At 39.9% G+C, this 117,500-nt stretch overlaps 12 protein-coding genes and 2 pseudogenes across 12 annotated transcripts; 10 read left to right on the top strand and 4 right to left on the bottom strand.

Moving 5' to 3' along the window:
* Positions 1 to 2,014: 2,014 nt before the first annotated feature.
* LOC140943510 (cytidine and dCMP deaminase domain-containing protein 1-like) lies at positions 2,015 to 3,277 on the bottom strand. The gene has a single exon (XM_073392602.1). The coding sequence runs from the start codon at positions 3,275 to 3,277 to the stop codon at positions 2,015 to 2,017; it is 1,263 nt and encodes a 420-aa protein (XP_073248703.1).
* A 4,837-nt stretch (positions 3,278 to 8,114) lies between these two features.
* Positions 8,115 to 10,741, top strand: LOC140942926 (UPF0669 protein v1g209471-like). Its single transcript, XM_073391946.1, has 2 exons — positions 8,115 to 8,274; positions 9,571 to 10,741. The coding sequence occupies exon 2, from the start codon at positions 9,615 to 9,617 to the stop codon at positions 10,077 to 10,079; it is 465 nt and encodes a 154-aa protein (XP_073248047.1). The 5' UTR covers positions 8,115 to 8,274; positions 9,571 to 9,614; the 3' UTR covers positions 10,080 to 10,741.
* Positions 10,742 to 12,529: 1,788 nt separating this feature from the next.
* On the bottom strand, positions 12,530 to 17,574 carry LOC140943582 (uncharacterized). The gene is made up of 7 exons (XM_073392686.1): positions 17,415 to 17,574; positions 17,092 to 17,161; positions 16,085 to 16,162; positions 15,385 to 15,458; positions 14,799 to 14,900; positions 13,997 to 14,494; positions 12,530 to 13,070 (listed from the first exon to the last, which is right to left on the bottom strand). The coding sequence occupies exons 1-7, from the start codon at positions 17,571 to 17,573 to the stop codon at positions 12,960 to 12,962; spliced, it is 1,092 nt and encodes a 363-aa protein (XP_073248787.1). The 5' UTR covers position 17,574; the 3' UTR covers positions 12,530 to 12,959.
* Positions 17,575 to 24,084: 6,510 nt separating this feature from the next.
* Positions 24,085 to 26,853, top strand: LOC140943508 (uncharacterized). Its single transcript, XM_073392600.1, has one exon. It carries the CDS (start codon positions 24,085 to 24,087, stop codon positions 26,851 to 26,853), a length of 2,769 nt encoding a protein of 922 aa, XP_073248701.1.
* Positions 26,854 to 28,326: 1,473 nt separating this feature from the next.
* LOC140943507 (uncharacterized) lies at positions 28,327 to 38,288 on the bottom strand. Its single transcript, XM_073392599.1, has 3 exons — positions 38,276 to 38,288; positions 34,523 to 34,833; positions 28,327 to 32,739 (listed from the first exon to the last, which is right to left on the bottom strand). Exons 1-3 carry the CDS (start codon positions 38,286 to 38,288, stop codon positions 28,453 to 28,455), a joined length of 4,611 nt encoding a protein of 1,536 aa, XP_073248700.1. The 3' UTR covers positions 28,327 to 28,452.
* A 249-nt stretch (positions 38,289 to 38,537) lies between these two features.
* On the top strand, positions 38,538 to 40,445 carry LOC140943503 (uncharacterized). The gene has a single exon (XM_073392595.1). The coding sequence runs from the start codon at positions 38,538 to 38,540 to the stop codon at positions 40,101 to 40,103; it is 1,566 nt and encodes a 521-aa protein (XP_073248696.1). The 3' UTR covers positions 40,104 to 40,445.
* A 5,847-nt stretch (positions 40,446 to 46,292) lies between these two features.
* On the top strand, positions 46,293 to 48,041 carry LOC140944247 (uncharacterized). Its single transcript, XM_073393378.1, has one exon. The coding sequence runs from the start codon at positions 46,638 to 46,640 to the stop codon at positions 47,799 to 47,801; it is 1,164 nt and encodes a 387-aa protein (XP_073249479.1). The 5' UTR covers positions 46,293 to 46,637; the 3' UTR covers positions 47,802 to 48,041.
* A 4,757-nt stretch (positions 48,042 to 52,798) lies between these two features.
* Positions 52,799 to 55,993, top strand: LOC140943501 (uncharacterized). Its single transcript, XM_073392594.1, has one exon. It carries the CDS (start codon positions 52,799 to 52,801, stop codon positions 54,383 to 54,385), a length of 1,587 nt encoding a protein of 528 aa, XP_073248695.1. The 3' UTR covers positions 54,386 to 55,993.
* Positions 55,994 to 58,813: 2,820 nt separating this feature from the next.
* LOC140943500 (uncharacterized) lies at positions 58,814 to 60,781 on the top strand. Its single transcript, XM_073392593.1, has 2 exons — positions 58,814 to 60,202; positions 60,615 to 60,781. The coding sequence occupies exons 1-2, from the start codon at positions 58,848 to 58,850 to the stop codon at positions 60,721 to 60,723; spliced, it is 1,464 nt and encodes a 487-aa protein (XP_073248694.1). The 5' UTR covers positions 58,814 to 58,847; the 3' UTR covers positions 60,724 to 60,781.
* Positions 60,782 to 65,969: 5,188 nt separating this feature from the next.
* On the top strand, positions 65,970 to 67,198 carry LOC140944246 (uncharacterized). Its single transcript, XM_073393377.1, has one exon. The coding sequence runs from the start codon at positions 65,977 to 65,979 to the stop codon at positions 67,045 to 67,047; it is 1,071 nt and encodes a 356-aa protein (XP_073249478.1). The 5' UTR covers positions 65,970 to 65,976; the 3' UTR covers positions 67,048 to 67,198.
* A 4,144-nt stretch (positions 67,199 to 71,342) lies between these two features.
* Positions 71,343 to 74,637, top strand: LOC140944245 (uncharacterized; annotated as a pseudogene).
* Positions 74,638 to 75,009: 372 nt separating this feature from the next.
* LOC140944244 (uncharacterized) lies at positions 75,010 to 88,663 on the bottom strand. Its single transcript, XM_073393374.1, has 14 exons — positions 88,360 to 88,663; positions 86,977 to 87,711; positions 84,712 to 84,809; positions 84,185 to 84,318; positions 83,613 to 83,703; positions 83,009 to 83,148; positions 82,438 to 82,487; positions 81,545 to 81,706; positions 79,593 to 80,881; positions 78,593 to 78,774; positions 78,019 to 78,170; positions 77,149 to 77,360; positions 76,506 to 76,584; positions 75,010 to 76,239 (listed from the first exon to the last, which is right to left on the bottom strand). Exons 1-14 carry the CDS (start codon positions 88,561 to 88,563, stop codon positions 76,099 to 76,101), a joined length of 3,669 nt encoding a protein of 1,222 aa, XP_073249475.1. The 5' UTR covers positions 88,564 to 88,663; the 3' UTR covers positions 75,010 to 76,098.
* A 70-nt stretch (positions 88,664 to 88,733) lies between these two features.
* On the top strand, positions 88,734 to 114,446 carry LOC140943498 (uncharacterized). The gene is made up of 18 exons (XM_073392591.1): positions 88,734 to 88,836; positions 89,115 to 89,282; positions 89,852 to 89,962; positions 90,266 to 90,295; positions 91,007 to 91,102; positions 91,518 to 91,538; positions 91,640 to 91,743; positions 92,449 to 92,479; positions 92,567 to 92,661; positions 92,889 to 93,393; positions 93,784 to 94,026; positions 96,921 to 97,807; positions 99,954 to 100,150; positions 106,291 to 106,406; positions 107,181 to 107,339; positions 107,728 to 107,934; positions 110,842 to 111,713; positions 113,861 to 114,446. Exons 1-18 carry the CDS (start codon positions 88,776 to 88,778, stop codon positions 114,056 to 114,058), a joined length of 4,101 nt encoding a protein of 1,366 aa, XP_073248692.1. The 5' UTR covers positions 88,734 to 88,775; the 3' UTR covers positions 114,059 to 114,446.
* A 1,864-nt stretch (positions 114,447 to 116,310) lies between these two features.
* Positions 116,311 to 117,324, top strand: LOC140943496 (tyrosinase-like; annotated as a pseudogene).
* The last annotated feature ends 176 nt before the right edge of the window (positions 117,325 to 117,500 follow it).

The following is a 117,500-nucleotide window of genomic DNA, read 5'->3' as shown; positions in this document are numbered from 1 at the left end:
GTTCATGGGTTCTTACGTTCAGGGGTTCTTACGTTCAGGGGTTCTTACGTTCAGGGGTTCTCACGTTCATGGGTTCTTACGTTCAAGGGTTCTGACATTCATGGGTTCTTACGTTCATGGGTTCTTACGTTCAGGGGTTCTTACGTTCAGGGGTTCTCACGTTCATGGGTTCTTACGTTCAGGGGTTCTTACGTTCAGGGGTTCTTACGTTCAGCGGTTCTTACGTTCATGGGTTCTTACGTTCAGGGGTTCTTACGTTCAGCGGTTCTCACATTCATGGGTTCTTACGTTCAGGGGTTCTTACGTTTAGGGGTTCTTACGTTCAGGGGTTCTAACGTTCATGGGTTCTTACGTTCAGGGGTTCTTATGTTCAGAGTTCTTAGACGCTCCCTATATCCAGGGGTTCTTACGTTGATGGGTCCTTGCGTTTAGCGGTTCTTACATGGGTTGATGGGTCCTTACGTTTAGGAGTTCCCTACGTTTGTGGGTCCTTGCATCCAGGAGTTGTTATATCCCGTTGGTCTTACGTTCAGGAGCTCGTACGTTTATGGGTTCTTACGTTCGACAGCAAGTGATAACGTTGCGAGTACGCTGGAGCCTCTGGACAGAAGCTTGTTTTGGTATCGGATCTTAAGTATAACGCATGCAATATGAACTAAAATGGCGCCTGTTTCAAAAATAACCATCGTGTTTGCAACCTGCTTTATCTCTGTAGAGCGCGAAAAAGAGAAGTTTTCTGTTTAATATGCGGGAAAGGTCTCAAGGTCAATAAGCTGCAGATACGTTTACAATTTCGGCCACACTGTGGTCCAAGAGCGTTATTGTTTCATGTTTTGGTTTGCGCACGGACACGTCAAGCTTAGATGGGGTTCTTTGTAACAGCTGCAAAACTGCTTTATTAAAATACCGGAAAACTAGGAAAAAATCTCTTCGGATAATTTGTGACCGAGTAGAAAACGCTCAGTTTCAATTTTATGGTTCAGGAAAGCCATTTTTTCAGAGACGTGCAACCTCAATTTCTCAGCTACAGTGCAGTGGTTCTGCCAGTGATAACTTTTCAGAGATATCCCACCCCAGCCTCCTGTGTGCAGACCAGGTGTAGAAACGTGATGACTGTAGGAAGCAGGGAGCGTATCCAAAGGAGCATCATTTGTCTCCTTCACCAAGCTCAGCAATGAAGCACACGCTAACAACTCCGTTGTAAAAACTTGAGGTATACCAGAACTGACTTGAGGTATATCAGAAACAAAATCTTGTTAGAAAATTAAAATACCTTGAGGAAGGTGTATTATACCAGATATATTATCACGGACTGAATAAACATCTTTCTCATGTAATACTATTCACCACGCTAAAACTTACCATCACATTTGTATCAAAATGCCTTGTGTCACGAAAATCATAGCAGACGATAGCCTGGGGAACACAAGGGCTTCCTTTGATGAAATGCGTTCACATCTTGTCCCAGGAGTGACTGGGAGCGAGTATGACATTGGCAGCAAGCAGCCGCATGTATAGGGCATTCTAACATGACGTAACGTCCGCCACATTGGTGTCCCAAACCAGCCCTGTAGCTTTTTTTCTTAAAAGATGATTTCTTTCGTTCCTATAAATTTGCATATGTTTTCGACACGCGAGTGAAAACACTCTATATAAGTCAAAACTGAGGAAATACATAACTGAGGTTACGTTCATACGGTTGAAAAGTCGTATGTTTAGATTAAGTTTTTTAAAAGCAGTTACCTCAGTGACACTGTTTGAATATTGAGATAGTTTATTACGACCTTGGTTATATCACTTCTAGTTTCGTATTGGACAAGTGCTTGCTTTGCATTTTCAATCCCTGGTTTCAAAGTACAGTGTAATATTTTAATAGTGAAACTATGATAACTACTCAGACTTGGCAATTTTAAAAGACCGATAAAAAGAAACGGCTAGCTAAACAATACCAATGCTTTTACTCGCTGGCTAAATTTTCTCCATCTGGCACCACCGTCTCCCGCAGCAGATCCCACTATGTCGCCGCGTCCTCTACTGACCCGAAAACAAGCGGATGGCAAACGATCGACTTATCTTTAACCCTCTCTAGAAACTTTGTGTATTTCAGCTGTTCCTCGGCTGACTGACCTCTCCCATCCTCTCTCATCTTTATTTCTTCTCCCAAGAAAACTGTTTTGATCCCTTGCATCTCAATCAGAGGAGTGCAGTCATCGCATGGTGTCATCGTTACAACCAGGCTTGCATCCTTGATGCTTTTGGTGTTCCGCATCAGTAGTGCGTTCTGTTCTGCGTGAATGATATATGGATACTTCCTTTTCAAGGCTTCATCGTCGCTGCGAGAGGCTCTTGGAAACTCGCCATACAGCGATTTCGTCGGAAATCCGTTCCAACCAAGGCCCACAATATCCTTATCTTTGTTCACTATTACTGCTCCAACTCCTCTCTTTGGGTCATCTGTTCGCTCGGCTAGGAAGAATGCCAGTTTCATTAAGTGAATGTATGGATTGAATTGCAAGACTTCAGACGGCGGATCTCTTGGTAACTTTGATTTGAAAAGGACGAGATGCATCCATTCAGTGATGCTTTTAAAATCTTCTTTAACCTGTTCCCTCATTTTGCCCTCGAACGCTAGCCATGGAAGTTTCTTTTGACAAATGTATTGGGCGTCTTCAGGCTTCTCTTTCTCCTCAAACCATGCAACATTCCAGTACTTCTTAAAGAGGTTGTTTTGTTTGGTCGTTCTTTTGCTTCTGTCTGTTTGGTGTTTACGTTCTGCAGCATCAATAACGTCTTGCCCTGCTCTTGGAACAAACACTGACTGGGCGATCGAACTCACTTTGAATAGTTCATCGACGCGCGACGTTTCAACACCAAAACCTCCTTTACTTGCTTCCTTATAATACTCAGGCTCGATCGGCAAATAGAAGACCCTCTTCACTTTAGACTGAACCAGTAGCTTTGTGCAGAAGGAGCACGGTTTTCTTGACACGAAAACTTTGCATTCTTGGGGGATCTCTGGGTGTGTCATTAGCAGTCGTGCTACGCCATGCACACCATCGCGAGAACAATCTACGGCATAAAGCATGTCATTGGGCAACACAAGCACAGCGCCAACTTTTTTATAATCACCAATCCTCGGTTCGCCTGGAAACTCTTGCATATGCAGGGCGAGAACCATATACAAATTCTCCTTACTTATTCGACAGTCACGATCAGCGTATGAGGTGCTCTGAGCAGTCTCAGCTGGGTTGCTGGAGTTACGAGCAGATCCTGCCATTTCCTCACCTCCGTCTAGTGTTCTGGTAAACAAGAGAGGAAAAAGTAGTCACAAAGCAAGCTGAGAATAGTAGAAACTTTTATAATAATGACGGTATCCAATTCTTGCTGTTTCAACAAATACCAATAAACTGATATCAAAACAGCAAAGAACAAAGCGACTTGAGCATTCCCGATACTTCGAACAGTCAAGCCGTTCTTCTTCGAGGGATTTATTGAATCGAAGAAACGGAAATTCGCTACAAATATATAAATATAGTTAATTAGCGGTATAGTTGGAAACTTAATACGAGTTAAAATTTAAAATGAATACGCCAATAGGAGTAAATTAAACAATACAGTAACTGAATAAAAAGTGTAATAAAAGAATAAGGCAACCGGGAGCCGCCCCCCACCCATAAAAGTGACAGGGGTGCTCGTCGTATTACTTTTAGGGGATAATTGAAACTAAAAACTAAACTGTACCTCGTTGGATTTGCCAACTGCGGGCCGAATCCTGAAAAAGATCGCCCGCTGACTTTGATCCCAAAAAGGAAATAGGAAAAGACAAGAGAATTTCGCTTTCGCTTTCGCCGACCGAAATTTTTGTTAATGTGAATGACTTGTGTAGCGGAGGAAAACTGTTGCCTTTGTGACCATACACAAAAAGCTTATGCAAGGCCTGGCATGTTGTCTATGGGTGGCGAATGTAACCTGCAATATCGAAGGTCCACGCCCTCTTCCCCTTCCGCTTATAAAAAATCAGTTTAGACTCGTTCTCAGAATCTCGCAAGCGTTCGTTGGTAATGTGCGTCACGAGTCTCGATTCCACTGGAGAGAGCTCCTTTAAATTAGTAAAATTACCAAGGTTGAAAGTGATTTGTTGAAAACTACTGCACCAGTCATTCGAAACCCCCTCCCCCCCCCCACGCCCTCGGCGATTACCGGGTAATACAGGGAGTTTAACTTATAATCACTCCTTTTTTGTTCCCCAGTAAGCGGGGGACACGCTAGAAATCAGGGTCTTCACTTCCCTCACCGGGGGAAAAGCGAGGAAGTCACTTTGTGGTCAGCGTTTTCATTTTCGTGCCGCGTACTAATTTTGCATACATTTTCATCGCTTCTCTCAGCGAAGAAATATGCTTTGCAAATTGTCTTTCGACGCACCTTACATAAGACACATACGAGCATATAAAGAGTGTCTTAGCTGAGTCGCGAACACATTTTTTTGTGCGTTTATGCGAGAAGTTTACAAGACGTGTCTTATTTTTCACCGCATAAAAGTGACCAATTGTTCATTTTTTTTTGCTGTAAACGTATTAAGACTTTTGATGTGTTTTCGGGCTATTTTTTATCAATCACCTAGCCCCTCCCTTAAAGGGAAGATTCTTTTTAGTGGTTTAGAATTTATTATTTATATAACATCAGTCATTTTTACTCAGCACCTCGAACCCCAACTTGAATTTCACGCAAAATTATTTTTCCAACCCGCGACATCATGAACCCACGACCCGCGACCATTACACAAACTCCAACTGTTTTACCCGCAAAATATGACGTCTGAAGAACGACAGCAGAAATTTCATACTGATGACGTGTTACCACCCAAATATGGGCATCATCAATCTGAATTTCAGACATACCTTTGAGTCGCATACTCCTCCAAGCAACGGGTACGCGACTCGAAGCTATGTCTGAAATTCAGTCTGGGGCATGATTGGAAGAAGCCAATTTTTAACCAATCAGAAGCGTTACCCAAATCTGAGTAGTGACACGACGTCATCAGTATGGAATTTCTACAAAAATTTGGCTCTGTATTTAATGGCCTCAGTTGCTCGGATACAAAAAATTAGAGCAACCTATAAGCTACGTCTCATTCAAAGAAAAGGATTAAAAAATTATTTTGCTCATTTTTTGACCAATCATGTTTTGATGATGCGGAAGCTGCTAGCCCAATTAAAGCACTAACTAGCCTGCGTGGCAGGTGCTCGCCTGCCACGCAGGCTAAGCACTAACAAAAACATGCAACCCTTCAGGAACTCTGGAGGAATAAGAATTTTACAAATAGTTATATGGTGAAAATAAATTCCAAGAGTATGGTAAGAAAAGCGATAGTAAGTCTGGATTTGGTCCTAGAAGCACTTATGTCTATCAAGGATGGCAGAAAAGGAAAGGAGAAGCTCATATAAATGTTTATCATCTTGAGGCAGCTGCTTCTGGCGTTGCTAAGGGGCAATTAAACGCCTCGGTTTCAAAAATTCACTTTAAATGCATTTACATAAAAATCACCCTGACTTTTATTTCGATTCGTCGAAAGGCATGAAACTACTCGCACACGGCTGTTAATGGTCATTGTTTACATCGAACAATGCTCAATCTTGTGCTTTGCTTGGGACCAGATATTCGTTGTTTCTTGGTCTTTCTTGTTTTTTTCTCCTTGCTTGCGGTCCAACGCTTAAACAAGTCACTTGGCTCTATTGCAAACTGATTACTCAACGCGTTGACGTGGCGGTTATTTCTAGGCCATACACAAATTTGATGAACATAAGAATATAAGAACTTGATGAATATGAGAAGAAGCATATTCGCGTGGAAGGACAGTTATCACTCATTGATAATATATTTCACCATTATAGCCTAGGAAAAGTTAGGTCTGATCCCATCTTTTTATTTTTTATTTTTCAAAATTAAGGTCGTTTTATCATATTCTCTTAAAGACTTTTAGGGGAATTTAGGTCTACAATTTTGTCCTCCTTTATAAGCGTGCACTTCTAGTTTCCTAAATGAAACTTGATTTTTAAAAGCGCCATCACTTCTTTTTGATACATTCAGTCCAACATACTAAATATTCTTTGTAATCTTTCTAGCATAATGTTTTAAACAACCGCGATTCGCCGAACTTGATGATTGGGGTGATGAATAAAAGAAGGAGCATATTGGCGCGGAAGGACAGTTATCACTCAATATATAGTCTCATGTATTAAAGCCCAGCAACCTATCAAAGCTGGGTCTATATAATACTTTACTTTTTGTCTTACTTACCAGATGGGAAAGTCGACTAATAAGGTAACTGCAAACAAGATTTGAATGGGATGAAGAAGTAAAGCAGACGTGTGCCTGCCGTCTAACAACCTTGATGAGATGAAATGATTATCCCCAAACAGGTCACACGCTAAATACTAAAAGACAATTGTTTTACTTCATAAATGTTATTATTCAGTAGCCAATGAGAATAACCAAGTGGATTAGCATCTACGGAGGAACAATATCTCTTTCCTTAATATTTATGACTGTTACGTTTCACCCTGTTTCAAACTCCCTTTGAGAAACGCAGAGGGAGACTATATGTGAACTTCTCTTTCGATCAAAGCCGGCGGAACAAGTTGATTTCACTGTTAATATCTAAGAATAGTTAGGTCCCATCTTTTTTTATTATTTAGGATTCAAAACATGTTAAGGTGGTTTCGTCTGGTTCTTTGTTATGTGTACAATTTTATCCTCATTAGCATGCACTTCTAGCTTCTAAAACTCAGTCTGATTCTGAATATTCAAAAAACAGAGGCACTTACTTTTCTCTTACTACTTTGCGGTCCGCGATACCAAATAATCTTTGTAGTCTTTGTAGCATGCAATGTTTATAAAAGACCAAAAATTTTATAAACAGTGTGTGTGCTAAATTGTAACACTTTTCCACCAAGAGATTTCAGTTCTGATGCCTGATATTAGATTACGTACCGACAATAACCTATTCATGCTGTTTACTCTCGATCTCTCATGAAACACACCAGTGTCACAGTAATACAATAACCATGCCGAATCAAATGTATTAGTGGCTGGAAAAGGTTTGTACAGCAGCTCAAATATACAGCGGTGGAATCCGATTTAACTCGCCCTCTGTATAATGAGGTCCTCGGTATAACGAACGATATTGCTAGTCCTAGTAATAGTAAGGAAAAGAACCTGGCGATATAACGAACCCTTCTCATAGCGAACATCCTCGATTTTGCCAGTCCTGTGGCCCTTCGTTATTTCGAAGTTCTACTGAATTCGACAGGAAAAAAGAATACTAAAGTTCACAGTGCACAGTCTGTAGTCAGGTTGGTCTACAGTTAACCGTTTACAGTTTGCAGAATAAAACCTGCGAGTTCAGGAACTGTAAGGTCTGTAACGGTACCATTTCCTCTGCAAGCTAAGTATACGTATCAGTCATATGTCCAATTCAGAAAAAAAATTAGTAATTCAAAGCATTAATTCTTAATTATCATATCCGAAAACAAAGTCATATGTTTATGCGTTTTTTCCTTATATCATTTGTCAATTTTTATCCTATTTACAAAAAAATTTTGCTTCTCGCTCTCATTAATTGCTTATTTTTTTAATGAGCGGGCGGCAAAGAGAGTTAATGGGAAAAGGACGTGTTCTTAGGCTAACCAAGATGTCAACATTAGAGAGCCCCTCACAGGGCTTTCTTTCTATGTCTAAAGCCATATTGAAAATTGTCAGTGAACCCACTGACAATAGCGCTAAGGATTACGCTCTAGCTGTTCGATGGGTACACTGGTACAGTGGAAAGCGCTATTAGCCTGTGTCGAAATGGGTGGGGGATAGGGAGGAAGGGAAAAAGGGGCGCTTCTCTCTCTCTCTCTCTCCCTCCCCTTATTATTAATGTCGTTGCAGCGAAATCCGCCATAGGGGCAGTGGTGCAGACGATGGGCCTCCAATCTAGGGATTCCTGCTCAGGCGAATTTAATTTTTTTTTCGCTTACATAAAGATTTGAAGAGCGGGAATATTCGAAGAGACCCTCATCACGTAGGGATGCTGACCAGAGAGGACTGGGTCCAAAAATAATCTGCGCGGTCAGTGGAGTCTCGGGACGAAAAAGAGCGTGGTTGGAAGCAATCCTTTGTACCATGAAATATTTCCAAATTTGAGGCATTGAGTTGTTGTTTTGGGCCAATGAAAAGCAAATATTAGTGATTATTTTGCCAGAAACTTCTTGCCTTCTCATTCAGAGTTAGGTAAGTCATAATATTTTGTTATCTGAGCTTGCAAAACCGTGCTCGCTCGTGCAACGCGTCACTTTCGAACACTCCGTTCGATTCGTCAGATAATAAAGTTGGGCACTGTTCTGCAAGCTCATAAAATGAACTGAGATTTCTTATCACTTGATTATTCGATTCAAGTTTTCACCTTATGTGTCATTTACTTTTCCCGTTGAAATGAAATACAGGTATCACCAGGTTATTTTGTTTAAATCTCTTTGACACTACGAGCTGTCCGAATGTACTTTATGTATGAAGAAGTTATTTTTCAACACAAACTCTGGTGTTCCACCCTGTTGGGTAATGAAACACAAAAGATTGGTTTTATCACCTGAATTTATATGAAGACGAGCCAGAAGGGCTGTAGGATTCCATTGTAGCAAATTCCCTCATTTCCTTAACATGTCTGTCTCTGTATGTCCAACCATCCCAGTCTTTCGCGCATTCTCCCGATTTGGCTTGAAAATCCTGAGTCCCAACCAATATGTGATTGGGATAGGAAAAATCTCAATTTTGACATTTGCTCTGATATTTTCAAATGAATACTTATAATACTCATACAAGAACACCTAACAGAGTACAGGTAACTGAAACTAATATCCAGAAAACTTTTAAAAGGCATGAAATATAAAGTAAAATTGAACTCTTGGAGGTGAAGCCACGAAGAAAGAAATATGAGTAAAAATGAGAATTAAGTTAACAAACATCTTAGACAGAAATTGTTCTCTCAGTGCACCTAAGAAATAGTGTTTCAGAACATTGAGATTTCATAACAGACTGCATCCCCGCCCTCCCCCTCCCCCTGGCAACTATTGCTGTTGCCGCCTGTGTGATTCATTGCTGATTTCAAGTATGTGATTTAACATACTCAAAACTCAAAGGGTTAGGCAGTCTGCCATCTGGGCTGTATTATTGAATTGACAACCATGTCACAAAACAGCTTTGTTGGTGGACCAAACAATAGGTATCAACTTTGTATCCTGTGCCCAAAGTCTCTGACTTACACGGGTTGATATCAATGGCTGGTAATTGACCATCACACGGAGATTGAGAATCTGACATTTAAGAATCAAGGGTTTTTGGGTAGTGTATTGTTTGTTTTTTGAATGGTGGAAATGCACTATAAATTTGCAGGAATATTTTCGCACCAATTGTATGATATTCATTACTAACATCCAACTGACATTCATCTCAGGTCATTCCATTTGGTTCCAGAATGTATGGTCATTCCTTCTGCTTCTTATTTTTTATTATCACCTTTTTTTGTTACAGGCTCCTGGTTTGTTTCTGCTGATTAAATTAATGCTCAACCAAAGATGGAGTTGTCATGGCTTCATTTGGTTATTTTCCTTCTCACAGGACTTGTATCCTGTGAATATATCATTCAGACTTTTGATGGAGAAATTGGAGCAGGAAATTTCACATATTTTTCACTAAAGAAAGAAGGTGACATAACATTGATTCTTGAAAGCCTGGAGGGGGATGCTGACATCTATGTATCGCAAAATAATCCTAAACCAGACTATGATAATTATGACCTTAAGTCGGCAACTTGCGGTGATGATATTGTGACGATTCCAAGTTATTACAAGAGACCCATTGCAATATCAGTCTACGGTCATGTGTATGCACCTCTATCAAAGTACACAATGAAAGTTTTAATGGATTACTCAACAGAAGACAGTGCAGGGGCATCTTATGAAAATGAGGAGTCGCAGGAGTCCCTTATTTGGACATTATTTGTCAACATTTTGAAGATTATCTTGGAGATCCTGCTGTGACCTCAAAGGATGTTTGTTTGTATGATTTTACAAAGGTATATTTCCTGATGTGAATTCACTTACTATTCACAGGAAAATTATCAGAGTGCAAAAAGAGCACATGTGATGCGATCAAAGTATAAATAATAAATAATTACTTAGTAAAAAAATATTTCTTCAAACACCAACAAAAAGTTTCAATCAATGGAAGCGACTAAACAAACCACAGAAAAAAAAGGTGTGGTTTGCCTTGATTTAGATACAACCAATTTCAGATAATACCAAAGTCTAATTAATTATCTGTGGGTAACAAACCTTTTGCAGACAGTCATGGACTCGGGCAAAAAAGTTACCAGGGGATCTTTCCAGACTTCCACATACAGACTCATTGAGGATCATGTTAATGATAAATAATAATTTAGAACCTTTCAACCAAATGTAATTAGAAGTGCTTCCAAACTACACAGTTGGGAAAAGGCTTGCTTTGAAATATTTTACCATACCGGTAATTTGTACCATCTATGGTAGACTCAAGTCTGGTTCTGATATGGCACTGAGCCACCTGAAACATAGCCACTGGTACTTAGTTGTTGGAATTCTATTCTGACTTAAAATGGGAACACATGCTGCTGTTAACAGAAGCCATCCCAGAAGCATGCAATAAAAACTCATTCTTTGCCTCAGTTATAGTAAAAAATATAATAATGTGAAAAAGATCCTCAATATTACAAAGCCTTCTTACAACAAACTTATTTTGCCAGTCTCTTGGCACTTTGGTATGTCAAGGTTTCACTGTACCTGCAAAAGTGAGCACATCAGTTGTTCTTCTGGTTCAGTATCTATTGACTGATGCTAAAAGTATTTTCATAATGTAGTTGACAATAACCAGGCAGTGAAAACTGATGTTATGTCAGTGGCATTGAAGTTAAGCACCACGAGGCTCAACTTTGACCTCACTAAGATAAAATGTCAAAGACTCAGTAACTACTCACTGCAACTTCCGAAACTTAATGCCAAATAATGGTATAATTTATTATAAATTAATTTAAAGTGCTGGTTTGGACTGGGGTGTGAAATAAAAACTAGGGGTTATTTAGTTCCTGGTACTTTGAAACTGAGAATGTTCACCAAAAACTCATACAACAACGGCATGAATTTTGCAATCTTGAGTCATCACTCTCCAACATTTTAGAGCCGTGGTCTTGTGTCATAAATGTTACCAACTGTAGAGGGGGCAAAAGAGTTTAATGTTTGCCTATTGTTGTGGTCAGTGTGAGTAGTTCACATGTAAGACATGATATAAACAAATAGCTGATTTCTAGCCCTCTGCACTTCCTAAACCCCTGATTTTGAAATAAACAACTGTTTTCCATCTGAAATAGCTGATTTTGAGCCCTTTGCACTTACTAAACACCTGACTTTGATAGAAATAGCTCGTTTCCTTCTAAAATTAATAGCTGATTTCGAGCTGTCTGCACTTCCTAAACACCTGATTTTGATATAAACAGCTGTTTTCCATCTGAAGTAGCTGATTTCGAGCCCTCTGCACTTACTAAACTCCTGACTTTGATAGAAACAGCTGGTTTCCATCTGAAATAGCTGATTTCGAGCCCTCTGCACTTACTTAACACCTGAAAACAACCAACGTTTGGCAATGACATCTGTGCAACAAGCACAGACAGACATGTCACCACCCAGATCTGAGTCACTAGTGGGTCTGATTGGTTGAAGCAAATTTTCAACCAATCAGAAGCACTACCTAGATCGAAGTAGAGATATATCATTAGTATGGAATTTCTGCACTCATTCCTCAGACATCATTTTGCTGGTAAACCAGAGGTGGCATCACCAAATGTTGGCTGTTTTCTCAGGCATTTTGCAAACGTACAAATTGGCAACATAGCACAACTACAGTTGGTGTTAAAGATTTGGGGGAGCAAGGGATGGTGCAGTGGTGAGAGTGCTCACCTCCCAAAGCACCAAGGTGGCCCGGGTTTGACTCCTGGCGTCGATGCCATATTGTATGTGGGTTGAGTTTGTTGTTGGTTCTCTCCCTTGCTCTGACAGGTTTTTCTACATGTACTCCGCTTTTCCCCTCTCCTCAAAAACCAGCACTTCCAAATTCCAATTCGATCTGGAACCCATGGATACGTTTAAATGAGTTCATGTGAACTCCTAGGTGCTTCATGGGTAAACAAGGAATTAACAATTTTTTTTTATGATATATTTAATACTGAGAGAACACACAGGGTTCATACAAAAAATTGCAACCATTTTTCGCGGGCTTTTCAAGGACCACATTAGATTTTCAAGGACCACCAACAAGGAATATAATTTCACAGATTGTACAAAAACGCACATTCCCAGTCTAGTCTAATAAGACTATAAGGCTTGAACTGTTTGCTTCACCAACTTGTTTACAGTTTTCAGTTCACTTGTCTTTAATTGATAGATACTTATTCCATAAAAAGGGCACTTAATGTAAATAACCTTTAAATTCTCTGAGCTATGATTTATATTCTGTCTTGGACAACCAAAAAGCAGCAAATAATTCTTTCCAGGCCACTACATTCAAAGTTGAAGAAAATTCAAGGACTTGCACAGAAATTTAAGGACTTTTCAAGGAAAAATGGAATTCAAGGACTTTTCAAGGACTTCCCCTAAAATTCAAGGACTTTTCCAGTCTGTGCAAACCCTGACACAATTGTCATTTCATTGGCAGTGGAAGTAATTTCCTAATATTTGGTACAACAAAAGGCTACACGTACATAGTTTTGCAACTTTTATTTTTCAAATTTGGCTTTTTCAAGCATATTATATTGAAAATCTATATTATAGAGACCATCATGTATTTGTCTCGGATATGCAAAAGTTATTTTTGTATGCCGTCCTCCAATAAATTCAGCCCAGTACACTATCGAGCCAGTCCTCCAGGTCATCGTCAGTGTTGTTTGCAGGTTGATTACCACTGTTTATAACTCCTGAAGGAAGTGCTTTCTGAGAAGGGATTTCCTATAAAATTATATAAAAGCCTGTTTTCAATATGAACCCTTGGATTTACAAGTTGAAGGTATATTATTATAGAATTAGATCCTCTTGAGTCTTTTTCCCAAAGGGGATTGAATTGTTCACACTAGGGTAAAACGTTTTGTGAATCTTAGATCTGAAGTTGCAGTTCACCATTTGCAGTTAATCAGTAAAATAATACGATTGTCTTAAGCTATGCTTTATCCTTGGGATGGCAGCAAGCAAAGGAGATGGGGTGGGGTGCAGAGAGGATGGGATGGGAGGGGGAAGGGGTAAAGTACTACAGACTTGGAAGCAAAGTACATATCGAAGAGAACCAATATTTGAGGCATCAGTATAGCACCTTTTTGACCTTCTTAAGGTCACCGCCACTTAAGCACATTATTACCTTTAAGAGGAATTACCAGAGATGGGTTGAGGAGGGGAGCAGAAGGGAGGGGGCAGAGGTGCAGATTGATGCACTTGGGAGGCAAAGTACACATCCAAGAGCACCAAATCTCTGAAGCATAAGCGCATCACCTTTTTGACCTCATCTTTCTTCTTTTATAAGCAAAGTCTTATTTCAAAGTTAAGTGAAATTACCAGACAGATGGAAGAGTTTTCAAAAAACAAGAACAATTTTCTGGAAAAAATTATATTGACTCAGAGTTGATTGTATTACAAAAATAATTTTTCTATGAGAGATTCCTAGCAGAAAGGGGGTCTGAAAAATTGCCACTGTTTGAAGCAAACCTGGAAAACTATTACTAGAGAGTGGTAAAATATTTCTACAGGGGATGCATGGTACCAAACAAAACATTTACCAGAGATCTGTAGTACAATTTTATTTTCCTATTTAACTATCTTTACATTATTTTACAACACAAACAATGTGTTCAATTTCCCTTGATATTTCCCTCCATTCAACTCACCTTCTTGTTTTGCAGTACTGCAGTTGAATCACTGTTTTTGTTCATGCCTGGTGTCCCAAGAGACAGCAGGGATTCAAGTTCATCATCTTCCTCATTTTCAGCTGGCATCTCCAACATTTTTCCAGTCGTAATATTTGTAGTAGTAGCATTTGCAGTTCTTAAAACATCTTTCAAAGAAGTTTGTAATTCCTCTGCATTCTGAAGCTTAGAAGGATCACTTGTGCCTGATAATTGTGTTACAGATCTTAGCATGTCTTTACCAGATGAGTTTATTGTGACATGTTTTCGAATACCACTTGAGTTCTCAAAAGTTTTCGTTTCAAAATTCTGCTGATTATCTTCTGTGCTGTTCAGTATGGTTCCATGAAGGCATGTATCACTAGGAACGGATGTTGGTTCTGCTGTTGCTGTTGTCTTAGTATTTCTTGTATCTGAGGGAATATACTGATCCTTTTTGCACAACTCGGCATTTGACTCAAACAGTTTAACAAGGTCAGGCTGAGAAAAAAAGCAAACATTTCAGTTTAATATCACTAAATTGGTCAGAAGATTTCACCCAAGATGCTGTGATGCTTTTGAAAGATTATGATAAGCTTTAAAATAAGTTTAAGATCAACATATCTTTGATGAAGATTCATTTCTCTCAAGTCTCCAGGAGGCTGGTCAAGTGTCAGCTATGTAATTAATGTAACTGACAGAAGTTGCTTATAAATACAATCAACTTGTACTGCTAAAACAACAACCCCTCAACTTGCAGTGCTAAAACAACAACCACAGAAGATTAAGGGGGACATATACTCACATGCACATGATCAGGAGAGATATCAAGACGTCTGTGCAGAGGAATAGAGTTTAAGGCCACTGCTAATGATCCAAAATCAACTTCTAGGGTTGAGTTAGTGACCTGGAAAGAAAGTTTAATACCTCTTATTGTTAATAACCAAAACGAAAAAACCTAAAGCTGTAGAAATGCAGCAGTACATGTGTAAACACCAATTCATGATACATGGTATCAAAGTAAAATATTGAGGGCTGTTACAGTAACATACAGCTAATTAAAAAATGGCCTGGTTTGTAATTTAGGCTTGTAAACTGTCTATTATTTATATCAATATTTGAATATTTAGTGTAATAAGCAACTTGGCTACTTACAATATTATTATCATTATACGTGGTCTTAAGGTCTTGAAAAGACTTAAGGTCAAGAGGACACTAAGTCCCCTACAACATTATTCCACCCTTCAACTCAGGACATAGAGTTCCTGGCCAGGTTGTAGATCTGACTCTGACTCCAGCCCAGTTGGGAAGGTGTATTTGTTATACCTAGCTTGGTTTCCTTATAGGCAGAATTTTTTCGAAAGAAGCAGATTTTTCATTCTCTAACTTACTTCTATTGTGCTTGCATCACTTTCTTGATCCCATTCTCTTTCTGACTGGAAGCGAAATTGTGACGCTGGGTTTTCTAAAGAACAATGTCACAGTGTCAGTCGAAGGTCTAGTATTAACAAAAGGCTTGGTACATGTCTTTTAGGACAAAATTAAATACAACCTGGTTAATTTTCTAACCTTAGTTAATTCTAAATTTTCTATGTATCCTAGCCTTATTATTCAAGAATAATTAGGGCCAGGTCCAGGGCTAGGTTTAAATTTCATTTTTCTTTGTTTCAGACCTCATTATAATACATTACCATGATCAAAACAAATGAAAAAAAAAATGTAAATCAAGGAATCAGTAATATTGAATAACAACAGATACAAGGTTAAATTAACGCTTGCATTTTCTCTTGTTTCTCCACAGCAAGAAGTAGATGGTTATGTGCAACAAAGGAATTTTTTGTTGTGTTTAATACGAAGGTTCAGCACATAATGTTTTTGCTTAAATCTGCATTGTGAACCTCATAACCCTCAAATCATTGAGAACTTTCAACTTGCACCTAGCTCATTAGATGAAAATCAAATTTGTAGGCCAGGCAATGATACACATTACTGTCTATCATACAAACCTACTGACTTTACTTTGTTTCACCTACAAAATGATGATGATATTCTACACATACTATAAATTATATAAAACAACAGCATCTTTACCTGATTTTTCAAGAAGAACACTGAAATCTTCTCCTCTTTTTTGGATGTTTTCAACATTGTCTTCTTCATCACTGCTTTCTATAAAGGGTGAAATGTGGAGATTAGTTCTATGAAAGCCAAACAGTGTAAGGAGGCCTTTACACCATATCAGGTTAATAATTTGCCAACCTAGGTCAGGTCACCAACCTCTAGGTCAGGTCAGTAACCTGGTCAACCATACTGACCAAGTCACAAGACCTAATGGGGCGCTAATGGTCATGTGAGCTACAATTTTTTTCTGGGTCCTTACAATCAAGTGATTTTGGTAGTAAAGTTAAACGCCGCTTTACAGACACCAGCTTACTACAGACACCTCATTATTACAGACGTTTTGCTTTGTCCCTGGGGAAAGAAAGCCCTTAAATTTTCTCTAAATTCAATACGCTTCATACGGACACCCTGTTACAGTCGAACTCCACTTTACGAACACCCGCTTAATAAGGACACCTCATTATCACGGACAGTTTGCTTTGTCCCTGGGGAAGAAAGCCCTTACATTTTCTCTTCATTCAACTCGCATAATACGGACACCATCTTAATACTGACACTTTCTATGGCCCCCTTAGTGTCCATTGGGTTTGACCAGAAGCATATAACCCTGAATGGGGTTGTATGCTTCTGGTTTGACATGCATCACATGTGAGAACTTCAGTCATTCAGTATATCTGTGTTACTTTCTCAAAAGTCCTTCGCTTCCCATCTGTGGCTTCATAGTAGCCCTGAGCCAACAATGTCACATTACAAGAATCTGAAGAAAAAAAAGACACCTGGCCCAAGTTGTTCAAATGTCGGAGAGCCCTATCCACGGGATAAATCACTATCCAGTGAATAAGTATTAAGAAAACCAGACACATCATCCACTGAATACAGATTTATCCACTGGAAACATTATCTACCTTTTGAACAACTGGGACCTGAGATCCACTTGTAGCTAATTCCACCAATCTGAATCTGATTATTAAACTCACCAACTTCAAGTTCTTCATATCGTTCCCAATTACTGGCGACCTTTCTCCGTGAGAATTGTGCCTGGTCTTCCTAAAACCATGCCATAATTTCAGATAATTTGAAGATACAAACTTTATTTAAAAGTTATTTTTTGTAAATTCTACTTAAAAAATCTTAGAACAAAGAAAAATGGTGTGCGTCCCTAGATAAACTTCGAAGAGATATAGATAGGTATAGATCTTGTAGATCCTATAGATGGTATAAACCTTGCAGATCCTATAGATCTTGTAGATCTCCTAGATCCTGCAGATCAACAAACATTTATACTGATTTACATGTTTACCTCTTCATTTTCCACTACAACCGCTCTTGTCTGAGTTTCAGCATTAGTGCCTTCTTTATTTGTCTCATTTCTTTCTTTAGAAGCTGTTTTCTTGTTGCAAATGCCGTGTTTTTTCTTGTATTCAGCTCTGTGCTTCTTCTTGTGTTCATCTGGTCTCATGGTGAAATGAGCATTTAGTTTTAACTCAACAGCGGTTTCGCGCTTCACGCAAGCGCTGTTTCATAAACAAAGATGGCGGACGAAAGAGTTAAGCGAGGTGGGATTATATAATCTTTGATCTTCCTTGTCTTTCTAAACTGTGGATTTGTCCTCATTTGAAATGGTACGTAGCCGCCTTCAGAAGCAAGTCCTTTCGTTATATCGAGCGTTTCTACGTGCCAGCGAGGACAAACCTGGATTCAAAGATCATATCAGATACGAGTTTCGAAAAAACTCTGTGATACCCAAGACGGACGGACTTCGAATCGAGTACTTGCTACGAAGGGCACAGAACCAGCTAAAGCAACTACAGAAAATGGAATGCCAATCAATGGGATTTTTCACGCGACAAGATGATAAACAAGGCTAAACATCGACAGGTGTCTCCCGGCGCAAGCTTTCTGGCATTTGCTTGATTTCCAAGGAACTGAAAGGAAAGATGCTCCACAAAAAAGTCCTGCGTTATCTTGTGAGAGTAACTAACTATTTTATAGAACCAAGAGTAGAAGGATGGCCAATTGCTAAAGCGAAACAAACAGAGGATCTTAATTCTTCATAGTGAGTAACAAAAGAAGTCAGGTTTCCCGGCGGGGAGGGGTTTTCTTGCGAATAAAGGCTGGCTCTGGGTTACCTTGTTAGGGGATGTAAGCCACAGATTTTTGTATGCTTGGCACTCAGAATGGAACACGGTTATTTTTACCCATACAGATACCATCACTTATATAGCTCTGTGTAATGAAGAAATAACCAAGATTTATGACAATTTCCCTTTACAAATCAGTAAAGCGAATAATTAAATACCATTATGACAACATTTTTTATTAAAATTAAAATCAGTGTAGCTTTTGTTTGGATGATTTTGGAATGGTTTTACCTTAAAATTCCAAAAATAAGCCCCGGGGCTTATATTTTTCAAAGGCCCTTTTTGAGGGGCTTATTTTTGGAGGGGCCTATATTTAGAGGGGCTTTTCTATGGAGGGAAATTTGCGTTTCAAAATCGATTGGGCTAGCCTTGTAGTTGGAAGGATATTTACCGTTTTTACTTTGTTTTGCTTTATACTTGAGGGCAATTTCCAAGTACAAGCCCCCAGGGGGGCTTATATTCGGAGGGGCGATTTAACGGAGGGTTTTCTGCGTTACGAGTTTGGGAGGCTTATATTTGGAGGTGCTTATACATGGAGGGGCTTATTTTCAGGGTTTTACGGTATTAGAAGTCAAATGAACAATGGCAGGGGTTCATAACCTGCAGTGAGCAACTCCCATACTCGGCATATGTCACAGTGTTTTCATGGACTAGGTTATTTTTAGGTACATTTTAGGGTACTTTTTATCGTGAAAGTAAAAGCTCGATCTATGAGCGCATTTAAAATATAAGATAGTTTTACTGATCAAAACAAAACACTAAATAATTAATGTCATAACATTGGTGCTGCCTGGGTAACGTGTTTTTCTATATTTGGATCAATTTTTACCGATACGGACACAATGGAAGAAGCATATATCCAACCAGAATTGAAAAAAAAAAACACTCACAAAACTCAAAAGATGGATGAAATAACGTCTCTCAAGAAAATTGTTTTGAAAACAATATGGATGATGCAAAACACAAAATTTTCACATCACTAATGTAGAATTGCTGCAAGCACAAATTTAAAAAAATTCTGTTCACAAAACAGAAGATGATATGTTCAATACACTGCAATTATTAGTCTCAACTAAGACTAAAAATATCCTTATTAAAATCTTACAAAATCTAAGACTAAAAATATCCTCATTAAAATCTTACAAAATCTAAAGATTGTAATATTACCACAAATTAAAAAGCATTGAATTGAATGTTATTCAGTTTGAAAGGTTATAAATGCCACCAAGGGAGGGGGGAGGGGGCGGGTACTTGCAGTAAGAGCTTATATGGGATGGCTCCCCCAGAAAGGAGTATATGTTCTAGGTTTCGGTTATATTGAAGGGTAGGGTTTTCACTTATTGAAGCTAAAACACTAAGGGCGGTAACAAGTGTTGTCCTCTTATGTGAATCTGTCATTTCAGTCTGTAAAAAGCCCCAAAATTGGAGTTACCAGATACATGTTATGGCTGTGAAAAGTTGTGAAAACATTCTTGTTTTGTGGTTTATTCATATTTAAAGGAGCTGTGTCACGAAATTCAGCCAAATTAGGAAATTACAAAATGCGCATTAAATTAAGAGAAACATGAAAATAACCACTTAAAACTTTCAAGGATGGTTAAATTAACATAACAGAATCAACAGATGCCACAGGTGGGCAAAACTGAAGAAGATCGAAACGGATTGAAATTAGGGTTTTTGAAAACTGTTTAGGCTAACAGTTTTTCAAAGTTGATCCCTGCTGGTTGAAACTTCAAAAATAATGCTCAGGAGACATATTTGCTTGTTTTGATCTCTGATTTTGTCACTCACATGTAATTTCTTTGCTTACTTTAAGTTCCATGCGATTGAGGGCGAGTAATTGGCAATATTAAACAAAATGAACTGGACTGCCGTTGTAAGATCCAGGTGTAACATTTTTTCTATTATTCGTTCTTGCGTAATTTGTTTTTCCTTTGCGTACGCAAATTAGTTTATACTTCTTTTCGTCCTTTTGTTTAGTCTTTTTTTTGACGTTAATTTAGGTGTTTATTCCTTTCTGTCAGTTTTCGCGCCCTCGTTAGCCTTTCTTTGCTGTTTCATCTTCATTAGCGCCTTTCTAAGTTTCTATAGTTTTATTTTCCGCATGTTCTAGCGTATTTTTCATATCGTAGTTTTGCAGTACAGTTTGTGCAGCTCATTTTGGTCCGCGCTTAGCGCAGTTCTGTTTAGTTTCTTGCAAGTCTCTTCGCGTTATTCGCAGTCCGCTTTACAGCAGTTTTCTCTGGCCGAAACAATGTAAGTGTACTTCACAGTCCTCGTTTTGCAGCTTTGTTATTTCCTTACTCTAATTTACCTTAGTCGCAACTTGTAACTTTTTTGCTCTTTTACCGTTTTAGTTTCAACCCACGCTGTTTGTATGCACACTCTTAGTACCAAGCACGTCGGCTACAATAAATCTTAATTCGAATTTGGTTTGTGGTGTTGTTATTAAAGGCCAAGAGACTTACACGCTTATTGCAGTTTCATCGTTGAAAATTGTTGGTGACATGTCGTTTCGTCATGAGCTTTAGCCGCAAGCAGCTTACAGATCCCGTCGCCCGGCGAGTTGGAACACGCGTGCGACAACCAAACTGTTCGCTGGATTTTGAAGCGTCTTACCTGGAAACACTTCGTTTAAAGAAAAATTCAAGGTCTGGTCACCTATCTACCGTAACCGCCATTTCCAATGAAATTTCTGGCTTGCTTACTGATGATCATAATCTTCAGGAGGTTAAAGAGAAGCTTCCTCACTTGGACAACGCTTTTGAAAGATTTAAAGAGGCCCATCGCGATTACGTTGAAGAAATTCTGGATGAGAACGCCATTATTGAGGGTCAACGCTATCTTGAAGACAAAGAGAGAAAGGTTCATGTGTTCCGTCAGGAGATCGTTGATTGGATAATTAATATTGAACACAAGCTATTAGCAGAATCGCTTCAAGTAGATTCGGCGGTGAATCCCGAGGATTCAATTAGTTGTGCTGGTACGCCAATTCCTTCAGTTGCCTCCAAGGTTTCAAAACATTCAAGTCGAGCAAGTTCACGTGGTGGTCGTGCTTCATCAGTTGCAGCCGCGAGAGCCAAAGAAGCCGCAAGAATTGCCGAGTTAAAAGCCGAAATTTATATGCTCGAAAAGCGCCAAACACTCGAAGAGAAAAAGTTTCGTTTACAGCAGGAAGAATTACGCCTTAACCTCGAAGCCGAAATGGTCAAGACAACAGCTAAGGAGAGGGTCTACGCAGCAATGACCTCCCCTTCTCTACCGGAGGTGAAGCCTTTAAAATTGGAGACAGAGCTCCAGGATCAGGATCCCCCTCGTACCAGCCCCCGCGCGAAAAGGTCTTTTCCAGGCGAGGTGCACCACCCAGGCCAGGGCGTGTCCGTGGATTCTGTTCCTTACGGCCACTTTGATTATCAAGCGGGTACAGTCGGCGAGGATCTGAGAAAGGAAACGATTGGTTTGCAGCGGCAACAGACTGCTCTTCAGTTTCAGCAGAATAGAATAATGGAATTGCTAGCGCATAATCAGAATAGGAACAAACTTCCGCAGCCCCGTGTTCCTGTGTTTGACGGAAACCCTATTGAGTACCGCACCTTCGTTCGCGCCTTTGAAAATTTGGTTGAATCCAGAACATTTAGCAGTACTGATAGGCTCTATTACCTCGAGCAGTTCACCGCAGGGGACGTTAAGGAACTTGTAAGATCCTGTCATCATTTACCAGCGGAAGAAGGTTACGATGAGGCTCGTAGGCTTTTGAGAAGGAAGTATGGTGACGATTATCGCATAGCATCCGCTTACGAGATGAAGGCCCTCGACTGGCCGAGCATAAAGGCAGAAGATGGTGTGGCTTTGAATCGTTTTTCAGTCTTTCTCGCAAGTTGCAAGAACGCATTGGCAGGTAGCCAGTACATTTCTAAGTTTGATCAGCCAGGAAACATTCAAAAGTTGGTGCTCAAGATTCCTTACAGCATGAGAGAAAGATGGCGTCGCTTAGCTGATGACATCATGGACAGACAGTTAAGGCCAGTACAGTTCAGTGACTTCGTTGCCTTTGTTGATCGCGAAGCAAGAATACTAACCAACCCAGTCTTTGGCAAGATATCCGATACCGTAAGATCGGCGCCTGGTCAGCGGTCCTCTGGTGGCAAGACATCCAATCCCAAGAATCTCAGTCTTTTAGCACATGTAGGCGATAGTGAAGGTCCTACCAGTGAGACGGTTCCGCAGGGTGTAAAGGAGCCAAGTCAACGCGCCGATGGAGAGCAGAGACCTCAGACTCGCAAGGTTCAGCGATCTGGAATCGATCAGGGTCCCTCACAAGGGAAAAATCGGTGTCTCTATTGTAGCAGAAACCACGCCCTTGAGGATTGTCAGTCATTGCGGTGGAAACCCTACCAAGAGAGAATTCAATTCCTGTTGTCCAAAAAGCTGTGCTTTGGATGTTTATCCACCGAACATGTCGCAAAGTTTTGCCCGCAGAGGAAAAATTGCAAGATTCCGAACTGTAAAGGACGGCATCCTACTGTTTTACATACAAGCCCTCGTGAGAGACCAGCTGTCGATGTTGGAGTGGGTACGGAAGACGTAATCAGCACTCAAGTTTGTAGTCACATGGTAAAAACGAGCACCAGTGCCAACAGTGAGACCTCGGGAGAGGGTCGTAGGACAGGCATGGCCGTAATACCAGTTAGAGTAAGAGCTAAAGATAGTGATGAGAGCGTCGTCACTTACGCCTTTTTGGATAACGGTAGCAACTCCAGTTTCTGTACTGAATCGCTCATGAAGCAGCTCGGGATTAATGGTCAGCAAGTTAAGATATCCCTGTCTACTCTTGAGAAGAAAAATAGCATCACCAACAGCTTCCTGGTTCGCGACCTTCTTGTATCCGATTTGGACGAGAACGAGTGGATTAGCCTCCCGACCCTTTATACCAGGCCGGAGATTCCTGTGTCCAGCAGCGACATTCCAACTCAGGACGACGTTGATCAGTGGCCCCACTTGCAAGGAGTTTTTCTGCCTCGTCTCGACGCTGAGGTTGGCCTTTTGATTGCTAGTGACGTTCCCAAGGCTCTCGATCCACTTGATATCAAACACAGTCAAGACGGTGGTCCTTATGCTTCAAGAACGCGAATCGGCTGGGCGGTAAATGGTCCCTTAGGCCGTCGTCACCATAGTTCACGGTCATCCGCTTTTGTTGCTAAAGTCGATCACGGGCTCCAACAGATGATAGAAGACTTCTACAATCGCGATTTTACTGATCCCACCGTTGATAGCAAGACAGAGATGTCTCAAGACGAACGTAGATTTATGCAAATCGCCGAACAGACGGTGGAGTTGAGAAATGGGCACTATCAAATTTCTTTACCTTTTAAGGATCGCCAAACGCCTGTACCCAGCAACAAGGCTCAGGCCTGGCAGCGCGCCATTTGGTTGAAGAAAAGGCTGGAAAGAGACCCGAAGTTGTACCAAGATTATAAGGCCTTTATGGAAGACATTCTCTCCAAAGGATATGCACGCAAAGTGTCCCCTGATCAGAAGAGCCCCGCGAAGGGCACAGCCTGGTACATACCGCACCATGGTGTTTACCACCCTCGCAAGCCAGGAAAGATCCGCGTCGTGTTTGACTGTTCGGCCAAATTTATGGGAAAGTCTCTCAATGACATGCTGTACAAGGGCCCGGACCTAACCAGTTCGCTTGTAGGAGTCCTGTTGAGGTTTCGTGAAGAGAGAGTGGCCGTTATGGCGGACATAGAGTCCATGTTCCACCAAGTGAGAGTTCCTGATCCTGACAGTTCCTTTCTGCGTTTTCTTTGGTGGGAGGATGGCAACATGGCGCGCGAATTACAAGAATATCAGATGGTCGTTCACTTATTTGGAGCCATTTCATCACCGGCTTGCGCAAATCTCGCACTCCGCAAGACAGCAGAAGATAATCGTCACAGTTTCCCTCCTGACGTCATTAACACAGTTAAAAGGAACTTTTATGTTGATGATTGTTTGAAGTCCCTCCCTGGCGAGCAGAAAGCCGTTGAGCATGTTGGCAGTTTATGCACTTTACTATCACGTGGTGGTTTCAAGCTAACCAAATGGGTCAGCAATAGCCGTGATGTTCTGCAAGCTATCTCTGAGAAGGAGCGAGCAAAGGACATCAAGGACATGGACATAAGGAAGGAAGAGTTGCCTGTTCAGCGAGCCCTAGGAGTTCAATGGTGTGTAGAATCCGACTCGTTCCGCTTCAGAGTCAACATTAGCTCCCGTCCACCAACGCGTAGGGGTATCTTGTCTCTAGCGAGTGCTATTTTCGATCCGTTGGGATTCTTGGCACCGTTCGTTCTGACCGCGAAGGAAATCCTTCAAGATCTTTGTCGCATTAAGCTAGGATGGGATGACGAGATCCCGACTGAGTACGCTGCACGTTGGGAAAATTGGCTAGCAGATGTTCCAAAGCTCTCGGAGTTTGCTGTAAGTCGCTGTTTAAAGCCAGAGGATTTTGGTCCCGTTAAATCCAGTCAGCTACATCACTTCTCTGATGCGTCAGAAGCAGCTTATGGTTCAGTGACTTACCTTCGACTGGTTAGCCGTGAGGACCGAGTTCATTGTTCCTTCCTGTTCGGAAAATCACGCGTTGCTCCTTTGAAAGCTATTTCTGTCCCTCGTTTAGAGCTCTCGGCCGCAACCGTTTCTGTGCGACAAGACAAGATGCTCAAGGAAGAGCTGGAGATGCCTCCTAATTGCGAATCCGTGTTTTGGTCAGACAGCATGTCAGTGCTTCGTTATGTGAAGAATGAAAGTACGCGTTTTCACACGTTTGTTGCCAATCGGGTTGCCGTACTACGAGAGGGCTCAAGTCCAGATCAGTGGCGCTATGTGGAAGGTGTAGCGAATCCTGGAGATTGCGCTTCAAGAGCGTTGACTGCCAATGCATTGTTGAGCTGCCAAAGATGGTTACTGGGGCCGGAGTTTCTCTGGAAGTCAGAAGAAGATTGGCCTAGGAACCCCTTATCCCTTGGATGTCTTCAAGACGGAGACCCGGAAGTGAAGATGGTTTATAAGGTTTGTCACGCTTCTGTTTCCGAGTCGGAGCATCCTTTGGTTGAGTACTTTCAACGCGCGTCTTCCTGGCACCGATTGAAGAAGTCAGTTGCATGGTTTTTACGGTACCGTGGAAACTTGCAAAGGTTAAGTGAACGCGGAAAATCGAGAGAGTCGATCCATTCAACTCCCATCCTTTCTTTACCACCAATTACCGTTACAGAGTTGGAAATCGCGGAGCTAGAAATCCTCAGGAACGTCCAGCAGTTTAATTTTCCGGATGAGCTTGAGCTGTTAAGCAAGTCTGAAAACGGTACGCAAGTCAAGAAAAGCAGCAGCCTTCGAAGTCTGGATCCAATCTTAGTGAACGGCGTCTTACGTGTCGGTGGGAGGTTAAGTTTAGCGTCCACTGCATTTGAGGCCAAACATCAGATTATTTTGCCAAAGAAGGATCACGTGACCAACCTTGTAGTAGAATATTACCACCAGATCTCCGGTCACTCTGGAAGAGAGTACGTTATCAGTCTTGCGCGCGAGAAGTTTTGGATCGTAAACGCAAGTTCTGTTGTCAGGAAAGTTCTTTCGAAATGTTTTAGTTGCCAGCGGCGTCAAGGCCCGTTCTGTTGGCAGAAAATGGCTGACCTTCCCGTGGATCGTGTTACCCCAGGTCAGCCACCTTTTACATCTGTCGGCATTGATTGTTTTGGTCCTCTTCAGGTACGCCGTGGGCGAAGTCTTATGAAAAGATATGGGGTCATTTTCACGTGTCTTTCTATCCGCGCGGTTCACATTGAAGTGGCGAACAGTTTGGAAACTGATTCTTTCCTGATGGCGCTCAGGTTTATAGCAAGAAGGGGCCAGGTAAAGGAGATCAGATCCGATAATGGTACCAATTTCACCGGCGGAGAGAGGGAGCTCAGGGAATCCATCAACGCGTGGAATCACAACAACATTCACGAAGCTCTACTTCAGAAGGGTATCAAGTGGAACTTCAACCCCCCCTATGGCTCCCATTATGGAGGTGTTTGGGAGCGCTGCATTCGAACAACGCGCAAGGTCCTTCGAGCTTTGCTTCAAACTCAAACTGTTGACGACGAAGGTTTAGTCACCCTCCTATGCGAAGTGGAAAGCATTATTAATGGTCGTCCAATCACCACAGTTTCAGGTGACCCCAATGATCCGGAGCCCCTTACACCAAACCATTTGCTTCTTTTACGCTCGGAGCCTCAGATGCCCCCTGGGTTATTCCAAAAGGAAGACTCCTTCTCTCGACGCAGATGGAGACAAGTGCAATATCTCGCAGATATCTTTTGGAAGAGATGGTCTAAGGAGTACTTGCCTCTGCTCCAAAGTAGGCAGAAATGGACGACGATTCGCAAGAACCTGGCCGTTGGGGATATTGTTCTAGTGAGCGCCGAAAATTCCCCTCGCAATTCATGGCCCCTTGGTAGAGTGTTAGAAGTCTTCGCCGACAAGAAAGGTTTGGTGCGCCGTACCAGAGTGAAAGTAAAAGGAGCAGTTTTGGAGAGGCCAATTGACAAACTTTGCTTGCTGATAGAAGCTTGAACTTTCCCTTTGGAGTTATTTTCTGTGCAATTTTCTGAATTCAGGAGAAGAGAACATTAAGAACTCTTAGAAAGACACTTAGATCTTTAATTGTTTCATTTAAGTGCCTCGCGTGTGCTCCCCACTTATGGGGCCGGTATGTAAGATCCAGGTGTAACATTTTTTCTATTATTCGTTCTTGCGTAATTTGTTTTTCCTTTGCGTACGCAAATTAGTTTATACTTCTTTTCGTCCTTTTGTTTAGTCTTTTTTTTGGCGTTAATTTAGGTGTTTATTCCTTTCTGTCAGTTTTCGCGCCCTCGTTAGCCTTTCTTTGCTGTTTCATCTTCATTAGCGCCTTTCTAAGTTTCTATAGTTTTATTTTCCGCATGTTCTAGCGTATTTTTCATATCGTAGTTTTGCAGTACAGTTTGTGCAGCTCATTTTGGTCCGCGCTTAGCGCAGTTCTGTTTAGTTTCTTGCAAGTCTCTTCGCGTTATTCGCAGTCCGCTTTACAGCAGTTTTCTCTGGCCGAAACAATGTAAGTGTACTTCACAGTCCTCGTTTTGCAGCTTTGTTATTTCCTTACTCTAATTTACCTTAGTCGCAACTTGTAACTTTTTTGCTCTTTTTTTCGAATTTGGTTTGTGGTGTTGTTATTAAAGGCCAAGAGACTTACACGCTTATTGCAGTTTCAGCCGTGACACAGCCCCTTTAAAAGATAGTGTGTATGGCAGTTAAAAGGGATGAAGTGTTCTAAGTTAGGTTATGAAAGGGGTACCATTTGTCAGTAGAAGGTATACGAAAAGGATATCTTTTCTGTCTAAAGTGTTATGTTAAAGAATAATCGGTTGGACCTCAGGGCAGAGTCTCCCTGTATAAAACTTTTATAACAGTCTTTTATATGGCCTGCCGGAGTATCAACTCAATAAGCTACAGCGTGTGCAGAACATGTGATCTAGATTAATATGCAATGAAAGTAAAATAATATTGTCACGTTACTCCTATATTAGTAGATTTACACTGGCTGCCTGTAAAGTTCAGAATTGAATTTAAAACCCTGTTGATTGTTTTTAAGATTTTTAAGGGCTTAGCACCTTCGTACTTAAGTTTTTTAATTACTCCTAAGCCTGGCAACTCTCGGTGAACGGGCCTTTCTGTTTGCTGCACCTAAGTTATGGAATGCTGTGCCAAGATTTATTAGGGAATCCATTTCAATTGACAATTTTAAGATAAAGTTGAAGACTCATCTTTTTAAAAACGCATTTTGTACTACTTAGGTTATAAGATTGTATTTTTAGGTTACTAGATTATAAATAATTTTCAGCTTATAATTTTTAAGATTTTGCTAACAGATTTTATCTTTTTAACTTTTAGCCATTAGTTTTTCTATTCTATATCTATATTATCATCTTATTTTATCATTTTTATCATAATTATTCATAATTTTTATTATTATTAGTAGTATTGCTTTGTTTTGTTTTGTTTTTTTTTTCCTTTGGCGCATTTGAATATATTTATATAGATATTTGCGCCTTATAAGTTTTTGAAATTAAATTAAATTAAATTCCCTCACACTGGCAGGTTGGTCAGTACCAAAACGTTTTCGAAAAAGAGTTATCACTCAGGTGGAAGCAATGGTTCACCCTGTTCTTGTTGTTGAGAAGATTTTGACTTTTTCGCAAGGCCGCGAATCACTTGATATAGAATCATCAACAGGCGAACAAGCTGTGAGGCCAATGACAGCAAGAGGAAGATCACAATTAGAACTGGGATAAAGCTCAGCAACACTGCTTCTGCCAGAAGAAAACCGCGGACATATTTGTGTTCAAGGCCATGGGCCTCGATTCCCGCGGAGTAATACGATGCCACCCCAACATTTAGTATTGCTATGACGACCAATGTTGCCAAGGAAACCGTTTCAGCTAAGTTGGCGTGGAACTTGACGAAGGGATTCTGGGAAAGGTGATGTAAAAGAAAGGCGAGGCATAAGACTGCTAGACAGACGGAGCGTAGGAAGGCATGAGCCACGAACGAGGCGATCAGAATCAAGATAAATCGACGTCCAATAAGGATGCTTTCCCAGTAGACTTTAGATGTTGCTTGGTCAGTTTGATTCTGATTGCAAAATGGCCCGCTTAACACTTCAAGAACCGACTCTTCTATGTCGCGCGGAGATGGTTTACTGTCCTCCTCAACGTCATCGGAAGACGACATTGACGTCATCACTTGAGATGTGGGTGGTCGTGCTACAGTCGCCGTTATGTAAACGACAAGGGCATAGAGCAGAAACGGAAGAGGAAACACACAGGCCAGTAAAAACAACTTTCCTGACATTTGCTGACGATGAAGGCGTAGGGAGCCAAGAAGCAAAGTGAATATAAACGGAAATAGGTAGAAAACGATCGCTGCTATAGACGCCTTTTGCCACCACTGCAAACACGTGATCTCCGCGTTGTAATACCACCGAGGCACGTGTTGTATCTGGACACAATCCAGAAGTCTCATGGCCGTGCCTGTCGCTGCGGAGTACCCTAACAACACGGTCTCCAAGACCGCTCCTAGGTATGGGCCACTCGAAGGTAAGGCAGGAGAACGCTTGCGCAGCTTGTTAAGACCGCTGTGTACAAGGTAGATGAGCAGGATTGACAAGGAGACAGCCACTACAGTGACAACTTGAAACAGTGTTTTGGATAGTGGAGTAAGACCAGGAAAAGGGCAGATATCCCATTTGCTATGTGGATACACTTTGAAGTCAAAGAGGCTGATTACTGGCAACACAACAGTATCTTTTAGTAATTCCCTCACACCCTGGGATGAAGTGGTCAAAAGACCAGCAATCTGATAAAAATAAAAGAGGATTTTTAAGAAGCCATCCGAGGAGAAAGATGAACGTCCACCGGATTTGCTGTCATTTTCCAGTTTGTCAACGTGATGGAAATCTTTTTTTCGTTGGTTCGGAAAAAACCATACCAGGTGTGTCGCTATTTTTTGAAACAGTGGAGGTTTCTCGCTAAGGTACCACCCAAACAATGTTGTGCAGCTGAAAATAACAACCAAATACCACCAATGATGGCATTTCTCAACTGGAACACAGTTAGAGCTGAACAAAGCTTCAGTTAAATTCTTTTTACAGTTGCCACAAAGAGTCCCCGTTCGTTTGCCTTGGCAACCAGAGCGCCAATAGCTTGCATTGTGATAAAGGCATTTTTGATGAGGTGCACAGCAGTAACCAAGGGGACAAAGTGTGAAGTGTACTCTATCCCCAATAGGATAACCCCAGAAGTTTGGTCTCGCCGCAAGAGCTGCAGTGCAGTTTCCACCATTGGGGCACGAATAGCACTTCACAAGATGTTCCATGTCTAAACCTTTGCTAGTCCCTCTCCGGATGCTGTAAGTACCTATAGGACAGGGCTGGGTGCTCATGGAAAAAGACATGATTAAGTTCTCCTCCAGCGATTTTCCAAAGTGTAAACTTTCCCAATGCGTGAAGTTATGGAGGTTCAGCTTGCTTCCAAACGGAGATTGAACAGTCACGGAATGGTCCATGTAAACCTTGTCAACACCTTTGACAAAGACAAGAACCTCGCCGTCGTAGCTGACAGGATCAGAAATAAACGAGCTCTCTCGCACGGACATGTTACCAAAGCTGGTCACCGTTAAAAACCCGTTGTACGGCTTTTCTCTGTGTATGTTAAACACTTGCGACTCCTTTGACTGAGAAAAATTGGTTTTGTAGATTTGTAATCTGCTTGAGCTTAGTTGTACTCGCATATGGGATCCATCGTTACCTCCAAAGTTGTTTATAAAGGAGCTGTTTTCAATTTGGATCACCTCAGGGTCCATTATTGTTAATGTGCTCTCAGCATCGCCTGAGTTTCCTCGAAACAGGGTGTTGTTAATAAAAACAGTCGTGCCCACATTGACCACGCTCCTGTTCTTGAATGGGTAAGGGCTAACAGATATCTTTACAACCCCCGATTTGCAAAAGTTTTCTTCAAATTTACTGGACTGAAAATGCAACGAATTTCGATTATGAGGTAAAGAAATATGAAATACGGAGCTCTTTGCTTTGCAGTCGTTCCTCAGTATGGAAACGTTACTGAATTTAAAACTCGCGTCACTGCCGAGTTTATTCAGTCTTAGCAGAAAAAATTTAAAGTTTTCATTGTCGCTTATCAAAGAATTCTCCACATATACATCACATGTATCATCCATAGCTTCGAGAAATACTCCGCCTCCCGAGTTGTTCTGAATAGTACAAGATGACATGGTCAAATAACTTTGATAAAGAAAAATATCATACGTGGCGATACCATAGGTATAATAAACTGTGTTCTCGACGAACGAGCAACCTTTCATTGTTACTCTTGGTGGAGATGAGTACAAAGGGTCACTGATACTGAGTTGAAACGTCCCTGAATTGATCGTACCAGAATTCCCAACAAAGCTACAATTCAGGAATATTGCGTCTTGGTAAATCGTGCCTATATTAGCCCTGAAAGCTCCAGCATTCTTTTCTTCTGCTTTGTTGTCGGTAAAAGTGTTGTTTGTAAATGTAAGATTCAACATTTTTAATACATAAAATGCCACTGCACCGCCTCCCTCAAAACCTCTGTAGTAGATCGGGTAGCTCCGCTTGTTGTATAATAAGTAATAAAGTGTATTTCTATCAAAGTTTGAATTTCGAATATTAATAATGGCCTTCTCTTGCCAGTTGGTATAATTATTACCCACAGCCAGCGCCCCTCCGGACCCCCAACCTTCGTTTCGAACAAAGTTGCAGTTCTCAATATCCAATGTGAGCAACCAAAGGTCGCTGAACGCACATGCGCCACCGTTGTTCGCCGTGTTCGAGGTGAAGCTTGAACTCGACATGAAGACGAGGGCCTCCTGTGTGAATCCGCTGATCAGCACTGCTCCTCCATCGCATGGTTTGTGAAAATTATGTATCTCGTTATCAGTAAAGTTTCCGTTCGTAATGTTTAGTTTCACTGAGTCGCCATCACGTATGCTAACAGCTCTGCCGTTATTTTGTCTAAATTGCATCGCCGAAAACTCTACAACTGAAGTACCATTAATGTCGACAACACTTTCGGATGCCTTGTTGTTTTCGATTTTTCCTTTATCCATTTTGATGTTTGAAATGCCGTTGATTCCAGATCCAATTTTCATGCAGGCTTTTCCAGAACAGATGTTATGTGAAAGGGTGACGTTGGTGGCGTCAATACTTATTTGACCACCCGAGCTTTTTGTTAATATAACCATCAGCGCTCTCTCTGAATCGCCCTCACGCATCTCACTGTTACTGAAAGACGAATTGCCAATAATTAATTTTATTGAATCACCGCGGATCCTCAGACCAGTGCCACTGTTGTTGTAGAAAGAACATCCAGATAATTCAATTTTTCCTGTCGATCCTTGCGGAAAATCGAGAGACAAAACATCAATTGAACTGTTGACAAAATAGACCTCGGTCAACTTTAGTGAACAATCTGAAAGGTACAGTGAAGTGTTCATGAAGGTAATTCTCTCCAGCGAGACACTGGAAAAGGAGTTATTCCTGTTGTTGCATGAAAATCGAAAACTGCTGACTTTACAAGAGACAAAAGCTTGAGTTCTGTAACTGCGAATTGAAACCGCCGCCAAAAGTAATTCTGGGTTGAATTCGCAAGAATACGGATCACGTGACGAGCCCCAGCCGTCTATGTTAATGACGTCACGGCCCTGCGCCCGTGCAGTAGCTTGATCTATTTTCTTGCATGGGTGAGCCTCTTCAGTCCCACAGGTGGCTAAATCTGTCCCGCTGATTCTTGATACATACCATTGCTTTGAAGATGCAGTATCTAGTGTGCAATGAAAACGAGTTGTTAAGCCCCGCACCCAGCTAAATACAGCGCACCGTCGCTAGGAAGTGCAATTTTTTTAAAGATTTAGCCCTATTAACATTCTTATTCTATAAAAGCATCCGCTTCGTGGTTTCCTTGCGTTTTAAAAACTGTTTAGATTCCCCTGTTTTATGATCCCCTATTCCTCGTCCCTTCTTCCAGGTTTCCAATTCTATGTTTCTCCATTTTTTTTTTCAAAGATAGCCCTCACGTAATAAATATCGAGTCACGCGATATTGACGGCAAAGAGCATTGACAAATTATCTCCTTTCTGTAAGTTTCAATGCAAGGCTTGTTTGAGAAATATGTGCATTACCACCTCGAAGCTTTTCAATCAATTTTTAAAATTCGCTAATTGAAAATATAGCATGATTTACGTCGCATTTGAGATCATTTGAGAACAAAAATTCTGTATTAAGGTCAACCCGCCGCCCCTAATAGAAGTTAAACATAATCTGGGAAAACCTTTAATGATTTTATTACCCACATTTGCTATTAAACAGAAACAATCCGTCAAATCTGTACGCAGTTACATACATCCCTTGAAACAGTTTAAGAGTCGTCAGCTTCTCATAAAATCATGACCCCTTATGAGAGCTAAATTTTCGAGCATAAAGCCAAGTTTTCACCGGTAATCAAAATAAAAGATGAAAACACTCACCAAACCACAGCCAGCAAGGTAAAAGACACCACCAAAAGAAACCAAAACCCATTCCGTACGAATAAATCTGTGTTGATTTCTTGCTAGTCAGTTTGCGACAAGATATTTAGCTGTGGCTTTTGCGCAACCGGAACTGTCAACTCCTGTCGTACTTGGTGACCTTTTCTCTGTTTCTGTCTTTCTGAGAAATATACTGGGTGGGTAGCGTACGTCACACAAGCTGCTTACTAAAGTGACACGTCTAGGTCACCGCAGGCTGCGTGCAGAGGGCTGGGGAAAGGCCTTGCAATCTTATCCCAGGGCTTTTCCCTTCCGTTTTCTAACGGGAAGGTTGGACAAATTTCAGTGAAATATTTTTTTGTCGTTAGTATCAGTTTGAAAGTCTTGCAGAACAAAAGGCGTGAGAGAGATAAGCGACGTAGCTAGGGAGAGGGAAAGAAGAAATAAAAGAAAGTGGGAGCTAAAACAGATATGAACAACCAATGAATATAATTATTCTGCCATGATAAACCAAGCAACACGGCTGATAGGACATTGTTACATAACACCGGTCCGCCATTGCTGAGAATTTTTTGCACTGGTGAGTGTGACTGCGTGTGACGTAATACAATAACTTTTTTCTGATCGGACGGAATAAAGCGTTCGCGGGAATTTGAGCGTCTAATTAAAAGTAAAAAGATACGGGCAAAGTTTGTCTCCTAGGGTTTATATGGGAGATTAAGGCTCCGGGTCATAGGCTCCAGCACCGATGCTCCGCTCCTCCTGAGATCAAGGCTCCCGCTGGGTATTCCAATAAAAATAGCAATAATCTTTTCCTTCCCATAGTCCCCAACGAGCTTTCATTTTTTCCCTTCTCCCCAGTCTCCCTAGGAAGCAAAGGGGCTTTTGCGGAGGAGGGAGTCACCGATAAACCCAATCTTCATTCAACCTCAATTATAAACTTTCAAGTTCATTTTCTTCTATTAGGGACTGTGCAATAATTATCAGGAAGGGGGGGTCCTAAAATGAGCTTCACCAAAGGAAAAATTAGATAGGTCCCCCCTCCAGCAGCGTCAAGATTAGCTCTGACCCCCCCCCCCTTACGTTCTCTCAAAATTATGATGTGCCCCCCCTCTCTAACCCGTACCTTTATTCACCGTACTGCAACACATTCCACTGCGTCGTCAGGGATGAAGAGCACCTCGAAACTTTGTTCTTCATAATCGTCAATTTCCGAATCGTCTGATTGTTCATTATCTTCTTGGTCTTCGTAACTGCTAGATTGCTGCTCATCCGGGTTTTCTTTACCTTGAGCTTCCCCAGCACCTAGAACACGAGCTACGAGTGCTGTTTTCCCTCCGCTGACGGGTAAACCGTGTTCCTTTAGGTAGAGTTTCAGTTTACTTGCAGACAGCGAGTTGACTTCAACCTCGTCGGACCAATTAATGTCTGGAAGTTCTAGAAACCCTCTCGCTGTTTAAATCAAGAACAGACCTGGCATGTCTGCGGGACCTCTTAAATACCAAATGTTTTATTGGCAAAGCTCACAACGTGGTTTGTGACTTCTGTGCATGAACGATTGTTTCAATCTATCATATGTTGACATTCTAAATAAGTTAAAGCATGTGTTTATGTTGATGCAATATTTAGACATTATGGATAGTCAAAGGAGTGGCATCTGTCTATTTGGAAAATGTTTATTTATTCATTATCGAATTTGTGAAATTTAATTAAGACCCCCCCTCAACTTACTTGAGAAATCTAATGAAAAGCCCCCCCTCCTTTCCCTCGTTTTAACTTAAGGCCGCCCCCCTCTGGTTTTAGGGCCCCCCTCCTGATAATTATTGCACAGTCCCTTAATTTCATATAATCATAATGATATACACATTCTTCATAGTATTTAAAATTTCTTTAGAGTATTTTTGGATTTTTTGCGGAGTCATGACTGTTTCATTTTAATGATCATTTTCTTTAAATTCAATTTTATATTTTTGTATATCAATTCAAATCAAATATTTTATTTTCTACATTTAAGGATAAAAAAGCAACGCTATTAAAACATGACGTTTCGGCGTTTAAGTGTCCCCATTATCAAATGCAAATGAAAGTATAGATAGGGAATGAAGGTGTGAAACACAAGTTTAATAAATTTGAAGAATAAAAGAATGAAATAATTAAGTGAAAAGTTTGGCTGGAATGGAGTCGGTTTGTGTGTTTAAGGACGGTCTCTTTTCCTTAATTGACAGCACCTCATAAATTTATTAGGCAGGGTCGGCCAGGGTTTTTGGGTATACGGTATACGGGGGCTTTTTAAATCGGGTATACGGTATATTGCAGCTTAAATACGGGTATTCGGTATATCACTTTCTTTGAATTTCAGGTATAAAGTATACCTGGGTATAATTTTGGGTATATTTGGATGAATTTTGGGTATTTTTGGGTATTTTGGCGAATTTTTTTTCGGGTATACTGGTATACCACTACCCCTCCTGGCCGACCCTGATTAGGCGAGGCACTCCACTCCGTTCCAGCAAAACTTTTCACTTAATTATTTCATAATGATTCTTTTGTTCTTGAATTTTTTTTTTCTTCGTTTCCTATATATATCTTTTCATAATCTCTCTCATTTGCATTTGATAATGGTGTCATGCTTTACAAAATCTTTATTTTCTACATCAAATCGATAACATTCACTATTGATTAAAATGCAAGATGCATCTTGCATTTGGAGTGATTTTACTTGTCCCTTGAAATAAGTAGTAGAATACTACGCACTACTATGCACTAATTCCATTGTCTTCTTTTGTTTGTTTGTTTCTATTACTCACTAGTTGTTACTATCTGATTCTTGGGTCAAGTAAAATCACTTTATTACTTTATAGCAGGTGTTATTATCCGATCGGTCACAAACTCGCATCTTTTTATGAAATTTTGCACAAACTCACAACTTTTCATGAAAATCCCATGATCTCAACTTTTCATGTAATAATCTGATTGGTTAAAAATGGGAAAAACCCCTCCTCAAGAACATTCTGTAAATCATTAAATATTCAACAAACGTCAAAACAAACCGACAGATGTTAGCAAAAGATAAAAATTTATGTATAGTAGTTGGGAATGTTATTTCTGGTATTCTCTACATAGTACTATTTTCCGTAATTTTGCTGGTTTTTCCCTCCGAGGTCCCGAAGGGACCGAGATTATATATTTTTTAATCTAGCATAGTTCACATCTTATTAAAAAATTACGGAAAATTGTGTTTTACAGATAATACAGAAAGAACATTTTCCTAACTACTGAAAAAGTTGAACTAAAATGTCACAATACTTACAAGACAAAACGATCCCGAGTTTCGTAGTATAAAACAGTGACTCGATAATGAAACTAACTTAAGACAAACAAATGCAAAGGCTATCGTATGACCAACGAGTTTATACGGTATTTAGTATTGATATTGGTATTTTTTTTAATTCTCGGAAACCCCAAACTACGAAAGCCGAGGAGGGTCTTCCGACTTCTGACTTCCGACTTCCGATTACCGTCTTCCGACTTGTCACTTCCAACTTCCGACTTCTAACTTCCGACTTCTGACCTGACTCCTCTGTCAGGCTCAATTGTAAATGCTGTTCGTCTTAGGTCAACGAAGCTTGATTAGAAATAAAACTCAAACCACGGTGACAAACTTGAGGCTAAACAACCTTTTATTTTAGTTTTCGGGGTACAGATTTCACCTCCCTATTAACTAGTCATAATTCACATCTTATTAAAAAATTACGGAAAATAGTGTTTTGTGGATAATACAGAAAGAACATTTTCCTAACTACTGAAAAAGTTGAACTAAAATCTCACAATACTTACAAGAAAAAGCGATCCCGAGTTTCGTAATATAAAACAGTGACTCGATAATGAAACTAACTTAAGACAAACAAATGTAAAGGCTATCGTATGACCAAGGCGTTTCTACGGTATTTGGTTTTGATATTGGTATTTTTTTAAAAAAAATAAGTGTTTCTGGGAAACGAAAGTCGAGGAGGGTCTTCCGACTTCTGTCTTCCGACTTCCGATTTCCGACTTCCGACTTGCCACTTCCAACTTCCAACTTCTAACTTCTGACTTCCGACCTGATTCCTCTGTCAGGCTCAATTGCCGCTAGATCCGCCACGCGGGTATTAATGCTTAAGGTCAAGGCTCAGTTGAAGGAACGGCTGTACCGTTCTAGCCATAAAAGAGAACAACTAAAGCTGCTCTTGTAAAAGCAACTAAGCACAAAGCCAATCAGGCAACTGATGAGGTTCGCTTGGGGAACCGAAACCATGGTCTTGCCTGATCACAAAGTGGCAACAGTGATAACAAAACAGTCCAAACGCTGTTAAGCTTATTAAAGAGCTATAACCAAGGAACGAAATACGCGGTCCAGTCAAAAGACTCACATTTTCTTTAGAAAAACCCTAAGCAGGAATCTACTGAGTCACAATACAATTCTCCATAGTTGATGCAGCTTCATTTTAAGCTGCACTTCATTCTTATCACTTTGGATCTGTAAATCACTATCCGTGATAATTTAACATTCTGCAAAGAAAACTAACGAGCTGGGCCCAGCGTGATACATCATTGCATGTTCACCGACTAAAAACAGCCACATAGCTATTCAGGTCCAGAAGGCACTTTGGAGAAAATTAGAGCCCTTACTCGGCCGTAATAAAAAGCTTTAAAGAATATGCTCTTGCATAAGAGGGCAAATCCTGCCGACCAGAAACAAAAACTACAGTAAATCGATATGTGTGCCATGACCTCTCAATGTGAAATAGGCGGCTTAACCAGAACCTTCTAGAGCATAATCTACCCAGCAGAAGGAAAAAAAAAGGTTTTGGAACAAGCAGCATTTTAGCATAACGTAAAAGTCATGCAGGCTTACCACCGCCTTTCATTGCTACAGAAGTTGGAAGTCGGAAATCGGAAGTCGGAAATCGGAAGTCGGAAGTTGGAAGTCAGAAGTCGGAAGTCGGAAGTCGGAAGACCCTCCTCGGCTAAACATAATGCTCAAACAACATCTTATTCTCGTTCCAAAGATGTCGGGAAAGTGCTTCGTAATCGGCAGCTGCATTTGCTTCCTAGTCGTATCCTTTATTATTTCAACCACAGATATATGGTTATTTTTAGGCAACCTGTATGGCAGCATGCCGAACTTTTTTGACAATGGAGAATTTGCCTTGATTCTGTCGTCAGTGCAGGAGGGAAGGGGATTCAACCTTACTTCCTATTACTCTAATAACTCTTATTCAAAGGAACATACAGCTGAACTTAAGTCCCCCAGTGTCGAGTCCTTTATTCGGGCATCAACAACAAGCAATTCAGTGAAATGTTTCGCTGTGTATTTGAACCTCACAAATGCATGTCAAACGCTGGACGATGTAAGCAAAGTAAAGGCTCAAGTCCCCAAGATAGCTCTTGTCACCCTTGTGAATGAATCTACATGTACGTTACAAGAGCTTGCCGAAAATGTACAGAATGCAGGTTATTCTGTGCTGATATATTTTGCCGCATCTTATGCCATAGCGACAGTGAATAACAGTGATAACAAAGTGTTAATTCCAGTGGCAATTGAGGACATGACGGACCAGCCGCCTGATTATTCATGGTATTCAACACTTTCGAATGCAGATCTAACTTATGTTGACATTTTCGTCTATACAGATGAACTGACGAAAATGAAATCTTACTTAAAGAGACTATATTTTTGGTTTCTTATTGGCCCTTTAATTACACTCGAGTGGATGAGACGTACAAGGAAATTTTGTTGGATGTCTGACAGTCAAGATGATCAACGAGAAGCGGAAGAGCGAACAACTGAAAACGAAAGAAATGCTTCTGAAAACGAAATTCGAACCATGGAAGAAGGTGAAAATGGAAATGAGGAGTCACGTCAACTTTTGGCCCCAAATTACCAAGGCTCTTCTTTTAGCCAAAGAAGCTGCGAGGAACAACCGTTATTTGACGTTGAATATACAAGACAAACCCGACGCATTGGAAGGGTGAAAAGTTTGAAAAAGTTCTTTCACAAAGGGGTATTGTGTTTTTCTTACCTAATACTTATCTTTGCAGCTCTTCCAATGGGTATATCTAGTGGAGGTTTCTCTTTTTTTAGATTTGATCACGGTGCACACCCCGGATTTTTAGATGTCGGACAAGGAGCAATATCCTATGGACTTTTTGCACCTATCGCGTTTTTTCTATTTGTTTTGCTGTGGTCACCTATTCAGATATTTTGTTTCTTACTATACAGTCGGTTAGCTTGTACTTCCACTTGGGTTGTTCCTATCAATTTTTTAAAACTTATTCGTAGCGACTGGTTTGCTTCAAATATTTTTTTGCTTTTTTTAGCTGTAGAGGTCCCTTTATGTACCTCAACATACTATTCTGGCTTTTTCGCATGTTACAACGCCGTTTGCACAATGTGTAATCTGCTTTTCTTAATCATTTTAAACAAGCACAAGTTTGTCACGCGTTACGTTTTCTACATTAGTGTGTGCATGATTTTTGCGTATCTGGAAAGCAGCATCGTTGCCGTGTTTTATTTTGTTCTCAGTTCTGAAGTATCCTCAAACAACTTACAACTACTGACTACCCTTCGCACTGTGGCGATCGGACTTACTTTGAAAGTGAGTTTCAGTTCTTCCATGCACATCATACGGAAACTCAATAAGCCGGTGGAATCGCTGTTTGAGGGACTTTCGGAGAAGTAAACCAACCTTCCCAAGTTTTACAGGTTGCGTCCTCCGGCGTCTACGGTTTTACTGAAAACTGAAACAAAGGTTTGTGAAGTGATCACAGTACTTAGTATAAACATAAAGTTAGATAAGAAGAGCCAAAGAAAGTTAGGATACTATAGAAGTAAATTTTGCTCTGACATGTGTACAGCGATCAAATGCGCCGGCTTATTGGGCGGTTGTAATTTCTAAATTTAATTCGATTTCCAATCAAGAGCCGTTAAAGCATACAGTCTAACCTCTCCTTACGGACGCCTCTATTATACGGACAGTTCGTTTGGTCCCCGAAATGCCAAAAATGATACCGTTCCCTACCTCTATAATTGTAAATTGTAAATATCTTATTATCCACTCCCCTCAGGGCTTTTGATCAGGGATAGTTTACAACACTGGTTGGAGGACTTTGCCAGACTGCTTAAGGTGCAGTTTACAAGTACTGAAGGGATGAGTGATGATGCCCCCATACATGAGTGTGAAAGTGAGATAGACCACTACACCGGTCACTACGTGCCCTACTCTTTACGAAGAGTGTGTGGGTTCTTTAACGTCCCACAGATTTATTACATGTGCAAGGGCTTGTGAGACGGGGCCTACGGTTTATCGTCCTTATCCGAGAAGACTAGAAAGTCTAACCATTTGCAGATGTTATTACAAAGGCAGCACTTTCTCCTCAGTTATTTAAAGACCCTGAGTGTTGGTCCGGCCGGGGTTTGAACCTACGGCCTCCCGCTCAGCAGACCGGCGCTCTCCCAACTTAGCTAACCGGGCGGCGGCGACGGACACCTCTGTAAAGCGGACACTTCGTTCTGTCCCTTTGGTGTCCGTATTAAAGAGGTTTGACTGTATTTTAGAAGTCCTAAAAGGGTCCAGCTTCAGTTCCTAACTCCGAGCCTTTCAATAGGCCTTTTTAGCTTGTATAGTTTGTTAACCCATTTCATGCCACGTGATGCTTTCAAATTTCTTTTAAATACGCGCATATGTAAGCAAAATTTATGAAAGGACATCAAGCAAATTGCCTAAAGAACACGAAGAGGAAACAAAACATACAAACCGAAAAGGTGTCTGTTTTCCATGATTGTGACCGACAATTTCCGACTCTCAACGCTCTCTCAGTGTATGGTTTGTTAACCCATTTCATGCCACGTGATGTTACCCCAGAGAATTGTTTCTTTCAAATTTCTTTTAAATACGCGCATATGTAAGTACAATTTATAAAAGGACCTAAAGAACATCACGTGACCTGAAGAGGAAACAAAACATACAAACCGAAAAGGTGTCTGTTTTCCATGATTGTGACCGACCATTTCCGAAATGGCCTATTTTCCAAGTTTCAAATTTCACCTTAGTCCGCCATTAATCATCCGCCATCTTGAAAGCGGATCTGTCATTAACTATTGATTGGAAAAGAGTTTACTTGCTATCTTTCCCAGCGTATAGCGTTAGAATCCAAACTTAAGGAATTTCAGTTCAAAATGAACTGTATTGCGGAATTTTAATACAAACGAGAAACTTTTTAGTTTTGACGTGGTTGAATCAGATAAATTTGCTTTCTGCCAAACTGAGGTTGAACCATCGAGCATTTACTCTTTTCCTGAAAAGGATCCTGTGATTTTTGAAAACATGCCTTGTCCTAGCCTGCAAACGACAGACGCATTTCCGGTCGTCGCTTCTCTCCCTTCTCTATTTTTCGGAGGGAGAGAAGCAACGACCGGAAATGCGTCTGCTGTTCGCAGGCTAGCCTTGTCCTGGTTGCAAGATGATAATATGATTGTTGAGAACTTAAAAAAGAGGATACAATCTTCGATAAATTTGATGTTAAAGAAGTTAATCAATCACAGTTTACTACTTGGGAAGTATTTTAAAAGATCTTTAGTAATAAAATGTCAAAAGGGTATGCCTTCCCTTCGGTGATTCATTTCTAGGACTAGGCGTATTCACCAACATTGAACTTTATATTGCCAGGAAAAAAGGCCATCTTAGTAACTGGGAAAAGTTAATCAATCGTCTTAACAATTGAATATTGTATGTAAATATAAAGATGTTGTATTTTCTATCGACTTAGATAATGGTTTGCAGTTTAGGTTTAGGTGTGTGACTATTTTCTATTTTTATTTCTTTTATTTGGTTTTATTTCTTTTTGTTTTTGCCTTTTCCTTGTTAGATTCAATGAGTGTACTCTGTAAAATGAAAATTCCAAATAAAATCTAAAAAATAGCCAAAAAAGAAAGAAAAAAAGAAAAAGCAGGATCTACCAGTGGTCTCTTCTCTTTCCTCCTTCCCATCACCCTTCGCTCTCCCCTGCGCTTCTCTCGTGAATATCAATAGCAGACCGAGAGATGACTGGGAACGAGCCAAGGCTAAGCTGTAATAAAAAGGGGTTCATTTGTTAAAGCTGAATATGCCACTGATACGAAATGTAGTGGATAGTCGTTTTCATGATGTACAGCGTGAGTATGAGGGTTTGAGTGGAGTTCGACAGCGCTTTTTATAACACGTGTACTTTGAAGACAAACACTACTGTAATGTAATGTAATGTAATGTACTTGTTAAAGGAGGAGTCCGGGGAACACAGTCCCCATGTTACTCTGTGATAAAATAAGACCTGCAGGGCCGTGAAAAATACTTTTGTCCCCCTAATCAGAATGTTTTTAAATCTTTGTGATCTTCAGGTCTTGACCAAGTCTAACATATCATAAATGCTGTTTGTCTTAGGTCAAAGAAGCTTGATTAGAAATACAACGCAAACTACGGTGACAAACTTGAGGCTAAACAATCTTTTATTTTTAGTTTTCGGGGTACAGATTTCACCTCCCTAGTAACTAGTCATAATTCACATCTTATTAAAAAATTACGGAAAATAGTGTTTTATAGATAATACAGAAAGAACATTTTCCTAACTACCGAAAAAGTTGAACTAAAATCTCACAATACTTACAAGAAAAGGCGATCCCGAGTTTCGTAATATAAAACAGTGACTCGATAATGAAACTAACTTAAGGCCCAGTTCAGACGTCGTGCTTCAGCCGCGCCGAACAAAATTGTAATTTGGTTCGACTGTAGCACGGCAGCAAAACAACTTTGATTCAGACGTCGTGCCAGAGTCGAAACAAATTCAGGATTTACTGATGCCTCGTAACAATTCTTCTCCCAACTCCCCGTGGGAACGCAATCTCGCCAAAATATATTAATATAATTTATGAATTTTGGTTTAGCACGGCAAAAGCACGACGTTTGAATCGCTGCCGTGCCAGAGCCGTGTAGCACGACAGCGCTTGTCGAACTTGATTGCTTGCCGAACTTAATTCAAAAGTTTGATTGAGACGCCGTGCTTCTGCCCGTGCTTTTGTCGAACTTAATTCCTGAATTTAGTTCGGCACGGCAGAAGCACGACGTCTGAACTGGGCCTAAGACAAACAAATGCAAAGGCTATCGTATGACCAACGCGTTTATACGGTATTTGGTATTGATATTGGTATTTAAAAAAAAAAAAAAAAAAGCGTTTCTGGGAAACCCCAAACTACGAAAGCCGAGAAGTGTCTTCCGACTTGTGACTTCCGACTTCCGATTTCCCACTTCCGACTTGCCACATCCAACTTCCGACTTCTAAATTCCGACTTCCGACCTCACTCCTCTGTCGGGCCCGATTGCCGCTCGATCCGCCACGCGGGTATTAATGCTTAAGGTCCAGGCTCCAACCAACACCAACACCAAAAGCTTTATTTGCATGACCATAAAGGAATTACAGTATTGCAAGAGCTATTAGTCTAACTTTAAGTACTAATTCAACTAATTAGTACGTGCAAAACATTACAAAACGTTACAGTTCTCATTCATTCATTCATTGATATTAATTTGGTTCTTAATTCAAAGCATTGCGAGATAAATGAAACTAATTGACAGTTAATTAAATAATCAGAAGAATTCATAAGAAGAGATATTAAAGTATCGTGTGAAAGTGATTTGAAGTCAGGTATTTTAGTTTCTAGTTTGGAGAAAAATATGTCTCTGATCTGAGAATAAGCCTTACAATCTAGTAAGAAATGATTTTCATCTTCGATTTTGTTACTTGTACAAAAGTGACATATCCTTTCATTGCGAGGAATGTTTTCGTATCTACCTGTTTCAATTCTAAGTTGATGACTACTTATTCTAAATCTAACTAATGCTTTTCTCGAAGGGTTTTTTCTTGTTAAAACTAGGTACGGCGATGGGCTATAGTCGTCTTTGATTGTACAATAAAAACTGAGTTTTTGTGATTGTTGAAGGGTCTGATTCCAGTAAGAGACGTACTTATTTTTCATTATGCCGCTATACCTATTAACTATTGAGTCACTCAATGAATTACAGGAAAAGTCATAGTTTAGATCATAGTAGTCAACCATTTTCGTGAGATTAGAGTAAAAGCTAGTTTTTCCGTTATGATGAAGGTCAATTGAAATTTGTAAGGCCTGTTTAACTATAGAATCTTCATCTTTACCTCTCAGATAGTCTAAGTAATTTAGAATCTTTTTATTTATATCAATGATCATGGGAAATTTACCGAGTTCAGCTCTACAAGCAATGTTGGATGCCTTGTTATGTACTTGTAAATAACGTTTACAGAATTGCAAATGAGTTTTTTCAATTGCAGAGCTGTCCCAGGACTTAAAATCTGATTTGACAAAAGCACCCCAAACTTCACTGTTCTAGGTTAGAATTGGTGAAATCATAGAGTCAAAAATTTTACACGCAAGTGAGGGCTTAAGATTATTCAAATCCGTGTGCCGCCTGAGGCTGAAGAGCGCGTGAAGAGCTTTTTGTCGGAGATGTTCAAGCGAAAGTGTAAAATTTCCGGAAGATGTAATGCGAGTTCCTAAGTAAGTATAGTTTTGGACAACGTCGATTACTTCATTGCCTATGCGGAAGTTATGTTCACATTTTCGTGTGCATCGTTGAAAAATCATTATTTTGGTTTTCTTAGGATTTATTCTAAGCATCCATGAGTTGCAATATGAAGATAGTACGTTAAGGCAGTTTTGTAGACCAAGTTTGGATCGCGATAATATTATCAAGTCGTCTGCGTAAAGGAGAGAGTTGAGTCTGGTGCCATTTGGCTCAGTAGAAGGAACGGCTGTACCGTTCTAGCCACAAAAGAGAACAACTAAAGTTGCTCTTGTAAAAGCAACTGAGCACAAAGCCAATCAGGCAACTGATGAGGTTCGCTTGGGGAACCGAAACCATGGTCTTGCATGATCCGCAAAGTGGCAACTGATAACAAAACAGTCCAAACACTGTTAAGGTTATTAAAAAGCTATAACCAAGGAAGGAAATATGCGGTCCAGTCAAAAGACTCACATTTTCTTTAGAAAAACCCTAAATGGAATCTACTGAGTCACAATGCAATTCTCCATAGTTGATGCAGCTTCATTTTAAGCTGCACTTCATTCTTATCACTTTGGATCTGTAAATCACTATCCGTGATAATCTAACATTCTGCAAAGAAAACTAACGAGCTGGGCCCAGCGTGATACATCATTGCATGTTCACCGACTAAAAACAGTCACATAGTTATTCAAGTCCAGAAGGCACTTTGGAGAAAATTAGAGCCCTTACTCGGCCGTAATAAAAAGCTTTAAAGAATATGCTCTTGCATAAGAGGGCAAATCCTGCCGACCAGAAACAAAAACTACAGTAAATCGATATGTGTGCCATGACCTCTCCATGTGAAATAGGCGGCTTAACCAGAACCTTCTAGAGCATAATCTACCCAGCAGAAGGAAAAAAAAAGTTTTTGGAACAAGCAGCATTTTAGCATAACGTAAAAGTCATGCAGGCTTACCACCGCCTTTCATTGCTACAGAAGTTGGAAGTCGGAAGTCGGAAGTCGGAAATCGGAAATCGGAAGTTGGAAGTCAGAAGTCGGAAGTCGGAAGTCGGAAGACCCTCCTCGGCTAAACAATGCTCAAACAACATCTTATTCTCGTTCCAAAGATGTCGGGAAAGTGCTTCGTAATCGGCAGCTGCATTTGCTTCCTAGTCGTATCCTTTATTATTTCAACCACAGATATATGGTTATTTTTAGGCAACCTGTATGGCAGCATGCCGAACTTTTTTGACAATGGAGAATTTGCCTTGATTCTGTCGTCAGTGCAGGAGGGAAGGGGATTCAACCTTACTTCCTATTACTCTAATAACTCTTATTCAAAGGAACATACAGCTGAACTTAAGTCCCCCAGTGTCGAGTCCTTTATTCGGGCATCAACAACAAGCAATTCAGTGAAATGTTTCGCTGTGTATTTGAACCTCACAAATGCATGTCAAACGCTGGACGATGTAAGCAAAGTAAAGGCTCAAGTCCCCAAGATAGCTCTTGTCACCCTTGTGAATGAATCTACATGTACGTTACAAGAGCTTGCCGAAAATGTACAGAATGCAGGTTATTCTGTGCTGATATATTTTGCCGCATCTTATGCCATAGCGACAGTGAATAACAGTGATAACAAAGTGTTAATTCCAGTGGCAATTGAGGACATGACGGACCAGCCGCCTGATTATTCATGGTATTCAACACTTTCGAATGCAGATCTAACTTATGTTGACATTTTCGTCTATACAGATGAACTGACGAAAATGAAATCTTACTTAAAGAGACTATATTTTTGGTTTCTTATTGGCCCTTTAATTACACTCGAGTGGATGAGACGTACAAGGAAATTTTGTTGGATGTCTGACAGTCAAGATGATCAACGAGAAGCGGAAGAGCGAACAACTGAAAACGAAAGAAATGCTGTTGAAAACGAAATTCGAACCATGGAAGAAGGTGAAAATGGAACTGAGGAGTCACGTCAACCTTTGCCCCCAAATTACCAAGGCTCTTCTTTTAGCCAAAGAAGCTGCGAGGAACAACCGTTACTTGACGTTGAATATACAAGACAAACCCGACGCATTGGAAGGGTGAAAAGTTTGAAAAAGTTCTTTTACAAAGGGGTATTGTGTTTTTCTTACCTAATACTTGTCATTGCAGCTCTTCCGATTGGAATATCTATTGGAGGTTACTCGTTTTTTAGATTTGATCACAGTGCATTCCCCGGGTTTTTAAGAGCCGATTCCGGAGTAATATCCTTCCTCTCCGACCTGCTATACAAACGCCGCTACATAGATTTAAGACTTATGATTGCGTTTGGTCTAATTGTTTTTCTGTGGTCACCTATTCAGATATTTTGTTTCTTACTGTACAGTCGGTTAGCTTGTACTACCACTTGGGTTGTTCCTATCAATTTTTTAAAACTTATTCGTAGCGACTGGTTTGCTTCAAATATTTCTTTGCTGGTTTTAGCTGTAGTGGTTCCTTTATGTACCTCAACATACATTTTTGTCGATTTCGCATATTACAACACCGTTTGCACAATGTGTAATCTGCTTTTCGTAATCATTTTAAACAAGCACAAGTTTGTCACGCGTTACGTTTTCTACATTAGCGTGTGCATGATCTTTGCGTATCTGGAAAGCAGCATTGTTGCCGTGTTTTATTTTGTTCTCAATTCTCAAGGATCCTTAAACAACTTAAAACTAACTGCCCTTCGCACTTTGGCGATCGGACTTACTTTGAAAGTGAGTTTCAGTTCTTCCATGCACATCATACGGAAACTCAATAAGCCGGTGGAATCGCTGTTTGAGGGACTTTCGGAGACGTAAACCAACCTTCCCAAGTTTTACTGGTTGCGTTCTCCGGCGTCTACGGTTTTACTAAAAACTGAAACAACGGTTTGTGAAGTGATCATGGTGAATAGTATAAACATAAAGTTAGATAAGAAGAGCCAAAGAAAGTTAGGATACTATAGAAGTAAATTTTGCTCCAACATGTGTACAGCGATCAAATGCGCGGCTTATTGGGCGGTTGTAATTTCTAAATTTAATCAGTTGATTTCCAATCAAGAGCCGAAAGCATACAGTCTAACCTCTCCTTCCAGACACCTCTATTATACGGACAGTTCGTTTGGTCCCCATAATGCCAAAAATTATATATACCGTTCCCTACCTCTATAATACGGACACCTGTGTAAAGCGGACACTTGGTACTGTCCCTTTGGTGTCCGTATTAAAGAGGTTTGACTGTATTATAGAAGTGTTAAAAGGGTCCACCGTTTTCCTAACTCGGAACTTTTCAATAGGCCTTTTTAGCTTGTATGGTTTGTTAACCCATTTCATGCCACGTGATGTTACCCCAGAGAATTGTTTCTTTCAAATTTCTTTTAAATACGCGCATATGTAAGTACAATTTATGAAAGGACAAAAAGCAAATTGCCTAAAGAACATCACGTGACCTGAAGAGGAAACAAAACATACAGACCGAAAAGGTGTCTGTTTTCCATGATCGTGACCGACCATTTCCGACTCTCAGTGCTCCCCCGGAAAGCCTGTTCCAGGCTCCGAGATTGTCGGGTCCGTGAAATTGAGAAAGTGCGAACACTATGTGAAAGCCTGGAACAGGCTAAGCTCTCTCGGCTCTGAATCGTCCCCGTTCGTCTCTATTTGGATCACAAAGGCGACCGAAGAAGCGCGAGGGGTGATGGGAAGGAGGAAACGAAAGGGCACATGACGGCAAGGTACTTCTTGGTCAAATAGGCCCGATGAAATGGCCTATTTTCCAAGTTTAAATTTCACCTTAGTCCGCCATTAATCATCCGCCATCTTGAAAGCGGATCTGCCAGTAACTATTGATTGGAAAAGAGTTTACTTGCTATCTTTCCTAGCGTATAGCGTTAGAATCCAAACTTAAGGAATTTCAGTTCAAAATGAACTGTATTGAATTTTAATACAAACGAGAAACTTTTTAGTTTTGACGTGGTTGAATCAGATAAATTGCTTTATGCCAAATTGAGGTTGAACCATCGAGCATTTACTCTTTTCCTGAAAAGGATCCTGTGATTTTTGAAAACATGCCTTGTCCTAGCCTGCAAACGGCAGACGCATTTCCAGTCGTCGCTTCTCCCCCTTCTCTATTTTTCGGAGGGAGAGAAGCGACGACCGGAAATGCGTCTGCTGTTCGCAGGCTAGCCTTGTCCTGGTTGCAAGATGATAATATGATTGTTGAGAACTTAAAAAAAAAAGATACAATCTTCGATAAATTTGATGTTAAAGAAGTTAATCAATTACAGTTTACTACTTGGGAAGTATTAATATATATATATATTAACAAAATGTCAAAAGAGTATGCCCTTCCTTCGGTGATTCATTTCCAGGACTAGGCGTATTTACCAACGTTGATCTTTATATTGCCAGGAAAAAGGGCCATCTCAGTAACAGTTTTAACTGGGAAGAGTTAATCAATCGTCTTAACAATTGAATATTATATGTAAATGTAAAGATGTTGTATTTTCTATCGACTTAGATAATGGTTTGCTTGTTTGTGCAGTTTAGGTTTAGATAGTAGGTGTGACTGTCATTATTTCATTATTTGCTATTTTTATTTCTTTTATTTGGTTTTATTTCTTTTTGTTTTTTCCTTGTTAGATTCAGTGAATGTACTCTGTCAAATGAAAATTCCAAATAAAAACTAAAAAATAGCAAAAAAAGAAAGAAAAAAAGAAAAAACAGGATCTACCAGTGGTCTCTTCTCTTTCCTCCTTCCCATCACCCTTCGCTTTCCCCTGCGCTTCTCTCGTGAATATCAATAGGAGACCGAGAGATGACTGGGAACGAGTTAAGGCTAAGAAGTAATAAAAAGGGTTCATTTGTTAAAGTTGAATATGCCACTGATACGAAATGTAGTGGATAGTTGTTTTCATGATGTACAGCGTGAGTATGAGGGTTCGAGTGGAGTTCGACAGCGCTTTTTACAATACATGTATTTTGAAGACAATCATTACTGTAATATAATGTAATGTATAGTATTTGTTAAAGAAGGAGCCCGCGGGGAACACAGTCCCCATGTTACTCTGTGATAAAATAAGACTAGCAGGGCCGTGAAAAATACTTTTCAGCCTGTCCCCCTAATAAGAATGTTTTTAAATCTTTGTGATCTTCAGGTCTTGAACAAGTCTAACATATCATAAATGCTGTTCGTCTTAGGTCAACGAAACTTGATTAGAAATAAAACGCAAACTACGGTGACAAACTTGAGGCTAAACAATCTTTTATTTTTAGTTTTCGGGGTACAGATTTCACCTCCCTAGTAACTAGTCATAATTCACATCTTATTAAAAAATTACGGAAAATAGTGTTTTATAGATAATACAGAAAGAACATTTTCCTAACTACTGAAAAAGTTGAACTAAAATCTCACAATACTTGCAAGAAAAAACGATCCCGAGTTTCGTCTGAATATAAAACAGTGACTCGATAATGAAACTAACTTAAGGCCCAGTTCAGACGTCGTGCTTCAGCCGCGCCGAACAAAATTGTAATTTGGTTCGACTGTAGCACGGCAGCAAAACAACTTAGATTCAGACGTCGTGCCAGAGTCGAAACAAATTCAAGATTTACTGATGCCTCGTAAGCAATTCTTCTCCCAACTCCCCGTGGGAACGCAATCTCGCCAAAATACATTAATATAATTTATGAATTTTGGTTTAGCACGGCAAAAGCACGACGTTTGAATCGCTGCCGTGCCAGAGCCGTGTAGCACGACAGCGCTTGTCGAACTTGATTGCTTGCCGAACTTAATTCAAAAGTTTGATTGAGACGCCGTGCTTCTGCCGTACTTTTGACGAACTTAATTCCTGAATTTAGTTCGGCAAGGCAGAAGCACGACGTCTGAACTGGGCCTAAGACAAACGAATGCAAAGGCTTTCGTATGACCAACGCGTTTATACGGTATTTGGTATTGATATTGTTTTTTTTTTTTTTTTTTTTGAAAAAAGCGTTTCTGGGAAACCCCAAACTACGAAAGCCAAGAAGTGTCTTCCGACTTGTGACTTCCGACTTCCGATTTCCCACTTCCGACTTGCCACTTCCAACTTCCGACTTCTAAATTCCGACTTCCGACCTGACTCCTCTGTCGGGGCCCGATTGCCGCTCGATCCGCCACGTGGGTATTAATGCTTAAGGTCAAGGCTCAGTAGAAGGAACGGCTGTACCGTTCTAGCCACCAAAGAGAACAACTAAAGTTGCTCTTGTAAAAGCAACTAAGCACAAAGCCAATCAGGCAACTGATGAAGTTCGCTTGGGGAACCGAAACCATGGTCTTGCCTGATCACAAAGTGGCAACAGTGATAACAAAACAGTCCAAACGCTGTTAAGCTCATTAAAAAGCTATAACCAAGTAAGGAAATACGCGGTCCAGTCAAAAGACTCACATTTTCTTTAGAAAAACCCTAAGCAGGAATCTACTGAGTCACAATGCAATTCTCCATAGTTGATGCAGCTTCATTTTAAGCTGCACTTCATTCTTATCACTTTGGATCTGTAAATCACTATCCGTGATAATTTAACATTCTGCAAAGAAAACTAACGAGCTGGGCCCAGCGTGATACATCATCGCATGTTCACGGACTAAAAACAGTCACATAGTTATTCAGGTCCAGAAGGCACTTTGGAGAAAATTAGAGCCCTTACTCGGCCGTAATAAAAAGCTTTAAAGAATATGCTCTTGCATAAGAGGGCAAATCCTGCCGACCAGAAACAAAAACTACAGTAAATCGGTATGTGTGCCATGACCTCTCAATGTGAAATAGGCGGCTTAACCAGAACCTCCTAGAATATAATCTACCTAGCAGAAGGGAAAAAACCGTTTTTGGAACAAGCAGCATTTTAGCATAACGTAAAAGTCGTGCAGGCCTACCACCGCCTTTCATTGCTACGGAAGTTGGAAGTCGGAAGTCGGAAGTCGGAAGTCGGAAATCGGAAATCGGAAGTTGGAAGTTGGAAGTCGGAAGTCGGAAGACCCTCCTCGGCTAAACTAACCTATGGCGGCATTTTGGCCAATTGGAACAGCGCAAATCATCCGTATTGTTTCCTATCCAATCAGAAAAAAGTCCCGATTCTGGCTTTTTTACATTTGATCCGACAAAGAAATGTATGTGAATTATATGTGTATTATTTCATATACTTCACATCATTTCACTCCTCACGGGAGATATGAAGTCGATAAATTGACCTCGCTCCCAATGTGTGGCTTCATAGCTCAGTTGGTAGAGCAACGCACCGGCAACGTGGAGGTCACGGGTTCGAGCCCTGATTTTTTTTTTTTTTTTTTTTCAGGCTTCTTCTTTCCAATTGCTTAAATTGGAAAGTTTACTGCAATGATCATTCTTCACTCTCAAAGAAATGTATCATGCCCTCTTCCCGTGAGTGACTTAAAAGGATAATAGGGAGAGGGCATGATCTCAGGCTAAACGGATGGCGGCATTTTGGCCAATTGGAACAGCGCAAATCATCCGTATTGTTTCCTATCCAATCAGAAAAAAGTCCCGATTCTGGCTTTTTTACATGTGATCCAACAAAGAAATGTATCATGCCATCTTCCCGTGAGAGACATAAAGGGATAATAGGGAGAGGACATGATCTCATGATCAGGTTACGGCTAAACATAATGCTCAAATTTCTGTCTCCAGTAACATCTTGTTCTCGTTACAAAGATGTCGCGAAAGTGCTTCGTAATCAGCAGCTGCATTTGCTTCCTAGTCGTATCCTTTATTATTTCAACCGCATGTTTTGGTTTTCCATGGTATAATGGCAACCCGTACGTCAGCATGCCGACAGTTTTTGAGAATAGAGAATTTGCCTTGATTCTGTCGTCAGTGAAGGAGGGAAGGGGATTCAGCCGTACTTATTACTATTTCTCTAATAGCTCTTATTCAGACGAACTTACAGCTGAACTTAAGTGCCCCAGTGTCGAGTCCTTTATTCGGGCATCAACAACAGGCAATTCAGTGAAATGTCTCGCTGTGTATTTGAACCTAACAAATGCATGTCAAACGCTGGACGATGTACGCAAAGTAAAGGCTCAAGTCCCCAAAATAGCTCTTGTCACCCTTGTGGATGAATCTACGTGTACGTTACAAGAGCTTGCCGGAAATGTACAGAATGCAGGTTATTCTGTGCTGATATATTTTACCGCATCTTATGCCATAGCGACAGTGAATAACAGTAAGAACAAAGTGTTCATTCCAGTGGCAATTGAGGACATGGCGGACCAGCTGACTGATTCATGGTATTCAGCACTTTCGAGATCAGATCTAACTTATGTTGACATTTCCGCCTATGCTACTTATACAGATGAACTGACGAAACTGAAATCTTACTTAAAGAGACTATATTTTTGGTTTCTTATTGGCCCTTTAATTACACTCGAGTGGATGAGACGTACAAGGAAATTTTGTTGGATGTCTGACAGTCAAGATGATCTACGAGAAGCGGAAGAGCGAACCACTGAAAACGAAAGAAATGCTGTTGAAAACGAAATTCGAACCATGGAAGAAGGTGAAAATGGAACTGAGGAGTCACGTCAACTTTTGCCCCCAAGTTACCAAGGCTCTTCTGTTAGCCAAAGAAGCTGTGAGGAACAACCGTTACTTGACGTTGAATATACAAGACAACCCCGACGTATTGGAAGGGTCAAAAGTTTGAAAAAGTTCTTTTACAAAGGGGTATTGTGTTTTTCTTACCTAATACTTGTCATTGCAGCTCTTCCGATTGGAATATCTAGTGGAGGTTACTCGTTTTTTAGATTTGATAACAGAGATTCCGGAGTAATATCTTTCCTCTCCGACCTGATACACAAATGGTACCGGTACGGCATCGACTTATACGAATCTATTGCGTTTCTTCTAATTGTTTTGCTGTGGTCACCTATTCAGATATTTTGTTTCTTACTGTACAGTCGGTTAGCTTGTAATTCCACTTGGGTTGTTCCTATCAATTTTTTAAAACTTATTCGTAGCGACTGGTTTTCTTCAAATATTTTTTTGCTGGTTTTAGCTGTAGTGGTCCCTTTATGTACCTCAACATGCAATTTTGGCTTTTACGCATCTTACAACGCCGTTTGCACAATGTGTAATCTGCTTTTCTTAATCATTTTAAGCAAGCACAAGTTTGTCACGCGTTACGTTTTCTACATTAGCGTGTGCATGATTTTTGCGTATCTGGAAAGCAGCATTGTTGCCGTGTTTTATTTTGTTCTCAATTCTCAAGGATCCTTAAACAACTTAAAACTAACTGCCCTTCGCACTGTGGCGATCGGACTTACTTTGAAAGTGAGTTTCAGTTCTTCCATGCACATTATACGGAAACTCAATAAGCCGGAGGAATCGCTGTTTGAGGGACTTTCGGAGAAGTAAACCAACCTTCCCAAGTTTTACTGGTTGCGTTCTCTGGCCTCTACGGTTTTTTAGATAAGAAGAGCCAAAGAAAGTTAGGATACTATAGAAGTAAATTTTGCTCCGACATGTGTACAGCGATCAAATGTGCCGGCTTATTGGGCGGTTGTAATTTCTAAATTTAATTCAAGTAAGTAAGAAAGTTGGTGTTCTGATACGTCTAAGAAATATGATTCCCACTCAGAGAAGCCAAGTTACAATTGTACAAATCAGCAATTTTACCTAACTTAACATATTGTCACATAGTGTGCATTTTTGCAAAGCATTTGATGCAAGAAAATTAGAAAGAATACAAGAACGGGCATTACGTGCTGTATATAATGATAGGAATGCTACGTATGAGGAACTCCTAGAGAAGGGAAGACTCTCTAGTCTTGAGAACAGACGGTTACAAGATATACTAATTTTAATGTATAAGGTTAAAAATTCACTAGCTCCAGAGCATGTATGTAATATGTTTTTTCAGCAAGATAAGCATTATAACTTACGAAGTGATTTTCCTGTTCCAAGATATAATACTGTTAAGTATGGCAAGCACAGTATCAGATATTTAGGCCCACACATATGGGGCATGATAAGCCAGGAACTACGCAGTAAGACCAGTCTTCAGGCATTCAGGAGAGGGGTGCGCGCTCTCAATGTGCTTGGCTTGCTGGACGGCACGTGTGGCTGCTGTGCATGCTCATCTTAGAGTGGTGGGTATATATAGTGGCTTCTGCTGTCTGGCTGCCTGGTGTATTGGGAGTGTGCTCCCTTATCCTCTATTTAATTCGTCTAATTTCAATTTTCTAGACTTTTAACTTTCTGAATTTTGTATCTATATTTTACTGCTGCTTATATGTTTGTCCTATATTGTCTGTTTGTTTGTCTGTCTGTCTGATTGTCTGTTTTGTCTATCTGTCTGTTTGTCTTTGTTTGTTGCCTGCTTGTCCTACTGTTTGTCTGTAATAATTTTCATATATTGATGTTATTTTTATATATTAATGATATTTTAAGAATATATTTTTAATAGTTTTACATATACTTGATTTAATCTTATATTATATTCATTTTATTTATTTATAGTGTCCACAGTTAGGTTTTAGCTAAATACCTTGACACTTTAATAAAGTTTATGTATGTATGTATGTATGTATGTATGTGTGTATGTATGTATGTATGTATGTATGTATGTATGTATGTATGTATGTATGTATGTATGTATGTATGTATGCAAGATGATAATATCATTGTTGAGAACTTAAAAAAGGAGGATACAATCTTCGAAAAATTTGATGTTAAAGAAGTTAATCAATCACAGTTTACTACTTGGGAAGTATTAATATATTTACTAACAAAAATGTCAAAAGGGTATGCCCTCTCTTTAGTGATTCATTTCCAGGACTAGGCGTATTCACCAACATTGAACTTTATATTGCCAGGAAAAAGGGCCATCTTAGTGACTGGGAAAAGTTAATCAATCGTCTTAACAATTGAATATTGTATGTAAATGTATAGATGTTGTATTTTCTATCGACTTAGATAATGGTTTGCTAGTTTGTGCAGTTTAGGTTTAGATAGTAGGTGTGACTGTCATTAATTATTTCATTATTTACTATTTTTATTTCTTTTATTTGGTTTTATTTCTTTTTGTTTTTGTATTCAATGAGTGTACTCTGTAAAATGAAAATTCCAAATAAAAACTAAATAATAGCAAAAAAAAGAAAGAAAAAACAGCATCTACCAGTGGTCTGCTCTCTTTCCTCCTTCCCATCACCCTTCGCTCTCCCCTGCGCTTCTCTCGTGAATATCAATAGGAGACCGAGAGATGAATGGGAACGAGCCAAGGCTAAGCAGTAATAAAAAGGGTTCATTTGTTAAAGCTGAATATGCAACTGATACGAAATGTAGTGGATAGTTGTTTTCATGATGTACAGCGTAAGTATGAGGGTTCGAGTGGAGTTCGACAGCGCTTTTTATAATACATGTATTTTGAAGACAAACATTACTGTAATGCAATGTAATGCAATGTAATGTATAGTATTTGTTAAAGAAGGAGCCCGGGGAACACAGTCCCCATGTTACTCTGTGATAAAATAAGACCTGCAGGGCCGTGAAAAATACTTTTGGGCCTGTCCCCCTAATCAAAATGTTTTGAAATCTTTGTGATCTTCAGGTCTTGACCAAGTCTAGCAGATCATAAATGCTGTTCGTCTTAGGTCAACGAAGCTTGATTAGAAAGAAAACGCAAACTACTGTGACAAACATGAGGCTAAACAACCTTTTTTTAGTTTTCGGGGTACAGATTTCACCTCCCAAGTGACTACTCGAGGAGGCATCATGGAAGTTCCCGCGTGTATAAGAAATTAAAAAGAGTAAGAATATAAGAAAAAAGATTGTTTGAAGTATGCGAAGCGTTCCCAATTTGATGATGGGTAGTGGGCAAGTTTGGTTCTGGCTAGGTTTAATGATTTTGTCGCCAGAATTGCTTATTAACCAGAAACAATCCGTTAAGTCTGTGCGTGTTACTTGTGCAAAAAAGGTCAAAGGTAAAGCAGCCTTATTTTACGTCGATAACTCATGACAGTAATAACTGATAAACTCGAGGTCGACGGTACGTCGGCTCGTTATACCCCCCTCTCTACCATCAATGCTCTGTTTTAAGGGTATTTAAAGCTAGTCAAAGCTACTCAGAAAGGAGAGAAGTTGAAGTAAGGATGTTATGTCACCGGGGACCGAACTCGGATAACTCGGAACCTCCCGCACCGAAAGGCTGCGCACTAACCAACTGTACTATGCCTCCCTTGCTCCTTGTGTTTCGCTCCTGTGTGTGAATAGCCTGCGTGGCAAGCGTTCGAAAGGGAGGGGGAAGGGAATCAGGGCGTGCCCAAATTGCCCCTTCCCCTTCCCCTTCCCCTTTTAACGCCTGCCACGCAGGCTAGTGTGTGAAGGGGCTACTTTTAGTTGAGGATTAACCACTAACACGAGTTTCACACGCTTGGAATTTATTTGCTCTTGACGCTACAAATTCGAATCGTGGAGTCCGAGTATATCGTCACAGTTGTAGTCAACTGAAATTTAAATTAATATTACATAGAAGGTTATTATACAAATGAATTTCGGTTGAAGCGATTACGGGGGTACTTGGGTTAATTTTTGCCTGGTATGTGCCGCTTGCCTCTTAGTGCCCCTACCCCATTATAGCCTCGGCTATTCTGTGGCCAATTATAGACCCCATCTTGGTCACTTTTGGGCAAATATGTAATTTTCGCGATCCCAACTTAGTCACTTTCTATATTTATGAATTGACTTATTTTTAGATTGAATGAAGAACACTTTACCTTTCATTTACAGTACAAAGATTTTGGTACGTTTGCTAACCGTATAAATATGAAAAACTGTCTTACCCAAAAAATCCGAAAGTGTGCGACCGCATTCTAGTAACTCTATTGAAAATGCGACCCCATTATAGTCAATCCAGTCATGAAAATGCGACCCCATCCAGCGGCACATCCCCATTAGTCTCTTATAAGGAAGTAACCCCCCCCCCCCCCCCCCCCCGCTAGGCTTAGTAAGCTTCGTATCTTCGATGCATGATCGGTAGCCTGGCACCCGGCTTCGCAGTGGGGGAAAAAAGGCAAAAAAAAAAAATAGGAAAAATATCGGCGAGCGAGGCGAGCCCAGCGGTGATTTTCTTCGCCGATTTCGATTAGTTTTTCCTTTTTACCCCAATGCGGAGCCTGGTCCCAAGTTGTGTGATCGGTGACAATGTAAGTTACATAAACGGCATGCCTTTCTTTTAAATAACCAGTCACCTGGCCTATTTTTCCCGCGTCGGGATGTCTAAGGTAACTAAATATTCCAAAAAACTAAACATACGGTATCTCTTGTAGCAATTATTTAAAAGTCATCACATTCCCATAAAGTCGCGTCCTGTTATGTGACCTGAATTTTTGTCCACTTAGCCAAGTTTTCACCGATAACCAAGATAAAAGTTAAAAACACTAACAAAACGACACCACCAAGTTAAGCCAAGTTAACAGACCACCGAATGAGACAAAAACCCATTCTGCACAAATATACATCTGAGATATTTCTGAGATGATTTCTTGCAAGTTCTTTGCAAACATCGGAACTCTTAACTCCTGTCGTTATTGATGACCTTTTCTGTTTCGAAGAAATTCACTGCGTGAGCGGGTGACCTGTGTGACACACAGTATACAGTGTTTTGGAGTGACAAGTCTGGAACTTCTATCACGCGTTTAAGATGTGGGGAAAGTGCTTCGTAATCAGCAGTTGCATTTGTTTCATAGTCATTTCCGCTATTTTATCAGTTTTTTGTCTTCCATGGTTTATGGGTTTAAGAGGCAACCCGTATGGCTCGAGAAAGGCGTTGACACCCTGAGGTGTCGCGTTTCTTTGGATTGAGCTGGAGCAGGTGGGGATGTATTTATCTTCCACTTTTTCAAACGAACTTAAATCACCAACTGTCGAGTCCTTTATTCGTGAAACGACAAAAGGCAATTCATTGAAAGGTCTCGCTGTGTATTTGAGCCTGACCGACGCATGTCAAGCGTTGGATGAGGTAAGCAAAATAAGGACTCAAGTTCTCAAAATCGCACTTGTCACCCTTGTGGATGAATCTACATGTACGTTACAAGAGCTTGCTGGAAATGTACAAAATGCAGGGTACTCTGTGCTGATATATTTAGGATCTGATGCCATAGCAACGGTAAAGAACAGTAAGAACAAAGTGTTAATTCCAGTGGCAAGCGCGAGCAAGGAGCATCAAATCCCGGGGCTTTCGGATGCAGATGGGACTTACGTTGACATTACAGTTAAGCCATTTGATACAGATGAACTGATGAAAATGGAGTCTTACTTAAAGAGATTATATTTGTGGTTTCTTATTGGACCTTTAATTACACTCGAGTGGATGAGACGTACAAGGAAATTTTGCTGGATGAGTGACGGTCCAAAAGATCAAACTGGTGAAGAGCGAGCAACTGAAAACGAAAGAAATACCGCTGAAAATGAAATTCGAACCATGGAAGAAGGTGAAAATGGAACTGAGGAGTCACATCAACTATCGCCCCTAAATTACCAAAGCTCTTCTGTTATCCAAAGAAGCTGCGAGGAACAACCGTTACTTGTTGAATATACAAGACAACCCCGACGCATTGGAAGGGTGAAAAGTTTGAAAAAGTTCTTTTACAAAGGTGTATTGTGTTTTTCTTACCTAATACTTGTCATTGCAGCTCTTCCAATGGGCATATCTAGTGGAGGCTTGTCCTTTTTTAGATTCGATCACAGAGAAACCTCTTTGGAGGATATTTTCCTACTAGCACAATCCCGTTCCGACATTTCACAACCCAGCTATGGCTATATCGTGCAGCTCTTAACGTGTTTGTTGTGGTCACCTTTTCAGATACTTTGCTTTTTGCTGTACAGTCGGGTTGCTTGCAGTTCCTCTTGGGTTGTTCCTATCAACTATTTAAAACTTATTAGAAGCGACTGGTTTGCTTCAACCAATTCTTTGCTGGTTCTAGCTGTAGTTGTGCCCTTATGTACTTCAACATACGGTTTTGGTTTTTACGCAACTTACAACTCCGTTTGCACAGTGTGCAATCTACTTTTTATAATAATCTTAACCAAGCACAAGTTTGTCACACGTTACGTTTTCTACAATAGCGTATGCATGATTTGTGCGTATCTGGAAAGCAGCATCGTTGCCGTGTTTTATTTTGTTCTCAATTCTGAAGGATCCTTAAACAATTTGAAACTAACTGCCCTTCGCACTTTGGCCAGGGGTACCCAACGACAATTTTCGGAAGAATATCTGTTCGGAAGACGATTTATATCTAGAGATCTAGAATTTTCGAAACATTTGTTGTAAAATTCCTTGCTTGCCTGCCTTTCCTAGGATTTTCGAACATCAAAAAAATGGTATAATTGCCTATTTTTAACAGATTTTTACCCTAAAAAGATCACCTAGAATTTTCGGGAGCCTTTTTTCGGGCTGAAATTTTCGAAAAGGTAAGTTTTGATCCCTATAATTTTCGGATCACTAGACTTTCAGCTAGGAAATCCGAACAGATGAAAAATTTTTAGGGAATAAAAATATGCCTATATCTACCGTTTAAATACTAACATACGTTTAACAATGCTATGTTTAAGTGGTTTTGAACAGTATTCTTGTTGGGTGCCCCTGTTTGGCGATTGGACTTACTCTGAAAGTGAGTTTCAGTTTTTCCATGCACATCATACGAAAACTTACTATGCTGGCAGAATCACTGTTTGAGGGACTTTCGGAGAAATAAACAAACTTTCGTAAGTTTTTCTGATTGGATTCCTGTTAATCTACGGCCTCACTGAGAACTGGAACAACGCGGTTTAATTGTGAAGTGATCATGATACTTTGCATAAGCAGGAGTAAGTTAGGATAGGATAAGTTAGGACAGATACTCATTTCACAGCGCTTGTAATTTCTTTCTTTGTATATGGAGAAAGTTGCCCCTGGAAAGAGGGTCAGCGTTCCAGCCGAGTCAACTTTACGAGCGTTTATATCAGAAAAAAGTTGACCCCTTTGCCCGAGTCAATATTGATTCAGCAGGTATCCACTATCCCACGTTTCCACTCCACCTCATCAAGCTAACTTGGGGAGTGTTAACAAATTAAGCGCACTCTATTTTCTTAAATGTTTCTCGGGACTTATCCAAAGCCGAATAACCCTAGGCACCTTACATTTGGTTGGGTCTTTCAGGTGTAACTGGATGACTTTTCCCGCTTGTATACGGCGGGAAAAGGAAGAATGTACAAGAGGATTTCCATATGATATTACAATTTAAAAGATATCAGTTACTGATGTAATGTATAATCGGCTCATATCCAAATCCGTGAGTGGAGTTTTTTCTTTAAGCAAAATAATAGCATAATAAAGTTTAGTCTAATTAATACCTGTGTTATAATGGTTTTACCACAAAGATCAATTTGTTTTAGTATAAGAGATTCAGAGATGACTAGACGCGAGAAGGCGTACACTGGGCTGTCATAAAACCTAGACTAGATAGAAATATTGTATTCAGGATTGTATTGTATTAAAACGAGAAGTTGACCAGGGCTGAGTTGCTCAAAGCATGGTTAGCTTTAACCATTGGTTAAGCAGTATCAAAACCAATACGTTGTCAAGGTACTAAACGCTGGTTAACGCTAACCATGCTTCAAGCAACTGGGCCCTGAAAGAACCAATTTATGTAATGAAGCACACGTACCAACTCCGCGGTACCAGAACAGACAGCTGACAGCGTATGAAAGGAAGAAGTAACCCTGCTAAACTCATTCCCATCCCGGACACCACCCCTACCGTGTCTCATTTAACTGTTTGAACTAAAACTATAAATAGATAATAATTCCAATGTCATTGATGGTCGATGGTGGGTATATCTCTAGTTTATCTAAACTCTTTTTGTTTTGTTGACAGCTTGTGGCTATTTTGAGGAATACAACAAAAAAAGTCGTCCTGTTCGTAGGAGAAAAGTCAGCGCATCTGAAATTTTCTTTAATCGTATGCAATACCACGATTGAACTTAGTTAGAGCCAGGGGTACACAACGTCAGTTTTTCCGAAAATATCTGTTTCGAAGACGATTTGAGATCTAGCATTTTCGAAACATTTGTTGTACAATTTCTTGCTTGCCTGCCTCTCCTAGGATTTTCGAACATCTAAAAAATGGTATAATTGCCCATTTTTAACGGATTTTTTCCCTAAAAAGGTCACCTAGAATTTTCGGAAGCCTTTTCTCTGGCTAAAATTTTCGAAAAGGTAAGTTTTGATCCCTATAATTTTCTGACTTTCAGCTAGAAAATCCGAACAGATGAAAAATTTTTAGGGGATAAAAATATGACTATATCTACTAAAATACGTTTAACAATGCTATGTTTAAGTGATTTTGAACTATCATCTCGTTGGGTTCCCCTGTTAGAGCGGCCGAACAGACTAGTTAAATTGACTAAACTGAACCAAATTGGTTTAAAGCCAAGAAAAAGTTTTTTAGTTTGTTATCAGTAGCAGTTTTATGATTTAAAACACTGCCAACCGACCCGGGATGAAAATGAACTCATTCAATTTTTTGAACTGTTGTGGAATGTCATCAGTTGTTTAGCTTTTTAGTTTGGAACAGGCTAGCTTCAATAGGCATTCAAGCGGACCTAACCAGTTTACTACCGTAAGAAGATGTTATGAAATTATACAAAAGTTGATTGACGTGCTCAATTGCCATTTTTTTCGTGTATGTTTTTTCTGAACTAAGCTCAAGTACAGTAGGCGTTTCTGGTATGTTTGACAAGAAGTAGTATAGCAGTTAAGAACAGCCCTTCGTCAAGGGCTTAAAACAGTATTAGTTTAACCAGGTAGTTTAGGTAGTTGTGGTTCATTCTCTAAGTTCCTCCTACTCTGTTAGTACGTGGTTGCTAATTAAATCGTAGAGGTTTAACCATACGGTTCACTCTGAAGAGTTTGTTCGTAAATTGGTTTCCCTTTAAGTTAGTCATGAATCTATCCGCGTTTTAAAATGCACACTCGAAATCTTTTACTGCGGATAAGCGTGTTTATTAGATGAGTGTGTTCATTCCGGAGGTCACTTATGATGCTTCTTGTCCGGGGGGTACTCCACATAATGGCCTATATGGAGAGGCTCCGCGCGAAAGGGGTACCTTTTTTAGGCGTCAGGTATGAAAAAGGGTAGATATTTCACTAGCTGAAGTGTATGAAAGGGCAGGGAAATGCCTCATTTCGGTCTGTAAAAAGGCCCAAAAGGGCTAGGCTCACGATCACGCTGTCTATCTTTCCTAGTAAGGAAACATACTTTGCATAGCGAGATCTTATATCTTCTTTTTAGCCGTGTTGTGTTTACTCTAATTGTTTTGCTGCGGTGGCATTTTCAGATATTTTGTTTCTTACTGTACAATCGGTTAGCTTGTACTTCCACTTGGGTTGTTCCTGCCAATTTTTTAAAACTTATTCGTAGCGACTGGTTTGCTTCCAATTTTTTCTTTGCTGGTTTTAGCTGTAGTCGTGCCTTTATGTACCTCAACATACAATTTTGGCTTATTCGTATCTTACAACGCAGTTTGCACAATGTGTAATCTGCTTTTCGTAATCATTTTAAACAAGCACAAGTTTGTCACGAGCTAAGTTTTCTACATTAGTGTATGCATGTTTTCAGCGTATCTGGAAAGCAGCATCGTTGCCGTGTTTTATTTTGCTCTCACTTCTGAAGGATCCTTAAACAATTTAAAACTAACTGCCTTTCGCACTGTGCCGATTGGCCTTACTTTGAGGTGAGTTTCAGTTCTTCCATGTACATTGTATGGAAACTCAATAAATATCGGGTAATTTGTTTAAATACATATTTTTTTGTTTTATTCTTTTGTTTACTTCTTCATCGCCTTGCCGTAAGGATCAGTTTGCCGTTTCATATTTTTCTACAAGTTTAATTGTACTTACAATCTTAGAAGGAATACCAACATTGTAACCAAACAAACCAACACGGACCGTTTTGCACAGTTTGTAACGTGCAAATATGCCACCTATTTAGATTCCTAAGCGCCTTACATACTTATTTTGTATTATTTATTACCTTAGATTCCCGTTATTTCTGACCCTACCTGTAATTCAGTTCTCACTGCAAAAGGTAGCAATAAACCAATTTATTTATTTATTTATTTATCCAGGTCTACAACTGGGAGATCCAGCACCACTCATTGGTTTGTTGTTGTGGACTTGCTGACATTTTATATATGTTTGGTATCGGATAGGTTTAATGATTTTATTGCCCGAATTGGTTATTAAACAGAAACAGTCGGTTAAATCTGTGTGAGTTACTTGCATCTCTTGTAGCAATTATTAAATTGTAACATTCTTATTAAAACATGACCTCTTATGAGACCTGAATTTTCGTGCTTGGCATTTACCCAAGTTTTCACCAATAGAGTGGTTTTCGTTTGAGTGTCGTAAAACCAAAACCAAAGTAATTACTCTGGCCAATCACATAGGACACAGACAATACATTGAACCAATCAAAACTCGAAGTAATTACATGTGGCTGACGCAAAGCGCGGGAAAATGCATGCGAGCGCGTCACAATTGGCTTTGGTTTTACTTCTGATTGGATGAAAAGGTGGCGCGAATCTTTTAAGCCAATCGCATCGTGTAGAAAGTGCAAAACCAATTACTTTTCGACACTCAAATGAAAACCGCTCTAATCAAGTTAAAAAATGAAAGCACTCACTAAAACATAGCCGCCAAGTTAACAAACACCACCGCTTGAGTATTTTTGAGTGAGTGTATCTGGTGTATTTCTTGCGAGTCAGTTTTCGACAAGAAATAAAGCTGTGGCCTTTGCGCACACCGGACAGACCGGAACACTCAGTCCTGTCGTACTGTCGGTGACCTTTTCTCTGTTTCTAAGAAATACACTGGCCTGGGCGGGTAGCCTGACCAGCCTCGTTCCCAGTCGTCCTCGGCGATTTCGGATGTGACGTCACCTGTCAAGCTTGTCGGGAAAGTTCGCTATCGCGCTCGGTTCCAAGCCTCCTCTGGTCACTCAGATAGCGCGAACTGGCCTGGGTACGAGGCTGAGTTTACACAGTTTTTGAGTGACACGTCTGGATTAACCGCGCAAGCTATGGGCAGGAGGCTGGGGAAAAGCCTTACTTGCAACCTTGCTTGTAACCAAGGCCTATGACAGGGCTTTTCGCCCTTTTTTAGGGAAACGCTTTATTCTTGGTTTGCAACCACGTGACTAGGCGGCCATGTATGTCTCCGCGGCGTAAAATTACACTTTAACCGCTCGTGACTCTCATGTGCCGCTCGTGACTCTCTCGTGTGATTACTTGCTTGGCTATCGCATTACTGGACATGACTCGATGAACAGCCCGCTTTCAAAGATGTCGAAAAAGTGCTTCGTAATCAAGAGCTGCCTTTACTTCGTGGTCATATCTGTTATGCTAGTGTTTTGTGTTTTTTGGCCATGGCTGAGCCTGATCAACATTTATTACCGCCATAGGCAGCCGATATTGAAGGTGTGGTATGAGATGGAACCGCCACCAGCAGTACCAGAGTTAATGTTGTTAGACACTAGAACAATCTATGAATTTAACTCACCTTCTGTCGAGTCCTTTATTCAGGCATCAACAACAGACAATTCACTGAAAGGTCTCGCTGTGTATTTGAACCTCACAAACGCGTGTCAAACACTGGATGATGTAAGCAAAGCAAAGAATCAAGTTCACAAAATCGCTCTTGTCACACTCATGCAGAATGATCAAACTACATGTACTATACAAGACCTTGCCAAAAATGTACAAAATGCAGGTTACTCTATGTTGATATATTGTTGTGCTACAGCGACTTCTAGAGTGAAGAACAAGGTAATGATAATGATCCCAGTGGCAACGGTGGACGAGAAGACCAATGTAAGTGAGGTAAAGAGAACTTTTTCCTATGCAGATCGAACTGATGTTGACATTCTGTGTTCGCCCACTCATGGTCAAAAAACAGATTATTTGAGGAAAATGGAGTCTTACTTAAAAAGACTATATTTTTGGTTTCTTATTGGACCTTTAATTACTCTCGAGTGGATGAGACGTACAAGGAAATTTTGTTGGATGTCTGACAGTCAAGAAAAGCAACGGGTCGGTGAAGAGCGAGCAAGTGAAAACGGAGGAAATGCTGCTGAAAATGAAATTCGAACCATGGAGGAAGGTGAAAATGGAACTGAGGAACCGTTGGCCTCAAATTACCAAGAGTCCAGAGGAAGAAACCCAGGACGAGAAGTTTTGAGCCAAAGCAGTGAGGAACAGCCTTTACTTGTTGAATTTAAAAGACTACCACGGCACAATCAAAGTGTGGTTACGAGTTTCAAAAAGTTCTTTTGCAAAGGGGTGATGTGTTTTTCTTACCTAATGCTTTTTATTGCGGCTCTTCCGATTTCCATATCTTGTGGAAGCTTCTCCTTTTTTAGATTTGATCACAGGGTTTTTCCTACTTTTGTTTTTTTTATCACACAAGACCCGCTAAGAGACAGGGTGACAGACCCGCTAAGAGATAGGGTGACGCTTCGAACATTTTTGTACATTGTTTTGCTTTTGTGGTCACCTTTGCAGATATTTTGTTTCTTACTGTACAGTCGGTTGGCTTGTACTACCACTTGGGTTGTTCCTATCAACGTCTTAAGACTTATTCGTAGCGAGTGGTTTGCTTCAAACATTTCTTTGCTGGTTCTAGCTGTAGTGGTGCCATTATGTACCTCATTAGACATCTTTAGTTTTTTCGCAACTTACAACACCGTTTGCACAGTGTGCAATATGCTTTTCATTTTTATTTTAAACAAGCACAACTTTGTCACACGCTACGTTTTCTACATTAGCGTGTGCATGATTTTTGCCTATCTGGAAAGCAGTATCGTTGCCGTGTTTTATTTTGTTCTCAATTCTCAAGGATCCTTAGACAACTTGAAACTAACTGCCCTTCGCACTGTGGCCATTGGCCTTACTTTGAAGGTTAGTTTCAGTTCTTCCATTCACATTGTATGGAAACTCAATAAGCCGACAAAATCCCTGTTTGAGGAACTTTCGGAGAAGTAAGTTTTGCTGATTGGAGTTCTCTGATCAGAGAGTTTACAGTCTCACTGACGAATGGTGGCAAACGGTTTGTGAATTGATGATGACACTTAGCATAAGCCGAAGTAAACGGTTAGGATAGGAAAGATGCTCATTCGATCAGCTCACATCCAAAACCTGTGAGTAAACTCTTTGATTAAAACAATGGGCTTTTGAAAAAAAATTCTGGCTTGCTTTATTCCTTAAAACAAAACCGAAAGAGTTTCGGAACTTAGCTTCCGGCTTCAACGTGTCACGCGTTTACAGAACTGCCACAATAACTCCAACTCCAATAATCCGGCAAACGCAAAGGTGAATACTGACACGTTGAATACCAGTAACGCATGGCGGAGCAAGTTCATTTAAAGCTTTAAAACTAATTGGTAACATTTTGATTGATTAAACAGGAGTTGGCAGGAGCGATGGGCTCCTATAGTTAGGTGTCAAATTATATAATGTAGTGTAACATGTACACGGTGCCGGATCTAGGTAACGGTACAGGGAACATAGCTTTCTCTGGTTGTTACGCCATACTGACGAGCCCCAAAGAGGGCGAAACAGCTGTCTATGGCTACAATCCCGCTCTTTTTTGAGTTCTTTCGGTGTCGTGTTGATGTCTTGCAGGGTTAATTTTCACGTAGTACGATCAGCATTGCAGTATTCTGCATGCAGAATTTAATATGTCTACATGCAGGGAACACAGCCCAGATTAATTTTCTACCAAAAGGCCCATAAGGCCGACCCCCCTAATAATCAAAATTTCTGAATAAGAGTGCCTCATACTTCCTCAAGGTCTCGGATCCAGCAGGACTACAGATTAATCTAGCTGCAAGTTTTGAAGTGACGTCTTAGTAATGCGTGAAGTACTCTAATTTTTTCAAAGTAAACGTCACAGAGGATCAGAATTATTTTTAGTTTATCTGTCATGCAATTCCAGACTTTTCTAGAATTATCTTATAATCTGTAATATTCCAGAAATATCTGTAATGTGACTCAGCAGTTTCCACAAATAGTAGATGTTGTAATACACTATAAATAGCAATGGAACGTTCTAGATGCTTTAAAAAGAAAAGGTATAAAAGCAGGCTTCCAAGTAACAGATATCTCTGTGTGTGTGTGTGCCCGAGGGCTTTCCCTCGTGGCTACCTGCGATTGAACTTATCAGCTATGGATGCTATACTGTGAGAAAGCTATAATCAACTGCAATAACTGTGGAGGAGCTATAACCTTTGACACTGCTATATCTGGAGAGAAGAAAGAGACGATAGCAGAAAAGACAAGAAGATAAAAGAGTTCATGATGAAGTTCCCCGTACGAGTTTGTGAACACAGAAAAGGCAATGAGTGGAAAGGATCCAGTGAATCAAGAAAGTCAAGCATTGATGTCTCAAGTCAGTGGAATTGGGAGTTGTTCCCGTATGGCTATGAAAGACAGTAAGCCTGCCTGCTTTACGAACTGCTTAACTTAATCTTTAACCTAAGTAACTATAACAGTGTATAACTAAATAAACAATAGTTAAAAAGGGTAACTGCTCGTTGTCTCACTTTTGTTGCGTGCCTTATGTTGTGCTCGGGAGTTCTTTTCACTTATGCCTTGTTCGCGGACATCTCTTGGTTATTCCGGCACGTGACAGTATCTAATAAGTAGCAGTAATTTTTCGTGCAACGTTTAGATGTGGAAATGCGGCACGAAGTCAGACAGCGGGAAAAAATAAAAAGCAAGAGAGGGAGAGGGAGAGGGAGAGGGAGAGGGAGAGGGGAGAAGGAACCATCCTTCACTTTCACTCCCTACCCCACCCTGAGCCTCCTTGTTTTTTCTGCTCACGGCGATTTGTGCCTTCCCCACAATCTGAACGCCTGGAATAGGCTATTGATAAAGAAACATGAGTCAAAGTATTCGTAGTACAAGAAAAACATTGCTTGTTGTTGTATATATTGTTACTGTTATATAAAATTTCGAGATAAAAAAAAGCCCCAAGTCGAATGCCTTAGCTCAGGGTGATAATAGTAAAACAGTATTCTTATACTATTGTTAATAGTAATTAGACTCTAATAATTTCATTTTTGTTTCTAATGATGTAACACTCTTGATTAATTCTCTTAAGGGTTCAACAGATTTGACGTTTTCATTTTAGAATTTTCATTAATAAAATTGTACGTAAAATGGATATGATCCTTCTTCTATTTCACCATCATCATCACGATAAACAAATTTTCTCGTATTAGCGACTGGTTTGCTTCAAATATTTCTTTGCTGGTTTTAGCTGTAGTGATGCCCTTATGTTCCTCAACATACAATTTTGGCTTTTTCGTATCTTACAACGCCGTTTACACAGTTTGTAATCTACTTTTCGTAATTATTTTCAAGCACAAGTTTGTCACGCGCTACGTTTTCTACATTAGTGTATGCATGATTTTTGCGTATCTGGAAAGCAGCATCGTTGCCGTGTTTTATTTTGCTTTCACTTCTGAAGGATCCTTAAACAATTTAAAACTAACTGCCCTTCGCACTGTGGCGATTGGCCTTACTTTGAAGGTGAGTTTCAGTTCTTCCATGCACATTATACTTACTAAGCCGACAGAATCACTGCCTGAGGGACTTTCAGAGAAGTAAACGAACCTTCCCGAGGTAATTTTTCTGATTGAATTTCTCGGAGTCTACGGTCTCATTGAGAACTTGGACAACTAAAATCTGAATGAAAAACGTGGTAAGCGCAGGGTGGAAGATGGGAAGAGAGAAAAGTTTCCCGGCCTTCCCATTATCCCTACCGCCCGTTCTTTTTTTTACCCTCTTCTCAGGCTTCCTACGACGCAAAGAGGCCTGGCCGAAGAGAGGGTAACCGTGTCGTAAATCAACCACAACCAGTTTATCTGATAAATACTAGAGAACAGATATTCTTGATGTAGTAGGTTATATAAAAGTGACATAAATCAAAGTGTTCGTAGTACAGGACAAACATTGCTTGTGTTTTAAAAGACCTTGTTTTGTACGTTCAACGATTGGTATTTTGCAAATGCAGAACGTAGAGACTTACCAATCTTTGCAGTTTATATTGCTTTTATCAACATAAATTGCAAAGTACCTGAGCTGAAAAAGTGGCTCAATAAAATTTAGTTTCATTATTTTCCTATGCTTAGCACATGCTCATTTGAACTTGAATCCCAAGCATTTGGACGAGTATGTACGAGACTTTCATGGTTGTGGCATCAAGTCGGCATCAAGATGTTTTCCTTTTCACGCGCTAATCACGCAAGCACAAATTTGAAAAAGTTTTCAAGTTCAAAATTCGACAAGTTTACTTTATTTACCCATTCCTTCGTCGGCTGAAACTTGGAAAATCGTTACAAAGAAGGTGTGTCAAATTTTTTTCCGCCTAAGCTGACATTTTAAGCGAGAAAAATCCGTATTTTGGAAAGCATATTTTTGCAAAACAAGAACTGATTACGCGTGCAAGACTTCGAGTATAGGACTTTGCGACTGGTAAGAATTTCTCTTTTAGTCAGGACCGTAACAAAGAGTTTGCGTTTTTTCTCGGGAGAGTTATTTTATAAAAGCAATTGAAAACTTTTTTCCTGTGTTTGGATAGCCGATATAAACACTCGAGGGATTGGGAGAATTCTCGACAGTTATGCAAACCCTCAACTTCGTCTCGGGTTTGCATAACTGTCTCGAATTCTCCCAACCCCTCTCATGTTTATATCAGGCTACGCAAACACAGAAAACGTTTTCTATTGCTTAAGTAGTTGATATATGTTTTTTAACCAACAATTTGTTACTGAACAGAAACAATCCGTCAAATCTGTGTGTTACTTACATCCCTTGTAACAATTATCGAATTGCTACATTCTCATGAAGTTATGTCTCTTATGAGACCTGAATTTTCGTGCATTTAGCCAAGTATCTGAAGTATTCACCGATAGTAACTGAGAAAAAAGTTGAAAGCTCTTAGGCAGACCATTACAACATTATAACCCATAAAACGGCTATGGACCACACAGGAAAGACGTAACACACATTTTAAGTAAGGTAAGCTGTTTTTAATTGAAACACTTTCATTTTCATAGGCTACAGAAAAGATAGGTTTTATTCCCATAAAATTCCTTATATTTCGACTGTTACGGTTACGCTACCTGTGGTCTTCCTGCGAAGATCCCCGCATTAGCCTCGCTTTCGCACGAAAACAAGAACTCGCCCTAGGCCGCCCGGGAACAAGAAACTTGCCTACTTGTATTCCTGATCAATAAGGAGTATCAGTTGCGCACAGTGCTGCACATCAAACATGTCTAGAAATTGGCTTTTAGTTACTCTAATGTGTCTGTCTTTTTGCATTTTCCTTACATCGCTAATCATACCTATTTCTACGTTTGTCGTGCCCAGTGTAGCGGAACGCCCCTTTTTTCAACAAGCAACGTTGACACTTCATCTTCGAGGACTGAATACAGCTGTGCATTTCGAACTCAGCGACGTCGCTCTTCCTGACTCGGCACCGTCACTTGAGACCGTAATTCAACTTTGTCAGGGAAGTGATGGAGTGCGTTTAAGGGGACTAGCCGTGTATTCAAACCTCACGAATGGATGTGAACCGATCCATGATGTGCGCAGTAAAATACAAGTCTACAAAATCGCCCTTGTCACAGTTGTGAATCTGAAACCTCCATGTACATTGCAAGACTTAGCAGTAAATGCAAAGAAAGCAGGATACTTCGCGCTGATATTATTTGGAGATAACGTGTTTACTCATGGGATCCAATTCACTCAAAAAGTAATGATCCCTGTTGTGAAGACGGCTTTTTTTTACCCTGACATACAGCAAGAGAATTTACTGATTGAGGCAGACCTAACCGAGATTGTATTAAGTCTACCGGGAGACACAACTGACCTAAGTAGGATGGAAACGTACTTTGGATATCTCCACTGTTGGTTATTTGTGGGTCCTTTAATTACATTGGTATGGTTAATACGAAAAGAAAAACTTTGTTGCATGTCTGAAAGGCGATCGAATGAGAACGAGAATGATGCCGAAACTGGACCTCGAACTACGGAAGAAAGCCGTGAAACTGCAGAAACTGAGGTGTTACATCAACGCCCAGAAGAAACAAGTGAAATTCATGATTACAGTCACGGAGATGATGAGCAAATTATTCCTCTTACCTCTGCGCAAACTGGCCATACAAGACAACAGCACGGCACAGGATTTGTAGGCAAGATCAAAAAGTATTGTTACAGAGGTTTTGTCATTATCTTTGCTTGTATTTTGTATATGATTTTGATCATTGCAGCACTTCCGCTTGGTATATCTACTCCTGGTGGGTTCTCTTTCTTTAGATTCGATGAAGTGGTAACGTACAAAATACCAGGCGGCATTGAGAATGGGGGTTGGAGTAGATCTGGAATCATACTGGTAGCTGTTCTATTGTGGCCAACTTTTCAGATTTTCTGTTTTTTCCTTTACAGTAGATTCGCTTGCAGTACAACTTGGGTCGTCCCCACCAACGTTTCAAAATTGATTCGAAGCGAGTGGTTTGCGTCAAACATTTACTTGCTGGTTTTAGCTGTGGTGGTACCATATTGTTCTAATTCAGCCTCACTGAGGAGTTTCATTTATTTTGCAACATATAACACCATTTGCACAGTTAGTAATTTGCTTTTCATAATCACTGTAAACAAACACAAATTTGTCACGCGATATGTTTTCTACATCAGCGTATGTATGATTTGTGCATATATCGAAAGCGATATCGTTGCCGTGTTTTATTACGCACTCAATTCTCAAGGATCACTAAACAACTTAAAACTAACTGCCCTTCGCACTGTGGCGATTGGACTCACTTGACAGTGAGTTTTAGTTCTTGCATGCACATCATACGAAAACTTACTAAGCCGACTGAATCGCTGTTTGAGGGACTTTCGGAGCGATAAACAAGACCAAGTTTGAGCGTTTTCATCATTATTTTATAGCTCGGTCACGTTCTATGTTCTATATCTGATCCGTTGTTCGGGGAGCTAGCAGTGAAGCTAAGCTTTCAGTGTGTTGAAATAATTCTTCCAAGAAAAGTCAATTGCAAGATTCCAGATGCTGAGTGCAACTTCCGGGTAGAGCTTCCATTCCAGAAGGGGAGGGTACTCGTTGGAAAATTGAATTTAAGCCCTTAAAGAAGATTTAACTTCCAAAAGCACAAAAACCAGGTAACAGTTATTGTATTCTTTCTTTCTGCCCTCTATTGACTTTGTTTATTATTCCCTTAGCTATACCTATGTGCTTTAAAAATACTGGAGTGTTCAATTTTCTGAAACATATTAATTCGAAGCCAAAGAGTGTGTTCCTTTCCGGCGATTCAAAAAACGGATTATTGATCCTAGATTTTAATTCTAATTTCGGATCCATTGTGAATGGAAGAGCGTATATCAAAATTCCGCAAATCTGAATTTGGATTCTTCGGATTATATCCAACGAATCCGTTTTTATACAAGGATTCCCCAGATCGAAAAGCTAGAGCTCGATTTTGCCGAAAGGAACACGAAATCCGTTAGTTTTAAGATGGAAAGTCCCTTTTTGGATTCGCCGAAAGGAACACACCCTTCAAAATCTGCAACAAAACGAAAAGACGAACATGCCCTGTGAAGTGCCGAATCGATCTAGGGAAGGGTACAGGGACACCGCCTAGTATTTTCTACCAAAAGGAGACCCATAGCACCTACCCTACCCCCATTATCGCAAGGTCTTAATAAGAGTGCCCCTCTCCTTCTTTAAGGTCTAGGGTCTGAATCCGCCATTTCTGTAGGCTAGTCACGCAGCGCAGTTTATAACTATCCGTAATGTTTCAAATACAGCCCTTACTAGGGAGCTTAAGCAACTACGACGAAGACGACGACTACAACTTCAAAAAACAATAGGTTTAATGATCAAAACAACAGCTCTGCACGTGCATCACGCTTTTTAGTACATTTCTTTGACGTCCACTCCACGACTACGACGTGAAACCTCCTAACTTGACGTTTTATGGAGGACGTTGACATACGATGACGAATTTTCCTTCCTCTTTTTGAACCTGAATAAGATCCTTTAGAATTCAACTCCAGGAAAAGCCGCCTGCATTTGACATACTGAGCGGCTACAAAAAGACGCGATTAAATTTATTTTTTTAGAGACGTTTTTACGGCCGTCGTTGCTTAAGGTCCCTAGTCATTCGTGATCGAAGTGACAGAACAGGGGCGGATCTAGGGGGAGGGTGCAGGGGTCCGCCACCCCCCCCTCCTGTGGCTTTATAGTACAACTGATATTATTGGTTTATTGGTGATGAACTAAAACACTGAGACGAGGTTGAAGAAGTTACGTTAAACGCCGTAAAAATGATAGTTCCTTAGTGGTGTACCGCCTCTTAAGAAATTTTCTGGATCCGCCCCTGCAGAGCCAGTTTATCTAATACTTTTATTCTCAGTGCAACGTTTTATTGATTAAGTGTGACGTAAGTCAAAGAATTCGTAGAACAATTGACAAAAATTGCTTGTAGGGTTTTATAGACTGTGTTTTGTTTGTGGTAGTGACTTAACGGTCTTTGCCGTTTAAAGGTGATATGTACCATAGAAGTTTAATAAAATGTGGTTTCATGGGATATTTTCCCTTCTTTAATACATGTTTGCGCTTAGTACCCGAGCACTTGAGTGAGTAGGTAAACGAGGCTAGAATTGACTTCTTTTTTAAACAACCCAGCCTTGCTTTTCTGGTGGAAATTATGTATGACAAGTGTAAATTTGTCAATAGGTATACGAATGAGTACCTTTTCTGCCAAAAACGGTACATAAAAAGGTCAAGAGAAATAAACTGCAAAAACCGTGAACCATGATCCTGCGGGTCGTCAACATTGGATCACAGACGAAATCTCATTAGCTACATATATTTGAAACAAAGAAACAAGAAGTCGAAGACTACAGCAAAGCTAAACAACGTGCATTTTAAACGCGTTTAATGATATTCCGGCTAGCCAGTCCAGTCTTTTTCAGATTTACAGATCGATGTTCCCAGTAATCTAAGCACTTTCTCATAAAATGGGAATTTTAATTTCTTAGTTTAGATATACTTCAAAATTTGCCTTCACACAAAATTCGTGGCGCGCTTCTTCAAAGGAGAGCGCATAAAAGGGTTCGAAGTAACGATGGCACTAAATGCTTACAGGCAGGAGCCGCTCCTGTTTTGCGTTTTTCACTATTCTTTTTTTCACGATTAACAAGAAGACAATACAACAAAACAAAATTCTGGAAAATTTTCTCCACTGAAGAACACTGGTGTGAGAAAGAAAATGTCGGTGATAACTAGGAAGATTGTAAATCAAGGGGTACATAATTTGTTTAGCCCTTATCGCCACCAGCACTTTGACGACAGCGTAAGACTTTGTTTTCAACAAACATCGTTGAATGGCTGTTTCATAACTTTAGTGTGTCGTTTTAACACAAACACGGCGACCACCCCCCAAGAGTAAAAAAGGTACTGAAAAAAGGACCTTTCAAACCATTGCGCAAATCCGTTGGGAAATTAAGTTAGAGCTGAAGAGAGGAGACCGGGACCAGGGACTGACATAAAGGTAGCAAAGAACGGGAGCGAACTGGCAACTGGTCAAAAATAGACTCGATTACCGGCCGCTGTTCACGAAATAAGCCCTTGCTCCTCTGAAATTGGGCCTGGTTAAAACGAAATTCTTCTTTTAATTTCATTTTCAAATGATCCTGAGTGTAAACAGAACAGGACAAGATACTTGCCAGGAGTATAACTATGCTTCCATTTACCCCACATATACGGGTTTTCCTATTTCCGTCCTTTTTGTTTTTGAACACTTTGTAGCCTAAAGAAACGGCTATGAGAACTTTCTAATAGTGAACACACTGAAAAACTCTTAAGTTAAGTTACAGCGCAAGAAATAAATTATCACGCTGTCGTCAACCTATGAAACTTTCAGTAAACAAAACGGTAACGTTAGCTTTAAAGTTCTTCAGTGACTTTTTGAGAATATCTAGTGTTTTTTTTTTTAAAACAAATGTTTGCTATTCATCAGAGAAGTAATAATCATTATCTTCCTCTGCTGAGTCGTGGTCTGAAGTGGGATGAGCTTCAAATAACTCCGAGTTTACCACGGGTAGATTGCTGCTGGAGGACGCTGGTTTCTTTGGCGTTGATGTCCTCATCTGCGACAAGAAAAAAAAAGGCAAAATCTCTGTCTTTTAAAATAAAGAAATTTTTCAAAACGGATTTCACTACAAAAATCAACGTTACTGAACAAATAATGCGACACGATCACTATCTTGACGCTATCTTTATTAAACTGACCCTAAGTACTGGTCCGGTCTAGGAAATCGCGCCCGCGAATGTTCGCCCTGCAGACCAGCGCTGCCATAAGTAATCAAAGGGCAGATGACAGCGTCGCTTGTAAACTAGAAATTTTTCAGTCTACCTTTGCTTTTGGCTTTGCATGTACTTGTGTTCCTCGCTTTCCTTGTTGCATTCTATAGATGTAATGATCCATGTCCTTCCTGAAATCACATTAACAAATTTTTAGTAATTTCACTGTCATGAACAGGAAGTGCGCAAGGAATTTGGCGAGGGCCATGGTTTTGGATTCCTACTCTATTCTACCCGACCCGATCCTACCCTAAGTGATTGGCGTAAGATGTTTTGAACCAATTTTCAACCAATCACAAGTAATACTTAAACCAGTCTTGACCGTCTTACTGGTCGCATTTTCCCGCTTCTACGCCGGCTACAAGTATTTGCTTTAAGCCCTGATTGGTTTATTGGATTGTCGACATTAAGTTATTGTGATCGGCCAGAAAGAAATTATGGTTTTATGACAGTCAGTTGGAAATGAATGAAACATTCCTAAAAACACGCAGCACGCAGCATGCATAGCAAATCTTTCTGCGCACGTATCAAAGAGGAGAGAAGCGCGAAGCTTTTCCTCACATCCATCTCTTCGTCGATGAAGAGTTTTGCTTCCTTCTGTAGTTCTGTAACACTGGGTAACCAGCCTGGTTAGGGCCAAGTTAAACTGCAATTAAGACAACCAAACAGACAGCCACACGAACAAAAATACAAACCGATTGACTTGCTGTAACAGACTAGGGCTGATAAACTCTGAGCTGGGGGTGGTTGTAGTCGGCAACGGACCCAACGGTCTGAATCGACTGCTTGGTGTACGGCTACTTGGAGTCTTGTAGGATATGCCGCGCTCAGATTCGCTTTCTTCCTCCTCTTCATCGCCATCATCACCAGCTTCATCACTGCTGTTACTGTTCAGGTTAAACGGGAGCTGAAACATTTTAAATCGAGAATATGCTCACAGACACGTGAAGGCCTTACCAGGGGCCAGTTTAATAAAACTTTTACAATTGTACATTATAATTGTGGATATTGTTTTCATACTCTAAGGCAACAGCAACACTTGTAAATTACAATTGTAAAAGTTTTATTACATAGACCCTAGTAGGCCGTTTCTGAGTTTCAAAAACTCTCACCTTTAAAATGAGGCTAAGTGCAAACCCTTTGCTGTGAAAATTAGTTTTATTTGTCTGAGAATAAAAATTATCGACATGTCAGTGGCTTTACACTTAGCCTTGCTTTGAAACAGAGGCTTGAAGCAACTCGAAAATGGCCTACAGTCTATTTTCCAGCTACAGGTGGAAACCAGGCTTACACCAGGCTGGAGTTAACCTTGTTTTGATGAAACACTTCCTCCTTTATAATGTTAATCATGTCGTTCTCATCCTAACTAGTATTTTTAGCATAATTTTTATAAGAAAAGTAAAGAGGTTTTTATCAAAACAAGGCCAACATCAGCCTCACGTTCACTCAAAGGCCAGGGTACTAAGCTCATGCCTGTGAAATAGTTTATTAGTGGAAGTCGAAGAATGAAAGGCTGAGAGAGAAAAGAGCTGAGGAGATTTCATCTGAATAGCAGTTTAACAGACCTTGAGGTCTTTCTTTTTTTTGAAAGGTGTTGCATCAAAGATATCATCCTCGTAGTTCATGTCCTGTTGTTCAAGCAGCTCTCTAATCTCTCGCTTCCGCTTAATTGTCCCTACACCTCCAGAAACTGTTTTCACGTTCTGTTGAGGTGGACCTGAAAAAAAAAACAAACAAACAAACAAAAACAAAAACCTAGGCGTCAGTGGAGGTAGCATTTCTTTCACTCTCAAAAGGCTGAGACAACAAACTTCATAAAAGAAAATTTCAAACTTATTTTCATTAAATTTTGAAAAACAAATAGTGATAGGTGAAAGTACTGCTCAAGAGGTTTCATTTGGATGGTTACATCATAGGATTTTATCCAAACACTCAAAACTTGAAACCTGTTTACACAACATAATAAATAGTACTGTGTGAAAGTCACTGGCTAACAACGTTTACTTGAATGGTCGCAACAAAGGATTTTAAAAATCAAGCAAACCGTCTACCCACCCTTGCTTAAGAGTACTAAAAGAGCTAAAAGCGGCAAAAATCGATCGCCTAGCCCTTCTCGACAAATCATTTCCTCAAAGGTACCTTTCAATACAGGGGCTTTCTTTTCCTTGGCCGAGGTTTTCTTGGCTGAAGTTTCCTTCTTGTTAGAGACAAGCACATGTCCTTGGTGTTTTAGCTGACACTCCTGCGCGGTTCGTGAGACAACTTTTCTGGAAATCTTTTGCCAAAACATTGGAGTATTGCCTGATATGGTGTACAGGGCTCTAAGGAAATAAGACATACTGCGATCAGCCATGAATTCATGGTTTACTCAGGGTTGCAAGACATTGAAACGAAAAAAATGGCCATTCTAAAACCGCACGTGCGAGTTCGTCTGTGTTTTGTCCAGTTACACTATGGGGCTGCTTCAAGGGGATGAATTTTGACTCAGTTTTCTGCGCGGCAACCTCGCAAATGCCACGAGAGACCTTTAGATTCGAGGACGACATTTGAAAGTTTGTTACGCGTATTCTCAAACAATAGACACCTGGGAGAGCTTCATTTTATCTACTTTTTTATTTAACAGAAAAATTAACACTGCAAATTGAAAAAACTTCTAACATTTAATAACTTGTTTCCGCCATTAGTTCGCTAAAATCCGTAATGGAATGACGAAGACTATCACGTTTTCCCGCCAAAATGAAGCTGGTTCACGCGCACAAACTAAATTTACTCAGTAATCTTAGTCTTAGGAATCTGAAGGTCTCTAATAGGGTCCTAAAGTGTGACGTCATAAAAATTAAATTTGTGAAATTATGGGATTTATCGGGATATTCTGAAAGAACAAAATCTACAAGGCCTACTTGCCAAAAACTAGCTTTTCGGGGCAAATTGTCCCTAGGATATTAGACAACTTATGCTCTGACGACTTCATACAAATCTTTGTAAATTTGACGCGGTTCATAATGTTATGAAAAATAACCTTTGTTCAGGATTGAATGATTGCTTATATTTCTGAACTACTCTATTGTGACTTATTATTACGAGCGCAAAGGCAGACCCTTAAAGTCTATGCCACAAGGTACAACACGAGTCTACATACTCGTTGAGTCGTTCAATCTCTTCATCCTCCCAGGGCGTTTCATCAGATAAAACATTTTGCTGCTTTTTGCCATCTTTGACATTTTTGGACACTTTAGATGCTTGCGTTTTTCCTGAGCCTTTCTTCCCTGAATTCTTCTGAGTGACTGCGTTTGTTTTTGCCAGTTTTGAATGAGTCTGCGATTTCCTCGGAGGCTTGCGAGGCATTTCATCAGAGTCCTCTTCAGAAGACTGAGTAGTTGCTTCAGTGACTAGTGCTTGAACCCTTCCATGAACTGGCCTTTTTTGGGCATTTCTCTTTTTATTAGGTACCTTGGAGCCTTTTCCTGAACGGCGACTGTTGTCAGATTGCTCTTCACAAGAAGACACTCGAGATTCACTTTCCGAAGTCTTGAAGTTGGCTGTGGCCCTCTTCATCTTTCCTCTCGTCATAGTACCATCCTCAGAATCGGCATCAGACATTTCGACGTTTTTAAAGTTATTTGATTTTTTACCGTGAGATCGCAAAACACGCTTTGGTGGCGAGGGAATCTGTGGATTAGTTGATTGTTCAACATTTCTCTCCTCAAAGCTTACGCGATCAGTTGCAGGATGTTTTCTTTTTTGGTTGTTCCGGGCATCCTCCTCCAATACTGAAGCCGCTGATGTGTTTTTCTTTGAAATACTGGCGTTGTTTGGTACGTGACTCTTATTAACCGCTGTTTCCGCTATCTTCCTTGGACTTCCTCTTCCCACAGACTCCGTCTTCTTTTTCTGAGTGCCTCCAAGAACTCTGCTTTGATCAGATCTTTTATCTTCATCATTCATTTCCTCCGCCTCACTTCGCACCTCCGAATTCTGGCTTTTTCCGGGCGATTTCTTCGGCGAATAGAACAGCTTTTTTTTCAAATTTTGCACAACGTCTCCCTCCGAACTACCATCACTAATACTACTGCTCTCCTCAAACACATAGCTTGCATTCTGTTCTCCAGCACCATCTGTACGTTTCCCATTCTTCGAAGTATCTCTTACTCGTTCTGCACCAGCCTTCCTTGAATCGTTCTTGTTTTGGTCTGCAGACTTGTGTGATTTATCTGTGCCAATAGCCTTGTAAGGGCTTCTAAGTGTTTTCCTGTCTTTTCCTGAATTTTCTGCACCAGTGGGGTGTTTGGGGCTGTTATTTTTTTGCTGCGGATGCGGTGGGATGTCTGATTCTTCGGTGGAAGATTTCTTTGTGTGAGTCTTCCTTACTTTTCGGTTTTCATCATCAGATAAAAAATGGCTCTGTTTGACAGGGCTAGATTTTTCACTCTAAAAAAAAACAAACAAAACCAAAACAAACACATCAAAACAAAAATACAGTGATACAAAAACTTAAACTTGAGATAAACTGTTCCAGTAAATAGTTATTTTAGTTGCACTACTCATTTTGGGGTTGCCACCACATAACATTTTTGACATCTGAGGAACAAATGCAGAAATTCCATACTGATGACGTGTCACTACCTAGATCTGGGTAGTTTTTCTGATTGGTTGAAGCAATTTTCCCATGCGGCACCACTAATCAGAAGCACTACCAAGATCTTGGTATTGACATGTCATCAGTATAGAATTTCTAAGCTTGATACATAGACATCACTTCGCGGAGTAACCAGTGGTGGTACTGGTGTCACGAAATGTTGCCTGTTTTCTAAGGCCAGTCAAAGCAAATACCTAATAACTTCTTTCATCTCTTGACTCCTGGCTTACGACATAGACAGATAAAACACATCTTGACAGAGAATTCATGACTAAAGCTCATTTTGGTCAAGATGGCTTGACATTAGTCTAGGGGTTCATACAAACAAAGAATGTGGCCAATATTTGCTGTATTGACTTCACGCTTAGCCAAAACTTCTGGGTACATTGGATGAAGGAAATGACTCTGTCAGACCATGCAATTGACATCTCTTAAAGTGTTGGAGGTAATCTTACCTTCAATGGCAGCTTGAAGTCCACACTGTACATAGGAGAAATAGGTGTGTGTTCTTCTCCTCCAGGGTCGATACCTTCTAAATTGTGGTGCCTGTCAGTGAGAATTCTCTGCCCTCTCCACCAAGCTAAAGGTGGTTTCACCATTCGACCACTTCTTGTTGTCTGTAGGAGAATTATCAATCAATTACAGTAAAAGAAAGTCACTAACTGGAACCAAATGAATGCTATGTTGTGCTATAGCTAGGGGTGTAGCTAAGGAAAAGTTGAGAAGGCTTTTTTATTAGTCAAGCTGGCTATTTTACTCAACTGCACCTTCAAAATTCCCCCATGTCTTTGTTTTTTCAGAGCAATTTGAGCTGGTGGTAAGTTGTTTTTCAGTTGGTGAAATAAAACGGCAGCCGGCTCTTACAGATATCCCTATACAACAGTTCCTAGCAGCCCACAGCACCTGATATTTTGACTTGTGGTGACCAGGCTGCAGAGTGTTGTTCATACATAATGCTTACTCATGTTGTCTCAAACTGCCACTTGCTGGTATCTCAGCAAGGCTGTGCTCTAAGAAAGATTGAAGAGAGCCCAATGCTCTGAACCTGTGAAATTTGGGGTGCCCAGCATATGATTTCTATTAAAAAAGGTAAGCTTTTCTGGTCGCCTGGGAGGAAAAGTTAGCACCAGGGGCCACATGCTGCTGAAAGACAGCCTTACTCAGCTCGCTATCACACCTCACCTATAATACATGTAATATAAAGTGTCATTAAAACTACTGTCACATCAAAGAGTACACTGCAAATCTTTTAAATTTTTTAATCAAACTTTTTTGTTTATCTCACATCAGTAATAACTTCATTTACCAAAGAATATATTTAAAAAAAAAAGGAACATCCTTGTCTTACCTTTAGTTCCACTTCTTTTGGCAGTTTTCTGTTTACTGGGGTCTTCAAAGCTTAACATAAGTTGGCAAAAAATGTTAATACATGAACATTTCAAGATTCTGTGATTGATGTGTACAGAAGAATATTTACTGTAGCAAGTTCTTTGTGTCCAATTACCTATGTTTAGCCAAAGAGAGATCTGGAATGAATAATTTGAACTCTGTTAAAATGATATATGTAGCTTGATTTTACAGCTTACGAGTTAACTCTTGTCTTTTAGTGTGAAAATTTTGAAAATTCATATTAAAAAACTACCAAGAAAGATAGTGTTTGGTAGGTGTCTTTCTATCTTACGCAGAAACAGCTAAACTTTTATGTCTAATCTTCTTGATCAAAACAAGCCCAACTCTGTGCAAGAGTAACAAAATTTACATAAGAAGTGTTTGAAGCTAGAAAACCCAGAGTCTATGCTTAATCAAAGGCTGTGCCTCGCATTTTAAATTTGATAATTAAAGCATTGCTTCAATATAAAAAAAAAAAAAACACAAAAAGGAAGGATGAGATGTAAATTTTATTCTGCATATTGCTTTACCTGTATCTTTTCCTTTTATCTTAACCTTGGATTCAGGAGGAGTAGCAGTGGTTTTGGAATGCTTAATCTTTTTTGAGGTGTGTCTTGTCTCTTTTTTAACAAGTTGGTCAGGAACAGATTTCTCATCTTCACTTTCAGAGCTGAAATGTAGGATTTCAGTCAGGATTGTAACACTGTTTTGGATTTGTTCGAAAATGTAGACGTGAACTTCTGTATGGGTACCTGCAGACATTGATTTTGTTGCACGTTTTCCATCAAATAGTTGGATTTTAGGCAAAATTGTTGCACATCGAGAATTTTTTGCATGGTAATGCTACTAGTAAGCTCAGCATAACCACATCAAGGACAGAAAAGAAAAAAATAGGCAAAACTAAAACACTGAACTTGCAGTGCACTTTTTTGTGGGTTTCTTTGCTGTCATTGCATGACTAACAAACTTGATTGAAATGGTAATGCAATTGTTGTTTTAATCTCTAAGATTGTCACTTCATGAATGGCGATTGTTGCGACTTTGACTTTGTCATAAATACCGATACAGAGGCTCAGATGTCCAGTGTCACAGGTATCTTTCCAACCCCTTTCAAAACAAATACCAAACACTAACCTGCTTTGAGAATTGAAATGGTCACTAACAAGTGAAAGCCAGTTTGAAGGGAAGCCATACTTAAATGATTTCACAAATTCAGAAGAAAATCCTGAAAAATAATAGGATATTAACATTTCTCTGTTCTTTTTTTCTGTACCAAAATATCATTACTATGTTGAAGGCTTAGGTAGTTATTTATATTAACAATGATAAATAGAAGTAATGTTATTACATGGCTGCAGGGAGATACGAAATTTCTCTTTGAGTGTTGACTATATAATATTATTTTATGAGTGACCTCTTAATGAGTGAAATATTTTAATTTCAACGAGAAGAGTGACCATGTAATGTTCTATTTACTACATAATTGCCAATGATAAACCAAACCATTTCACTTCGAGAGTTTTTTGCTGTGAAAGGTGTGAATTATTATGTAGCCATTGCAAAGGTGATCTTTTCACATGCGAAGAACAGGTTATTTTCATGCGTGAAGATATCATGTTTTTGCGCAAAAGCTCACCTGATATATCACTGGTGTTTGTATAATAAGAAGAGTATATTTTTAGCAAAATACTGAGCAAAGTATATACCTTGTTGGAGGGTGACTGTTTCATTTATAGGCCCCACAAGCCTGTACTGAGATCCACTTTTTGTCTGCAGTAGTTTAGCATTCACTCTTGATACTATAGCTGTGCTATGCCATAGTTCACCTTCTGGGTCCTCACTAATCAGCAAAATATGATTGTTTTTTAATACTGACATGAAAAGGCACTGCAGTTAGGTATGCCGCCAAAGTAAAACAGTTCATTTAAAGCAGAGATTTACATTTCACAGATCATTTAAAACCTTACAAAAACAGGCTGGTTTATAAATGATTTGTTTTGCACTATTAGACAGGGTGACCAAACTTATTTAAAACCCACAAGGTACAAAACAAAAATTTTGACTAATAGAAATAGAAGAAGCATGAATCTTCTGAACAAAGGAGACAAAGGCAATGATCACGATAGCACAACAGTGATAATATGACAGTATTGAGTATGCATTGGTCAGTATTGAGTGAGGATCGGTCAGTATTAAGTAAGTATTGGTCACGCCATAGAAAACAGAGTCTCACCTTCTCTGACCTTCAACAATAATTCCCATGTGTGTACGAGTCTTAACTGCTTTAATCGACCAAAGCTTAAGGACATTCAGCCTGGGTAACTTATGCTGCTAAAGACGAAATGTAAATGCGAGTATAAGTACAAAAAAAATGAAGGCCTTACTTCTAGTAATATAATTTGATACATGTAAGGTCTCTCCAGTTATGGTACATTTAAAAAGTAACAGTTAACTGAATGTGCGTGTATAACACCGATCCAGACAAGAAAACACAGCTTTCTTTCTCCCCACCATTATTATATTTCTTGCCCTTTACGTTAGAGTAAAAAATAATGGACTATGGAGAAATGATGTACTGTTCAAATGTGTTTACCACATATAAAGTGACATGTCAGAAAAATAATAATAACCAAAGTTTAAGCACTGAGTGTTTTAGCTCTTTGCGGTCCAACATTGTAAGAAACTATTCAGCTTTTAATATCCATAGACTTTACAATTGTATAATGTAGTAAGAATAAAGAACATGTACCAATGACCAATAGAATCACTTTTTAAAAACTTGTCTGGTTGCATGATTGAACTATTTAATAAAAACTTTTGAACAATTTGGGCAAGGTATATACTCATACCTGCCAACTCTCCCGGTTTTCCCGGGAGTCTCCAAGTTTTTCATCAAATCTCCTGATCTCCCGGTTAGAGCACCAAATCTCCTGGATAAAATGGACTTTTGAGCATTTCTGTGCTTTAGTTTGAAATTTAGTCCATTTTTTCACAAAATTCGAACTTTTTTTATTCATTGGACAGTTTCTGGGACATTTTTGCACATGTTAAGTCAATGCAGGGCTCGACGTTGCGACCCGTGGGGTCGCCAATGCGACCAGCTTTTACTCAGTGGCGACTAAATTTTCACGCCTGGTCGCCAACCTGGCCCCCAAGATAGGTGACTTTCTTTTTTGGGTAAACGTACACTAATGATAATTTGTTATCCTTTACACAACTAACGGATAGCTAACGGTTTTTCTAACGCTCTAACGTTTTGCCCAAACGCTCTAACGGTTTGTCTAAACGTTTTAACGATTTGTCTGAAGACTTTAACGATTTCTTCCAACACTCTAATCTACGTTTACTTGAAAGAGGATTGTGAAACGAATGAATTCGACGGAAGACTTTAATCGACTTTCGGACAAATCGATCGCAATTCTCAACAGATCGTCCCGTGTTTCTCCGGGAATGACTTAAAGCGCATCGGTATTTAAAACAATTTCTTTATGTCGAACATGTATCTCGATTGCGGACTCGATAACAGATTAGTCTGATAAAAGCTCAAGCTAATCGAAGCTAATCGAGAACGAACGGCGCTTACTTCTCGAGCTTCGCAATTGTTGTAAACAACTTTACGCAAATTTCTGTTGAGCGTGACGACGCAAATAAAAGCTCTGCCGTATTTTATTGACTTCTAATTAAGTAAAGTTGAAGTCATGCTGTTTGTCTAACAGACTTCTCGCGAAATCAACTTCTTTGCCCGAAAACATTAGCAACGTTTCCTCTTTCTGGTCTTTCTGGAGACTTTCGATCACGTGTTAGGCAACCGCGCAATAGATGAAGTTTCACCGATGTTCAGTTCTGAACATGCAAATACATGGGATGCAAAACAAATTTTGCAGATTTTGTTCTTTCATAACCCAAATAAGTTTTTTTGTGATTCCTAAATTTTGTTTTTTTAATGTGTATTCCATTTCCTGAACCTTAAGCTTGAATACCTGTTTAAGGAGATTTACACTTGAGTGCGGATTCATTTTACAGAACACCGGCTGGTAATCGAGCGTCAGCGAAAACCATTCGAAAGAAAGTTCAAAGGAAGTCTAAACCATTCATTTTCTGTTAAGGCTAAGTTAAAGATGTTAAGTTTATTATATCCCATTAGTTCTTAAATATAATTTTTGGCGACTAGAATACTTGTTCTGGCGACCAAAAATGAAAACTTGGGGGCCAGTTGGCCCCAAGATTTTTTTCTGAAAGTCGAGCACTGCAATGATAAAGATTAGCGCATTTTGATCCCATGTACATCATGTAAGACGTCATATAATGTCCTAAGGCAATTCGTTGGCACGGGGGGGGGGGGGCGGTGTTGTGGAGTGGGGGTGTTGGTGCTGTTGACATTCGGGGGTGTGTAGAGCAAAATAGAGAGTCTCCAGATTTTACATCTCCGGAGGTTGGCAGGAATGTATACTGATGAGGCAAAGAAGTTTTGAAAACAAGGATTTGCCTTTTGACTAACCTGTTCTGTACTCAACTCTGTTGAGCTATCGAGGCTCTTTGCTGTAGTCTCATCTTTTGCTTTTGCATTCAAATTATTGTTTTCATCAACATAGTCGTTGTTATCTTCACCACCAGTCTTATTGTTTTCATCATTTTCAACTTGTACATCCTCAGTGACAACATCAACCTCTCCATCGCTCTCATCAAAGGAGATGTGTACCTCCTCGCCACTGTTAGCAGTTTGAGCCTCAACAATGGTTGCCACACCATTGCTCTTTGCTGACAGTCTTTCAACATTCCCAGGGGGAAGTGTAGTATCCCTGTTTCTAATGGTAGTAAATGTTAGTTCACTACTCCCTGCAGAATCACTTTGGGCATCATTAAATCCAGAATCCTTGCTTAAGCCTCTTTCTACATGGTGTGCCCTCATACCCTTTGTTGTAGTCGCCGTAGGAGTGATGTCATCATCATCTTCCAGTCTGCTAATCACCATACTTACTTTCTTTTTAATTGCACTGTCATTTACCAATGGTTTAAATGGACTGATTTCAAACTCTTTGTTGTTTAGGCTGCAGACAGGAGTTTTGGGCTTAACATTAGCCAGTGACTGCTCAGACAAGGTTGAATGAAGACTCATACTGGTAGAGCTTTTATTGTGAAACGATTCAGCCATTTTGACCACATCATTAAAACTATTAAAACTCTTGGCTGTTGCTGCCTTTTGACGCAAAGGTCCGGCTGATGAATATATTTCCTGCAGAATGTACAATCACAGTTAGAGTGGTTTTACTAAACCTGCGAAATAGTGCATAAGTGGCAAATAGTTATAAGTAAACAAAAGAAAACATTGCCGTTGGCAGTTAGGTCAGTAATTCAATGACAGGAAAGAAGTCTACCATAAATATTTTCAGAGTTTTTCTTTTGCTCATAGACCGAATGCTTTTTTGATTTTCTTGCATCCATTGTCATCACTGTGGCTGCTTCGGCAAGGGACGATTTTCGTTGAAAACCCAGCAATAGATGGAAAACACATGACGAAGGCAATGTCCATAGGTGCCCATACGGGGTCAGGTTCAATACATGTGGCGGTAACTCAGTTAACAAATCTATTGTTCTTGTGTAAATTGCATTGAATCCAGTTATCACTCGGTTTTCCACGACGAAAATACAGAACCACATTTGCCATTTGTCAAAATCAGTTAACTTTTCTTAAGTAATCGGAAATGACCCAGTTAAAGTTAAGTTCCCTAGTGTGAACGCGGCCATACCATATTTTAGATGTTTTGGTATTTTGATTTATTAGGGGATCATGTTACAGTCTTCCTTCAACGCAACGGCTATCCATCAAATGTGGACCGATGGAGGCCGCATTGTGGACGTTTGACTGTATAATCGAACTCACCTGAGCGCGGGGACTCGAGAGAAAAACCTCCTCAAACCGAGAACGTGCGTCCAGTACTCCGTCATTTGATGATGATACCGCTAAGAAGTCTCTCTCCATGAACGATCTGCTCCGCTGGAAAGTGCTTCCAACAGCAATCGGCTCAAGGGAAGGGTGAACAAAGCGCTGTATACTATATATTTCTTTTGATTTAGTCCGGTTCATGACTAAAACTAACGTAAATAGAAGAAAATGCCATTATTGAACTCGCGAGAACTCGCGCCAAAACCTCACCAATCGACTTTCTGAACATACAGTTTTCTTTACAGCGGTTTTGCTTTGTAGCAATATATACGTTGTGTACCAATACATACGTTGTGTACTCCTGTTCTGAGCATCCTGAATTTTGGACATCGTTACTCCATCTTCCGTGTAAAATGCAGTCGTCACTGTTTAAGTTTTTCGGAATTAGGCATACAGAGGCTTCAGAAAATTCAGGTAGTTTTGTTGTTACAGCAACAAGTCATAAATCCAGATATTGTAGGGCAGGTACCCTGTGTAGGGGCGTTTTCAGTAGATTGCCCTTCACTGCACTTCACTGCAAGGGTCTGCACAAGAACAAGGAAAAAGAACCTTGATCAATCTTTTAAACTTACATTTGAGGCTCATTTAATGCCCCTAATTTCTGCATCCTTAAGTTCTTAAAGTAAGACTGTTCGTTGATTCAGGCATTTAAAATCTTAACTTTGAAGTTTGACAGCACTCTTCATTCCCAGCTACCGCGGAAAACGAGAAAAAGTCACCCTGGAGCAAGTTTGATGATTTACCCCTGGAAGAGAAGCGTCAGTTGTACCGATGTGGGACAAATTTCGTGACTTTGAAGGACATTCCAAGCTGGACAGAATACCGAAAGGATAATTTTTATGCTATTTATGGAAGGAAAGGTAGATACTGAAAGTTATATCGATTGTTTAGCTTCAATTCAGTTGTTGAAAAAAATGGAAGATTCATAATAAGCGTTGAGTGGGCTAACGGCTTTATTACATTATTAATGGTACAAAGTAGCTCAAAGCCCATGCATATTAAAGGTGGATCACAGAACAGTTAAGGACTGCAACCTCAGGAGATCTGTAATCTGAGTTCTCTCTTACATTAGCCGACAAATGTATCTCCCATCGTCATTAACCCCTTGACACACAAATTGAGCCATTTCCTGACTGTAATGATGAAAGACTCTGAAAATGATGTAAGTTCCATGAAAATGCTACGAGAACCCATAACGTAAATATCAAAAGCTGTAACTTCCATTGTGATATTTCTTTGTTGTAAGCATTGTTTTTGTCATGCAAATATGCCAACCAGAGGAACAAAAGACCTCATATTCTAAGAGCTAACAAGCCGCTGGTTGGCACCATTTTTAAAATACCAATACAAAGTAGCTGACATAATGTGAAATATCACTATACAAGCAAAACGGTGACAAAAATTTCTCCCTTCATTTTATCTCAATCAGGGAAAACACCGGAGAAACCATCTTTTGCAGTCAATGAACTGCTCAATGAAAAAGTTTCATTATGGCAAGGAGATATAACTAGTCTTGAAATTGATGCTATAGTGAATGCAGGTAAGGCATATTGGTATGTTCAACGATGATTTTGTCAGCACCAAAATTTCTTGGATGTGGGGATAACCAAATTTTCTTACTCACGGTGCTCCGCTGCATGCACACGCTTTGTGACCACGAGAGCTCCGCTATTAATTTGTATGCATAGAAGACATTTTTTGGAGGGTATAAAACAAATCACATAATGACTGGTTCGACAGGAAATTAGTTAATTTTGTTTGAATCTCAAAGTTGAAAATCTTAGTAATTAAGTCTTTTAGTGATTTAAATACTTCATTTTTTATTTTCTTTTTAATGTCTCAGCAAACAACTCTTTACTGGGAGGAGGCGGAGGTAGGAGATTTTTTTTGATAGTTTTTAATTATCTTTTATATTATAAATTACTGTAAAATTCTGAAAATAAGCCCCTCCATGTATAAGCCCCTCCAAATAGAAGCCCCCCCCAAATCGTAAGTTACGCAAAAAACCCTCCATTAAATCGCCCCTCTGAATATAAGCCCCCGGGTGCTTGTACTTGGAATTTGCCCTCGAATACAAAGTAAAACAAAGCAAAAATGGTAAATTTCCTTCCCACTACAAGCTAGCCCAATCGATTTTGAAACGCAAATTTCCCTCCGTACATAAGCCCCTCCGATTATAAGCCCCTCCAAAAATAAGCCCCTCAAAAAGGGCCTTTGAAAAATATAAGCCCCGGGGGTTATTTTCGAAACTTACTTATGGTAACTTACAAGAAGTTAACTAATAAATATTTTTTAATTGTAAGGGGTTTCTTGTCTAGAAAATCTAGCCTGTATTAGTAGGCTCATGGTTGAAGTCTCATGAACACATACATGAAGCAAAGCTCAAATAGGAGAGTGGTTAATTTGAATGAGTGTTTTCTCTGAAGATTGATAGTTACATAGCAGAAGAAATACCAGTAATTACCATGTCAGGAAAAAAAGATTTTACATTTGGTATCAAAAGGTTTCCATGGGCAACAAGGAGGGGCCTGGGCTTGAGCAAACATAAATTATTATGATGATGTCTTTTTTTATTTTATAATAGTTGATGGCTGTATCCATCGTGCAGCTGGATCAACACTACGCAAGGAGTGTGCAGCCCTTAATGGCTGCTCTACAGGAGATGCAAAGATCACATCAGGTTGTGTATTTAATCTGAAGGAGATAAAAACATGTACAGGCCACCGTGGAAATAACCAAAGTACATGTAATTGTTTATATGAAGGATCAGGTATAGCGGAGCTTGTCTCCTTCACAGCTGCTTGGGCTGGAGTCGCCCCCACGCATTGGGGTGACTCAATGGGACAGCTGCGAAGAAGACGGCCGAGCATAACAATATTCCTGTTGTCTTTGTTGCGATAACACAGTGGAATTTAGACTATGTGTACATGTAGGCTCCTTGTAATAAAACGTAGCTTTATATGTGGTCCCAAATAAAATTACTGGTAATAGAAAGTAAGCTTCACAGCCCAATGAAAACACAAACGAAAAAAACAGCCCCTTTAAATGTGTGTGATAGCTGCAGCTAATAAATATTGTTCTGTCAATTCTTGCAGGGCATAAGTTACCAGCCAAGTGTAAGTCACTTTTTTATGGTTCTTTTAATATTTTGAATCTGCCTTTATTATTGTGAATTTACTGTTATTATTCCAATAACTGTAATTGTCACCTATTTCAGATGTCATTCATACTGTTGGCCCATTTGGAAAACAGGAAAAACCACTGAGAAGCTGTTACAAGAGATGTTTGGGGTTGGTGAAAAAATATGGCCTTCGAACTGTGGTAAGAGATTACTTGTAGTGAAAGAAGTTGTTGATTTTCTTATGTGGCTAAATGTAATTTAGGCAAAGTTAACCTTGAAGCAATGCTGATCAGCAGTTTTCCCAGCTATGCTGGGGTGGCCCAATGCCTCTAGCAGGGGCACCTTGTGACTTGTATACACAGTTGCTTGCTTGCAGCTCTTCGCAAAGTGTTGTAGCAATAGCTTGTTGCTTGCTTGCCATTTTGTGCTGTGTTTTTTTTCCCATCCCTTCCTCCTTCCCTCCCTCTTTGGCTTAGGGCTAGTTAAGTGTTGTTTGGTGAGTATTCTACTGACTTGTTCAGTGTGACAGTGCCTGGTGGGGGCCGCTTGCATGATTTCCATGGATACCTCCTCCTCATGCTAGAGCATTGCCCGGCTTCACCAACTTTGTAGGCACCAGTGCCCAAGCTTCTCTATTGGTGATGAGTGTAATTAAAATTAAAAGGTAATGCTTCATTGCTGATTTTAAGAAAAAAAGACGACTGTTTTGCGGTCTAACACGTCTTAACCCATTCACTCCCACAAGAAGCCAAAGTCAAAAGTTAGAGACTTTGCATCAGAGTGGTGTGATAAGTGAATAATCAAGGTGTATAAACTCTGTTTAAAATTTTATGCTCACAATGAAACTTGTAGTTGTAATATAAGCTAAAAAGTCCCTAATTTTTACATTGTTTGTTTATACAAAGGCATTCTGCTGCGTTTCAACCGGAATTTACGGTAAGGAATTTGAAAAGCTGAGTGAAAATGACCCACAAACTTTTGAAAACTACATGACAACATGACACAAGCTATTGTTCCTCACAGGTTACCCAATCTATGATGCGTCTTGTGTCGCTTTGAACACTGTCCGCAAGTGGTTGGAGGACGGAGAAAAAGATGGAAAGAAAAATGCAGAACTTGTAAGGTTGTCTCTGTGTTTGGGTGTTTTCTTTTCTTGAACCTTGACGTTTTGATCAATGTTTTAATAATCGTGCTCAGATAAGTGCTATCCCGCGTTAACGACTCGCATCCAATGCAGGTAGTAGATTTAAAAACCCACTAGCTTTAAGACTGGTCCGTTGAAAATCCGGGTTGGACGCTTTAAGAATCTTTTGAGTTCGTCTTATTTTTTACCTGCTCATTGTAGGTGGATCGCATAATCTTCTGCGTTTTTCTTGGAGAAGATCTTGAAGTCTATCAGCGCCTTTTACCGAGGTTTTTCCCTTCAGAGGATAAATATGACCAAGAAAGCGAACAGGAACAAGAGAAAGACACCGACGAGACAGAAACTGACTCGAAAGAAGATGAAAGAGCTGAGAACAAACCAAGAGAAGATAGAAAGGACAAACATTACTCAAAAGGAAATGGAAAAGACGATGTGAAAAAAGAAGAAGAAGCAAAAGGGAAGGAAGTTGGAGCTGAAACAACAGCTGAAGATAGCTCCGAGAACGATAGAAAGAATAAACACGGCTTATCAGGAAATGAAAAAGAGGAAGTTAAAAAAAGAGAAGAGGCAAAAGAGAAGGAAGATGGAGGTGAAACAAGAGCTGAAGAGAGCTCCGAGAACGATAGAAAGGATAAACACAGCTTATCTGGAAATGAAAAAGAGGAAGTTAAAAAAAGAGAAGAGGCAAAAGAAGAGAAAACAGGAGGTGTGTCCTTGTGCTCTTGTTATTACTTGTTTCATGTAGCGGAAGCCTATTTAAATGCAATGCAAACTTACTAGTTCAAAGCTAAGGTTACCACTTGTTTAAAGGTTTATCCTTCACCGTTATGTTTTAAATTTAGTAAGTAGCCGGTCTTTTGGAGGAAAGCATATTTTCATTATGTAACGTTTTTTCTACATCCTTCCCTTTTTGGTTTTTTTCCCTTTTAACGGTAAATGAAATCCCACTTATCGACCACTGTGAAACGGAATGTATCCGAAATGGTTTCATCCGAAAAAAGATTTGTGGAGTAAAACACCGGTGTTCTGTAGGTTACATGTCAGGTATTTTCCACAGTCAGTAACTGTCGCAAATGTGTTGCATTCTTCCTTAAAGATGTCGAGATGCGTGAGGAATCTATCAAGGAAAGAGTTCCCGACCAACCCAAACTTGAAAAGTTCCGAGATTCCCAAGAGGACATCACAGAAGTCGAACCCGAGAAGGTTGTGAATCAACACGTCACCTCCGAAGGGCAGGACACAACCGAGGAGAAAAAACTTTGTGATAAACAGAGTTTATCAGAAAATGAAAAAGAGGAAGTTAAAAAAGGAGAAGAGGCAAAAGAAGAGAAGATAAGAGGTGTGTCCTTGTGCTCTTTTTTTGCTTGTTTCCAGTAGCGTAAGCCTATTTAAATGCAATTCAAACTTCGTAGTTCAAAGCTAAGGTTGCCACTTGTTTAAAGGTTTATACTTTACCATTGTGTTGTAAATTAGTAAGTAGTCTTTTTGGAGAAAAGCATATTTTCATTATGTAACGTTTTGTCTACGTCCTTCCCTTTTTGGCCTTTTTCCCTTTTAACGGTAAATCCTCAGAGAGGGTTGTCCAATACTGTCAACTAGAGTCCAGTCGTATCCGTTTGCTTTTCATCGGAAAACCGGAGGTCTAGTGGTGTAAAGTCCTACCAAGTGTAGGTTATCCATTGGACACAAATAGATTCCAATGGAAAAGTACATTTTCTATTCGTGAGAGACTTAGAAAAATTTCACTCATGTTGCATGAGAGGGTAGCTTTTGCCTGAGATACTGATCTAAAAGTAAGTAACCAGGAAAATTCAAGTTAATATCATGTGTAAGTCTATTCCCACTGTTTATTATCTCCGTGTTACTTACAGTTACTGTACGCACCACTGCATGCAAGTACATGCAAGAAGACCAGTTGACAATTCATTATAATGTGTAAGAGCTGGTGCTGGAGTGTAGTTTTGAACAATTATCCGAGTAATGTATAATTATGCGAGGTGGATCAAAAGGTTCGTTATGAAATGGTTTGAAACTCCTCAATTCCTTAAAAATGACGAATCTGTTGATAATGAAAGCATATAGATGGAGCATAAACCTTATGTGGTGATCAATAGGGCTTTGCATTAATGACGTCACAAATTTCTGGTCCCTACTGTGACTCAGACATTGAACTTGACCAGTATAAGAGTTTTGTATGGGAAAGTCACGTTCGCCAACAAATTTTCGTCGCCTTTGAAGACTTTATCTCGGTTATAAGAAGCAGAATTCAGCTTGATTTCGATAACATATATCCTGAAAATAATCAACGCGTGCCAAGACAGGGCTTCAAATTAAAGCTGTTCATAAAACAGCACATTAGGTTAAATTTATAGGCAAAGGTTGCTCTTTTTTTTTCAAGTGCTTATGTTATGCAGCTTAGTACTACAGGCTGTAAAGTTAACTGTATTCGTATGGTATCTACCTGGCCGCACAACAACAGTACTTACACAATTTCTCCAGTTTGTGCTAATGTTTGCGAGAAGCACATACAAACTTGATTTTCTCTGAAGCATTTTCCGTTTTGGAGTATTACTCAGCCAATAATGTTATATCATGTTTCAGTGCGTAGAGAGCTATCTGACTAAGACAGAGCTAGCCTTCTTTCATCAAGTCGCTCTATTTTCTGATTTTAACCATTCACTCGAGTCACTTGGACCAGCTTTTGCTACCTTTAGCAGTAGTGCCTTATATATATTGGAATAAAGCTCAAAAAACATTTTAAAAAAGCTCACTGCGAGTTTTTCGAAGCTACAACAATGAAAGCGTCAAAGGACAAGGGTGAAGTTTTTAATTTTAAGAAGAAGCTTGTGTCTTTACGTGAGTTCCTTGAGCGGAAGAAATGAAACGTGCGCAAATTAGCAGAACAGCAAAGGATACTAAGTTCCAGCAATTGTTTGATAATAGGTTGAAGACAATGCAGCCCCAAACGTTGTTAAGATAATCAGTCTCGTCTTGTAGGCTGTCAGGTTAGTCGCAAATTAGTTGCGCTCGTCTTGTCAGAGTCCGGATAGTAGTTGCCTTGTAAGAAGTCGGGTTGTACGAAGACTGGAATACGACAACAACTCTGGTTCAACCACCGCTGCCAAGATCTTGGCCTTGTTCCGAGAGGACTTAGACTTAGACTCGCACAAACTCGCGCAATCTCGCCACTGCCAAGTGGATACCAATTTTGATACTCCATCGTACTCTCAGTGTAATTTCACAATTACTTCATAAAGGGAAGACGCCAAAGAATACAAATTTTAAAATTTTAAAAGATTGTGATTTTTAAGGAAAACAGGGTTTTTACCTTTAAAAAATATGTAATTGACCAATCCCATCCTTCTGGAATTTCCAATAGCCTCTGTGGTAAGGGTATTTCACCACTAAAGATTCAGTGAGGTTTTTCTTACTTAACATTGTCATGCCTTGGAGTCACAACTGGACTGTCAATGGAACTACCAGGAACAGCCTGAACATGCACTAACTCGTTGGCTAACGAAAAGGCTTCAGTGCTAAGCATGGCAGAACTTCCAGAGGCATGGGGTCACAGGGTCTTACAAATCCCATGTTGACTGTTTGTGTTTTGGTCCACAAAGTAAGTGACATTAACTAAAAGCACAAACAGTGAATCCACGAAAAAGTTTTCATAAAATAGTTAAAGATTTAGCCTTACACTTCTACGCAAGACAAAGAAACACTCTAAAGTCAAGCTTGCTTTGAATCTCTCAATTGAAGAAAAAAATATTATCCTATGATTTGTTTTTAATTTTTGGCTTAAAATAAGAAATCTCGAATTTAGAGTGAAATACAAAAACATAATACCAGAATATTTAATTTTTAGTTTTAAGCTCGTTAATGATTTACAAAAAAGTTTACTTGTAATAGAAGGTTTAATTACTTTGCAAATATAATGCATGCAAGCTGTTTATGACATATGAAGAGTAGTAGCATACGTATCATCTTATAATCTGATGAAGCTTAATGAGGATTCCAACTAACAACCATCAATTACAGGCTAGGATGTAGCCAGAATCGAGATGGGGAGGGATGAAAAACGAGCTCCCCTAAAAACGCCTGCGTGGGAGGCTAGTATCTTCTGGGTAATTTCAAAGATGGCGAACGAAGTTTACTATCAATGCTGAAATTGTACCTTAAGCAATCCTTTATTCAGTTAAGGGCTAAATGTAACAAGTCTTTATGAATCATGCCTAGGTTACTTTCCAGTGCCATCAAGGAATATACGGCAGCACGAAGCAAGACAGCTGAGTCCGCACAAAGTGCCAGCAAAGAGTAAAAGTCATATACGGCAGCACGAAGCAAATTTAGAGAGGCAGCTTAGAGAGACGCAGCAACGTGAAGAAAACTCACAAAGGCAGTTGAGCGAGATGCAGCAAAACTCACAAAGGCAGCTCAGAGAGATGCAGCAACGTGAAGAAAATTTGCGAAGACAGCTGAGAGACAAAGACCAGGAAGTAAGTGAGCTAGAGTTAAGTCTTTCGTCAGCCCAGCAAACAATAAGTGAACAGCAACAACAGGAAACATACGATTGGGTCATTTCCCGCGATGAAATTCAAATGACCAATAAATGCCTTGGCTGGGGAGCCTGGGGAAGTGTTTATGAAGGCGTGTATTGTGGCTGTACTGTAGCAGTAAAGCAAATACATGATCTGATTCTCTCCCCTGATACCATACGTCGTTTCGAGAGAGAAATCAATATTGCATCCAAGTGCCGCCATCCTCACTTACTACAGTTTATCGGTGCCACTAAAGATGAAGGAAACCCTCTTTTAGTGACCGAGCTGATGGAGAAAAGTCTGCGAGCCCTGTTAGATCAGCGACAACTCGACGAAACAGAAATACGCGTAATTTCTCTGGATGTAGCCCGAGCAATTAACTACCTTCATCAGAAGAAACCAGAACCAATCATTCACCGGGATGTGAGCAGTGCTAATGTGTTGCTATGGCGACAGGGTGACCAATGGAGAGGCAAAGTGTCAGATTATGGCACTGCTAATTTCATGCAGCAGACCATGACAGTCGGTCCTGGAGCTCCGATTTACAGCGCCCCTGAAGCACTTACATCAAACCAAACAGTCAAGGTAAGTTTTAGTAAATTAAGAATTTTTTTATTCAGCACTTTTTTATCAACATCTTCAGACTTCAAAGAGACGCGTTGGTGCAGTCATCTTGAGCACGTAGTTACTTTAAGGCCAGGTCGTTCTTTTACGACACGAGAGAAACACTACTCCACTTTACCCTTCTTCACCTAGGCATACAATTAGAAGCAGCAAAATAATGTTGAACCCGATAGCCCTGTGCAGTGTGGAATGGCAATATCCCTTGCTGCTTAAGCCCTGGTCAAACGGTGGTACCGGTGATAGCTTAAACCATCACCATTTGAACTCAAATGCTCATGGCTCCATTATTATGGTCGTTTTCAGGTGTTTATGCCACGAAAACAAATTAAGCTGCAGGCGTCTGTTGTAATTTAAATGTTCCTCATTAGTTCTTCAGTTAATCATTTTTGCGACTTCGCAGATAAAACTGATAGGGTGGGTTTTTTAAACGAAGTCCAACTTATGCCGCTGTTTAACAAATCTTTGGACCTTTAGATCTCTTCCTTAGTGGGTTCTTTTTAGAGGATAAATGCTTTTCTTGTCCAACTTATATGCTCTAACGAAACTGTTCACGTTAAATGGTGTCTACATAAAAGCGTTCGGCAAACTAAAAGTGGATTAAAATGCGTTTCTGCTAAACACTGGCTAAACTGCGTTTAAATAACTGGTTTATAGTGTCGAACCGTTCTTCAACGACTGCCTTTTGATAGTGACGTCCCAGCTTAAAAAAACTGACCATTGTAATAATTATATTCTTACCGGGGCCATCCGAAATCCGCACTGTCAGTAATGCTAATAGGATATGGGAGGCTCAGCGCGAGGCGGTAGGAGAGGGTTGCTCCTTTTTCGATAGCTACAATCACTGACAAAAATTCTTGCTCATTTGTCTTTAAGGTGCGCTTTTATGAACAATTTCTTGCTGTAAATCATATAACTTTAAATTCCAGCTCCTTCTGGGTGTTACAGCCGACAATGGTAGTGTAACATATATGGGGCGGGCGGTAAACAAGATTAATTGCAGTGAAAAGAGTGATTCGGGAAGAGAAACTAACCTTAAATAAGAAACCCAAAACGCACAGAAACGTATTACAGGTGGATTTCCACTGTCGCTTAATACGCGCGTATATAGAATAGAGGCAATATATAGAAGGTCACGCGTAAAAGAAAAAGTTGAACCTCGCTCAACGAGCGTGAAAATTTGCCAGCGTACGCACGTGAAAATTACGCGATAGAGGAAATCAATCCTTATAGAATCGGTACGGGCTGTGGGCGGCGTGCTGGAGTAACAACATCTTTTTAAAAGGCTTTCCTTATTAAAGCTGACTAAGGGTGGATTTCCATTGTCGCGTAATTTTTACGTGCGTACGTGCGTAAAATTTACTTTCGCAAATGAAATAAGGGCAATGTTTGAAAGGTCGCACGTAAACGTAAAATTTGAACCTCACTCAACTCCAAAAAGCTCAACACTTTATATCTTGCGTCTATTTTATTTACGAGATAAAAATTTACGTTACAGTGAAGTAATACCGAACCAAAATGCTCCCAACAACGTTCGATGCTTAATGACCTTTATAGAGAGGTTATTTTGGCCTTTGGGACGCACTTTAGAGGTTTTTGTCCAGAGGTTCAATAAAAAGTAAACATATTGTCTGTCCGCTAGGACACAGGACATATTTATCAGAAGAGTTTCGACTGTAGAAGCAGATAGGCCAGTAAATAAATAATAACCACACTGTTCTTGTCTACTTCAGTTTTTTTGGAGGGGGAAGGTTAGGGGTACCCTAGGGCACCCATCCTATCCCTACAGGATAGGATGGGTGCTTATTCGAGATGGGCTATATTGTAATTCGAGGCTGGGCGCTTAATTGAATAAATACGACATGTGTTAGACTTTACCTTCCTTTATCTCCTGAATTTACTAAGGAACAGACAAATGAAGACACGAACTTAACCCCCTCCCCTCCCCCTTAATCTGCATAATTCTTCCGATCATACTCAGCTTCATCTAATAAATGTTAAATAGCTAAATAAATATTAAAAATGACACTAAGTGCTGGGTATAACTGGTAGTAGTATAATAGGATTCTCTAACGCAAATAACAAGAAATAGTCTGTGTATTGTTCATAGGTTGATGTTTATAGCTTTGGTGTGCTTCTTTGTCACATGTGCATCCGGCAACAACCAGATCCTTCAAGACGTGAACTGCAAGTTGTACTGATGTCCAATCGCGCCTTAAGAGGCCTGGTACGGCGATGCCTGCAGACAGATCCTGAAGCGAGACCAACCATGCAGGAGATCATCAATGAACTATCCAGAACTGTGTAACGTCTATCAAATATTTTGTGAAAACGTTCGCAGTTGATAGAATTGTATTGCTAAAATGTCTATTGCAAGAAGTCGTGTCCAATTGTTTATCGTGACAAAGTAGTGAACAAAAGTCTTACTGGGAAAGCAGGTTGAAAACAAACCACTTATTGGAAGTAGCGAGGACTTTTCTGTAAAATTTTAGTAACGATACCCAGAAGTTATACAGCTGTGTGTATTTTTTGTATTTCCCTTCGTGGTTAATAGGAAATGCCTTTTTGGGGGTAGCGTTGTTAAAAACAAGGTAAATTATAGGTCTGAGAGAAAACCACTGAGACGCTAGTCTATGTCCTAAGCTTGCTTATACGATGGTTAAATTGGAACAATTTTTTCGTATGCAATAGATTACGTTACTTGTAAAATATTTTTACAGGGGCGTAGCTAGGAATTTTCAAAGGAGGGGGGGGGGGGGACTGGGGGGGGGGTCACGCTGTGTCACACCCAGGGTACTTACCAGATTGGTATGTCCACATTCAGGCCGTGTTTTACTACAAGTGACACAAGTGACATTGTTTTGGATGAGCAGTGAGATAGCTGCATAGATTAATTCAGTTCCACGTAGCATAATATACTCTATTTTACTTGCGAACAAGGAACAAGAACATGGTCCACTGTTGACGTTCGGTTCTGCAAATGGGGTAAGCAACAATATAGCACTGGAAAAGATTTATTGCATGTTGATTCTTCGGATACGCAGGTTTTGGCCACCTGAATTTTAGGGACATAAAACAACTACCTTACAAAGGGGGGATCACGGGCACCCCAGGAGAAGCCGCTAGCTACGCCCCTGTTTACATTCATTTTATTATTTCTTGTGAAGAAGTTCATACACACGAAGTAGACAATTTATTTTTTTAAAATACTGTTATAATCAGAATTGAAGATACGAGTAGATATGGCAGTTATTACAAGTTGTAGAATGTACAATTAAATACGCGTAGTAGTTACTAAATAGCAGTTATGTTAGATTGGAGTAGACATGAGTTCCCTATGCCGGTAATAGGTAACTTAGTCATAAAGCAGTGTTTGCTTCAATGTCTATGTACCTATTTATTATGAAGTAGGTTGTAGACGTAAAAGGTACCGGTAGATATGTCGCCTATATAAAAATTCAATTTAGGCTATATATACCGTTGAATCCGTCGAGTAGTAAAGCCCATTAGGTATTTGTAATAAAAGTTTCGTACCCAAAAGGTAACTTACCTATGAAATAGAATTTACCAAAATTTATGCAGTTGTAGTTATGTGCTTATGAAGTAGACAATGTTGAAATAGACAATATCGAGTAAAGAAACAATTGTATCAGTTGTTGGCTTATGAAACGTTTTACGCCGATTAAATCTGCGGAGTAGAGTTTCCTGTCCGATAGGTAACTTACTTCTGAAAAGGAATATACCTTAATTCATAAGTTACTTATGAGGTAGGTCAAGCAAATGAAACAGACAATGTTAAAAAGATATAATATTAAACCTGCGTAACAGTAAGCGATATGTAATTAGAGTTTCCTATCCAACAGGTTATTTACAAAATCGACTGCACATCAATTCATATTTGCTAATAAATTTAATCGTCAATATTAATTAAAGAAATGAGTAGAAATGAGTAGATGTATCGCTTATATATGGTATATCATAAAAGTTTCTTAATTCAACAGATAACTCGACTTATAAAATAGGGTTTTACCAAAATTCGCGTTATTAATTTACTTGTAAAGTAGGTCATGCACTACCCTGGGTGCGAGAGGCTTTTCATGCGCGGTTTCCGGTTTCGGTCAAGTCTTAAAAAGTGACGCCTTATTCCGCCTTCGGCTGAACACGTGTCGGCCTGCGGCCGACGAAACGAGGCTCCCCGTCGCACGCGAGAAAAAACCTGTAGTACCCAGGGTAATCATGCACTTCAAATATACCACATTATAAGGAAACGAGTAGTTATATGGCGGAGGCCTCTCTTCTTTCTTTCCCCTTTCCATCGTACCCAGCGCGCTCTCTATTTCTTTCCCCCCAGTCCCCCCAAAACACAAAGAGCCCTCTGCGGAGGACAGAATCACTGTTTTAAAAAGCGATCCTATTCAATACTAGGTTCAACCCATTTCACAATGCGACTGACGGCTAACAATTTGATCATCTATTTTGAAGTCCGTAAGGACCTCTTGGTTGAACATTACCCTTTTCTGGAAAATGAACAATCCTCTAAGAGTCTTTATTCATTTAGGAAGTCCCAAGTAAGATGAGCTGCCGTATCATCACGTCTCTTGTCTTAATTGTGTTCACCTTACCCTAGGTTGAAGGTTATTTCCCTAGGATTTGTACATTCCTGACGAATCTGAAAAACAAGAAATGTTGTCCAATCCCAATAGGCTTTAGTGCACCATGCGGTAGCGATGAAAACAGAGGTACATGACAGGAATTGATCATTCGTGATCGGACCTTCAAGTTCAGTCATAACCAACCTTTCCAGAAAGACGTCAAGCGCCATAACTGACCTCATGCTCTTTACCACAAAACGTGCAAATGCAATTAAAACTCTGCTGGATATGACTGCAGCAAGTGCGAGTTTGGCTACTTTGACAATGAATGCACGCAGAAAAAAAAACCCTGACTCGCAAAAATTTTCTCAAGTTGTCAGCCGAGGAGAAGGATCAATACATCAGGTACATCAACATGTCCAGGCACTACATAAGCGATTATGTGGTGACTTTGACACCATACAGTGAAGAGGTCAACAAAATCCTTAATTAAGTCCAACCGCGACCCGACAGCACTCTTTCACGACGTCAGCAACTATGACTTGTTGGTGTGAATGCACTACTATGCTGCACGAGACACCAACATAACATGACGACGGCAGATATTGAGTTTGCGCATGACGGGCAGGGGTTTCCTACGTGGCATCGACTGTACATGTTGGCTTGGGGGGAAAAAACCTTGCAGGAAATTAGTAACGATGATAAACTTTGCTATTCCTCATTGGGACTGGACCGGAAGTGAAACACAATGTGATCCCGCTATATATTCTGAAGAGCTTCTTGGTGCAACAAACCAAGTTGATGGAACTGTGAAGGGTAAATACTTTGACAACATGCTTAGAATAATATGCGGTGAACATCATTCAGAAGAATCACGGTCTTTCGGAAGTGACCCACATTCAGACCAGTGTATAATTATTCATGTTGTCATAATGGATTGTGTTTTATTAGTGAGTGCTAAAGTGCTGAGCCTGCAAGGGCCACCTGTGAAGTGATCATTGAATCATGATTATGATTCCAGAGATGATTTTATTAGTCCTATTGGAATCATAGCTATGATTATTAGAACTATAAATTATGGTTATGATTCCAGAGATGATTTTAATGGTCCTTTTGGAATCATAGCTATGATTATCAGCACTGTAAACCATAATGAAGATTCCTGGGATGATTTTACTAATAGTCCAATAGTAATCATAATCATTTTATCATGATTAAGATTATGATGTTTCAGGATCGAATATGCAGCCACATGAATTGATCGAGTTAATTTTGGTAGTCTTTGTTTCGCGTGTAGCGTGTTCTTGTCCCGTGCGAGTAGGGACTTCTCTCTTGCCTCTGTTGTTCCCTTCATAGCTCATAGAGGTAGGTGTATACTCGTATAGGCTCTTGTTCCGATTGATGGTTCAAAGAACGAGGCATATAAATGTGGACGTTCTTGTTTTGCAGCGCTTTGTCTCGCGCGGTTTTGTAGCTCACCGGAAGTGAAATTTCACGTTTTTGGCAGGTTAAAACACGGGGAAGAAAAATCGCTATCGAAAAAAATTTTTTGCTTTCCTTATCAAAACACTGTATAGATTCTATCAAGCAAATAAAAAAATTTCTGTCATATACACTTTAAAGAATGTAAATGAAACATTATTAGACCAATATTTCAAAAGCTATGTCACATGAAAAAGTGACTGGAAATAATTCAATTATAGAACAGATTCAGAAAAAAGTAGCAAAAATTATGCAGAGTTTACTCACCAGATAAAGAAGGTTTTCCATTTTGTTTGGAAAAGTAATCAGAAATTTTAAGAGATCTCTTCTTTGCATTACTAGTGGTATGTGAAGTCTCGTCGTTCGTATTTATGTTGCCGTGTACCATGTGCACTTCTTTGTTCGTATTAACCGCCGGATTGAATGTTCCTTGATGACCAGAGCTGCACACAATTCTGCGGTTTAAGTACTTTCGATGACAAAATGTTTTTATAAACAGACCGTGTTCAACAAAACTTACAATTGGAATGCTCAACGAGCCGTGAAGCCTGACATCAAAAGACGGACTTCGCGCTGATCGAGCTAAAATCAGGACGCACAATAACAAGAGAAACAATAACTTCATGATCTTCCAAAAATCAAGGTTGAAACTAATAAACAATTTGTTTGAGAATCGCCTTATAAACTAAACCCAGTTATTACTTTGGATCGAAATTGACCAATTACGAAACAACGCGTTTTCCTGAGAGGTCCGCAGGAAAAAGAAGCCATTTAAAAGACGTTTACCTCTGCTAGGTTAGAAGCGAAAAAATATTTTACAATTGTAATGACTAATGCTTCATTCTGTCTATTTATCTGCGCGTTTGTCTTTGCCAGTAACTCTGGTCACTTTCGAATTAACGATTTTTTGCTATTTTTCACTCCGTTACTTTTGTTAAATTATTTTTTGTTAAATTTATTTTTATTCTTGCAAAAAAGTGTAGGGGGGGGGGGGGGGGGGCTAAAGCCCCCCCAGCCCCTCCCGCTGCGCGGTCCCTGACGTTTCATGTGTACCGTGCTTGTTTCGACTCATGGCTTTAAGAACGAGTCATGTTGCACGTTAGGCTTGCCGGTCTCGACTTAGGGCTTAAAGAACGAGTTATGTTACACGTACAGTCTGCTTGTTTTGACTCATGGCACGACTAGACTTCCCGTGATTCCATCGGAATCGATGTGTTTCCAATGGATCCGATGGACTCCATCCGATGACTTTCCAACCCTTCTCAAAGTATTGTTTACACTTCCGGTTTCATTTTTCGACTAGACTCCGTCGGACTCCAGGTTTTGTCCACTGGAATCTGGTCGAGAGTACTTGACATGTGTGTCCTGCTGATGAATATATTTCCTGCAGAATGTACAATCATAGTTAGGGTGGTTTTACTAAACCTGCGAAACAGTGCATAAGTGGCAAATAGTTATAAGTAAACAAAAGAAAACATTGCCATTGGCAATTAGGTCAGCAATTCAATGACAGGAAAGAAGTCTACAATAAAGTGTGATTTCAGTGATTTACTTTTAGAGTTTTTGTTTTGCTAATAGACCAAACGCTTTTTTGATTTTCTTGCATCCATTGTCATCACTGTGGCTGCTCCGGCAAGGGACGATTTCGTTGAAAACCCAGCGATAGATGGAAAACACATGACGAAGGCAATGTTGATAGGTGCCCATACAGGATCTGGCTCAACAGACCCACCGGTAACTCAGTTAACAAATCTATTTTGTTCTTGTGTAATTTGCATTGAATCCCGTTATCACTCGGTTTTCCACCGTGAAAATACACAAGAACATTTGCCATTTGTTAAAATCAGTTAACTTTTGTTAAGTAATCGGAAATGACCCAGTTAAAGTTAAGTTCCCTAGTGTGAACGCGGCCATACCATATTTTAGATGTTTTGGTATTTTGATTTATTAGGGGATCATGTTACAGTCTTCCTTCAACGCAACGGCTATCTATCAAATGTGGACCGATGGAGGCCGCATTGTGGACGTTTGACTGTATAATCGAACTCACCTGAGCCCGGGGACTCGACAGAAAAGCCTCCTCAAACCAAGAACGTGCGTCCAGTACTCCGTCATTTGATGATGATGCCGCTAAGAAGTCTCTCTCCATGAACGATCTGCTCCGTTGGAAAGTGCTTCCAACAGCAATCGACTCCAGGGGACGGTGAACAAAGCGCTGTATACTATATATTTCTTTTGATTCAGTCCGGTTCATGACTAAAACTAACGGAAATAGAAGAAAAAGCCATTATTGAACTCGCGACAACTCGCGCCAAAACTCACCAATCGACTTTCTGAACATACAGTTTTCTTTACAGCGGTTTTGCTTTGTAGCAATATATGCGTTGTGTACCAATATTTACGTTGTGTACTACTCCATCTTCCGTGTGAAATGTCGTCGCTGTTGAAGTTTTGGGGGTTTGGGCGTACAGAGGCTTCAGAAAATTCAGGTAGTTTTGTTGTTACAGCAACAAGTCATAAATCCAGATATTGTAGGGCAGGTACCCTGTGTAGGGGCGTTTTCAGTAGATTGCCCTTCACTGCACTTCACTGGAAAGGTCTGCACAAGAACAAGGAAAAGGAAGCTTTTATCAATCTTTTATACTTACATTTGAGGCTCATTTATTGCCCCTAATTTCTTTCCCTAATTTCTGAATCCTTATGTTCTTAAAGTAAGACTGTTCGTTGATTCAGACATTTAAAATTTGAGCATAGTGGGGGTGAAGGAAAGTCTAAACGGGCGGAAAAATAAGGCACGATGAAAAGTAAAGAACGGCGAGAAGAGCCCCTGGGGACAATGTCTTACCAGACCACTTCCAAACGGTCGCCACCGTTCTGGCTTCTAATTGGTGCCAGAAAACTTGTGTGTTTTTTGTGCTCTTTTTTTTTTACTTGTTTCCTGTAGCGGAAGCCTATTTAAATGTAAATGCAAACTTACTAGTTCAAAGCTAAGGTTGCCACTTGTTTAAAGGTTTATACTTTACCATTGTGTTGTAAATTTAGTAAGTAATGTAACGTTTTTTCTACATCCTTCCCTTTTTGGCCTTTTTCCCTTTTAACGGTAAATGAAATTCCACTTATCGACCACTGTGAAACGGAAGGTATCCGAACTGATTTCACGCGAAAAAAGATTTGTGGAATATAACACCGGTATTCTGTAGGTTACATGCAGGTATTTTCCACAGTCAGTAACTGTCGCAAATGTGTTGCATTCTGTCTTAAAGATGTCGAGATCTGTGAGGAATCTATCAAGGAATCAGTTCCCGACCAAGCCAAACTTGAAGAGAGCTCTGAGAACGTTAGAAAGGATAAACACAGCTTATCAGGAAATGAAAAAGAGGAAGTTAAAAAAAAAGAAGAGGCAAGAGAAGAGAAAATAGGAGGTGTGTCCTTGTGCTCTTGTTTTTACTTGTTTCATGTAGCGGAAACCCATTTAAATGCAATTCAAACTTCGTAGTTCAAAGCTAAGGTTGCCACTTGTTTAAAGGTTTACACTTTTCCCGTTGTGTTGTAAATTAGTAAGTAGTCTTTTTGGAGAAAACGGCATATTTTCATTATGTAACGTTTTTTCTACATCCTTCCCTTTTTGGCCTTTTTCCCTTTTAACGGTTAATGAAATCCCACTTATCGACCACTGTGAAACAGAAGGTATCCGAAATGGTTTCATCTGAAAAAAGATTTGTGGAGTAAAACACTGGTATTCTATAGGTTACATGTAGGTATTTTCCACAGTCAGTAACTGTCGCAAATGTGTTGCATTCTTTCTTAAAGATGTCGAGATGGCGGATATGGACGGAGTTCCCGACCCACCCAAACTTGAAGAGTTACTGGATTCGCGGCAAGAGGACATCACAGAAGTCGAACCCGAGAAGGTTGTGAATCAAAACGTCCCCTCTGAAGGGCAGGACACAACCAAGGAGAAAAAACCTAAAAAAACAGTTAAAAAAGGAGAAGAGGGAAAAGTAAAGAAGATAACAGGTGTGTCCTTGTGTTCTTTTTTTACTTGTTTCCTGTAGCGTAAGCCTATTTAAATGCAATTCAAACTTCGTAGTTCAAAGCTAAGGCTGTCACTTGTTTAAAGGTTTATACTTTACCATTGTGTTGTAAATTTAGTAAGTAGTCTTTTTGGAGAGAACGGCATATTTTCATTATAAAACGTTTTGTCTACATCCTTCGCTTTTTGGCCTTTTTCCCTTTTAACGGTAAATCCTCATAGAGGGTTGTCCAATACTGTCAACTAGAATCCAGTCGTATCCGTTTGCTTTTCATCGGAAAACCGGAGGTCTAGTGGTGTAAAGTCCTACCAAGTGTAGGTTATCCATTGGACACGAATAGATTCCAATGGAAAAGTACATTTTCTATTCGTGAGAGACTTAGAAAAATTTCACTCATGTTGCATGAGAGGGTAGCTTTTGCCTGAGATACTGATCTAAAAGTAAGTAACCAGGAAAATTCAAGTTAATATCATGTGTAAGTCTATTCCCACTGTTTATTATCTCCGTGTTACTTACAGTTACTGTACGCACCACTGCATGCAAGTACATGTAAGAAGACTAGTTGACAATTCATTATAATGTGTCAGAGCTGGTGTTGGAGTGTAGTTTTGAACAATTGTCCGAGTAATGTGTAATTATGCAAGGTGGATCAAAAGGTTCGTTATGAAATGGTTTGAAACTCCTCAATTCCTTAAAAATGAGGAATCTGTTGATAATGAAATCATATAGATGGAGCATGACCTTATGTGCTGATCAATAGGGCTTTGCATTAATGACGTCACAAATTTCTGGTCCCGGCTGTGACCCAGACATTGAACTTGGCCAGTATAAGAGGTTTGTATGGGAAAGTCACGTTCGCCAACAAATTTTCGTCGCCTTTGAAGATTTTTATCTCGGGTATAAGAAGGAGAATCCAGCTTGATTTTGATATCATATATCCTGAAAATAATCAACGCGTGCCAAGACAGGGCTTCAAAGCTGTTCATAAAACAGCACATTAGGTTAAATTTATAGGCAAAGGTTGCTCTTTTTTTTTTTCAAGTGCTTATGTTATGCAGCTTAGTACTACCGGCTGTAAAGTACTGTATTCGTATGGTATCTACCTGGCCGCACAACAACAGTACTTATACAATTTCTCCAGTTTGTGCTAATGTTTGCGAGAAGCACATACAAACTTGATTTTCTCTGAAGCATTTTCGATTTTGGAGTATTACTCAGCCAATAATGTTATATCATGTTTCAGTGGGTAGAGAGCTATCTGACTAAGACAGAGCTAGCCTTCTTTCATCAAGTCGCTCTATTTTCTGATTTTAACCACTCACTCGAGTCACTTGGACCAGCTTTTGCTACCTTTAGCAGTAGTGCCTTATATATATTGGAATAAAGCTCAAAAAACATTTTAAAAAAGCTCACTGCGAGTTTTTCGAGGCTAGAACAATGAAAGCGTCAAAGGACAAGAATGAAGTTTTTAATTTTAAGAAGAAGCTTCTGTCATTACGTGAGTTCCTTCTTGAGCGGAAGAAATGAAACGTGCGCAAATTAGCAGAACAGCAAAGGATACTAAGTTCCAGCAATTGTTTGATAATAGGTTGAAGACAATGCAGCCCCAAACGTTGTTAAGATAATCAGTCTCGTCATGTAGGCTGTCAGGTTAGTCGCAAACTAGTTGCGCTCGTCTTGTCAGAGTCCGGATAGTAGTAGCCTTGTGAGAAGTCGGGTTGTACGAAGACTGGAATACGACAACAACTCTAGTTCAACCACCGCTGCCAAGATCTTGGCCTTGTTCCGAGAGGACTTAGACTTAGACTCGCACAAACTCGCGCAATCTCGCCACTGCCAAGTGGATACCAATTTTGATACTCCATCGTACTCTCAGTGTAATTTCACAATTACTTCATAAAGGGAAGACGCCAAAGAATACAAATTTCAAAATTTTAAAAGATTGTGATTTTTAAGGAAAACAGGGTTTTTACCTTTAAAAAATATGTAATTGACCAATCCCACCCTTCTGGAATTTTCAATAGCCTCTGTGGTAAGGGTATTTCACCACTAAAGATTCAGTGAGGTTTTTCTTACTTAACATTGTCATGCCTTGGAGTCACAACTGGACTGTCAATGGAACTACCAGGAACAGCCTGAACATGCACTAACTCGTTGGCTAACGAAAAGGCTTCAGTGCTAAGCATGGCAGAACTTCCAGAGGCATGGGGTCACAGGGTCTTACAAATCCCATGTTGACTGTTTGTGTTTTGGTAAACAAAGTAAGTGACATTAACTAAAAGCACAAACAGTGAATCCACGAAAAAGTTTTCATAAAATAGTTTAAGTTTTAGTCTTACACTTCTACGCGAGACAAAGAAACACTCTAAATTCAAGATTGCTTTGAATCTCTCAATTGAAGAAAAAAATATTATCCTATGATTTGTTTTTAATTTTTGGCTTAAAATAAGAAATCTCGAATTTAGAGTGAAATACAAAAACATAATACCAGAATATTTAATTTTTAGTTTTAAGCTCGTTAATGATTTACAAAAAAGTTTACTTGTAATAGAAGGTTTAATTACTTTGCAAATATAATGCATGCAAGCTGTTTATGACATATGAAGAGTAGTAGCATACGTATCATCTTATAATCTGATGAAGCTTAATGAGGATTCCAACTGACAACCATCAATGACAGGCTAGGATGTAGCCAGAATCGAGATGGGGAGGGATGAAAAACGAGCTCCCCTAAAAACGCCTGCGTGGGAGGCTAGTATCTTCTGGGTAATTTCAAAGATGGCGAACGAAGTTGGTTATCAATGCTGAAATTGTACCTTAAGCAATCCTTTATTCAGTTAAGGGCTAAATGTAACAAGTCTTTATGAATCATGCCTGGGTTACTTTCCAGGGCCATCAAGGAATATACCGCAGCACGAAGCAAGACAGCTGAGTCACAAAGGGCCAACAAAGAAAGCACGTCCTATACGGCAGCACGAAGCAAATTTAGAGAGGCAGCTTGGAGAGACGCAGCAACGTGAAGAAAACTCACAAAGGCAGTTGAGCGAGATGCAGCAAAACTCACAAAGGCAGCTCAGGGAGATGCAGCAACGTGAAGAAAATTTGCGAAGACAGCTGAGAGACAAAGACCAGGAAGTAAGTGAGCTAGAGTTAAGTCTTTCGTCAGCCCAGCAAACAATAAGTGAACAGCAACAACAGGAAACATACGATTGGGTCATTGCCCGCGATGAAATTCAAATGACCAATAAATGCCTTGGCTGGGGAGCCTGGGGAAGTGTTTATGAAGGCGTGTATTGTGGCTGTACTGTAGCAGTAAAGCAAATACATGATCTGATTCTCTCCCCTGATACCATACGTCGTTTCGAGAGAGAAATCAATATTGCATCTAAGTGCCGCCATCCTCACTTACTACAGTTTATCGGTGCCACGAAAGATGAAGGAAACCCTCTTTTAGTGACCGAACTGATGGAGAAAAGTCTGCGAGCCCTGTTAGATCAGCGACAACTCAACGAAACAGAAATACGCATAATTTCTCTGGATGTAGCCCGAGCAATTAATTACCTTCATCAGAAGAAACCAGAACCAATCATTCACCGGGATGTGAGCAGTGCTAATGTGTTGCTATGGCGACAGGGTGACCAATGGAGAGGCAAAGTGTCAGATTATGGCACTGCTAATTTCATGCAGCAGACCATGACAGTCGGTCCTGGAGCTCCGATTTACAGCGCCCCTGAAGCACTTACATCAAACCAAACAATCAAGGTAAGTTTTAGTAAATTTAGAATATTTTTATTCAGCACTTTTTTATCAACATCTTCAGACTTCAAAGAGACGCGTTGGTGCAGTCATCTTGAGCACGTAGCTACTTTCAGGCCAGGTCGTTCTTTTACGACACGAGAGAAACACTACTCCACTTTACCCTTCTTCACCTAGGCATACAATTAGAAGCAGCAAAATAATGTTGAACCCGATAGCCCTGTGCAGTGTGGAATGGCAATATCCCTTGCTGCTTAAGCCCTGGTCAAACGGTGGTACCGGTGATAGCTTAAACCATCGCCATTTGAACTCAAATGCTCATGGCTCCATTATTATGGTCGTTTTCAGGTGTTTATGCCACGAAAACAAATTAAGCTGCAGGCGTCTGTTGTAATTTAAATGTTCCTCATTAGTTCTTCAGTTAATCATTTTTGCGACTTCGCAGATAAAACTGATAGGGCGGGTTTTTTAAACGAAGTCCAACTTATGCCGCTGTTTAACAAATCTTTGGACCTTTAGATCTCTTCCTTAGTGGGTTCTTTTTAGATGATAAATGCTTTTCTTGTCCAACTTATATGCTCTAACGAAACTGTTCACGTTAAATGGTGTCTACATAAAAGCGTTCGGCAAACTAAAAATGGATTAAAACGCGTTTCTGTTAAACACTGGCTAAACTGCGTTTAAATAACTGGTTTATAGTGTCGAACCGTTCTTCAACGACTGCCTTTTGATAGTGACGTCCCAGCTTAAAAAAGCTGACCATTGTAATAATTATATTCTTACCGGGGCCATCCGAAATCCGCACTGTCAGTAATGCTAATAGGATATGGGAGGCTCAGCGCGAGACGGTAGGGGAGGGTTGCTCCTTTTTCGATAGCTACAATCACTGACAAAAATTCTTGCTCATTTGTCTTTAAGGTGCGCTTTTATGAACAATTTCTTGCTGTAAATCATATAACTTTAAATTCCATCTCCTTCTGGGTGTTACAGCCGACAATGGTAGTGTAACATATATGGGGCGGGCGGTAAACAAGATTAATTGCAGTGAAAAGAGTGATTCGGGAAGAGAAACTAACCTTAAATAAGAAACCGAAAACGCACAGAAACGTATTACAGGTGGATTTCCACTGTCGCTTAATACGCGCGTATATAGAATAGAGGCAATATATAGAAGGTCACGCGTAAAAGAAAAAGTTGAACCTCGCTCAACGAGCGTGAAAATTTGCCAGCGTACGCACGTGAAAATTACGCGATAGAGGAAATCAATCCTTATAGAATCGTTACGGGCTGTGGGCGGCGTGCTGGAGTAACAACATCTTTTTAAAAAGGCTTTCCTTATTAAAGCTGACTAAGGGTGGATTTCCATTGTCGCGTAATTTTTACGTGCGTACGTGCGTAAAATTTACTTTCGCAAATGAAATAAGGGCAATGTTTGAAAGGTCGCACGTAAACGTAAAATTTGAACCTCACTCAACTCCAAAAAGCTCAACACTTTATATCTTGCGTCTATTTTATTTACGAGATAAAAATTTACGTTACAGTGAAGTAATACCGAACCAAAATGCTCCCAACAACGTTCGATGCTTAATGACCTTTATAGAGAGGTTATTTTGGCCTTTGGGACGCACTTTAGAGGTTTTTGTCCAGAGGTTCAATAAAAAGTAAACATATTGTCTGTCCGCTAGGACACAGGACATATTTATCAGAAGAGTTTCGACTGTAGAAGCAGATAGGCCAGTAAATAAATAATAACCACACTGTTCTTGTCTACTTCAGTTTTTTTGGAGGGGGGAGGGTAGGGGTACCCTAGGGCACCCATCCTATCCCTACAGGATAGGATGGGTGCTTATTCGAGATGGGCTATATTGTAATTCGAGGCTGGGCGCTTAATTGAATAAATACGACATGTGTTAGACTTTACCTTCCTTTATCTCCTGAATTTACTAAGGAACAGACAAATGAAGACACGAACTTAACCCCCTCCCCTCCCCCTTAATCTGCATAATTCTTCCGATCATACTCAGCTTCATCTAATAAATGTTAAATAGCTAAATAAATATTAAAAATGACACTAAGTGCTGGGTATAACTGGTAGTAGTATAATAGGATTCTCTAACGCAAATAACAAGAAATAGTCTGTGTATTGTTCATAGGTTGATGTTTATAGCTTTGGTGTGCTTCTTTGTCACATGTGCATCCGGCAACAACCAGATCCTTCAAGACGTGAACTGCAAGTTGTACTGATGTCCAATCGCGCCTTAAGAGGCCTGGTACGGCGATGCCTGCAGACAGATCCTGAAGCGAGGCCAACCATGCAGGAGATCATCAATGAACTATCCAGAACTGTGTAACGTCTATCAAATATTTTGTGAAAACGTTCGCAGTTGATAGAATTGTATTGCTAAAATGTCTATTGCAAGAAGTCGTGTCCAATTGTTTATCTTGACAAAGTAGTGAACAAAAGTCTTACTGGGAAAGCAGGTTAAAAACAAACCACTTATTGGAAGTAGCGAGGACTTTTCTGTAAAATTTTAGTAACGATACCCAGAAGTTATACAGCTGTGTGTATTTTTTGTATTTCCCTTCGTGGTTAATAGCAAATGCCTTTTTTGGGGTAGCGTTGTTAAAAACAAGGTAAATTATAGGTCTGAGAGAAAACCACTGAGACGCTAGTCTATGTCCTAAGCTTGCTTATACGATGGTTAAATTGGAACAATTTTTTCATATGCAATAGATTACGTTACTTGTAAAATATTTTTACAGGGGCGTAGCTAGGAATTTTCAAAGAGGGGGGGGGGACTGGGGGGGGGGTCACGCTGTGTCACACCCAGGGTACTTACCAGATTGGTATGTCCACATTCAGGCCGTGTTTTACTACAAGTGACATTGTTTTGGATGAGCAGTGAGATAGCTGCATAGATTAATTCAGTTCCACGTAGCATAATATACTCTATTTTACGTGCGAACAAGGAACAAGAACATGGTCCACTGTTGACGTTCGGTTCTGCAAATGGGGTAAGCAACAATATAGCACTGGAAAAGATTTATTGCATGTTGATTCTTCGGATACGCAGGTTTTGGCCACCTGAATTTTAGGGACATAAAACAACTACCTTACAAAGGGGGGATCACGGGCACCCCAGGAGAAGCCGCTAGCTACGCCCCTGTTTACATTCATTTTATTATTTCTTGTGAAGAAGTTCATACACACGAAGTAGACAATTTATTTTTTTAAAATACTGTTATAATCAGAATTGAAGATACGAGTAGATATGGCAGTTATTACAAGTTGTAGAATGTACAATTAAATACGCGTAGTAGTTACTAAATAGCAGTTATGTTAGATTGGAGTAGACATGAGTTCCCTATGCCGGTAATAGGTAACTTAGTCATAAAGCAGGGTTTGCTTCAATGTCTATGTACCTATTTATTATGAAGTAGGTTGTAGACGTAAAAGGTACCGGTAGATATGTCGCCTATATAAAAATTCAATTTAGGCTATATATACCGTTGAATCCGTCGAGTAGTAAAGCCCATTAGGTATTTGTAATAAAAGTTTCGTACCCAAAAGGTAACTTACCTATGAAATAGAATTTACCAAAATTTATGCAGTTGTAGTTATGTGCTTATGAAGTAGACAATGTTGAAATAGACAATATCGAGTAAAGAAACAATTGTATCAGTTGTTGGCTTATGAAACGTTTTACGCCGATTAAATCTGCGGAGTAGAGTTTCCTGTCCGATAGGTAACTTACTTCTGAAAAGGAATATACCTTAATTCATAAGTTACTTATGAGGTAGGTCAAGCAAATGAAACAGACAATGTTAAAAAGATATAATATTAAACCTGCGTAACAGTAAGCGATATGTAATTAGAGTTTCCTATCCAGCAGGTTATTTACAAAATCGACTGCTTATCAATTCATATTTGCTTATAAATTTAATCGTCAATATTAATTAAAGAAATGAGTAGAAATGAGTAGATGTATCGCTTATATATGGTATATCATAAAAGTTTCTTAATTCAACAGATAACTCGACTTATAAAATAGGATTTTACCCAAATTCGCGTTATTAATTTACTTGTAAAGTAGGTCATGCACTACCCTGGGTGCGAGAGGCTTTTCATGCGCGGTTTCCGGTTTCGGTCAAGTCTTAAAAAGTGACGCGTTATTCCGCCTTCGGCCAAACACGTGTCGGCCTGCGGCCGACGAAACGAGGCTCCCCTTCGCACGCGAGAAAAAACCTCTGGTACCCAGGGTAATCATGCACTTCAAATATACCACATTATAAGGAAACGAGTAGTTATATGGCGGAGGCCTCTCTTCTTTCTTTCCCCTTTCCATCGTACCCCGCGCGCTCTCTATTTCTTCCTCCCCAGTCCCCCCACAACACAAAGAGCCCTCTGCGGAGGACAGAATCACTGTTTTAAAAAGCGATCCTATTCAATACTAGGTTCAAACCATTTCACAATGCGACTGACGGCTAACAATTTGATCATCTATTTTGAAGTCCGTAAGGACCTCTTGGTTGAACATTACCCTTTTCTGGAAAATGAACAATCCTCTAAGAGTCTTTATTCATTTAGGAAGTCCCAAGTAAGATGAGCTGCCGTATCATCACGTCTCTTGTCTTAATTGTGTTCACCTTACCCTAGGTTGAAGGTTAGGTCCCTAGGGCTTGTACATTCCTGACGAATCTGGAAAACAAGAAATGTTGTCCAATCCCAATAGGCTTTAGTGCACCATGCGGTAGCGATGAAAACAGAGGTACATGACAGGAATTGATCATTCGTGATCGGATCTTCAAGTTCAGTCATAACCAACCTTTCCAGAAAGACGTCAAGCGCCATAACTGACCTCATGCTCTTTACCACAAAACGTGCAAATGCAATTAAAACTCCGCTGGATATGACTGCAGCAAGTGCGAGTTTGGCTACTTTGACAATGAATGCACGCAGAAAAAAAAACCCTGACTCGCAAAAATTTTCTCAAGTTGTCAGCCGAGGAGAAGGATCAATTCATCAGGTACATCAACATGTCCAGGCACTACATAAGCGATTATGTGGTGACTTTGACACCATACAGTGAAGAGGTCAACAAAATCCTTAATTAAGTCCAACCGCGACCCGACAGCACTCTTTCACGACGTCAGCAACTATGACTTGTTCGTGTGAATGCACGACTATGCTGCACGAGACACCAACATAACATGACGACGGCAGATATTGAGTTTGCGCATGACGGGCAGGGGTTTCCTACGTGGCATCGACTGTACATGTTGGCTTGGGGGGAAAAAACCTTGCAGGAAATTAATAACGATGATAAACTTTGCTATTCCTCATTGGGACTGGACCGGAAGTAAAACACAATGTGATCCCGCTATATATTCTGAAGAGCTTCTTGGTGCAACAAACCAAGTTGATGGAACTGTGAAGGGCAAATACTTTGACAACATGCTTAGAATAATATGCGGTGAACATCATTCAGAAGAATCACGGTCTTTTGGAAGTGACCCACATTCAGACCAGTGTATAATTATTCATGTTGTCATAATGGATTGTGTTTTATTTGTGGGTTCTAAAGTGCTGAGCCTGCAAGGGCCACCTGTGAAGTGATCATTGAATCATGATTATGATTCCAGAGATGATTTTATTAGTCCTATTGGAATCATAGCCATGATTATTAGAACTATAAACTAGGTATACCTATCGATAGAGTGCCAACGAGCAAATCATGCTTATTTTGCTTAGGAATAAAATTCCTTTTTCTCCCATTTGACCGTTTCTTGGTC

This window comes from Porites lutea, chromosome 7 (genome assembly GCF_958299795.1).
Source record: "Porites lutea chromosome 7, jaPorLute2.1, whole genome shotgun sequence".
NCBI classification, from domain to species: Eukaryota; Metazoa; Cnidaria; class Anthozoa; order Scleractinia; family Poritidae; genus Porites; species Porites lutea.
This window is presented reverse-complemented; position numbering and strand designations above follow the sequence as displayed.

Excerpts from the sequence above, each read along its gene's own strand:
- LOC140942926 (XM_073391946.1), top strand. The coding sequence starts at position 9,615 with ATGGAGTTGTCATGGCTTCATTTGGTTATTTTCCTTCTCACAGGACTT.
- LOC140943510 (XM_073392602.1), bottom strand. The coding sequence starts at position 3,277 with ATGGCAGGATCTGCTCGTAACTCCAGCAACCCAGCTGAGACTGCTCAG.
- LOC140944244 (XM_073393374.1), bottom strand. The coding sequence starts at position 88,563 with ATGAACCGGACTAAATCAAAAGAAATATATAGTATACAGCGCTTTGTT. Across the intron at positions 84,810-86,976 it reads CAGAGTTGAGTACAGAACAG|CAGCATAAGTTACCCAGGCT; the intron begins GTTAGTCAAAAG and ends TTTCGTCTTTAG. Across the intron at positions 80,882-81,544 it reads ACTTCAAGCTGCCATTGAAG|AGTGAAAAATCTAGCCCTGT; the intron begins GTAAGATTACCT and ends GTTTTTTTTTAG.
- LOC140943507 (XM_073392599.1), bottom strand. Across the intron at positions 32,740-34,522 it reads ACGCAGTGGAATGTGTTGCA|CGACGGTGCGCTGTATTTAG; the intron begins GTACGGTGAATA and ends TGCACTTCCTAG.
- LOC140944247 (XM_073393378.1), top strand. The coding sequence starts at position 46,638 with ATGACGGACCAGCCGCCTGATTATTCATGGTATTCAACACTTTCGAAT.
- LOC140943508 (XM_073392600.1), top strand. The coding sequence starts at position 24,085 with ATGGCGCGCGAATTACAAGAATATCAGATGGTCGTTCACTTATTTGGA.
- LOC140943498 (XM_073392591.1), top strand. The coding sequence starts at position 88,776 with ATGCAGTCGTCACTGTTTAAGTTTTTCGGAATTAGGCATACAGAGGCT. Across the intron at positions 88,837-89,114 it reads AGAGGCTTCAGAAAATTCAG|CTACCGCGGAAAACGAGAAA; the intron begins GTAGTTTTGTTG and ends CTTCATTCCCAG. Across the intron at positions 111,714-113,860 it reads CATCAAACCAAACAATCAAG|GTTGATGTTTATAGCTTTGG; the intron begins GTAAGTTTTAGT and ends TATTGTTCATAG.
- LOC140943582 (XM_073392686.1), bottom strand. The coding sequence starts at position 17,573 with ATGAGACCAGATGAACACAAGAAGAAGCACAGAGCTGAATACAAGAAA. Across the intron at positions 15,459-16,084 it reads TGTTCTTCTTGAAAAATCAG|AAAACCCAGCGTCACAATTT; the intron begins GTAAAGATGCTG and ends ATTGTTCTTTAG. Across the intron at positions 14,901-15,384 it reads GTGATGCAAGCACAATAGAA|GTCACTAACTCAACCCTAGA; the intron begins GTAAGTTAGAGA and ends CTTTCTTTCCAG.
- LOC140943500 (XM_073392593.1), top strand. The coding sequence starts at position 58,848 with ATGTATTTATCTTCCACTTTTTCAAACGAACTTAAATCACCAACTGTC. Across the intron at positions 60,203-60,614 it reads AAACTAACTGCCCTTCGCAC|TTTGGCGATTGGACTTACTC; the intron begins TTTGGCCAGGGG and ends TGGGTGCCCCTG.
- LOC140944246 (XM_073393377.1), top strand. The coding sequence starts at position 65,977 with ATGGAGTCTTACTTAAAAAGACTATATTTTTGGTTTCTTATTGGACCT.
- LOC140943501 (XM_073392594.1), top strand. The coding sequence starts at position 52,799 with ATGCCGACAGTTTTTGAGAATAGAGAATTTGCCTTGATTCTGTCGTCA.
- LOC140943503 (XM_073392595.1), top strand. The coding sequence starts at position 38,538 with ATGCCGAACTTTTTTGACAATGGAGAATTTGCCTTGATTCTGTCGTCA.